This window comes from Telopea speciosissima, chromosome 2, assembly GCF_018873765.1.
Source record: "Telopea speciosissima isolate NSW1024214 ecotype Mountain lineage chromosome 2, Tspe_v1, whole genome shotgun sequence".
Lineage (NCBI taxonomy): Eukaryota > Viridiplantae > Streptophyta > Magnoliopsida > Proteales > Proteaceae > Telopea > Telopea speciosissima.
In genome coordinates, this window is record NC_057917.1 from 50,130,943 (window position 1) to 50,275,121 (window position 144,179).

Sequence of the window (144,179 nt, forward strand, 5' to 3'; positions counted from 1 at the left end):
GAAAGAATGTCAGAAAGCTTTCGAAGACCTCAAAGCTTACTTGGCCAACCCGCCTTTGTTGACACATCCAGTACCGAAAAAAGAGCTACTCCTATACCTGGCAACGTCATCAGTAGCCGTAAGCGCCACCTTGATAAGAGAAGAAGACGGAGTTCAAAAGCCTGTATACTATGTCAGTCACGTCCTGCTGGACGCGGAAACTTGCTACCCCAAGATCGAGAAGCTAGCATTCGCGTGGGTGAAAGCAGCCCAAAAGCTAAGACCATACTTCTAGGCCTACCGAATAGCGGTCATGACTGACCAGCCCTTGAAGAAGGTTCTCCACAAGCCCGATGTATCTGGGAGATTAACAGCTTGGGCCGTAGAGCTGAGCGAGTATCAGATTGAGTATAGGCCCAGAACAGCTATAAAGGGACAAGCTTTGGCAGATTTTGTGGTCGAGTGTATGCAGAACAAAAATGAGCCAGAGTAGGAGGACGCGTTAGAAGTACAAACCAGCCCGGAACCGTCATGGACCATGTTCATAGATGGATCGAGTAATTCAGAGGTCAGGGGGGCTGGCTTTATCCTAACAAGCCCCGAAGGCTTTAAGATACAGTTCGCCCTTCGGCTGAACTTCCCTGCCTCAAACAATGAGGCCGAGTACGAAGCACTACTCGCGGGATTAAGGACTGCTAAGGCCATACAGGTTAAAAGGCTAACTATACGGGCTGACTTACAACTGATCGTGAATTAGGTCAACGGGGATTATGAAGCCAAGGATGATCGAATGGTAGCATACTTAAAAGAAGCCAAGAAGCTAGTGAGATCGTTCGAGATAAGTAGGGTACCATGTACCGAGAACGAGAAGGCTGATGCGCTCTCGTGCCTATCAACTGAGGAACTGGCCAGGCTCGATGGCTCAGTATATATTGAGCAGCTCGATGGACCTGCTCATCTACTCAAGAAGTCGCACAGGCCGAGATCAAGCCCAGTTGGATGGACCCAATAATCGTGTACTTAAGAGACGACATCTTACCCGAAGACAAGATCAAAGCCCGCAAGGTTCGAGGTCGAGCAGCCCGATATTCGCTGATAGAGAGCGAGCTATACAAAAGATCAGTTTCTGGTCCATTACTGAAATGTCTGACCCCACATGCTCTGAACGCCCTAGCAGAAGTACATCAAGGCATATGTGCCAGTCATATGGGGGGGAAGGCACTTGGCTTACAAAGTATTAAGAGCTGGGCTTTACTGGCCCAACATGCAGAAAGAGGCAATCCAATACGTGAGAAGATGCGAACAGTTCTAGAAGTTCACAGATATACCACGACAACCTGCTACAGAATTAGACTCCGTACTTAGTCCTAACCCCTTTGCCATGTGGGGGATGGATATTCTGGGCAACTTCACACCGGCCTCAGGGGGAAGAAAATATCTCGTGGTCGCTGTGGATTACTTCACCAAATGGGTGGAAGCAGAGCCATTAGCAAAGATCATGCGGCAACAAATGGAGAAATTTTTCAGGGACAAGATCATCTGCAGGTTTGGTTTGCCAAAAATACTAGTAACTGACAATGGGAAGCAGTTTGATAATCCGCAATTTGGGGCTTTCTATGCCCAGTACGGCATCGAGCACCGAACGACCTCAGTTGTGTACCCTCAAGCAAATGGATAGGCAGAAGTGACAAACCGTACTCTACTCACAGGAGTGAAGAGAAGGCTAACTGAAGCAAAAGGAAGGTGGCTCAACGAACTCCCCAGTGTATTATGGTCATATCGAACTACCGTTTGAATACCCACGGGGGAGAGCCCGTTCTGACTTGCCTACAAGACTGAAGCGCTGGCACCGGTTGAGGTTGTAGCGGGATCACTTAGAAGTCTAAACTTCAACGAAAGAACCTATCACGATGGGCTGAGAGACAACCTAGACTTCCTAGACGAGGTCAGAGAGGACGCATTGATGAGGAATGTGGCTTATAAGTAGAGGACGGCCCGCTACTACAATTCCAAGGTCAAAGAAAGGACATTCCGAGCTGGTGACTTAGTGTTGCAAAAAGTGAGCACCTCCAAACCACAACAACAAGGCAAGTTAGACACGGACTAGGAAGGATCGTATGTGGTCTCCAAGCGAATCAAACCAGGAACTTATCGCTTGAAGACCCCAGGGGGCAACAAGGTACCACGACCCTGGAATTCAGAGAATCTGAAAAAATTCTATCAGTGAAAGGTCGTTGTAAGTTAATATTGATCAATAAAATTTTAGTTTGTGTGCCAAGCTTTGTGCAAGTGTCATTACAAAAGTCTAGCTCTTTGAGTTAGCACGAAAGCCTGATCTCCTGGATCAACACGAAAATCTAGCTCGCTGAGTTAGCGCGAAAGCCTGATCTCCTTAGTCTAGCTCGCTGAGTTAGCACAAAAGCCTGATCTCCTAGGTCAGTACGAAAGTCTAGCTCACTGAGTTAGCGTAAAAGCCTGATCTCCTTGGTCAGCACAAAAGCCTAGCTCGCGGAGTTAGCACGAAAGCCTGATCAACTTGGTCAGCATGAAAGCCTAGCTCGCGGAGTTAGCACGAAAGCCTGATCCCCTTGGTCAGCACGAAAGTCTAACTCGCTGAGTTAGCGGGAAAGCCTGATCTATTAGGTCAGCATAAAAGTATAGCTCACTGAGTTAACAGTCAGCACAAGGAGCTAGCTCGCGGAGTTAGAAAGGAAAGACTGATCTGGGGAAATCAGCAAAGTTCATAGTCGCTATGCTAATGCCTAAGACTAGCAACACAAAAGTCTGATGCATGAAAATAGCTGAGAGACGCTGACTGATGGCATAGCAAGATCGTGGCTCACATAAAGATAGAAAAGGACAAGTAAAAATAAAAGAATCTTTTATTAATTTTTCTGTAAAGTATAGGTACATAGAAAGATTGAGATATACAAGGACAGTTACAGAGATCGTTTCATGATCCAGATACATCTCCTTAAAAGGAGAAAACGTGGCAAACTAAAGCCCATCATCGACGTGACTCTGAGGCAGACCATCTTGGAACTCGAACAAAAGAAGGCTGATGAAGCACAAGCACCAGGGGCCGCCAAGTGTGAGACAGGAGTAGCATAACAACAGCATCGGATAGATCGATATTGAGCTCATCAAAAGCTTTTGTCACTGAGCGACCCCGAGAATCAGGAGCAGACCGTCGGGTCAAATGGGATTCACCAAATAGATGCTCTGGGACCCAAGAAGCTCAGTCATCACCCCTCTACCTCCACCAGGAGTGAAGACCTTGAAGAACAGGAGTGGGCTATGGCCTTAGGTCCTTCGACACACCTGATAGTTCCACATCACAACCTACCAAATACGTTAACAGTAAAATAGGACAGGGAGCGGTCTCCTCAAGATTCTCCACCCCTTTGATGTAACCCCACCACTCCAATGAGTTGGCATGGAAGGAAACACAAAGGGGATGCCCCACGGCCAATCGCCCGAAGGACGTGGCATGTCGATCGAGGATTGAAGCTGTGAGGGCCAATGTCGATAGAAGATTAAAGCCGAAAATAGCACTGGGGATGAGACCAAGCCCCCAAAATTTGGAGCCTCTGTATCTAAAAAAACGATGAAGCCATGCACGACGAAGGAAGTGTAAACCCCAAAAACAAAAGAAAAGCGGAAAAATAGCAGAAGGAGCCATGATTCTATGAACAATGCAAGGGTTGAAAAACTCAGTCTCTATTTAAAGAAGAAGGGTGACGGTTCAGGGTTCTGAACCGCATAAGGGGTGATACGTCGTGGACCACGTGGCCTGGTCCCACTGGCTCACACTTCCCGCAAAAGTTGGAAAAGATACAAATGCAGTGAAGCGACGGTTCAAAGTCCAGAGGCACATAAATGGCAACTCATGTCATGGGCCACGTAGCTAAACTCTATTGGACTCGCGTCGCCCCAAAAGGATGAGAAAAGCGTAGATACAGGGATAATGATTCGATTCCTGTGCCGAACCAAGACACTTGTCCGTCGCCCGTTGGCCTGAGGTCTCTCCAAGAAGCTCGAAGCGCGTCATTATCAAGAAAGCAGTTCAAAAGTCGGCTCTCATAAATAGCAAGAAGAAATCGAGGGTCAACAGAAAGGAAAAGGCAATAAAAGCTTACGTGGGAAATTCGCAGAGAATATTTGGGGAATACTCAAAGTCATAATGACGCTTAAGTCATGAAGAAAGGTAAAACGACGTGAGGAAGCCAATTTCAAGGGGTTAGTCAGCAAAACCTAGCACGAGAAGGCGACTTAAGGGCGCTACTTGAGAAGTCTGCTGGCTCGTGCAAATAAGGAAAAGAACGTGCTCCATCACTTAAAGAAAATATATTTTATTGATGGCAAGCTGGGTGTTTACAAAAAAAAAAAAAACAGAGAAAAGAAGGGTAAAACATTGGGATTTTCAATTGCTAGTAGGATCAGAGGCAACAGCCACGCTTGTTGAAGACGAATCAGCTGGAAGGGGATCCAGAGTAGGATCCATGAGAGCCGAGGTCCTGTCCGCTGGAGGAGGAACGGGGGGAACGAGTTCATCCACAGAGGGCGCGACAGCAGTAGGAGGAGACATTGGAGCAGGGGGGTCGTCCATGACCATAGGATCCTCCATGGCCTTCGGCACATCCGGGGTCGCCGGAACAGGAGGAATATAATAGCCAAAGCCAGAGAAGTCATAGCCTGGGGTGGTCTCGAGAACGTGCTTCACAGTATCATTGACTCCAGCCCGGTAGCCCTTGCGACTCACCTCCTTCATGCGATCTTTCAACTCATCCGAGGACTTAAAGGCCTCCAGGGCCACCCTAACGGCCTCATCAATCGCCTGGGGCTGCCGATCCATAAAGTCAACAAAGTCCTTCAGGATGCTATCGGTCTTCCTCTTCTCCAAAGCCGTCGCATTTTTTGCCAGCTTCAGCTGTGTCTCCAGCTCCTCAATATGCCCAGTGAAAGATTTGACCACATCCTCATGGCCCTTAGCCGCCTCAGTCAAAGTGGAGATGGTGGTCCCAGCGACTACTGTCTGCTCCTCCGCAGCCACTCTCATCTTTTTCTCCACCTCATAAGAGGTGGACAGGCTCGCTACACGCTGTTGTAGCTCGCTCGCCCCCCGAGTAACCTACAGAGAGCAAGACGATATCAGAAATGCGCAAAGCAAACTAAGGAAGAAATCAGCTTAGGTCGAAGTCTACCCTAGCAAAATCCAGCACAAACGAATTATGGAGTTCGTCATCCGGTTGGGCACAAAAATCATCGATGTCCCCGAGAGGCCCATGATCCATCAACTCCCCAGCAACGCGAGGAGAATGGAGAGAGGAATCACCCTCATAGACCTCCCACTGAAACTGGAGGCGCTTCTTCCCCTTGGGAGGAGGCAGGACGCTCGTCGCACCCTTGCCAGATTTCCCCTTAGTGAGGTCCTAGGGGGCTGTCTTTGAAGCCTTTGAGGCCAGGACAGTCTTCTCCGGGGATCCAGCACTTCGCGCAACTCTTTTCGAGGAGGGATCAGAGCTAGCCACATCTTCAAGCGTTCTCTTCTCAGGGACCTTGGGTGGAAGCACCTTACTGGACTTCTCTGCCTGTTCCTTCCCCTTGGAGGAAACTTCCTGCTTCTTCTGACCACTGCCGAACGACGCCAAAACCCTTATGGAAATGCCCTGGAGCGAAGAGCGAGACGAAAGCCTGGATTGCCTCTCCAAGGCCTTGTGTCTGGCCGATACGGCCTCTTTGCGAAGCTCTTGACATCCGGTTCGTAATCCATTGAAAGAAAGAAAAATTTAGGCCAGAAACAGCTCGTGGCCGCTAAGGAAACAGGTTCTTTGGAGTAGGGACTCACCCTGCGCTGAGCTCAGTCCGTGTTTAACTAGCAGACCCTTGTTCGCCAGACTGCGTACATCGAAGGCCATGCCCTGTGCCGCAAGCTTGATAGACCGCTGATCGTATGAGCTTAGCATGGGGACCTGGTTTGCTGATCATAGTCTTACAGATCCCCACTCCGCTCTGAAGGGATTGCCCTCAATACGTGCAACGAAAAAATGATCCTTCCACTTCTGCGCGGATTCAGGCATATGAGAAACAAACGCCTTAGGTCTATATGAACCCATTGTACTGCGCAGAGCCACGTAGAACCACTCGCAGTCGGACTGCTTCAGGTGGTAGAAATAAAGAAAAAGCGCCCATGAGGCCTCGCGGCCAAGCTGGGCAAAAAATAGGTTGAAGCCAAGGAGGTGCTTCCAAGCATTCGCCACTAACCGGCCTGGAGAAATCCCAAAGCGGTCCAACACTTCCAGAATAAAATGGTGGACAGGGAAGCGAAGACCACACTGAAAGGCGACCTCATACAGGCACACTGTGTCTGGCCGAGGCGTGTTCTCCCTCTCAACTCTATGGGGGACCCATGTCTCCACCCATGAAGGAAAGTCGTACTGAATTCAGAGAGAAGCCAGCGAATCCTCAGTCATGGAACTCTCAAAGGCTGCCACACTGGTAGGTCTCACCATGGCCTCCTCCTCTTCCTCAACACCAGAGGCATCGTCGCTGTCGGCAGTACGCTCTACCGAAGTCTCAGCCAACACTGGCCTACTGCTGGACCAAGCGGCGGGCCCCGGGTCAGGCATTGGGCCCGGTCAGCAAACCTCTTTGACCCAAAAAGTGCAGACCGCTCCTCTTGGGTCCCCTCGAAACGCACTTCGGGGTCAGAACCCCCACTCATTTCGGCAGCATTGCTAGAATCCCTGTTAGACTCCGACGAAGAAGAAGACATGACTAAAAAGTAACTTACTGGTAAAAAGCGGTAGAGATCGAGAGCAGAGGAAACAGTATGATCGGGGCACGCGACGAATGTTCGCGAAAGAGGAACTTCACCAAAAGGGCTCGAGAATCCTTGAACGCGATAACCACCAGAATAACCTTAGCGGCAGACCACAACAAGAAACACAGAGAGTAAAAATCCCCAAGGTGGACGAGAAACAGTAAAAGGTTGTTGTAAAAAGTGAAGTTCCAATTTATAAAGAAGAGGGAACGCTTCCAAATCCAATGGCCAAGAGACGTGACCCATCGAAGGGCCGAAGGAAACCAACGCTTGGGAAGGCTTGAGGTAATTAAAGCTCAAGCCACGTGGCTGAAACGCAATGGGGGGCTTAGCGTGACAAGGATCAGCCAACAGTAGGCCTAGCCCAGAGGTCATAATGCCTACGACCACGTGTTCGCACAAAGATGGAACATCAAGCGTCGCCTCAAATCGAGGCACCTTTAGGGTTTCGACCACGTGTCAGAGGATGACTAGAGCGATAAATCACGCTTAGCTGCCTAATTGTCAAGGCACGTGCGCCAAGGTGATTGTCATAAAGCGAAATGAACCTGACCCCCCTGAACGCCCACGTTCAGCGGAGTGGAGGGCTCGTGTTGGGATATAAGATCGAGCAGGGCGAGAATGGGTTGTTGAGGTCGTTGGTCCAAGACCTAGGAAGCGAACACGACGGATACGAGCACGAGCCCAACCTCGTGCCAACAGCGCATAGCTCGTCATCCTGTGAGATGACAGCGAGCACGAAAGAAATATCTTGCGTAGTTTGCGTAAGCAATTCCACGTCTATCATGGACCAACAGGGTCTGAGACTTTCGCCCACGTCACGCCTAATCAGGCGCGTGGGAAGCAACGGATAAACATCATCTCCGTATTACACTCTCCAATGGTCTCACTCCACTCCGAGATTCTAGCTTACCAATCCTGGCAGAATTCGAACTCTCAACCACCTTAATTAAGGGAGGTAACACACGTCCAACCTATCTGAACTCTCATTGAATTGACTATTGCTCAGAGATCTAACTTAAGCATCGGAGTGAGATCACCGGCGACGCTCGGTACTCTCTGCTAATCTCTATCTTGCAGGTCGAACTCGCTCCAGCAGGATTTCTGACGCAACAGCTTTATTTGTTGGATCTGACTTTTGGAGGGCGTAATAGAAAGATATCGATCTAACCTGCTATGGAGGAAATTAACACAGAAGTAATAAGAACTCAAGAACTTAAGCAGCTGTAAAAAGAGGGAAAAAATTGCACTGATCAATCAAGATATGACCCTGGGATTTTAGCGGAAAAACCAACATAGTTGATCTGCTTGGCTATGATGGTTTCAATCGGTGGGTTTTGAATGTAGAAGACAAGAAAAAAAAGAAGTTAGAAAACCAGAGGAAGAAGAAGAAGAAGAGGGCAAAGTGGGTATTTCCCATTGAGTATTATTTAACTGGATATTAGAAGAGGGTAAAGTTGACATTTTACATTGTATTATCTAACACCATCCACTCAGGGGGTGCGACTGTATAATTTAGAAACACAGGGGGTCGCTCGGGGTGGCAGTGTAATTTTCCCTAATTTAATTAAACAAAAGATTAGATTACTAATTTAACATTAAAACCCATTTTTGAGTACTCATGTAATTTTTTAAAAATTTCTAGCTTGGTCCCAATTTTTCTAAATGACTAATGACTCTGTGTTTCTATCCAAACCCAAAGTGGCATGAACCTTTTTTTGTTTGGGTGCAAAAAGTCGCATGAGACTCACGGAGTCCAGAGTACAGACATGGAAGTACATATCTAGTTATCTATAGTTGACTGAAAGGGATGTTGCAAACCACTAGAGGAAGTGGATCCGGCTCCTCTTTAGGGAGCTCAGTACCCAAGGGCATTCAAGGGTTGGGTTGTGCTGCACACATCTTGGTGTATGCCTAGAGATATGTGTGACACAGCGTAATGATTGGATGCCCTCTGGGCGTGCTAGGCTCTCTGGAGAGGAACTTTGCTATTGATTGTTTCAGAAACCGGTTAAAAAAAATCTGGAAAAGAAAAGGACATTTATAATATTCAATAAATAGTAAAGAAATTGAAATTTAAGAATGGAAAAATCTAGTGTCAACATGAGCAGATCTCGTCTTCAGGAAGTCCATCGCTCAGGGAGTATATAGGGCACGTCCAAGGGTTAGACCGTGTTACACACATCCAGGGATCTTGTGAAACCAGCAACGCACTCTTCTCTAACTAATTATGATATTGTAGAAAATGTGGATAAAGGGTATGATGATCCCATGTGTGCGTCTCATGTATTTATTTTTTGTTGGCTTTTTAATCCTCTCCAATTCTTAAAGCTTGACAGTGTTAGGTGGAGATGCCGACATATGACAGCTTAGACATCCCTCAGACCGTTGGATGTCCGAACTGCCACATGTTGGCATCTCGGCTTGCAGTGTCGCACTTTAACGAATTGAAGAGGATTATTTTCTTTCGAACTGAGTTTTCTTTGTTTTTTTTGGTTCATTTATAATTGAAACTTCCAAGTTATTGGGTAATGGATGGGCATGGGACCCGACAATAACAAAAGCACGACTTGACTTATCCAATTTTAAAAACAACTCACTTGTTGGTGGCCCCATATATTGAACTGAATGGGGGCGGTAAAACGGATTCTATAGATACTTTTTTGAAGATATTTTTTTGGGCAACAGAACGCTATAAAGTTATGCAGCCCATGCTATCTTGCACACTGACACAGGGGTACGCAAAGTGATTGTTGTACCTCCTGAAACCCTGGAAATGATAGGGGGTGCGGTGGTCATTTTGCATATCCCTGTGTTAGGCACAAGGGCTGAGGGGCGGCTTGTTTGACACGATTGGGTGGTGTTCAAATTTTTTTCATGCTTGGTTCCTTGCTGGTATGGTTGTCTAGTTTCTCCCATAGGGAGGTAGAAATGACGACTTAATCTCACTCTAGCAGTGTGTTCGGGTAGGGGGTTAGGTCGTCATTTCCAACCCCCTATGAGAGGAACCGGACAACTATATCGGGTAGGGAACTGGAGACGATAATGACCTGTGGTGTTCTTTCTCTCATATTTTTTGGAAGTGGAAACATCAATAAGGGATGGTATTTCCGTCTATGCATGGGTTGGGTGGTCATTTCATCCGTGTCTAATTAGCATAGCATGCACATTCTTAGATAGAGTTCTTTTTTCTTTTTTGTTTTTTATGGGAAAATGTTCTTTGTGGGGAGCGTAGGTGCCACACATGCACGGCAGTAAAGGAGAGTGTGCATTGACATCTCGATGAAGGAATTTCTACCTTTCATGGGAGGAGATGCGGTTATTTTGCTACCCACTATGTCTAGGCGTGGCCTCCCCCAAAATTTTCCCTTTTTTTTTTTTTATAGAACTTTTGAAGATTCTTTGATTTTTTATATGAGTGTCCTGAACATGGTTTGATGAATCAGTATTTGATTGGCTGATTTGTATTGATATTGGTTGAGATCGATATTGATTCTTAGACGATCCTGTATGGATGTTTCGCTTACACCAAATCGGTTTGCGGCTTTGGAACCTATGGGGAAGTCTGAGTGTGTTTTAGGTGGTGAGGCTGATGTTCCCACTCTTAGAGAACGTGATAGAAGTCCGGGTCGGAGCGGCCTGTTGCGACGCTCCACATCTCCTAAGTCCTCATGATGAAGTTCGGTGCGTGGAATATCAGGGGGATGAATGCCCCTGGTATACGACGGGTAGTCTTGGATTGGGCTTCTTGTAATCAGTTGGCTTTCTTTGGTTTTTTTGAGACTCGTGTGCGTTCTTGTAATTTTAATGGTTGTTATGCGATGTTTTGTAATTGTTGGAAATATGGTCTCAGCAAGGCGAGGTCACTCCCCATGGCACTTTCTCTTTTCTTGCAGAATGATGCTAGGGGGAAGAAATATCTAAGATTGTAATTCTACACTGGTAACTTATAATATACAAGCTCCCTTTTAACCAAAAAAAAAAAAAATGTGAAAAAAAATTTTAATTTTTGAAAAAAACAGGGTTAAAGCGGATCTTTATCACCTCCAGTTTGCTGACCGGCCCAGTTCCCCAGTTCCTCTAACAAAGGGGGGCTGAAATGACCTCTCTACCCATGCCCAAACACCCTGCCCGGGTGGGGTCCACCATCCCCCTATTAGAGGAACTGGGGAACTGGGCCGGTCAGCAAACTGGAGGTGATAATTTTCCGGGTTAAAGCTGACCGATCCAAATCGATACGGATTGGTATTGGATACCAATACGGATTACTAAAACCCTGATCCTAAAGGTCACTTCCATTTGACTCAGTCTCATTACAAGGAAACTGAAAAAGGGGGAAGTAAAATTAAATTAAAAAAAATTATAATTATATTTAATATAATTGTATCATTAATTTTAAATTTATTTATTTATTTAACATTTGAAAAGTACAATTTTCATTATTAATAAATTACACAATGATTACAAAAATTTTCTTTCTAAAACCAATTTCCCTTTCCCTTCACCTCCCTGTCTTGTAATGCAAACAGACGGAGTCTTTATGTTTTCTTTTGTCAATTAGCATTCCATTTAACCCTTTCAAGAGTCTCAGCTTTACAATGGTTGGTTAAGGGGCACCAATAACCATAATGCTTTCCACCCACAACAAACAAAAAACAATTACAAATCCATACCCCACTCGTAGCTGGTGGGCCGTGGGCCTACAATTTGGCATCTCTATTTTTCCACTATGTTTTATCTTTTCACCTTCTTTTACTGATATATAATGGATCCCTCTCTCTCTCTCTTACCCTTTCCCTTCCTCCCTCCCACGCTTAAAAACATAAAAATTTGAAAAAATAAAGTCTTTAAGTATATAAAGTAAGAGGCGGTGTTCTTTGTGTCACAGCGCAAGCTACTCCCAGGTACATGGGGTGGGCGCAAAGATCACCCTGCCCCCTGAGTGGTAGGCCCATGTGTCTAAGCACAGCTTGTACTGTGTCATAAAGAACATTCTCCCATAAAATAATTAAAATTTCATGTGAAAATCCAAAACCCACAATGTGATCCTTCTCAGTTGGATGAGAATCGAAGTAGTAAAGAAGAGAATGTTAATATTCACTATACAATAAAGGAAAATAAACAAACACAGTGGGTGGAGCCAAAGCCAAAATAATTGATGATCTTTAGTTTGAGTGCACTTTAAAAGTTAATTATTATGATGCAATCTCACCTTTAGCTTTACAACCACTTTAGAATAGACATCATCTCCTTCGCCCTATGAGTTGTCACCTATCTCATAAAGCGTAAAAAGAGAAAGGACCTTCTTTTTTTGACCAGTTCTGTTGTTTTTTGGTAGCAAAGAAAGGATCAGTTCATGTGTATGAAACCATGAATGTGTTGCATTATTAGAAGGAAGGAGAAAAGTTCTTTGTATGGGATGCAGGGGCCATGCCCAGACACATTGGGGGTGGACATCGCCCCTATGAATGGTGGAATTTTTGTTTTGTTGGAATTTTTTCAATAATTGTGTGGTCGGTTTTGGATCATTCTTTGGTTCAATGTTAGCCTGATTTTTTTGGTGGTTTTTGGGTCATTCTTTGGTTCAATATTGACCTTATTTTTTGGCTAAGGGACATGTATCTTCAAAGAGACATCCAATTGTATAGGTGCATTCATAACGTTTGGATTAAAATCTTTTAATCTAATCCATTGAACCAAGAGACACACCTACACCATGGGGTATTTTCAAAAGATACTTACATATAAGTACTTGGATTAGAATCTTTAAATCCTATCCACTCATGTCCATGGATACACCCATTCCATGAGGTGTCTTGAAGGGATACATCCACCACTATAAATAGAGGTGCAATGAACAGCCCAAATTATTCAATTTTTTGTGGTATGATTTCAATCAGTCAGGCATTAACAAATTCTCAATTCTTTGATAGTTTCAAGTGATTACTGTCTTTGCAAATCAGTAATCAGTCCAGCCTGTTTTATCTTAGGAGGCAGATTTGCTGCAACCCAGTGCAGTAATAGGGTGCAAATACTGTTTCAAGGACAGAGCGTTCTCGTTCGACTCAGGCTATCTCTTTGTCCTCATCTTTTGATATCAGTGTTTTATCTAACATGTTCCGAATGTGTTAGCGCATGTTCTCTCATTGGTTGGCGCACACGGCCCCTGCTATGCTCTCATGTAGAGATTGGTTCCGCTAATTATTCTCTTTTTTTTTTTTTTTTTTGGTTTGCTTTTAAATCATAATATCTATAACTACGAAATTGTTTAAATGATGCAGTCGGAAGTATAAGGCTAGATATCATTCTAGCATCAATGAACCCATGAATCCACAAGATGGAAGAAGAACAATAAAACGAATTTCTTTGTTCACAAACTTCAATATGGTTTTATTGAATCCAAAATGACCTTTATAGAAATAGGTTAGATTTTAAAGAAAGAAACAAAATAAACGCTACTTTTTTCATGCTAAAATAGGAAACTAGAAAAATTAGGAAATAACAAATTGTACCTAAAACTACGAAGGTGCAGAACACCACTTAAATGTATGAATGTGACCTCCGAACTAATAGTCCGATGATGATCCCATGATTAAATAGGTTGTAGAGAACTGAGTACCATTTTGTTGGATTGGGGTTATATATGGGTCCTGTGACTCCACTCGAATAAAAAATTATGGCCGGGCATTTGCTGGTCAAACCGATCCAAGAATTCCTCCGAGATCTTCTCTACAATAGTCCCTCCCACTTATGAAGAACTCAATCTGGAGTTATGATCTGATACAATTTCCATATAGAAACAGAAACTCGACAGATCGATCTCATGAATTACCTCAATGGATATGATGATAACGCCCCCGAGATAATGTTCTCACAACTCCAATTATCAATGACAAAAGTTATACACCTTTTGCTTGATGGAGAACATTGGGAATGGAATATCTGATGGGGCTGGGATGGTTCGACTTGTTTAGGTGTATGTGTGCAATAATTTTTGAAATGACGCATGAGCTCTACTCTTTTGCAAATTCACCCCCGGCCCCCTTCCATCCAATTCATCGTCATCTCGGTCGGCCCTCATCATCTGTACCCTCTTTGTGATCGGCTAACCCAATTGGCCGGTGCTTAAGACACACGTTGGATTTATGTCCTGGTTTGCCACATCTATAACACTTATAAACAATTGCCTATATATATATATATATATATATATATGATGGTTGCTAGGGCTCAATGAGGGTAGAATCTAGACTGGCATGTTGATAGTCGCTCTACCTTCCAAGGCCATATTATGTGCTTCATTTCATTAAACAAGAAACCATTTTTAAGTCCCACGTGATCCTAGAACGAGTACTTAAATATATTAATGTGTCGTGTCACTTGCTGCTCCTTCGTTTCTGACAATCCACAACGAGAGGACAATCGAAGAAATTCTTTTGTATATGCCGCCATAGTTGGGGCACCCTGAATACAATTTTGATATTGTTGGTAATCATGTGGTACGTAGGAACCTACCATGTAGAAGCAGTTTCATCTGGCGTAACATTCAGATAGGCCCCTTTTCTTGCCATTGGAGAGAAATTTGCAGTTGATCCTACTAGGCAGCAACTCTCCCTTGCAACTTGTAGGCCATGATCTTGATCTATTTCTCTTCTGGTACATCCATTACATTGAAGAACTTCTCAACCTCATAGTTCCAGTCAAGGAAGGCTTTGATCTCCAAATTTCCAGAGAAATTAGGAATGTCATCAACCTTGAGAAAATAGTCATCGTTGTCCCAAGTTTGCCTCTGTGCACCTGTACACTGCAAATCTTGAATCATTCATCATCATAGGTGGGCTGCTTATGAAGACTAAGAGGACTATAGGATCGAATGCAACCCAAAGGGAGGGGGGGGGGGGGTGAATTGGGTTTTCATAAATTTAAATATGATGTAACATATACCAATAATCACACAAAGGCAAACATAAGTATAGATATAATAGATAGGCATATTGAGTGCCATGAAAGATCTTACCAAATACTTGATATGTAGTAAGTGCAAGAGAGAGAGAGAGAGAGAATGAAGCACCCAAGAGATTTAGAGTGATTTGGATTCACCAATCCAAGGTCCACTATCTTGGTCACACAAATCAAGAATTTCCACCATCAAGGATCCCTTTCCAAATGGCAAGAATTACAAATCTCAATTACAATCCCTCGGATTGAGCACCCAAAACATTCTCTTGTTTAAGGATTTCCTTACCCAGGTCACACAAACCAAGGATATAGATCAAGGATTTCCTTCTCCAGCTACAAAACACATCCGCAAGCACGTACAAGAACTACAACCTGAGCTGCACACAATAATAATACTTCTTACAAGCTTGAAACTGTACCAATTAAGCTCACAATGATTCTTACAAGATTTCCTTAGCCTTTTCTCAAGATGATATTATTGTATAAGTTCAAGTGTCATAGAATTCAAATGACTCAAGCATTTATATACGCAACAAACTAGCTGTTGGAGTTAACAACCTACTTGTTAAAGTCAAGAATTGTTTTTTTTTTTCCCCTCAAAGATAAGAAGTATTCAAATTATTTTGGTCTCCAAGAATCAACTTTATTTTCCAAGAAAAAATAGTTGTTGGAGCTCACTAATATCAATTAAGATGTTAAGAGTTCCTACACAGTTTGTAAGAGTCCAAGTGATTAAGGGTGTAAATCGACTCCAGAGTGTTGGTGTGATCCGGAACTGAATCGAGAGCCTAATCAGTTTTGAAATTCGATACTCGAATTGAACCTGTTCAGTTCGATTTGGTTCTGAAATTCGGTTATTATATGGTTTGATTCGGTTCTTGTACTCGGTCCATATACTATAATATGCAATATATTAATATACTATAATATTATAGTATAGTATATTATAGTTGTATTATAGAATATAATATTACTATTAGTAATATACACTATAATTATTAGTATTATAATGTATTAATATACTATAATATATTTGTGTTATAATAAATTATTATACTATAATATACTAGTATTCATATTATGTTTGGTGCTATACTGGATCCAAAACTGAACCAAGAACCGAGTCAGTTTTGAAATTTGATATGCGAACTTCACCGATTTCTATTTGGTTTGGTTTCAGTTCTGGTTCAAATTTGACACCCTTACACATGATGCATTAAAGATATTCAAACAGTCAAACATCATTACTGTGGATCATTAGTTTCTCCTCACATAGAAGTTCATGCGACTTCCACAAAAATCTGTCGAAACAGGGCTTTCTGTCCAGATGGAAGTTGTTAACAGAAGTCCATCAAGACCTTCCACGGACATTGTTCTTTAAGCATAGTTGTCTGTCAGAGAGATCTTAGATTTGACTTAATTTACCTCTATAAGTAGTTAAGCACAGATGGCCATCACTGACTCGTGGAAGTCCGTGAATAATAAAAGTCACTTAGTTTTCCAAGTCAAACCTCCTAGTTTTAGGTTTATTCATTAAGGTCTTTACTTAATTTTTTCTTAGGTTTTTTCATCTTGTGGACATCAACATCAGGATGACATCAATATACAAATAAAATCAAATCCTATGTAGTGAAACATCTTGGAAGATTCTTCAACTTGATCCAGCTTTGAAGTTCTTCAATCTTTCTTCTCATGGAAGTCCATAGCTTCATCACGGATTTCCGTCGACAACACTTCTTTAATCAACATGACATTTCTTCCATCAATATTTTTACCTCAAGAACTTGAGCCATCATTCTCTTAGTACATAAACAAACATATTAGAGCACCCAAACATACATCACAGAAGGTTTTCATATCCAAAACACATAATCACTTTCGAACCTTCTAGGTTCAACAAGGACCCTAAAGAACAATAGGTTGGCCTAGGTTAAGACCTTCAACATGATTGTTCCCGCCATCTTTGTGATTCCCGTTGAGTCTCAAATCGGCAATAGCATCATGGATTTGCCGAAATACGTGATTCATGACCTATTGCTAAGCGTCTAATGTTGCCTAAAGAGTTTCCCACTCCACACTTGAATCCGTTTGCTGAATATACTTCTTCTCCGCCATTAGACATTCCAGCTTATTGAAAATCTCTAATACCACTTGACGTAGTCAGAAGTATGGGGTGCTAGATGTTGTTCTAGTGTTAACGAACACTTAAATCCACAAGGAGGCAACAAAAGTAATTTCTTTGTTCACAAACTTCAAGATGATTTTATTGAATTCAAAACGACCTTTATATAAGTAGCTCAAATTATATATGAAGGAAACAAAATAAATGATACTAATCATGTAAAAATAGGAAACTAGCAAAATTAGGAAATAAAAAATTGCGCCTAAAACTTTCAAGGCCCGAAACATCCTTTAAACGTACGAATTTGATCTCTGAACTAATGCTCCAATGATGTTCATATGATTATGTAAATTGTAGAACATTAACTGCCATTTTGATATTGGGGTTATGACTACCATAACTTCACCCTTTAAAAGTTATGGCCCTCGAAAGTTGCACTAGAAAATCAGTATTTTGAGCCTAATCGTGTGGACTTTTGCCTGTCCAGACGATCTAGGAATTCCTCCGAAATCTTCTCAACATCATTAAATTTTGCCTCTTTCGTACAATAGAGATAGTCTTCTTTATCCTGTAGTGGGCATAAATTGTAATATAAAAGTTCATGTATCATAAAAGCATTAATATCATTTGTTTTACATGCTCCACATTAGACGATGATAAATTTAGTATAATCATACATGGTTACATGGAGAATATTTTTTCCTTTTTTCCCCCTTTTAAATCCCAGTTCTAAGACACCCTTGGTAATTTGACTATGTTAAGAGCATGATTTACAAGGCCGCAGATAACTTGCATGGTGAAGCATAGAATAGAACCTCTCTCTAGGAATAGTGGTGGCAATCCTTAGCCAACCCAACCAAGTTTGCCCTTTAACCTGCGAAATCTCAATGCGAATAAACCATGTTACTTTCAGGCTTGAACCATTAGCAAAAATTATTAATGGGTTGGAGCCGCTGGACTCACGTGTGGGCCATATTGATTGGCTGCTAAAACCCACCCATACACCTTGATCTCCTGGTAAACAAATTGTCCCCTATTATGGACATAAAATAAGGGGGGGGGGGGTTGAAAATTCTTTTGATAGATACACCACAAGGATCTTGCTCATATCAAGTTTAAATTTAAAGGGAGTTTGTCAAATGACAAAATAAAGCATTAAAAATTTAAGGACGAGTAGGAGAGTGCATAGAGAACCAATAGGATACATAGGACGTACATGGGAAGGTATATGATTGACTTTGGGTCTAAATTTGACATGCAACTTATTTAAACCATTCTCTAGATATCCAGTGGTTAGAATGACCACAGTTATATATCTTTCCTTCTATGTGGCAAAATTAAGATATAATTGTATAATAAAAATTTCTATACATGCCCTAATAGGAATTTTTTTTGCCTATCAATAAGATAGTTTTTGTGTTAGGAAATTGTTTTATAGTGAGCCCACTAATGGAAATTTTCTTGGATTGTACATATGGTAGTTAAAATGTCATCCAAATTTTGTATAGAAGGAAGGTCATGGCCCTCATTGACTTGTCATATTTCAAGACAAAATGGAGTTAACCACTTGATGAGCAGCTATGGGAAGAAAGCTCATCAAGTAGTCAAGTAGTTGACCAAAATCAAAGGGCTAAAAAGCCTAAAATTTTGTGGGTAGCGCGTGGGAAGGAATCTATACGTTACCACTACTTGGTGATTTGAAAATGGTATCAATCCATTTTGACTCTTCAAAAAAAAAAAAAAAATATGGGGCTCTCACTTTTTGTGAGAGGGCAAAAGTGAGGAGGCTGGATCAGGTTCTCATACGGCCTTGGCCTCATAGATGGAATCCAAGATAGTGAGTGGATTCCTTCTGTGCGGCTAAGGCCGGATCTCCTAAAGTATGATGGAATGTAATTTAGGTAAAGTTGGAAGATAATAGTCTGCAATCTTGCACCAGAAGAAAAATGTTAATGATCATCAGATTGTCACTTTCCACACAAACATTTTCTATACCATGAGAGGAAGCCAAAATAAGTGCCTTTTTTATTGCAGCCATTTCTGCCACATTGGCATAAGTAGAGCTTAAGTTTGAATAAAAACAGAAGATGAGACAGCTGAGTGAATCTCGACAAACTTCACCTATTCCAGCCGGAGCCGTATTTCCTTTACTAGCACCATCCACGTTGATTTGAGTATGTCCGTAGGAGGAGGAATCCAAATTTAACACCCTTACACATGATGCATTAAAGAAATTCAAATAGTCAAACATCATTACTGTGGACCGTTAGTTTCTCCTCACATAGAAGTTCATGTGACTTCCACAAAAATCTGTCAAAACAGGGCTTTCTGTCCAAATGGAAGTTGTTCACAGAAGTCCGTCAAGACCTTCCACGGACATTGTTCTTTAAGCATAGTTGTCTGTCAGAGAGATCTTAGATTTGACTTAATTTACCTCTATAAGTAGTTAAGCACAGATGGCCATCACTGACTCGTGGAAGTCCATGAACAATAAAAGTCACTTAGTTTTCCAAGTCAAACCTCCTAGTTTTAGGTTTATTCATTAAGGTCTTTACTTAACTTTTTCTTAGGTTTTTTCATCTTGTGGACATCAACATCAGGATGACATCAATATACAAATAAAATCAAATCCTATGTAGTGAAACATCTTGGAAGATTCTTCAACTTGATCCAGCTTTGAAGTTCTTCAATCTTTCTTCTCATGGAAGTCCATAGCTTCATCACGGATTTCCGTCGACAACACTTCTTTAATCAACATGACATTTCTTCCATCAATATTTTTACCTCAAGAACTTGAGCCATCATTCTCTTAGTACATAAACAAACATATTAGAGCACCCAAACATACATCACAGAAGGTTTTCATATCCAAAACACATAATCACTTTCGAACCTTCTAGGTTCAACAAGGACCCTAAAGAACAATAGGTTGGCCTAGGTTAAGACCTTCAACATGATTGTTCCCGCCATCTTTGTGATTCCCGTTGAGTCTCAAATCGGCAATAGCATCATGGATTTGCCGAAATACGTGATTCATGACCTATTGCTAAGCGTCTAATGTTGCCTAAAGAGTTTCCCACTCCACACTTGAATCCGTTTGCTGAATATACTTCTTCTCCGCCATTAGACATTCCAGCTTATTGAAAATCTCTAATACCACTTGACGTAGTCAGAAGTATGGGGTGCTAGATGTCGTTCTAGTGTTAACGAACACTTAAATCCACAAGGAGGCAATAAAAGTAATTTCTTTGTTCACAAACTTCAAGATGATTTTATTGAATTCAAAACGACCTTTATATAAGTAGCTCAAATTACATATGAAGGAAACAAAATAAATGATACTAATCATGCAAAAATAGGAAACTAGCAAAATTAGGAAATAAAAAATTGCGCCTAAAACTTTCAAGGCCCGAAACATCCCTTAAACGTACGAATTTGATCTCTGAACTAATGCTCCAATGATGTTCATATGATTATGTAAATTGTAGAACATTAACTGCCATTTTGATATTGGGGTTATGACTGCCATAACTTCACCCTTCAAAAGTTATGGCCCTCGAAAGTTGCACTAGAAAATCAGTATTTTGAGCCTAATCGTGTGGACTTTTGCCTGTCCAGACGATCTAGGAATTCCTCCGAAATCTTCTCAACATCATTAAATTTTGCCTCTTTCGTACAATAGAGATAGTCTTCTTTATCCTGTAGTGGGCATAAATTGTAATATAAAAGTTCATGTATCATAAAAGCATTAATATCATTTGTTTTACATGCTCCACATTAGACGATGATAAATTTAGTATAATCATACATGGTTACATGGAGAATATTTTTTCCTTTTTTCCCCCTTTTAAATCCCAGTTCTAAGACACCCTTGGTAATTTGACTATGTTAAGAGCATGATAACACAAGGCCGCAGATAACTTGCATGGTGAAGCATAGAATAGAACCTCTCTCTAGGAATAGTGGTGGCAATCCTTAGCCAACCCAACCAAGTTTGCCCTTTAACCTGCGAAATCTCAATGCGAATAAACCATGTTACTTTCAGGCTTGAACCATTAGCAAAAATTATTAATGGGTTGGAGCCGCTGGACTCACGTGTGGGCCATATTGATTGGCTGCTAAAACCCACCCATACACCTTGATCTCCTGGTAAACAAATTGTCCCCTATTATGGACATAAAATAAGGGGGGGGGGTTGAAAATTCTTTTGATAGATACACCACAAGGATCTTGCTCATATCAAGTTTAAATTTAAATGGAGTTTGTCAAATGACAAAATAAAGCATTAAAAATTTAAGGACGAGTAGGAGAGTGCATAGAGAACCAATAGGATACATAGGACGTACATGGGAAGGTATATGATTGACTTTGGGTCTAAATTTGACATGCAACTTATTTAAACCATTCTCTAGATATCCAGTGGTTAGAATGACCCCAGTTATATATCTTTCCTTCTATGTGGCAAAATTAAGATATAATTGTATAATAAAAATTTCTATACATGCCCTAATAGGAATTTTTTTTGCCTATCAATAAGATAGTTGTTGTGTTAGGAAATTGTTTTATAGTGAGCCCACTAACGGAAATTTTCTTGGATTGTACATATGGTAGTTAAAATGTCATCCAAATTTTGTATAGAAGTAAGGCCATGGCCCTCATTGACTTGTCATATTTCAAGACAAAATGGAGTTAACCACTTGATGAGCAGCTATGGGAAGAAAGTTCATCAAGTAGTCAAGTAGTTGACCAAAATCAAAGGGCTAAAAAGCCTAAAATTTTGTGGGTAGAGCGTGGGAAGGAATCTATACGTTACCACTACTTGGTGATTTGAAAATGGTATCAATCCATTTTGACTCTTCAAAAAAAAAAAAAATATATGGGGCTCTCACTTTTTGTGAGAGGGCAAAAGTGAGGAGGCTGGATCTGGTTCTCATACGGCCTTGGCCTCATAGATGGAATCCAAGATAGTGAGTGGATTCCTTCTATGCGGCTAAGGCCGGTTCTCCTAAAGTATGATGGAATGTAATCTAGGTAAAGTTGGAAGATAATAGTCTGCAATATTGCACTAGAAGAGAAATATGTTAATGATCATCAGATTGTCACTTTCCAGACAAACATTTTCTATACCATGAGAGGAAGCCAAAATAAGTGCCTTTTTGATTGCGGCCATTTCTGCCACATTGGCATAAGTAGAGCTTAAGTTTGAATAAAAACAGAAGATGAGACAGCTGAGTGAATCTCGACAAACTTCACCTATTCTAGCCGGAGCCGTATTTCCTTTACTAGCACCATCCACGTTGATTTGAGTATGTCCGTAGGAGGAGGAATCCAAAAAAATGGGGTGGGGAGGCATAGAATGCCGTTCTACAGGAGATTGCTATAGAAATTCTTTGGAGAAGAGAGTGGCCTTTTGAATAAGTTTAGCACTGGACTCAACCTTTTGACGAAAAATTAGATTAAGGTAGGCAGTCCATTCGAACCAGAGAACATTTAGAAGAAGAATCCCACTTCTAATATGCCGAGATTTTCGGAGAAAGTATTGAACGACCATGCTTATCAAATTCTGGCTATCCAGTCCAAAACCTGATATAATCCCAATCTATGCCACACCTCTTGGGTACTTGGACATCACAAGAGTAAATAAATGATTGATGTCCGCAGTGGCTTGTTGGCAGCGGTAGCATTGAGTCTCTAGATTCACCCCTACGGTTAAGGAGATATGTTGTTGGTATGTGACTATGAAGAAGTCTGCACCTGAGGAGCAGTTGGAACGTGCCAAAGCTTGAGCCAATTCGTTTGGGGAGGTGAACATTGATCTTGAATTGCTAATCGATAAGTTGAGGATACTGTGAAGTCACCATTCGCTGTAAGGAGCTAGATATATCTGTCTTCCTTGAGAAAAAAGGAAGTGGGATAGCTATAATTTCACGAGCAATATTTGGAGGTCACCAGTAGTACACCATATCTAAGTTCCAAGAATGGGACATGGGATTTATAAACTAAGTAACAGGGGGGAGCTGTTGTAGGGGGAAAGTTTGGTATCCAGAAGTCCAGCCATGGGTTGATAGAATGTCCATCACCAACTTGAAGGAATAAACCTTTTCTAAGCAGAGCTAATACCCCCAATATCGATTTCCAACCCCAGGAAGCGCTGGTAGGAACTATTGCATGAAGAATATCAGAATTGGAAAAGTACTTTTGTTTCCATCAATCTCCCCCAAATAGATGTTTCTAGATGGAGTAGTTCCCAGGCTTTCTTGGCCAACAACGCTTGATTCATGGGATCACATAACTTAAAGATTTAATCCCCCACTTCTTTTAGGTTGACAAATAGTTTGCAAACTCATCGGTAGATGGAATTTAGTTCATGTAGGATAGATGAAAGTAGGCGAAAGCCGGACATATAGTGCAAAGGAATTGCTGAGAGTGTTGATTGAATCAGTGTAGCTTTTCTAGCAGTTGTAAGGTACTTCGATTTCCATCCATTATTGGAGCTTTGAATTAACTCAGAGCAAGGGGATTTTTGGAGCTTACCAGCTATTTGAGGTGTACCCAATATAGCTCCCTTGCCGAATTTGGAGTGATGTGAAATCTGAGTTCTAGTTCACTTGATGGGCTCCCTTCATGTTTTTTTAACACCCCATCCATACCCACTTAGATGATAGATGGGCTGGACTACAACATGCCTAGGAAACTAAGGGATTAATCCTGTTTTGGGTTGGACAATTCCTTTACATCTTTTGTAGCCTTTTGCCATATAGGTTGATTCGCATGCATTATTAAAAAGCTTCAATACTCCACAAATTTCATAAGATTTTGATGTTTCAAGAACTATGGATACTGCATGAATAATAGTTAATTTTCAGAAAATACCTATTTAATGATTTTTTGAATCCCAATGCTGGAGTTGGAGACAAGTAGTTTTTTTTTTTTTTTGGTGGGGGGGGGGGGGGGGGGGGGGGGGTAGAAACAAGTAGTAGGCCTTTCTCAATTCATATTTAAGGTTTCAGACACCATACCATACTAGGTTACCATATTTTTTCCACAATATGCTCTTTTCCCTAACCTTGCGAGGGAATGGTTTCCTCACAAGACAGAACAGTTTACCATTTTGTATTATAAAAAAAAGATAAAGCAGTTTACCATTTTGAGCTACATAGGGTTTTTTTTTGAAAGGGGGAGGGGGGAGGGGAGGGAACTCGAGCTGCTCTGATCAAATCAAATTTGAACACGATATCAGTATCGGATCGACTGTATTCGGCAATTCATACGGTATCAGCACAAGCTGATCCTGTATCAGTGGGTCAATACGGATCATGGTAAAACTGTCAAAAAGCCAAATTTTTTAAAGAAAAATTAGGGGTAAAACTGTTCGAAACAGACCAATCTGTATCGATATCATATCGGTTCCCAAGATGGCCGATACCCAATCCGATACCATGCACTAAATCCATGAACTTTAATTAATTAGGGGAAGGAATTCATACAAGATTAACAAATCAGAAAATAGGAAGCAATAATCTAGGGATTTCAAAAGACCATTGTCCCATCCAATGGCAAAAATCATACTTTACATTTTACCTTTCATCCATACTGATCTGCCAATCCACCAATCCGAGATCGGGGACATCTGATACCGATCCAGATCGAGCTATTCCACCAATCCTCTACCAATCCCTAAAACCATGCTGTTGAATTTTTGTATCTCAAATTTCTCATCTGGGTTCAACATTCCATTAAACCACAGCTAACATTAAAGTTTAATAATACCCAAAAAAAAAAACAGGTTCCGTGCATGGTCCTGTCCCCCTCTCGAGGGGGCGGAAATGACAAAAAAGCCCCCTCCCCCATGCGGCTGTTCATAAGAACCTCCCAAAAGAAAAAGTGTGCTGAAATAGATCACAGTACACATTGTTGAGAAACTAAAAGACATTTACTAACAAAAGGAAAACAGAATTTTAACTTTTCATTTGGATCAAATAAATTCTTCCCCTATGCCGTAATATCATCCTATGAGTTCGGGGGAGGGGGGAGGGGGAGGGGGTTGCTTTCACTCGTACATGCTTGGACACAAAGAAAATGTCATGAAATCCTAGCAACATCCAGACACTGAATATTATATAATACAGCCAATATTTTCCTTTTGCTAGGTAGGCAGCCAGCCATCCAGACAGCCAAGGATCAAAGCATGTGGGTGGGCTTGAAGTTCAAGCCATTACATGTCAAATGCAAAGTTAGTTCTTAAAAATTGCAGAAATCAGGCTCATGAAATATTATTTACTGAAACCAAAAAAAAAAAAAAAAAAAAAAAGGGAACAAGTTACGTATCTTCTTCAGGTATTGGCTGGTTGTATGCGTCTGACATACTCAGTGGCATTATCCAACAATTCGGTCTTCTTTTGGGTTGCCTCCACCTTAGCTGCTCTTAGCACCTCTAGGATTCTAATCTCTCTTTGTAGCTCTTCTTCCATTTCCTTCATCTCTTCCTTCTTCAACTCTGATTCAAATATGCACTGCTGGTATTCCAGAATCATATGTTCAAACTCACTATTCTTGTTCTCAATAGTATCCAAAAGTATTTCCTTCTCTTGAGATACTTTCTGAAACTTAAGCTCCATCTTTTCCAATTTGCATAAACCAGTCTGTACCTCTTCTTCAACAGTTTGCATCTTTCTCTCCAACTTCCCAGAACTACTCCTCAAATTTTCAATTTCCTTTTGTATGACACCTAACTTTTCTTGTGATTGCTTCAACTCAGCTTGCAGCTTGGTTAGCTCTTCCTCAGACTTGAGCAACTCAGTAGCTTTGACTGCAAATTGCCAATTTCTCTGAGTAGCTTCTTTTATAGCTACATTATCTATTGCAACTAGTACCTTCTCTGCCTCTTGTCTTCGGTTTTCCTCCTCCACTTTTGACTTCAGGCAGATGATTTTGCTTCTTATGTCAGCATCACACTGCTGAACCTTCCTCTGAGCAGCCTCAATTTCATCTTTTTGAGATTGAAGATAGGCGAGCTCCTTTTTCTTTTGATCTACATAAGAGGAGGAAGCATTAACAGTTGACCTAGCTTGAGCTTCTCGTTGTACCCAGTAACCAAAAGATGAATGAAAACGATGAAGAAAAGATTTCAGAGCCAAGAATTTGTTATCCATAACAATTCTCCTTTCTTGAATTTCAGAAGAGAGTAATTTGAGGCCTGTAACCTCTTCCTCCTTGACCTTAATACCATTCTCTGCAGCTTCAATTTCTCTTGAAAGGTTATCCATTTCACTGTTCACTCTGAAAATTTGGGAGAGCATTCTCTTATGTTCATCCTTCTCCTGCATGGCTTTCTCATACATACCCATTAGCTTTTCATTTTCCTCATGCATTTCATGAAGCTGGTGCGCTAGGTTCACAATCTCTTTTGTCCTCTCCACTTCCTTCTCCTGAATGGATTTCTCATACAAACCCATTAGCATTTCATTTTCCTGGTGCGTTTCAAGAAGCTTATGTTCTAGGTTCTCAATCTCTTTTGTCCTCTCCACTTCCTTCTCTTCAGAAGAGGCAGCCAAAATATTGTCTTGGGAAAGCATTCTCTTAAGGTCATCCTTCTCCTGCATGGCTTTCTTGTACAAACCCATTAGCTTTTCATTTTCCTCCTGCATTTCATGAAGCTGGTGCGCTAGGTTCACAATCTCTTTTGTCCTCTCCACTTCCTTCTCCTGAATGGATTTCTCATACAAACCCATTAGCATTTCATTTTCCCTGTGAGTTTCAAGAAGCTTATGTTCTAGGTTCTCAGTCTCTTTTGTCCTCTCCACTTCCTTCTCTTCAGAAGAGGCAGCCAAAATATTGTCTTGGGAAAGCATTCTCTTAAGGTCATCCTTCTCCTGCATGGCTTTCTTGTACAAACCCATCAGCTTTTCATTTTCCTCCTGCATTTCATGAAGCTGGTGCGCTAGGTTCACAATCTCTGTTGTCCTCTCCACTTCCTTCTCCTGAATGGATTTCTCATACAAACCCATTAGCATTTCATTTTCCTTGTGCGTTTCAAGAAGCTTATGGTCTAGGTTCTCAATCTCTTTTGTCCTCTCCATTTCCTTCTCTTCACAAGAGGCAGCCAAAATATTATCTTGGGAAAGCATTCTCTTGAGGTCATCCTTCTCCTGCATGGCTTTCTCGTACAAACCCATTAGCTTTTCATTTTCCTCCTGCATTTCATGAAGCTGGTGCGCTAGGTTCACAATCTCTTTTGTCCTCTCCACTTCCTTCTCCTGAATGGATTTCTCATACAAACCCATTAGCATTTCATTTTCCTTGTGCGTTTCAAGAAGCTTATGTTCTAGGTTCTCAATCTCTTTTGTCCTCTCCACTTCCTTCTCTTCAGAAGAGGCAGCCAAAATATTATCTTGGGAAAGCATTCTCTTAAGGTCATCCTTCTCCTGCATGGCTTTCTCGTACAAACCCATTAGCTTTTCATTTTCCTCCTGCATTTCATGAAGCTGGTGCGCTAGGTTCACAATCTCATTTGTCCTCTCGACTTCCTTCTCGTCAGAAGAAGTAGTGGAACTTTTATCATGAACTTTAGTTTCTGCCACAGCACGTTCATACAATTCAATCAGTTTATTGTTATCCTCAAGTAGGACTTTTAGCTTCATGCGCAATTCTTCGTTCTCTTTTGCCAACAAAATAGCTGATTCATGAGCTTGTGCTTCTCGTTGGCTTGCAGCAGCAATTGCATCAACCATGGTTTTAAGCTCCATTTGATCGTCCAAAGCGATGTTGGACCTTTGGCCAATCATGGCAGAAGAAAGAGGTGGATCAGCTTGCAGTTGTTGCTCCTTTGATCCTTCTTGTTTCATGGCTCTGGAAGCTGCTCTCTCTTCCTCTAGCTCTCTTTCCAAATCATTCACACGCCTGCCAAATTTGGAAATTGATAATTAAACATTTGTGGCAAGCAAAAAAAAAAATGTCGAAACATAAGATAGAAATTCTTTTATCTTTTTCTTTTTTTTTTTCTCCCTTTTATAATTAGGTTTTTTGTAAGATTAACAAGTAGGGTTATCTGTTCTTAACTATTTTAGACCCATTCCGTTTTCCATTATTTATTTTTCTTCTCCTTCCTGCTGCCATATATTTTCTGACCAGTAGAAAATTAGACAATTAGAATCACCCGAAGAAGTCTTTCTGTTGGAATAGGGGTCCTCTTTGTGTTGGAGTGGATGGAGAACTGGTATGCATGTGCACCATGTCAAATTACAAGCTTCTCTAAGTTCTCATACATAGTTTTAACATCTCCAGACATCATTGTCACTCAGGTTCAACCTGCTATGCCACCACTTTGCAGGTTTCCAATTTTCCCACTCATTCATCCTTTTCTAGTTCTAGGAAACTGCTGATTGAACTGGGAAAACCAGAGAAGAAGCCCTTTCCAGTATGCTGTCTGATCTGCTTTATTGGGTAAATATCCAAGTTCATTCAATTAGTGTTCCATGCATTGCCAAATTTTACTGAAATCTAGCCAACTACGTATCTTCAATTGTCAGCTCAATTTAATAGAAATTACGCAACCATATCATATTGACAGGTTTCTGAGGCAACCAATGAGTTCCTACAACATAAGTATTCACATTTTACATTTTTGAATCTGTATTGGCCAGGTTAAAGAATTTCTGCTGATATTTCCAAGGGTATACCCAGTGCATGAGGCTCCCGCCACTGGGGAGGTCTGGGGAGGGTCATAATGTACACAGCCTTATCGCCGCTTCGTGGAAAGGCTGTTTCCCGACTCGAACCCACGACCACTGATATTTCTGAGCCATGTAAAATTACAGGCATTGAGAAACACGGGTTCTGAAATCTAGAAAGATGTTGCTTACATCTATGTATCCAAAAGTTTGAAATTCTAATTCAATACTGAGATCTTCTAATAGAAACCTACCTCATTTCAAAAGTTTTCAGAAAAGCATAAATTTTGGTTAATTTTATATATGTGTTTATCTGCATCTACATTAACTCTATCAGTGAAGTTGTTACCAATAACACTAGAAATAACTAATTGAAGACATGATTGTCATTAGACTAATACCTCTCCAAATTTTCTTTCTCTTCAAGGCAAGTGGTTAGTTTCTTACGAAGTGCATCCATTTCACTCTGGTTTTGAATGGCCTGCAGAAAATGAAATCCCACTTCTGTAAATGAATTAAATGCTGGAGAAGGATTGAAAAGAAAAACTGTTCTCTGTGTAAACATATTTCAATATGAAACAAGATGTGTATTGAGAACCATCACCTGCATACGAAGGAATTCATTCTCCTCACTCATGGAAGAATGCCAAGGTGATGGTGGCTCCTGTGTTTAATACAAATAACATAGGTAAAAATCATAAAAGAACATACGTGGACCTCGGAAAAGAGATTTTCGAGCTTGTATTATAAAGGACAAGGAAAAAAAAATTTAACTCCCTATCTGAAGATACATTTCAACCAACTAAGCCTTATCCTGCCAACTCAGACTTCAAGTTAAGGCCTTTGGATAACTAGGACAGCTCTGGAAATATGAGAAATGCATATAGGGTCCACAACAGAATGGTTGTTCAACATATCTTAGGCTATTCATTGCATTATAGAACAGGAATTTGACTTGTGAACCAAGAGTCAACACAGAATAGAATCAACTCAAGTAGCCATATGGTTTTTATTGTTTACTTTTTAAAGAAAAATTACTAAGAGAAAGAAACAAATGATTGCTATTGTCAAGGGAGAGAAGCATAACTGTTTTACTAATTCATCATGAACAGATATAGTTGATAAATTACAGCTAGTATATAATTTCTACAATTATCAATTGCCAGAGTACCAATATAATGAACCTTTAACATGCTTCCAGAAAAAAAATAGTCCCAGCAGTCATAATATTTGAAACCAACAAATGCATGAAATGTATACTTTTAGAAGGGAAAGTGATAATAAATATAAAACCGCCTTTTTGCTGAGTTGGAATTTTATCTATGTACTCTTTCTCGTATAATAAAATCAATTTGATAGAGGAAAAATATAAAATGGGGAATAATATGAATTAAATAACATGAGATCATTCTACTACTTCTAAATTAAATTCCTGTTTCAAAAAATAAATACATAAGAATGGACAAAATTATGAAAAAGAAAGAGAATATCGAACCCATGATGATAATGGTGAAAAACAAAGCATGGGAGACTTAAAAATGTTGTGGTATTCTGTTTCAACCATCTTTCCCCCCCCCCCCTCTTATGCATGCTCTTATTTGGGTTAAATACTAGCACAGTTGAATTATTCTGGGAACTTCTTAAATAATTAGGTTTGGATTTTCATTGTTCGGTCTACACTCAAATGACATTAGACACAGGAAGGATTATAGTTGTCAAGGTGGCAAGGCAACCCAAGGCGGTGGAAGGGTGCCTAAGAACTTAGGCGACCAAGGCACCTAAGTGTTATTTTTTATTTCTCCTATTTTCCAACATTATTTAGTATGGTGCAATATATACCTTATATAATCAAAAATCAACATAGAACCAGAAGACAGCAGAATTAAAGAAGCAAGCTATTGGAAATTTGAAACAATAAAAACATACATTTGGTTTATACTGTTCATGGAATTGGCCATTGTCCTGGTATACCTAGTCTCACATTTGGTTTATACTGTTCTTAGAAAATATGATCTTATCTACAAGTAATTTAGAGAAATGTTCTTGTTCTCTAAGAAGTTTAACTAGTCAAATGATTTTATTTTTACATGAAACTTTTGTATTAGGTAGAGCATAAACCCAACTTTCCAACAAATCCAAGATTGTTTAAATCTGATTTATATTGAAGAAGTTATGTTACGGTCAGGTGCGGTGTATCAAGGGTGATGATGGACATTGTGAAGAGATGGGATGAGTATATTTGTGACCTACTAAACGGAGATAGGTCAAGTAGAAATGACCTGGACGATAACATTATTCAACAAGACGCTTCATACTATAGATATGTATGAAAGGTTAATCAAGTGGAGGTTAAAGAAACCTTAAGAAAGATGAAAGCAGGGCAAGACACTAGGCCCAGATAAGATCCCAATATAAGTGTGGAAAGCCCTGGGAGGTTGTGGGGTATATTGGTTAACCAATCTATTTAACAAGATTATGAGCACAAGGAAGATGTCAGATGAATAGAGGAGAAGCATTGTAGTCTCGATCTACAAAAATAAAGGTGATATTCAAAGCTGCAATAACTATAGAAGCATAAAGCTAATGAGTCATACTATAAAACTTTGGGAGAAGGTTATTGAAGCCCGTTTGAGAAGAGAGACTCATATCTCAAGGAACCAATTTGGATTTATGCCAGGTAGATCTAAGAAGCTATCTACTTACTAAGAAGGCTCATGGAGAGATATAGAGATAGTAAAAAGGATCTCCATATGGTCTTTATTGACCTAGAAAAAGCCTACGACCGAGTCCCTAGAGATTTAATCCAGGTGCTAGTGAAGAGAGGGGTATCAAGTAAATATGTGGATGTAATTAAAGATATGAATGAGGGAGTGGTGACTAGTGTGAGATCTGTAGAAAGTCAGGGCAAGGAATTCCCGATTACGATAGGGCTACATTAGGGATCAGCCTTAAAGCCCTTATCTTTTTGTGCTTTTCATGGACGACCTAACCAAGAAGAGAATCCAAGATGAGGTCCCGTGGTGTATGCTCCTTCGCCGATGATATCGTTTTGATGGATGAGACTAAAGCAGGGATCAATGCTAAGTTAGAGCTATGGAGATCAACCTTGAAAACAAGAGGTTTTAAGATCAGTAGATCGAAGACGGAGTATATGACATGTAATTTTAGTTACACTATAATGGATACCGACATAGTGCGAATTGGGGAAAGAGAGATACCACATAGTGACTATTTTAGATATCTGGGATCAATCATAAATAAAAAAGGTGACATAGAGGATGATGTTTCAAAAAGAATTAAAGTGGGATGGATGAAATGGAGAGGTGCGTCCGATGTGCTGTATGATCGATGTATTCCTTTAAAGCTTAAAGGAAAGTTCTATAGGTATGCTGTACGACCGGCTATGATGTATGGGGTAGAATGTTGGGCAGTTAAGAAGTTTCATATTGATAAGCAGTGTGTTGTAGAGATGAGGATGTTAAGATGGATGTGCGGAAAAACTAGGAAGGATAAAGAAATGAGTGTATTAGAGCTGACTTGGGAATTGCCCCTATCAATGACAAGCTCTGAGAGAGTCGTTTGAGGTGGTATGGTCATGTTCAACGGAGGCCTAGGGACGCCCCAGTAAGGAGGAGTGATATGATCCCAATCGAATAAGCTAAAAGAGCTAGGGGCAGGCCTAAAATGACCATAGGAGAAGTTGTGAGGAAGGATATGCATAGTCTAGGAGGGCAAAGATCCATGTAGCATACCCCATTTAGCTGAGATTATCCTGACTTACTAGGTTGTGCCTCTTTCCTCTTATTTACATCTTTCGCCTCTTATTTTCCATATTTCATTTGCCATTTCTCATCTCTTTTTCCATCCCTTTTTTGGTGCTGACCTCTATTTCTTTACTTTGTTTTGTTTGGATCCATATAGCTGACCCCATTAAGTTGGGAAAAGGCTGAGTATGTTGTTGTTGAGTTATGTTCCGGCCAAACCTTATTTGGTGTGTGCGAATGCTGTCAAAATCGTTTGAATGAAAATATTTTTTTTAGATATACAAACAAATAAATATTTTACCGCTCTTTTGGTTTTTAACAATGTTTTAACATATTAAGATTTATGGAATTTTTAGATTTGAGGAAAAAACCCTCCAGCATTATAAAGTTAAAAATTTCACCCACCGCTGAAAATCCATTTTTTGTTCTTAAACTGGGGGGTTAACTTTTTATCCTTTTCGAATTTGATTTTTTTAACTATTTTTAATGGATTCAAGTAGGGAGTATTTGCTTATTTATGAATAAAATCATAAGTAAAAAAACATTTACATAAATGATATTTGGCATAAATAAGGGCTAAGGCATTCATTACCACTAAGGCAACAACTGCCTAGACCCCCAGAAATCGCCTAGGGCGTACCCAATGCACAAGGTTCCCACCACTGCGGGGTCTGGGGAGGGTCATAAAGTACGCAGCCTTACCCCCAAAAATCCGCCTGGACTCCTAGGCGACGCCTTAACAACTATGGGAAGGATCGCATGACTTGGCTCAAGTCATAAGAGTTAAGAACACAAAATTTACTCATCCCATTGCTTCTATTTCAACCCATGAAGTAGAAGCAACTGAGGCAAGTCAAGGAGTTATCTCTGCCTCTCAGCAGGTTGTTGGGAGAAACAAAATAGCGTATATCATTTGGTGATATATCAAATATATGTGTTCTTTTTTTCCCCTCTCTTATGCACTCTTTTTTGGGTTAAATACTGGCAGAGTTAGATTATACTGGGAACTTCTTAAATAATTAGGTCTGGATTTTCATTGTTTGTGCTAGATTCGTGACATTTGACACAGGAAGGATCGGATGACTTGGCTCAAGCCATAAGAGTGGACACATATTTCTGAGAGTTAACAGACTAGTGTCATCCCATTTCCTCTATGTCAACCCATAAAGAAGAAGCAACTCAGGCAAGTTATCTCGGCTTCTCAGCAGGTTGTTAAGCGCAAAGCATAACAAATGCGTCTAAATTACAAACTAATGTTTCTTCAGAGGAAAAATAGCTCATATATAACTCTAACTTGAGATGGTTATGGGCAACCAAATTAGGTTGGTTTTGGGCAGAAAGGGTTTATAATTGGTAGATGCAGAATCTTCTATTGTTGGCTGCTAAAATTAACAGCATTGCCACATTGGTGATTAAATTTGGTTTGACGGTTCCCATATGAAATGAAATAGGGATTTAGGGCATAATTAAGGCCATGATGTTTGAGTTCTTGGTTTTGCAATTAGAAAGGTAAATCATAGAACATATCTAGCTTTAAAATGTGTCACAGACTTTGTTAGAGATCCACCAAGTCTGGTTAGGTGGACATAGAATCCAATTGTAGTTTGATGGTTACTTGGACATCTATATTTCAGTTATCCACTGTAAAAACACATGGTATGAATCTATTGATGCTGTAAACATGATGCGGGTTTATAATCTTACTTGACTGGAAATCATCAGATTCGCCTCGCTGCTTGCAGCAGCATCCAGATTTAAGCTTCCATTCTAAAGGATAGGAAATTCAGAAGTTCAGCAAGATACATCATGCAAAGTTCACCTAAAATTTTTTGTGGGATGCATATGGAACAAACCTGATCTGTCCGAGAATCTGCTCCATGCATAAGTTTCCAATCTAATGCTTCCAGTAACTGCAAAATTTTGAAACATACTCATAACCTCAATAATTGTACCAACAAAACATCAGCAAGAGCAAGAGTCCTATACAACCAGAAGATCGTACCTTATTCTGTAATAGCATGATTTGTTCATTCATCGTCTCTCTTTCTCCATCTTCCACAAACAATTTTAACCTGAAAATTAGCAGATATATTAGCAATAATGATCAAAAGCTTCTTCTTATGATTTATAATAATTCAGTCACCAGTTGCTACAAGGTTCTTTTAACCATTCTCCCCCCCCCCAAACTTTCAAAATTTAGGGAATTTTCTTTTTTTCCCCCCTACATTTACATAGTTACAACTTTCTTAATTTTTTTGTAATGTTTTTGTACAGTAATAAGTTCTGCGAAATTGGAATACCGTGTTGGAATTAACTTCCAGATGAAGAGAAATTATATAGGTTTTAAGCACTGCATCAAAAAGAGCATCCCAGTGCACGAAGCTCCCATTACTGTAGGGTCTGGGAGGAGCAAATGCATATAGCCTTACCCCCTGCTTCACAGGAGAGGCTGTTTCTAAGTTTCAAACCTGCAACCAACAGGTTGCAATAGCGCAATCATATTATCAAAAACAATTGCACATAAGAATGGCTGCAATGAGGGAAAATAATTATGGAACACATATAAGAAGATTATGACATACCTTCTAACTTCTTCTTTTAGCTGCAGATTTTCCATGGCAAATCTTGTCACTTCTTGGTTTCGGTCCACTTGGGTGCGAAGAACTTCTATCTCCCTTAGATGCTCCTCCTTTTCTTGCAAAAGGTGTGTCTCAGCTAATATCTTACCTGAAGCAACTGCCTCCAACCTCTTTATCCCTGCTTCACGGAAACGAAGCCTCATTTTTAAACTCTGTATCTCGTCTTCTCTTTGTTTTGCCTGATAAACAGCAAAATTCCAAGACTTATTACAGGTCAGAAATAACTAAAACCATCTCAGAAATAGATGTTTTAGTGTGCAAAAGTTATGATGTAAGCAATGATCACTTCATACTTAACAAAGCTCCCTACTCCTCCAAAAACAAGGGGGAAAGAAAGAAGAGAGAAACAAAGTTATATCTTAGATTCCTTTCTAAATGTATCCCTAAGTTGTTCCATATCCCCATGCTCTCTCTTTCTCTCTCTGTGTGTGTGTGTGTGTGTATGTACATCTCATTCTGTTGTAGGATCCGGATCATCCGGCTGCCGCCTGCCCGTGCTGCGGGCGTGCTTCCTCACACAGGCAGGGGCGCAACGACTGCCCTACCCCACCCGGGCAGGGCGCTTGGGCAGTGGATAGGGCAGTCATTGCGGCCCTGCCTGTGTGAGGAAGCACGCTCGCAGCACGGGCAGGCGGCAGTAGAGAATCCAAATTGTTCGGTTGTATGTGTGCATGATGAATTTATACTATAACTGATTTTTCCTGAGACCTCATAACAGTGGCAGTGGGTAGGGCGGTCATTGTGCCCCTGACTGTGTGAGGAGCCCACAGCATGGGCAGGCGGCAGCAGAGGATCCAAATTGCTCTGTTGTATGTGTGCATGATGAGTTTAAACTATAACTGATTTTTACTGAGACCTCATAACAGTGGCTAGCTAATATCCACAGATATCTCCAAGTCAAAGTTATATATCCATATTTTCATTTTTAATGTTTTGGGAGGGGTTTCTGAAACATCCCTTAAATAGTCACAAAATATTGAATTCAGTTAGCATTGTGTACAATGATAATTGAACCAAGCACCTCTTATTAAAGCAAGTGTGCTCCAACCACTGCACCACTAGGTGTTCTTTTTGTTTAAAAACTTCTTATTTTTATTTGTTTCATTCTTTTCTTCTTCTTTTATTTTAGTTTGAACCAGGCCCTTCTTCAGTTTGACACCTAATTCATTTTTAAAAAACTATGATTCTAATGCAAGCAGTTCTGTTTTCTCTCAGATATGTCTTTAAGGATTTCTATAACCATGCCATATGTAAAGGAATTAAACAAATAAAAAAGATTCACTAATACCAGCTGCATAGCGGCCTGAGTTTCGGCAGCCAATGCTTGCAATGCAATTTCTTTATCCTTTTCCCTCTTAAAAGCTCCAACAAGTGCTGTTTCATATTCTCTTTTCTGAAAATGCAAACATTAATTACTTAGTTATTAATGCAAAAGCAAGTAAATCTGAGTCTTCAGGTTCGGTACTTTTTTATCAACCTTACGAAAATGTTACAGATACCTGAGATCCTCTTTTGTCAGATGTAAGTGGACTAAGTGACCCCTGAAGCCCAAGCCCTTCCCACTTAAAAGAGCCTGGGGATCCTGGGAAGCAGACAGTCCAGTTATCATTTTCCTGGTTCTCAGCCCCTCCATGGACTAAACCACGTAGATGGTTCACTTCTTTCTGCAAGGAATACAAGTGAAAGTGAACCAAAAGATTCCACTACAAAAATATCACATGGAAAGTCAAAAGGAATAAAAATAACACACGGAAAGTCAAAAAGAATAAAAATATCATATGGAAATTCAAAAAGAATGTTTATGGATCAGTGGCATGAGCAGGAAGAAATGTTATATAGCACAAAACTATTGGCTCAATTTTCAAAATGTCACTAGGATTTACTGAGTTGCAGTTTACTATCCAAGATTCATTAAATAGTTCAATAAAATATCTTCAAATTTATATTTGCAAGATGGTCTCATAACAATCAGGCAAAGTGATGAAGTTGATGGAAGGTTTAACAAAATGCAAAATTGTGGATGTGTCTTGGAAACAACCTCTCTGGGAAAGCAGGGATAAGGCGTACATTATGACCCTCCTCAGACCCCGCAGTGCTGCGAGCCTCGTGCACTGGGTACGCCCTTTTTTTTTTTTGTCTCCTCATTGATTTAGCACTTGTTTTTGTCTGTGGCTGGTAGTCCCCATCTTGTGAGAAAAGAACTTTGACATACATTATTTCTTTGTGTACACATCTAGAATTGGAGAATTTTTTCTTTGGTCAGACATTGTTCAATGATTCTATTTTATCAGTTGAACAATCTTGACTCTGTCACAATTGCTTATTAGAATTAGACGGCCCATTCACTGTTTCAGTCACAGCAATCCCTTGATCATCACCTTGTTTATTGATTCTACTTAAGGTTGTTTACTTTCTAAAAAGATTAAACCCAAAACCAAAACTTGTTGTAATAGGACCACAACTGATTCGTAAGTCTGATCTTAAGTGTCAAAACTTGATTCGCAAAAAACCTCACATTAAATATGTAATTCACAAGCCTAATCTTGTCCTTGTTATTTTACTGCCTTTAAAATAAGATCAAGGAGTAATGAAGATGACTTATAAAACAAGAAGACGGGCTCGTCCGGACTCAGGAATGTGAACTGTTATGACAACGAGTTTGTAATTACGCATGTTAAACGGGTCCTAAACCTTAAAAATAAGGTTAGGATGTGTTGTATTTACTAAAGTAAAATAAGGAATAACGCTTGTATCGACCATATTGCAACAAACAAACCAAATTTACCGTATAAATACAGTGTATATAAACAAGCATGTCAAAACAAACCATACAATAAATAAATTACAATGTAGCCAATTAAAATATAAAAAACCAGGGGATAAATATTCATGTGCCCCGATTAGTCGGTTCAATAACTACATTACGACAATTCGACCCATAATGGGTGGTGCGGCCTTCACTCCATTTCCGTACTCGTCCACCCAAATAAATGAATTTCGGTGATCCTCTTGTGCAGGACACTTGTAAAACCACCGACCATAATTATTCTTCTTCCGAGCCATTAAAAGGAGCATTGGATCCGAGCCTGAGTTCAGTCATATTCCAAAGTCACACTACCATTTTTTATGTGTATTTTTACAATCTAAGGGTTTCACTATGTTTAGAGGGCCTAAAATAGGGTGTCCTAAAACTTTCGGGGCCTAATTTGGCCATTTGGGCCTCGAAACCCATCCATCAAAATCTTCCAGGTTTCATCTGAAATTCAAGTTTTTGTGAAATATTTCGGTTTCAAGCCTAGTCGAATCAAGCTCGAAACCGAAACCTGGAACCTTGGTTCTTATTGGATGTGATTAGCATCTTCAAGACCCTTCTCCAGCTTGTAATATTTTACCAGTAAGTATTATTTTTTTAGTCCTATCCCTTAAAAATGGACTTCCAATTGCTTACTGTCACTACTTAGATCCTACCCTAGTCTCTGACATAATTGGAGGATTTGAAGACCCAAATAGAAAATGTGGATCTCTTTTGACTGCTTTTGCTACTGCATGTATGATCTTCTGAGATTTAGAAACTGGACCAAACTCAATCAGTCAACCTGAAATAACCAGAAACAGTCTCTTATTTTGAGGAACACAAATTGGAACCAAGCCTTTTTTGGGTCAATTCCTGATCCAGTTTGAAAAACTACGAAACTATGATGATCATCCCTGAACTCAAAGGCCATTTTGATGCACTGACAAGGAATTCTCAGGAGATATTTCCTGATGGTATTCATTCATTGTCTAGCTGTTGGCACTTTTTTTTTTCTGTCATGTTGAATGAAGTGTGGGGCTGATTTCTTATCTGCTCTATGTACTGTTTTTACTAATTAATAATATATTTTTGTAACCATCTGGCAATTCAGTAGATTTGTGTAGCATCAACTTCTAAGATTGTAGTGGTGCATATGTATATAAACTTTTAATTTTAAATTTTGCATGATGGGTTCCAGTGAAATACCTTGAGTTGCTGAATCTGCATACGCATGGCAAGAACATCTCCAGAAGCATCTTCGTTTACAATTGCCTGGAGAATAAATAATTAGAGAGGTTTTCCTATTGAATATGACTCTGAATAATAATTCAAAGAGGAGACTAGTGTCAGGAGACGATGGTTAGGATCTGTCCACACTGCTGCCACACCTCCACCAGGCCTAGTTCACATGTCAGAACTCACCAGAACTAGTACACATGTCAGGATCCAGCATTCAGTCAAGAGAAGAAGAAATTTGGTTTATCCAACCCTCCAACCAACCAAAAACTTAGTCAGGGTCTGTTAAATAGGGGATTGATTCCTTAGCCTTCTACTGTGCCCCCCCCCCCCCCAAAAAAAAAAAAATAAATAAATAAATAAATAATCATTCTGTCCTCTCTTGACATGAATACTATTTCATTTTTCTCTAACCCAAAAAGACATGGAAAATGACTATTCTTGATGAACTTTGCATGTTAAATAGGGGATTGATTCCTTAGCCTTCTACTGCGCCCCCCCCAAAAAAAAATAAATAAATAAGACAGCATCATTCTGTGCTCTCCTGACATGAATACTATTTCATTTTATTCTAACCCAAAAAGACTGGAAAATGACTAAGCACAGTCACATACATTGTTCTTGATGAACTTCGCACGTTGAGCAAATTTTAGTGTGCTTAGTGTCTCCAACGAACAGCTGCAAGCAACCAGAAATTTTTCCAAAGACAGAACTTAAATGAACAAACCTAAAGGAAGAAACCAAGTTTGACAGCCAAAAAGAAAACAATGTATGCCTTTTGGATGCAAACATATTGATGAACAATAATATAAGCAAGGAATAATGTAAGTAGATGAGTCACCAACCAACTAGATGGAGTTATATTTGCAATTATAACTGTTTTCGAATTCCCTCCCAGTGAATCCTGCAAAGAATAAGACAATCATAAAGTAGTAAATTTCCCACAGCAAGTACACGAACAATTTGGCCTACCATAGTAAGTGATTAAGATTCCACAGTAACAGTATGACTCACTTTATATATACTCATACACATTAATGATATAGCCTTTTTTTGGTTTTAGAGACATTAACTGGTTCAATTCTCCAAAAAAGCTTCAATCTTGTCCGAAACAATATAGCAAGGCCTAGAGATATTAGTTCCATATTATGATTAATTAGTTATCTGAACTAAGTAGGCTTTAGTGGAGCTAGTCATATTTGATTTCTCGCTTTGATCAAGAATAAGTTTAATAGTAATGGTATCACAAATAATTGGCCAAAATCCAGCCAAATTTGTGTAGTATTTCAGATGGTCTTAATCATTATGAACTAATTTGGTCATCCTTGAACTGTGTCAACAATTGACCCCAGCTCAAGGTTATTTCATTTCCTTAGATTTGATAATTGATATACAAATCAACATATTCTTCTAAGTCCAGACGACACTTAATCTCCAAGAAATAAAATGGAGCATCTGAAAAGATAAATGAATTTATCCTTTGAAACATGACAAAAGGATGACAATTCACTTCCACATATAAAAGCATGATTCCTGATTGTTACCAACCATTGTTACAAGCTAGATTCCTTTGGATTAATGAGATCTTTATCACTTGCTAAGACATCAAAAACCCACTTTTTAAGAACTACTAGTTGTGAATATTAAGAAAGTTCATACTAACAATCAGTGTAGTGAATTTTAGATGATTTGATGAAAAATAAAATGAAAATTATCCATCATTCATGGCTGAGGTAGAGCTACCTGAAGCAAAAATGTAAGCTTTGAATCGCGATAGGGAACATGAAGCGACTTCCCATTAGAAATACTGACAAGGTTCATGATCACTAGTCTGCAGATCATGAACAAATTCAATTACTCAAATTAAATAACCATCCCAGGGGGGGGGGGAACTGGAATGGGCCATATTAGACATTGAGAAGAACAACAAAGAGCTGGAGAAGGTTGACATTTATAGATATCCACTCAGAACTACAGATGCAGTAACAGACCCTAATGTTGAAAGTGACTTGTTGATGTTAGTGGCTTCCTTGAGACGTTCGCCTTCAGCACCTGAACTCTTCTGCCTGTGATAGAAAAACCAATAGTATGACAAAAGAGGAGAATTTTTTTTTATTATTATCAATCTTTTCCATTGTAAAAACCTCCATTTTACAACAGAACACTTTATGAATGGTATTACCTCTCTGATCCTGCCAGATCTACAAGATTTAGCCGAGAAAATCTGTGATGAGTTACACCTTGGGATTCCCACTACAAATAAAACTTCAGTTAGAATCCTTTTTCCATGCATCTTCCCATAACCCATTTTGATACCTATCAACTAGAAAACCCAAAACAACAGAAAGAACTCAACTACCCACCTTACTTTCAATGACACAAGTGAAAACACTATGAGAACGGCTGCTTGCATGATTCATGTTAGTGGCAGCCACCTTTCTGTTCGCTGCTCCCTATAAGCATGACCATAATGGCTTTCAGATTAGTCAAGAAGGAAAGAATTAGTGGAATGATACTATCCTGGAAGCCATGATCACCTAGATTCTTCCAGCCCAATGCACTCATGTTGATCCAATAAAACATGTGTCAATAAAACTGAGTATTTATTTGAAACAGTAAAAACGTAGTAAATTTCCAAAATATATATTGAGAACCACTGAAAATGAACACATCAACCTAATGACACAACTGATACATAGGTAAGGAGGCATGGCACAGCTGAAAATGATAATTTTGAGACATCATACATTTATAAATATGAAACTAATAAAAGCATCAGTGCCTAATGAAAAGGAAAAAAATAGAAATGCAAACTAAAAAAAAAAAAGAAAAAAAAAATTGTTAAAATAAAGCAGCATTTTTTTTTTGGTACTGAAAAAAAGAAAAAAAAAATGTCAATTTGATACCTGAACAAGTTGCTGAATAACATCTCGAGCACTTGTGACCTCTACTTCTTTGAGATTCTCCACATAAACACCTCTCTTAGCGTCTTCTCTAATCTGCATCATACCAATCGAAACTTCTCAATAATTCACACTAAAGCTAATGATGGGCATCAGATATGACTAAGAACACTAACGAGAAAACAATCTTAGAAGATAAAAAGGGAGCCATCATCATACACATTTAAAATAAGGGCTGAAAAGCAAATAGTGAATTTGCAGTAACATGATTAAGGCCAGGAATGATTTAAGGAGATGTGATTACCTGCAAATTGACAGAGGATGGATCCAAAAGATCTAGAATTTGTTCATTATAAATTTCCAAAAATGAGCATTTACATGTAAATCTCAGCTTCTCTTCTCTACGAGACTCTTTTTCCTGTCAGCAACCAAATCACACTTCAATCATGAAACTCCAATTTCCAACATTTGGAGGGTTAAAAATTAAAATTTTTTGGACAATATATAGAACTAAACCAACCAGTCAAAAGTAATTCTCAACTATGAAACAAAAATTAAAATTAAGATTCTACTATGCATTAATCAAAGGAAAATAGATGCTTAGAGAGAACAGAAACAGAGTTTCTGTCCTGCACATTTTCATATGTGTGGGCCACTAAACGGGCCTCATAATTGATTCATGCAATGGGCTTGTTTGGGCCTAAAAGTGGGCCAGATATGATGGCCTTGGATGAAGGGTTTGATACTGGCTTGCCACTGGTCCAAATTTACCCATCATGCAAATCCACTATGATGGGCTTTCATATCCTGCAGAGCAGCCTGAAATAAGCCCAAACAGTCAATATTACTTTCATCAATAAGTCTTTAGTGTTTATGAAACAAACGCTTGGTCAGGTTATTAAGTCTAAGAGTGCAGATTCCATGTATAGCTATTTTAGACCACTGTATCATCCTTCATTTATGCCTTGGGAAATCAAGAGTCAAGTCTTTATTGTGTAAGTCCAGATTCATTATTATTCATGTTTTCTAAATTCAAACTTGTAGAGGGATTGTTAAATTGTGGAACACATTGTTTCCGTATTTAATTAGTAGTGTATTTTTAATTGTGAAATTTCACAAGATGATGCATAGGTCAAAGTCTTCTAGTCTGCCACTCCTCTTAAAGAGTAGTTGTCTATGTAACTAATTTGGTTGTCCCTTTTATTATAAGCTAGATTAACTTGGGTGTTATCATTTTTTAGGTATGCATGGGTTGTAAATAGCTGCTTTTTCCTTACATGTGACAAAAAGAAAGAATAAATGAAGATAGCTCTCTTTGCTATTCGCATTGTTTTCTGCTGGTGCTCACTCTCGTTGTTTAACAGTGGGGACTCCTAAATTTCAGGAACAGACCTTAGTTCAAGTCTCTCCAAAGAAGTTGAACCACCTATATCTTCTTTATTCCTGCTCAATATCCCAAGGCCTTATTTTGAATAATATTCCTAAGATATTGTTGAGCTATATTCACTATTTAAAATTATCCTTGACCGTTCGAGGCTAGGGTACATGGGAAATTTACTATGATCTCTTTGCCACTTGACCCTCTGCACCATACAATAGTCGACCACTAGAAAAGTAGAGCGGCCAAAGTTTCCTATATGAGAACATTTTCGCCAAATCCATAAGGGCGAGAACACCAACAAGCATCGTTTTCCATGTCTCTTTGAGAACAGCAACTTTAAAAGCTTTGTAACAATAAACTACTGTGCATTTTGCAAAAGAAACTTGAGCTTTCTCATCTAAAGGCTCTTTCTACTCAAAATGTTTACATTTGCTTCAGAACTATGGGGAGAGGGGAATTTTTTTTAACAGATAGATTTCAAAAAATAATAAACCCATAAAAGTTGTTTTTTAAGGTCCCACACAGTAGGCAGTAGCAATTTTAAAGGTTTCAAATACAACAACTACTGTACATTTTGCAAAAGGTACTTCACTTTTCTCGCGATCATTTTTTCTTCACTTAAAAAAGAGTAATGAGGACAAAATCTTAGTTTGATCATTAAGGAAATTGTAAAGTACAAATTCATTTCAGAGCAAGGACTCCTTTACTCTTTCCAAATGACAAAAGTATAAAGATTTCATTATTCCCTTTAGGCTTTCAGTGCATCCCAAAGATGAGAAAACACTTACCTTCTGGATCCTTGAAAATAGAGATTCAAAGACTCTAGGTGTCATCCCACAATTAACACTATGTCTTCGAGTGCCACCTTCAATGTCTCCCAGCATTGTATGAGTTTTGCCGCTACCAGTCTATAGAGAAACAATTTGAAGTTAGAGAAATGTGGCGCAAAGAATGACTAGACCCAAACCATACCAGTTGCGCACAGGCAGCTGGAACTAAACCATCCCTTCCATCCAATAAATTCAACACCAAGATCATATTAAGTGGTTATTTATATTCAAACCACTTCCCTTGAATCATTAACAAGACACATAAAATTTTACCATGCAATAGATAATAGGCCCCTTCTACACTGTAAAGCTAAGAAAAAGCCAAATGAAAGAATAGAAAAAAAATCAAAAGTCCTCGGAGTCTCACTTGACCATATGCAAACATGCAACTGTTGTAGCCTCCCATACAATTATCTACCATGGGCAATCCAGCCACTTTGAACAACTTCTCCTGTTAAGTAACTTGAGAAAAGTTAATTCTGGGGAAGAAGAGATCATGAAGAGCTACATATATGTTGAAGAATAGTATAACAATACCTGGCTAACATTTTCGTCAGCGACAAGATCAAAGGTAAAACGAGACTCTGGATGCCCAGTCCAGGTAACTGTTTGACAACTGTCCTGACTGACACATTTGTTGTAGCCTTGGAGGGATATTTCAGAGTTGTTGAGCGGACGTATACGGATGATGACCTGCATGATACAAATGAAATCATGATAAGGTTTTCTTTCCCTTTTCCCTGCTTTTTCCTTTGATAATTTCAACACACCGAATATTTCACAATGTTGAATATGGAAGAAAAAGACTTGTCTGAGAAACTTGTACGATATGAAAAATGCCATAGTCGTCCATTGCCATATTCCAAGTTGATTATTAACAGAAAACTTCCATAGCTTTTTTGCCAGGAAAAATCATAATAAAGTGAATAACGAGAACCGAGAATACTTATTTTTTATTGAAAAAGGGCCACATAAGAGATTGTGTAGGTCAGCATCAACTGTACTGATGGAAAGATAATAGCTGAGTATTCTAAGGGCATAAGACTGAGTCGTACATACACCAAGGTTGTCTATTATCATGAGCTCATGGAAAAAGGTGCAACAGAAGATGCAGCTGTACCCAACACTTCAATTTTATGTCATTTCATTAGTAAAAGGAATCCATTCAGTTACTAACAACTGTAGTTCTATTTCTACTTTGGAGTTTTGACACCATTTTGGCACAGCATCTGCAGTGGCAATAATCTTCTGTTATTCAATAAAAAAACTTGCTGGATTTGGCACAGCCAATGCACCTGCCTTTATGGCCCTGCAATCCTTTAAACAAACATCAGGCAAACCCCTAGGAATTATTGATAAAATTGAGAACTTATAGAGCTCGACTCAGACAGTCATTCAGGTAGTAAAACAGTGAACCACTAACAAACTTTAAGACCATAATTTCAAGACCTGGTAGACCAATGATGATTCGCTTCTTGTGCGGGAGCTGTGCACATGCGAATTTATTATGTATACCTTAGTTATTGAAACTGTCAATTAAAGGCCAATCAATCTGAATATTTCTAAAAAACAATGAAAAGAGTTGACCAATCAATGAGGCAGAACCTTCTCCTGTGTGTGAAGACAGTATCATTATCAATCACAGAAGATGTCCTCCCCATGGAACTAACCCACTGCTTAAGAAATCATACCTCGGCTAATGGATTATCGAACCTAGATTAATGATATCCTTTATATAAACTTTGTTTGTCCCCTAAGTTTCACTCTTAGGTAACAGTTAAGTAACAGATAAGGGGTTATTCACAATTCTAACGGACTCTCCTAACAAAAACTGTAGCGGTCAAAACATATTCCTTCTGACGTTATTCCAAAAGTTATCGTAATTCATGTCAAAGGTTCTCAAATCTTTCATAAAATCCCAGTCAAGATAAAAACTTGATACTTCAGATAATAATTTCTTATAACGAATGTACCTGCACATTGTGATCCTTCCAAAAGAATGGATCTTCCTGAAACTCGAAGCTCTGGTCGCTAACTCCATGATCATCCCTTTCACAAATACTTCGGCTCGCCGAAGACTGTAGCAAGAAGTTGTTCTCTTTGGGTTGAGATTTGAACACAACAGGAGTACTCTGAACAGACTCCGAATCCGAGGGTTCTTGAAACCTAAACCGGCTCCTGAGAGCGCTCGCAGCCTCTGAGAAGATGGGCATTTCTTAATCGATTCAGAGCGGCGAATCCTCAAAGCAAATAGATTTAGGGTTGCAGGTGAAATTAGGGAAAACAAGAGTAAATGTGGGAACTTTGGAGAAGAAATTCTACGAGTTGATCCGCACTTCGCAGAGTGAAGACACAGAGAAGGCGATGAAATGTGAAGGGGCTTGTTGTGCTTGTGACCTGTCAGTGCGTCTTGGGGTGGGGGCTAACAGGTGAGGGGGAAGATTGCTGTTTGAAAAAAGGGAAAATGGATTTCGGATCGAAATGATCGGACGGTGGAGAAAGAGGATAAACGGTCCCGAGATCGCGAATTCAAAATTTTTAGACCGTTTGGGTTAGACTTCAGTGGCTTTTGCTTATTTTCTTACTCTTTCAAAAATTGGGTGGACGCATGTTTCTTACCCTGGCAGTGAAGGAAAATTTTCCTACATCATTGGCTGATTTGGACATTTTAAAATGGAAAAATACACGTAGCCTCCTATAATTCACCCAATATTCCTCATGCCTTCTTAGGGTTCTGACAATTCCACATGCACCTATTCAAAATTCCACGTACCACTCCTATTTTTCAAGCTAAAGCTATTTAAGTCCACACCGTTAATTTTAGGCGTTTAATGCTAACGAGAAGAAGGTAATGTATAATTATACCCTTTCTAAGGCTTAATTATGAAAAACCCTTAAGTGGTTAAAACAAAAAACAAGAAAGGTGAAAAAGTAAAATACCCAAATCACCCTCCCTTCTCCTTTTCCCTTTCTCTCTTTCTCTTTCTCATTTTCCCTTCGATCGAAAAACAAGGTAGAACATTCCCTAAACCCTAGCTGGAGCTCAGCGGCGTCTTCTCCGATCTTTCAACTTGTTGGAGGTGCGAATGCAGATTAATGATTATCAAGAACTTCATGATGTCTTTTTGGATGATCGTGCCACTAAGCTTGCAAATTGCTTTGCTCCAGACTCAGGATGGAATCGTCAACTAAATTCCATGATGGTCTTATTTGAAGATGGTGGTCGTGAGTATCTTTCTTGCTCAAGACAATAAACAATTGAATTGCCTGAAACCAGCGGATCCTTCTGAAACCAAGAACACTGAAGGGCAGGAGGATGAAAAAGAAGATGTTTTGACAATTGAGGAGTTTATGAACAAAATATTCAATCATATTTGGATGGAACTCAAGTTCTTCGTTATTACTTTGGTTAAACACCTACCTACGTCCTTCATTTCGGTGAGAATAGTAGAACACATGAATAACGCCCTCCATTTGCTTGAATCTCTTGGAACTCTGTTACATGGATCTGTTACTGATGAAGACCTGAAGTGCGTCTTTTTGGATTCTGAAGATTTAATAAAGACCACAGTTTGTGGTTCCAATGCAATAGTGCTTGGTAGGATCAGAAATCAGTGCCTTGAGATTCTCAAATCCCTTCAAAATTCATTTTCTCTTCCTGAGTTAAAGGATATACATTCGATCACGAATTTCTATTTGCAATATGCTTACCTGATTTTCTGCACCGTTTCAAGCTCAACTAAGTTGCGCACAGATGATGGTGGAATCGGAAAGGTTGGCAGCGCTGGAGGTGGGTTTGGAAAGGGTGTAACGCCCCAAATCCGGGATAAGGATAAGGTGTTGACCCTCACGGAATAACAGTTGAAATACTGTAACCAACTATGAACAGAACTATAAACATTCATCAATATTCACATGTGTCAGAGATATCAAAAGTCTGCAGCAGAAACTGAAATTACTATATACCACATTTACCTTTGTATCACCATATTATACTATCTGTACTATATACAACAGTATCGTATCATCAACTCTGTTACAAATACTAAAGTTATCATATCAATATATCCAAGATCATTCTGAAATGTTCATCCCATAATGTATTTCCAAAATGATAAAAGTGTATCATATACTTCAAAAGTCTGTCTCTGTCTCTGGTTTTGACTCTCTACTTGGAAGGGGGTACACCCTTTCCCTTTACTCTCCTGACATAGTTAGCACGTGAGCACTCGACGTGTGCGTGCTCTACTGTAAAATCAATGGTATCTGTGGAGCGAGATACAGTAGCCCAATGAGAAAGAATACATTCATATCATGCTTTTGAATGTAAACAATATTACTATGATATGCCAATCATCAAATGATATGCTGCTATAACATCTATGAATCTACAATACTATGTCTGATCATACTATAGCTATGATGCATGACTATTCACAATAAAAACATTGTCTATGTCTTATTCTCTGTCTTTACTTTACTTTGTTATTCTTTGTCTTTACCCCTTGCTTTGTGTGTGGTTCACTCTATGTTCTAGGTGATCTGCCACTTAGCTTGTATTGAGAGAATACACTGAACTCTACTATGGGGATATGGGAAGATCCAACTATGGGGATCAGGGAGGATCCGAACACTGTGTATATGTACGAGTCAGCACCACAGCTAAACTCAAGTCACACCTACGGGAATCACTGAAGATTCAGCTATGTGAATCATTTAAGATTCGGCTATGTTTGTGTATCTCTACCTATGCCTAGACTCTATGGCGCAAGGGTGGGCAGTCACAAGTTCTTTATTATGCTTTTCTGTGTTGAGCTTTTGATATTCCTTTACTTTATCGCCACATCTAGTCCTCACTATCTACCTCAACTCCAAGATGAGTAGGACAGTGATGGAATCCCCAGAAAGATTGAGGACCCCAGTGCCCTTCTAAATCCTATTGTTGAACTAGACACTGACTAAACCTTCAGATTCAACTCTATTTTGTCTTTTACTGTTCTTTATTGTGCTATACTGTTCTTAGTTGTACTTTGCTTTACTTTATAGTATTAATAGTTCTGGACTTTAATTCTGTCTTATCATGCCTGACTATTTCTCTTAAACAATCATAAAACACCATCTCTTTTCTATTTTAAAAACATATAATTCATGGGGGCAATGATACTATGTATTATAATGGGAAAACATGCAGAATATGATAGGACTCTCCACATCTGTCTTTGTCACTGTGTAATACAATCTATATCTGGTTCTCAACAGTGTTTCTAACAATCCTCTATCGTTCTTCAAATCCAAATAAACCCCTACACGACATTTGATAAGCATTAATTAGTCTCCTCTTTTATACTATGAGGATAGTGAAAACAATCTCCCACCATCAAATCTCTATTGTTCTTATCTCTATAGTTTTACATAGGCATCTGGGCAACATTTGACAACTCAAAAGTTGAACCAATGGCCAAAACTTGGAAACCTAGCCCTAAAAAATTAGGGTTTTTACTGCTCTTTTCCACATAACTTTGTGGAAACTTATCCTCTTTGTACGAAAATCATTCCTACAGCATAACAGATGTACTGTGTAACTTTTTAACGGATCAAAACATCCAAAACTAAAAATAAACCGAAAAAGAATTTTGGGTTTACCTTTTCTAGGCTTGAAACCCTAACTTTATCTTGAATCTTCGATCTTCTCAACACAAACGATGATCCTACGTTGTTTGCAACATGATTCAACGGTGAATCGATGCTGAAATCACTTCTACTTTAGTTTCCCTTTCGTTTTCTCTTTTCTCTCTGGTTTTTTGACTCTTTAGAATGAACCAAATGAGCCAGAAAACACACTAAATAGGGCAGTTCAAGTTGTGCCGGCTAATGCCTGTGTAGGTTTTTCGTATTTTCTGGCCAATATTTTGGCCATAACTTTCTCATCCAATATCCGTTTGATGTGAATCTTATATAGTAAAATAGATAATTTAATTACCTACATTTCTCATGTTTTAGGCTTTCCCAAAAAACACTAAGGTCCTCAAAAGTTCCCGTAAAGTCAACTTTTAACTAAAAGTGCTAAAATTTCTATTTTTTTGGTCTTTGTTATGGGACACCCATAGGGTCCGTACTCATTGTAGGATCTTTCTAATTTTACTAAATAGTCATAAATAGTGAAAATAATTACATTTACCTTTGCTTTCAAAATATTTTAGTTGGGCTAACTCGCACTAGATTTCGTGAAAACGAACCCGCTTATACCTAATAAACAATGATGATTCAATATTATATACTTTTCTGGGGACGGGGTATTACAAAGGGTGGTGGAGCTGGGGGTGGCTTTGGTAAGGGCGGCGGTGTTGGTGGAGGAATAGGCAAGGGGGGGGGACTCAGTGGTGGAATTGGTAAAGATGGAGGAGTTGGAGGTGGTGCTGGAGGTGGGGCTTCACGATGGTGGTGGTAGTAGTATTGGGTATCTACATTGTAAAAGAAGATGATGATTTGGGGAAGATGATGGCATTTGGTCTTTTAAAATTTAGAAATTGTTAGAAGGGTAGTTTGATCAATAAAAATAAGTTTTTAGCATTTAAAGCTTGAAATTAACAGCGTGGACTTAAATGGCTTTAGGTTGAAAAGTAGGAGTGGTATATGGAATTTTCATGGGGTGCATGCGGAATTGTCAGAACCTTAGGGGGGGCATGAGGAATATTGGGTGCATTTTAGGGGGGTATGTGTATTTAAAACGAAATCATGGATGGTAGAAGCCAGATCTAGCCATTGTAGATTTCCAGATCAGGTTAGGTCTTACGTTTGCTTACGAGGGAGCTTACCTTTTTTTTACAAAAATGTCCAGTATTAGGTAGGTCCCATATACATGTGTGATGCATAAGCATGAGCGATTTATATAATCTTGTAATTTTTAGTTTTTGATGCAAATAAAAACTATATTACTTACGAAAAGATATTTACAGGATCTAAGGAAAAGATCGATAGACTTGTCTGAAACGGCTTTAAGAGTCATTTGTTCTAACAGTCGCTGAAGTTGCTTGTCTATACATAATTTAAATTGAGCAGAGGAGAAACTAAAAGTTAATTTTCAGCTAATTCCAAAAGGGGGTGGAGGATGTTCCAAGGGATTGCATGAGAATGAGAAGGATGACAGAGGTTTGTTAGCTTGTCATTTGTATATAACCTTGTAATTTTGTTTCTTACCAAAAAAAAAAAAAACCCCTTGTAATTTGTTTCTTAAAAACTAAATCAAATTGTTGCATGTAAGCTAGTTTGAGTGATTTACCCACACCAACCAAGTCACAATTAATAAGAAAACAACAGCCTAGCATAGTGGGTAGAGTGTGGTGTGTAAAAAAAGACCACCCTACTAGGAGGTCGAAGGTTCGAGCCTCCCCCTCCTCTCCCCCCCTTAGAATGTAATGCCTATAAAAAAAAAGGGCACAATAAACTAGAAGATGCTAAAAATTCTTAATCCCTATAATTATGCAATATTCAGGGAAGATACTTTTGTGATAGAAATTTTATATGGTATCAGAGTGGGTTTTCATCGACATATCTGTAGTGCCTGCCACACATAAGGGGGAGTATTGGGAGTTTAATCCCACTAGGGGTGCAAGTTTGGCCCTGACGGCCTGAGCCCACCTTCAGCCCGAACAGGGCCTAGGTTGAGATACCTTGGCCCTGAGAGTGGGTCAAGATTGGGAATTTCCGGCCTGAGTCTAGGTCTGGTCGAGTTAGAGTTGATGCCTCGGGCTAAGCCCAGCTCGGCCCAACCCGACCCTGTCTTCTTCTTCTGGTTCTTTCTTTTTTTCTTTTTTGTTTGTTCTTCTTTTTCTTTCTCTTCTTTCTTCTTTCTATTATTCTTCTTCTTCTTTTCAGCCTAGCCAGCCTATGCATCTCCCTTCCATCCCCCCCAACCCCATGATTAAGGCCAAACAGGGTCAGCCTGGCCCAAACCTAAGGGTGGGTCAGGGTTGGATTTTTCTGGACCTGAATCAGGGTTGGGTCGGGCCTAAGCCAAACTAAGAGGACTCAGGATTGGGCTAGCCCCTCTTCCTCCCTTTTATATTTGGGAGTCCCTCCATCTACTATAGTTCAAAGTTTTGGAATGGAAACTTACAGAAATAATTACAATATTCAATATAATTAGCTATGAGTTTTCCAATGTAAACTATTAATGATCTATGTTAATAGCGAACCTTGGTCATTGGCCTAAATATAGACAAGGTAATGAGGTAGTTGCTTCTAAATGGTTATGTGGTGCTTGATATATCAGTTTTTGGAGCTTAGTAAATTGTCAATTTTTTATTGTATTTCATCGGATCATTGTTGAGCTTATGAAATTTATCGATTCCCGTACCTAGGTCTGGCCTGCTTGCATCCCTTTTGTAAGTGAATCTAATGGATTAAATCGGATATCAAAAGTCAAAAGTCAAAACACTTGCGAATTACCAAAATAGTACTTATTGTTAAACCTTAAACTTTTTTTTGTTGGAGGGAGAAGGGGGGGGGGGGGGGGAACATATGTTACTTGTTTTACTTCCTAAACAGATGGAGTAATATGTTAGGGCAAGAGTTTGATGGGATTTTTTATTTCAGGAGGAATTGGGTTGTAATTTCACGTGTTTCTGTGTATGGGCACAGGAACTACTCGATCAAACAATGTTTTTTGTTTTCCAATATATTATGACACAATTTTTATCCGCCCCATGGAGAGAGAATCTCTTAAACCATGAGTTTTGTGAAACCTGGGTTACATGAATGTTCCTGCTACCTGGTTCACAGCCAAAGAAACAAAATCTAAAAGGGTATTTTAGAAAATACAACAAAAGATTTTCCACATGGGAGTGAAAAATTAATCTTTATTAATTGTTCATCACCGGAACAGTTAGGAGGAGAAGAAACAACAGGAAATTCAATTCCAAGAGTAAATGTAGCAACAATGGTAGTTCTTCAGGGACTCAAAAGATGTAGATGGTGATACTTTCACTCTTTCAGACTGAGTTGTACTTAGCAATAAAATCTTTGATAATTTGCATCAACTTGTTTGCTACTGCAGAGTCTGGATTGCGTGTAATGAACGCATGTTCCTGTCCCTCAAATTCAACAAACTGGATAACCTTTCCCATCTCTTTCAGTCTCTTTGCATAATCCGTAATCCGATCTTTTAGCAAATCATGGTCACCAACCACAACCAAGATTGGATCAAGAGCCACTGATTCAAGGTTTGGGCTATCACGTCCAAACGGATTTGCTAATTGGTGATCTCTTGTTCCTCCCACCGGTAATGACAGCCTCCAATACCTATCAACATTATATATAGTCACCAATATTAAATGTTAGTTAAATTCAATTCAATTAACTAGCAGGAAGTAGCACTGCCATGGAAAAGGAGTCACTGTTGTTAACAATGGAATTTTCTAAGTTGGCATTGTTTAATATGCTTGAATAAGATTTCAATACAATTTTGATTAGGAAGAAATAATTTAAGGTAGAGTGAATCCAGTCCATACAAAAAAAGGGCATACACAGTATACGAGGCTAATCCTGTTAAATTCTGGGGAGGGTTATAATGTACGTAGTCTTACCCCCACTTTGCGAAGAGGCACTTTCCTTATTCGTACCCTTGGACGCCACTAGGTCACAATGGAGTAACATTACTTTTGCACCAAGGCCCACCTCAATCATCCAGTGCGTAAATATTTAACTAAGAGTTCACTTGATAACCTTCGCAGAAACTGTTTTTGGTGTTTTTCTGTTCTGAGAAACAGAAAACACCCTAAAAACCACTTGATAAACCTGTTTCGTTTTTAGTGTTTTGTAGAAACATACATTGAAATTTATGGATCACGAAACAGGTTTGACGGAACATGTCCAACTTGTTTTTACGTTTCTTGGCACAAGTTGGACAAAACTCTGCCCTATATTTTTTTGGTGAAAAAAAGGTTTTCCTTCATTCGACCTATACTCTCTTCTCGTCCTTACGAGCCTGGAGGGGGAAAAACCAGCAAGCTCTCACTCCATTCTCATCGTCTACTACCAAGCTCTCACTTCGTGATTTTGCTGATTCTGTGTGTGTGTGAAGCTTAAACCTTTGAAGCTGCATTTGAGCAGAATTAGGTCAGAATCTTTGCTCTAATCAAGTATACACCCTATTTTTTTTATTTTTTTTTATTTCAAACTAATTTCAATGAGGGAATGTGGTGATCAGATGAAAACTGGATATCGTTCTTCTTCAGCATTTCTCTCTCTCTCTCTCTCTCTCTCTCTAGTCTGATATTCTTCAATGGAAGACCATAGAATGTGTGAAATCATTTAAGGCACAATATCTAGGGTTCGACTGGAAGCCATTATTTGCTCGAAATCTGTACAAAAAACCCTCATTTTCCCCTTAGTTCTTCTCTCATTGTTGAACCCTAGATTTCAAAACTCTCACAAAATCGTTGTGTACATTCGTGATTTCTCTCTCTCTCTCTCTCTCTCTCTCTGAAGCTTGAACCTTAGAAGCTGCATTTGAGCAAGATTAGGTCAGAAACTCTGCTCTAATCAGGTATACACCCTATTTATTTTTCTAATTTCAATCTAATTTCAATGAGTGAATGTGGAGATAAGATGAAAACTGGATATCGTTCTTCTTCAGCATTCCTTTTTGACCTTGACATCCGCCATATGCCAGAGTGTAATATTGTATGTGTTTAGATATCATCTTTGACAACAGGTGGGAAGTGAAAAATGGAACTCCATTTAGTCTGTTTAGAAAAACAGATGATATTTTTGTTCGAGTTTTAATAGCTGTTTTTGGGATAGATTCTCTTAGATGGGGAAGATCTTTTGTAGATATTGGATAATTACTTTGACCTGTAATACTCTCCTTACAATATCTGGGCTCCTAGGGTATTGACCAATATAGTCATTACCATTCCAGTAACGCGCTATATTGGGTATCCACAGTTTCCATATGTGACCATATCTCCTCACAATATTCACCACATACGATAATAAGAACCTTCCATCATTATCATATGTGGAATATATCATCTTCCACTATTATCACATGTATATCTTTTCATAGAATCCCAACACCATTGGGTTACCTTGTACAATATATATCTCTCTCTTGTAATCTCTATTGAATCATGAATACAAATCATACCTACCATTACAACATAGGAGAAGCTCCTTTTAAAATAAGAGTGGAAAAGGAGGAAAATAGGAGAGGAAGAAAAGGAAAAAGGGGTGGGGGGGGGGGGTAGGAGTGAACTCTAGAACTCATGTCCCATTTTTAATGGAACTAAAAGAGAAGGGGGTGGGGAGGACATGGTTTTGATCATACCAGACCTGAAATTTCAGTACAGCTCGTTTAGTCTTGAAAGTCCAATATGAAGACAATTTAATAATTAAAATGAACAAAAGAGCTGGGGTTCCTCCAATGAAATTTCGTTTAGTCTATTTTTGTGGTTATTATCTCTATTGAATTTTGTGAAACTTAAGCATATTTGTCAAATCTAATTTATATTTGCAGTCTCTCTTATAATTATATTTATTTGTGTTTTTGGGGAGGGATGGAGGGAGGGAGGGAGCTTAGAGACTGTAGTTTTTTGTAGTTTTTTATTTCCTTTTTGGCATTGGGTTTTCCATGTTCATCATCCACATATATGAAGGAGCTATGGAGAAATATTATTTGTAGCACAAGTAGACTTTTCCTTCTTTTTTCCAACCTCTTTCCATCATAACAAGCCTCTTTAAACAAACCCTTTGAAAGCTTGCCCTATTTATCTCTTATACTTCTTTTTTGAAAGCCAGCCAACATTATGCTTTCAGATTGACTCATATGCATTTGCAAGATCCAAAAAAATCTCAAGCATCATAGATCAAGAAGAGAAAAAGATAAAAAAAGAAACAGAGAAAATGAAAAGGAATTCAAAAGCCAGATAGAAAGAAATCAAGCTTGTTGTATCTACTTATCTATTGTGTTTGCGTAAGGGATTTGGACCTGGATGGATTTTCTTCTTTTCAACACCAAAAACTTCATCACCAAGCTAATAGAGCCTATTTTTGACTTGGGAAAGGAATTTACTGCTTGATTCAATTTAAATTTGGTGCAAGGCTGTTGTTGGAACTTTCTTGGTATCCTGATTTCAGAGCCTATTTTCCACTTGGGAAAGCTATATAACCAGCGTGTAGAGAGAGAGAGAGAGAGAGAGAGGGGTTGGGGGCTATCTGGCTATCTTACTACAAAGTTTGTGAGGGAGAAATGTCTACTTACTGCAGTTTATGTGAATAGCAGTTGAAGCCATTTTACTAATTTTCTTTGCAAGAATGAATACATGATAATCAATAAAATAAGAGAAAAAATATATTCAATAATTGTATGGTTCCTGGTGGATGGATGAGATCATGGTCTTTGTATAGGGTCTGATGTATTTTATATAATCCTTTGAATAGATTTCTTTTATTAATTTATATTAGATAAGGATTAATGAGTTGGGTTGAGTTGAGTTTCTTTTCATTAACTTGTTTGGCAAATCAAAAGTCCTAGTCTGATTTGGAGAATTCTTGGTTTAAGTTGGAGCCAATGCTCTTCAATAGTAAATGCATATGTGAGAGACTTTCTATTTTATACTATCCAAAGTCTTCTCTCAAAAAATCTGATCTTATGGGCTATTCTTTTCACAACTTTCAGTGGTGCTGATGAGTTGCCTCTGATGCTAGAGATTGTTGTTTATCTGATTCCTAGGTCTGAGGGTATGTAAGACTCTTCTATTATTTCCCTTATCTTGTGGAATTTTCTTTGCTTTTATTCTGCTGTGCCATTGTCAATTGGTTCTGGTTAGACTACTACTTGGATTCTATACTGGATTATGTGATAGTTTTACTTTTCTATTTTTGGTTTATTTAGAGGGTTTAGTCTAGATTGAGTCTAGCTTTACTTGGATTCTACTGTTCTAATTTTATCAGGTGAAGTAATGGTTGCAATCTCACTTAGTCGATCCTATTTTAATTGTATTATCTTCATGCTATTAAAGGATTTCTTTACTTACAGCAAATACTTAACTATTTCACATACAAAGCTGTAAGGACTGTTCTTAACCAGCTTTATGAGATGAACCCAACACAGTACCATTGGTTTTTTATAGGCTCACAATACTTTGAATCTTAATTGAAATTTAGAAACCCCATTGAGTATTCTTTTTGAAGCAAGGTTTGTGTCAATGTTTCAAGGTTACTTGTAAGTTTCAAACTCTACTTGATGGATCTTTAGCTCAAGTTGAAAAGAACACTTGGAACATAAGCATGTTATAAGGGATAGTGGTTCAAATCCACTAAGACCCTTTTTATTCAACCGTTCAAAACATAGTCAGTTAAGATAATTTTTGGATGACAACTGTCAGCCTTTTGTTTGAGGTCTTATAACAAATTGTTTGCTTTTGTAGTAGGTGCAACCAAGGATCACCCCTGTGTCTATATACATTATTAGAATGTAGAGATTATGTGTTATCCACTGGAAAAGTAGGAAAATGATGTTAGTTGTTGTTATTGATATTCAATAGTTTCCTCTTGATTAACCATCTGTTCCAATTGCTTACAGATAGGTTATCAAATGACCTCTATTCCAACCACCTTAAATACCGTTAATAATTTTTATTAGTTGAAGTACATTCTTAAAGATAAATGCATTATTACAGTTTAGAAATATTGATTGTAATATCACAAAAATCTGATTTTGATTTAGAAAAGTAGTAGGACGATTTTATAATTATTGGTAACAGTATAAGAACATGTTTCTGGAAACATATTTTATCAAACACCAATGGTGTTCCAAATGTGTTCTGGAAACGTTTCCAAAACAGGTTTACCAAACACTACAAAATCAAAGCTGTTTCTCAGCACAAAAACGGAAATAAACTGTTTTTGCTGTTTCTCAGCACAGAAACAATTAAAAGGTTATCAAGCGGGCCCTAAATTCCCTAGTTGTAGGGCAATTTACAAATTGATTACAGAAGAACAACATCCCTACCATGGTTATAAGAATTCATTCGATATTGAATCCTGACAGGTCTTGGATCAAGGATCAGAATCACCCTAAGGATGCAAATGGATAGTCGAAAATTTGAATTCGATTTGCATCCGTTATCCATACCTGTTTAGGGGCATCCATATCTGTTCAGAGGATAACTGTATCCGAATTTAGATATAATCCGAAAAAATATCTCTGATTTGAATAGATATCAACAAATATTAAAAAATTAAATAACTAATAATCTTGAAGGTTCTTGAAGATTTGATAGGTTGTAAGAATGAGAAAAAGCAAAGACATCTGAGAGACATGAATTGAGTGAATCATATCTTCTTGGGGGAGGAGGATCCAGGTTACACAAATCAAGGATGGTAACGGATAGTTGAAAATATGAATTCGATTCACAACCGTATCCATTTAAGGATATCTGTATCTAATAAGGGAATAGCCAGATCCAATCACATCTGATCCGTATTCGCTCAGTTTACATCTCTACATCAGCCCCTAGATCAGTACCATCCCGATACCGATTCCTATAACAATGATTCTCCACTCGGTTGAATTGGTTGAGACAAACAAACTGCTTTAAAATCTCTTGGAATTTCTGAATGCGCTTAAAACTAGAAGTTCAGAACAAATAATCTATTAAAATTTAAAAAAATAAAATAAAAATAAACTAGAAGTGTTGTCACTGCTAAGATATCCTAGACTAGATATATGACCATTTTTTTGGTAAACCTAAAAAAACTATCAGTGTTGTCATTGCTAAGATCCTAGACTAGATAAATGCCATTTTTATTTTTCTTTGTTAACCTAGCTATGTGCCAATTAAGATGAGAAAGATCCTCTAATATAGAGGCATTAGCTTAGATGGAATTTTCAATTTCACTGGGGTTGAACGGTCTTTTCGTGTGCCCTTGTGTCTGTAGGTGCAAGAACCATGCAAGGGATTAACATTCTTTTCCCCTTATTTTAATTTATAATAAGGGAAGAAGAACGCAGCCAGGTCACATGGCTCATGCATCAATGCGAGGGCCAATGGGAGTGCGTCAAGGTCATCGACTAGGGGGATTTTTTATTTTATTAGGGGGTGAGATGGTCATTAAGGGGGGTTGTGTATGAGGCTACACGACCAGGCAGCATTATTTTTCCTTGCACCCTTACTCCAAAATAGGACCGCACGAAATGACCTTGTGATGGTCATTTTGCGTGCCCCCCGTGTCTGTGCACAGGAGCCCTGCACAACACTCGACCGGGTAGCACTCTTTTTTTTTTTTTTGGAGACAAGAGGGGTATCAGACTTTAGGCTGACTAAATCCCCCCTGGGCTTGTACATGACCCCCGCGCCACGCACGAACCGAGAGCTTTTGGGCCCTAGTGAGCCTCAGGCGGGTGGCCCCAAGAAATTATGCAACGGCGAAGGTTTGATCACGAGACCTCGCTTCTTGAGGCGGAGTCTCATGTCCCCTCCAAGCCAGCTGTGCTAACCCCTTGGGGTTACCGGGTAGCACTCTTCCCCTATATATATTCATCGGAACGGTTGAGATGGGAGAACTCACATGTCAATATATTCCAAATGGAGGTACGTTTTCGTCGGCCCCTCCGCTTCGGACCTGGTCCGCACTGTCCCACCAAAAAAGGGGTTCAAGAGTATGTAACCCCGAATCTGAACTGGTTCCATTCCGAACGATCCAGCACCGAGTCGAACCGCCATATGATGAACGATAGTGCCGCCAGCCGAGTCCCCGCATATGAAAACTCGTCGGAAATCGACCAAATCAGCAGTTAACCAAGGATCAGGGTTGCCGGATACAGCCTGAGCTTGAAGCCACGTAACGGAACTGAATCCGTCTTCGATGGCGGCTGGAAGCCGATTCTCAGGTGCGAGTCGGTAATCAATCGATATGATAACAGCTTGAAGCTCAGAAGAAAGACGAAGGCAGTAGTTGTGGAATTTGAGCAAATTACGATAGCCGAGACAGAAGCCGCCGCCATGAATGTAGTAGTAGATTGGGAGCTTTGTGTTTGTGGAAGAAGAAGAAGGCTTGTAGAGACGGAGATGGAGTTTATGAATCGGATCAAAGAGGACATCCTTCCAAACCACAGAGCCATCATCATCGACAACAATGTCTGCAACTGGTTGAGATTTTCGGACTATGGAACCATCGCTGTAAACTAGGAGGACTCCTCGACAATCTTCCACCACATAGGGAACGGTGGTAGCGTTGTTGGTGTTGGACATCTCTCTTTGATGAGTTAAGTTCTAAACCAGGTGAGTGAGAGGGGTAGTCTTACATTTTCATTTCATTTATATAGATTGGAGTTGTTTCCAATTGTTTCTTATTGTAAATAGATGGCAAGATCCCTACGGCTTCCTTGTAGTAAATATCTATTGGGATAGGATCTCTTACAACTACAGTTTAAGAAGGAATCTACACACTACAATTAATGCGGGGTTGAAAAGTGATATCTTTCAGATGAGGTCTACATGGAACCCACAAGATTATAATAAGATAGAAAAATGTCAGTGTGGATCTCACTGTTTATTATGTGAGGAAAGCATTGTAACATATATTTTTTTTCGCATCTCCATATAATGAGATTTTCTTATTAACACCTGTAGGTACAAGGGATTTTTATACTTCTGTCCTCTCTTGGTTTAACTTGGATGGTCGAAAGAGAGATGAATATTTTGAATTTGAGAGTCGCCACTTAAATAAGGGTCTATGACCCATAAATGTTTTCTCTCTAGAGGCGGGGAGGTGTGTGGAATGATTCACAATCGATAAAGTAAGAGTCTTCCTAGATCTCAGAGTACGTTCAAAGTTACATGCTGGGAAATTTCTACACATCCAACCTTGCCCGGACAGAGGTCTATTTCTTTCTATTTAGACCATTGCCACTAATTATACTAGTTATTGACTAGCATGCATTATAAAATAGTAAATCTAATGAGGATCTAGGTTTTAGGTTGAGAATTATATATAATAATATGTAAAATAAAAAAAGGTAAAAAGAAAGGGATGGGAGAAACCAAACCTAGGCATGAAGTTGTCCGGCTGCCTATGTATCCCAAATTGTTAGGGAATCAGATCGAACATAGTTGTGGGAGAATCGTTTTAAAAAATCATTTGGGCAAACTTCTCGGTGTGAAATGAAAACCCCAATTTAGGTGGCATAAATGAAAAAAATAGAGACACTTACAGTGCAGATAAGGGCATCTTTTGAGGGGTAGGTTTTGGACCGTTGGATTAAAACACTTAAATTTTATGCGTTGATTTGGAATACAATGGTATACACTTAAAATTAAAAAAAAAAATGTATCCTTTTTTGGTACGAGATACGTGTTGTCTTACCAAAAAAGAAATACGTATGCTATAATCGAAATCCACCCTAAAACAGCCTTTCGTCTTCTCGCCTCACTCCCCTAGGCTTCTCAGCTGATTCGTGCTTCCCACTTCGAATCTCATCAACAACCTGTAGGAGAAGCAAAAGGTACTACGTCTGCTCTCTTTCTTGCACATGTTATTCAGTGCAACTGCCAGGGTTTGAATTCACCCCAGTAGCATGGGTGTGGCTGAACTTTTAGTTACCTACACTTTGGAGATTCTAAACCCTCCTTTTCTGCTGTAGGTATAATGGACCACCCCATTTGAGTGGTGTGATGGCTAAAAGGGGGCATTTAACTATTTTGAAAGGAAAAAATTGAAATTAGGAAAATGATAAAAAAAAATTACCTATTTCGACTCTAAGTAGGGTTTACCAGTCTATTCTTGCAAAATCTCGGTGCTTTTGATGCTCTTCCAGGCCCGCAAGAGCGTTCTAGGAACTTCTCTTTCAGGATTTTCTTTCTTGTAAATCCCCTTTTCTTTCTCTCTTTCCTCCATTGGATTTTTTTTTTTTTTTGGATTTTGAACTGTGTTTTTCCTATTTTTAATAACTATTTATAGCCAAATGAGGAAAAAGTTTTTAATCGATGAATTGAAGTTTTCGTTGGCAAAAAAAGGTGGGTTCTGATAGCAAAAACCCAAAATCATTGGCAAACACCCATTTCGCTGGGTGTTTCTCCAACAATATAGGGTTTTTTTTCGATGGACAATCTTGATATTCATTGGTGAAATTATGGGTTTTGCCGACTTCCTAGTTTTTATGATTTTGTGTGTTTTTTCCTTGTGTGAATGCACTATCCTTGAAAAATCGTCATTGTTGGGGAAGAGTGAACAATTATTTCTAGATTAAACAAATGCTAGGCTTCACTAAAAAATAATGCCTGAAGAGTCCTTGAGGGTGACAAAATCCAGTATCTATAGAATGCCTCTCTTTAAGTGAGGGCACGTAGTAGATGAGAGTCAAAGAAATAATTCTAAATTTTGTCACACCTGAGTTAAATACTTTTGGTACCTTGCTAAAGGATGACAACGGCGCAATGCAAATGAACAATACAACCAAGTTTGGTAATATTGAGCAGATGAAGAAGGGAGGATAGGGGAGCCAAGACCACGCCGTGCTTCTTCTCCATCTCTAGTCCTTCATCAGTAATTGGGAAGAAGGCGAACCTCTTTGTCTTTGATCTCCCCTTGAGGTGGAGAATCAAGATTCATCCAACTCCACACTGAGCTTACTCAATCTCCCTGTAGACCCTGAATTTTGTCACCCCTCAGTGATGATGACAGTCAGAAGTGGATTGACGAAGTATCTCTCTCAAGAAGGACTTGACCACGTTACCTAACCTACCCCACCATGGCCCTGATAAGGTTCGTATAAGTATTTTTTAAGTGCAAAATATTCAATGATAGCCAAGGGGGCAACAACACTAATTAAAAAAGGTTGTCGGGAGTTCCCCCGACACCAAATTAGGGTTAGTCTTTCTTCTAAAATTAAAAATATTTTTCGACTAAGACTTGAACCAATACTCACACCATTGAATAGTGTTAAGAAAGACGATTCCAACGGTATGTTACATGTCAAAATCCGATACCCGAGCACGAGATGGTACCCAAAATAATCAAAATCGACATTTCCAAGCCAAATTGGAGGACCCGAGACCCACAAAGAGGAACCACAGCTCTCTTGGCAGTTCCATGGATCCATGGAACAGCACCAGATCTGTGGCATTCAATTCAAGGTGAAAAAAATCTCAAAAAAACCTAACAAATGTACCCTATTTATACCCACCTTCACCTTTGTGAAGATCGATTCTTTTTTGAAAATTCAAGGTTTTCTTCTCTCCAGAACTCCGAATTCAGTGAGATTTTTGAAGATCGATTTCTTTTTGGAAATTCAAGGTTTTTTCTCCCTAGAGCTCTGAATCCAGTGAGATTTTTGAAGATGGATTCCTTTTTCAAGGGTTTCTACTCTTTAGAGCTTTGAATCCAGTAAGATTTTTTAAGATCAATTCCTTTTTGGAAATTCAAGGTTATCTTCTCTCCAAAGCTCCGAATCAAGTGAGATTTTTGAAACCCTTATCTTTTATTTGGTTTTGACCTTGTAGAGATGGTTTCGACACCCCAATATCCCGTTATCCTGCAGAAAGTCCCTTGAAGTCCCGAATCAGCAGAGAATGGGATTTTTTCACAGATTAGGGATTTGAAGTGGTTGAGTAATCCATTTTTAAATCTTACCTTTTTAGGAGGTATAGTCCTTCAAGAAAGAGAGAAATATTCCTTCCTCCTCCACCTGAGCCAGGGTTCTATCAGATTGCCGTCAGAAAAGTGAATCCAATAAGCCAAGTTTTTGTCGGATCATCAGCAAAGTTCTACCAATACGTTGAGGTTCTGCTCGAATTTTGTCAACAAAAGTTCATTCAATAAATTGGGGTTCTGTCTAGATTTTGTCAACGAACCTTGTCTGATAGAGCTGAAGCTCTGCCAAAATCTCATCACAGAAGTTCTTCCCTTTTCAACACTTGTTGACGTTCGTATAGGTATTTTCATCTACTTCATTTCAAGTTTGGCATAATGTAGACCATTAAAGTGGCTTGTGATTGCATACATTGATACTTGTTAAGATATTTCATGAAGTTTCCATGAAAGTATGTGTTCATAATGCATCATAACTGCATATAAAATATCAATCTTGCCTTCCAAGGGCATTTTTGATAAATTACTCAGTAAGAGACCAAAATGGCCATCCATTATCACTATTTGGCATATTTAGTCATTTTGGGCATTTACCACCAGGCGTTACTGTTTTCTGAGATTTTAGTGATGTGTGGGTACGTTATTTTTACTAAAAATCTAACCAAAAAGAAGTGAGACTCAGCCTACCATCAATCATTACTGTTTTTCGAGATTTTAGTGATGTGTATGTGCGTTATTTTTACTAACAACCTGACCGAAAGAAGTGAGGCACGGCCCACCATCGGTCAATACTGCTTTCTGAGATTTTAGTGATGTATGGGTGTGTTATTTTTATTAACGATCTGGCCGATAGACGTGAGGCTCTACCCACCTTCAGTCATTCTTTCTTTCTAAGATTTTAGTGATGTGTGTGTGTGTGTGCGTTGTTTTACTAACGATGTGATCGATAGACGTGAGGCTCTGCCTACCATCGGTCATTATCGCTTTGTAGAATAAATGACTCTGGCATTGTCAAAATCTTATTGCTTTATTTACATATTCTGGTCATTCCAGAATTTCAACTTTTCGGCCCTTACGCCGTTACGTTTTCCTAAAACCCTGTCGATTCCCGCATCGTCACTTTATCCATTTTCTAAAAAATACGTTTGATCCCCTTTGTCCAGCCCGGAATGTCGTTTCATGCATATAGTTAATGCATCTAATCATGTTTTAATCAGTGGTGATGTCCAAATATGATTTTTGCATTCATTGCATTTTTGCCCTTCGGGGGCATTTTGGTAATTTACCAATTACATGCCCAAATTCTCATTCCAGTAATACTATTTGGTATGTCTGGTCATCTTAAGTTTATCACATCACTTTTTTTCCCTGCAATACCCCTAAGTGTCTTTTTTGATACTTTTTACCATTATGTCCTTAGGGGGCATTTTGGTCATTTTGTAGCCAAAGTTTGTTTAGGACCCTAGAGGGACTCCTAATAAGTGAAACACATGTTTTAATATTAATAAACATGTGTTGAGGCATAAGACATCAATTCCATGCATTTTCTACCCTTTTGCCCTCCAAGGGCATTTTGATAATTATTGTCATTTCATGCTTGTTTGCATATAGTTATTTGGAATATCTTACATGCACTTTGTTAACATAGTTAGTCATATTTTAATCAATGATGATGTTCAAATATGACTTTTTTGGTGATTTCTGCCTTTTTCCCTTTAGGGGCATTTTGGTAATTATATTCATTCATGCTTGTTTGCATTTTAGATATTTGGAATATATTATATGCACTTTCTTAACATATTTAGTCATGTTTTAATCAATGGTGATGTTAAAATATGACTTTATTGGCATTTTCAACCTTTTTGCCTCTAGGGGCATTTTGATAATTTCAGCATCTATGTAACCTGACCTCTTACCCATTCTCTGGCCAGATCATATGGAATCAATCGTAGTCCTATCCTTTAACTAGGATTCGGGCTACCCCTTTAGGGTTTTAGGCCCTTTAAAACCTAGGTGGCGACTTCCTTTAATTTTAAATTGTGCATTCCCCGCACTCCCAGAGAGACATGACATCACCTCATTGTCAACCTCCACACCACTCATTGAATCACTAAACGGGGTCAGTCTCCGGTGAGACCAGCTAATGAGCACCACGCGAGGGTGATCGATCGGCTCGCATCGTCGGCATTATACCTTACACTCCTCATATAGTAAGTTGGGGATAAAAATTGGACCATGGACTCCAGAGGAGGATGAGTGTAGAAGCTTCATATTGTCATCCGGAGTGGTCCAAACGATGATGAGTTGGAATTCCCTAAAATGTGGAAAAATCGTTAGGTTATGTCCGAGAGTGTTTTTCTTGCCCTGGATAGTGCTTTGAGCTCCCATGCTAGTATATGAGGTTTTAAATTGACAAATAAATTTTCCAAATCATGGTTAATTGGCTTTGACATATTTAGATTGGACCAAGACCAAGACCAATGTTAGTTTAGGCTTAGGCCCCAACCGTGCCCAACCCATGGTGTCAACCTGAGTTGGTTTTACATTGACTCAAAATGACCCCAACTACCGTGAAAACGACATTGCTTGTTGGGCAGACGATGTCGTTCAAGCTTCATTACATGTCGTTCAGTGTTTCACTACATGTCGTTTCCCGCGACTTTGTTGGGATTCTCCCCTTTCAGCTTGAAATTCGATTTGGTCTCGCATCGGCCGATCTTGGCTCCCACCTAGACATACTTTAAGACCCTATGAACATCATAGAAGACCCTAGAACCCTAAGAATCAAATTAAAAACCTTCCCTTTGCGCATAGAAGTGATTTCTTTTCATGTTTGGCACGTTCCCTTAGAGGAGTGAAATCCCATGAGAATGGTAGAAATGAGCCTATACCATGGGCAAAATTGGGTCCTCAAGGATATAAATAGATGTCTCCTCTCATGTTTTAGGAGGATTTCACATATTTGAGAAGAAGTATTGTGTATTGGGAGTTCTTTCAGAGCTAATGTTGTTGATCTGCTATGCTAGTTTTGACTTGAGCTCTTTGAAACTTGAGTCTAGGCTTCTCCAACCAACTTTCCTCCTTTACAAAAGTTGTAGATAGGTGAGTCAATTGGATCGTGATCTTTACTTTGTTAATTCAATTTTAATTATCACGTATTGAAAATTTTTATCCCAGTTTTACTGAACACACATTACTTCTACCCTCAGCGTGGCAGTGGTGATGTGCATAGTTATATTGGTTTTCTCAAAGACCCTTCACATAAACTTTTAGCCTTATGTCTCAGCTTTCCATTGTGATTTTCCATAATTTTTCTTAGATGTTTGCTATTTTTCCTTTTATTTTTCTCTTTTGTTGGACACAATTCTATTCATGAATTTCACTGTGAATCTTCGATTTCCACTTTGTAATTCTTAGTTTTGATTTTTTTTCTATACTGTTTATCAGTAGTTTTCAGAGTTATTTTGACTTATGATTTTTATCGATGTTTTTGAATTTAGGATCATTCCCCACCTCCACTTTCCATGTTCCGCTCTTTCTAGGTCAAGTCTAGGTACATGGGTATTGGGGTATTTTTTATGCACAAATTTCCTGTATTTTATTTTATTTTATTTTATTTAATGTTTTATCATTGATTGATTATGTTTAGGAAATCTAATATGCATGTACGCTATGTTCCATTTGATTTCCATGCTTTGTATGATATATATGATGTTATGCACATTGAATGACCATCCTGTAATTTTCACATGTATGTTTGCCTAGCATGTTGAGCATAGAATTTAAATGTTTTCACCATCATATATGCTTTACATTCAGTATACTAACCATGCAACACGACAAGATTGAGGTATGTATCTTTTCCCCCCTCTTTTCCTTCTGTGCACTAGTTTTATATGCAATTGGCCCTTTCATAATCAACAAACCTAAGGCTAAAGTCTGGTTTTCACCGGGTGATCCGAGATATCAAACATTTTCCTCAGACCGCCACCTAACATAGATCTAGATCAGTTTGGAATAGAGTCTTAGATTTATTTTGATTTATTTGGGTCCTAGAACATTATCTAGGTGGTGACTCCCAGTCAATAGAGGTCAAGGGACCTTTTGCACTCTTTCAAATTAGGGGAAATGTCATAAAACCCCTTTTGTCCCCACAATGGTGACTTCACTTGGGAATACATGTTAAAATTCAACATACCCATTTTTGTTGTATTGTTTGGGCCTTGTATGTTGTACCTTGATTGCTAGGGCTTGTTTGTACTAACTCTCATCATTACATACACTTGTGCACACACTCACTTCACGGATGTATGACAAACCACCCAAACTAGAAATGGAACCGAAGTGCAGACTCGTGGGCCCCCATGATGAACTCACACCCTCTAATCTAATACCTTTGGGTATATGAAAGGGATGCATCGATGTACTTCTTGATCACTTCGGTGCAGATCGGGTGTGAGGTATATACGATGCTCCTTGCTATTGTAGGTGAACCTTATGTTTTATTATAAGATAATTTCATGCTTTATTTTTAACCCGAATATTATTTGGGACCTAGGCTTGCCCCATAAATTTTATTGAGTGGAATATAAAAATGAATAACATGAGGGGGACTTAGCCTCCCTTACCCCAAGCCCTAGAACAACAAAAGCTCTCTCAAACTCAAGAACCCCATAAATGCCCATACAATTAAGACAAAAAGGATTTACAATCTAAAAACTGGTAAGCCAACTTTGTCTGCTCGAACAATATGCCGAAGGTCCGCTGAAAGATCCTGATATGAGTAAATAGAGAATTGTTAGCCTCTTCACATGCCAGATTAGCTAACCAGTCTACAGCTCTATTACTTCCCCTATACAAAAAAGAATAAAAGTTCTTAAAGATACGCAAAGAGATAGGACTTCCTGAAACCAGTAACAGCAACTCCACAGGTTGCAGGTCTTTAGAGACACGAAGTTCACAATCATAGCTGAATTGGAGTTAACGTAAAAATCCAATAAGCCCAACTCTGTCCACAGTAGTTTGAAAAAGCCGCAAGAACCCTGCCATCACTATCTCTAATTATTTCACCACCTCCACCAATCCCTGGATTTCCCTTGCAAATAACTATAATTAGTGATCTTGAGCCATTTATGATATTTGGATGGTTCAACTTTGTCTAAATATTGTTTGTTCATCATGTGTGTGAACACCTTTCTCCTGAGTCATGACATCAAAGGCTATGATAGGTTATAGCGAGATCTAATGTAAGAATCTTTCCTTTAGGCACCATTTCACGTTCAATCGAAAACTACCCACCTCGAGTGTGGGGCCGGGAGGGTTCAAGACTTGTCAAGATCACAGAGTTATCAACTGAGGTTATAGCCTGATCATCATCAATCATGAATACCAATAAGGGCTCTTCCACAAGAGTGGATAACCTCAGTTTAGAAGTCTCTAATGTAAAGAAAATTGTAGAGGATTTGAGTAATGTCATAAAAAACTTATTGCCACAAGAAATTCCACATCTATCCTCGACTCAACCCTCTCAAGGAATTGAGCCAAATGTGGGAATCCTTGTTCATGACACCGTCATCAATTCCAACATTCCACCAACCATTAGTGTGGAATCACCTCAGAATAAGGCCCTTTGTGAGAAGGAAGAAAAACTTGATAATTGTATTGCACCTGCTATACACAAAATGACATTCTATGGATAACTGTATCATACTCAAACATGCTATCCAAGATTTCTTGGATCAGAACAAGTTTGTGGTGCATACTCAGCAATTATATAATGTGGTGAACAACTCTCTATCGGCTCACAGAACCTCAACCTCCACGGTCAATGCAATAGGAGAAGGGATTGGATTGACCCATCCATTCTTATACAACCCATCAATGAGCACCCGCAAAGGTTAGAGTGGACTGAAGAGTTCTTCAGGATATGTATCACCCTCATAAAAATGGAGTTCTTGAAAGACATCGAACCTCCTTTAGATTGGAAAAGGGAAGTGGAAGCTTTCGGTCTCCAAGGATTGTTCGTCGAGTCAAAAGACCCAGAGATGAGTATGATATACATCAGTGACGGATCCGACTCTGAAGTTGATATAGATGAGCTTACGGTTGGTTTCGACTCTGAGTTAGACTTCAGCCCTAGTCTAGAGTGCAATAACATTGGAACTAGCAAGAAGACCTTCAAGCCACCCAAACTAGATGTGGCTAATCCTGCTGAACTAGCAAGATGGAAGCAAAAGCAAGCTAACCCCAACAACTCGTTTATAAGTGAGTGTTTATAACTATTTTAATTTTTCCTATATTGTACTAGTCTCTCAAACCATACTTTGGTTGTTACATTTCTATTTTTTTTTTGGGTTAATTCCAAATGCCCCCCTGAAAATGGCCAAATGTACAGTTGCCCCCCTGAACTTTCACTAATGCAACGTGCCCCCCTACTTTCCAAACTAAGTACCAATATAGTCCCTCCTGTTAATCAGAAACGTTATGTTATAACGGATCCTAGTTTTTGAAAATTTATGGATTATTCTACCCCTTAATAGGGTAAAATGACCAAAATAGCCTTACCTGAAGAAAAAAAAAAAAACCTGCAACTCATCTTCCCCAAATTGTTTAGGGTTTGGGGAAGATGAGTTCTTGAATCAGAAATCAAGAATGGAAGTGGCAACTCCCGATTTCTTCGCTCACCCAATTTCCCTCCAAATCCCAACTTCCGACTTCCCTAAAACCGGTAACGACATTATCATCGCTCTGACGGCCACTCCCGATATACAAATCGCTCCGGCGACTACTGCCAGTGAAAAATCCTACCTAAGTATCGAAACGATTGAGTTCGAGATGAAAACAACGTCGAAGCCGATGAAGCCAATCTGTCTACATAATCCTTCAACCACGACCTCCCACCACCGACATCACCACCTAATAATAGATTTGGTTTGTAAAGATTGGATTTTGGGGGGGGGGTGTAAAACTAGGTTAATTATAGTCCACTGGCATTTGACGAAGGATCTTAGTGAAATGAAAAATCTGAAAACCATTACAAGATGGCTATCAAAGAGTAGCAGAATGATGAAAGGAAAGAGAGGGAGAGAGAGAGAGAGACTTACTAGCTCTCCACTTTCAAGAATTGCTTTGGCGATTATCTTGAAGAAATGGGGTTTGGGACTTGAAATACGAGAGCCTTCTTAGATTCTCCGGCGACGTCGCATCTTTTCTCTTAAACTGTGAAGGGATGAGAACCGTGATGAGTGATGATGAATTGACTATGAAGAGAAAGAGAAAATGGAAGAAAACGAGAACAGAAGTAGAGGAGGGCAGTCAGGTGTTTCCCCCATTTCTATTCTGGATCTTCATATCTCATTCTCCGATGGAGAATACGGATTACGACAAGACAACCCACACTAGGAATTCTATATGTCCTAAAAGAAAGAAGCAGCGACTGAGGTAAGAGATCCAACTTTCTTCTCATTTTGTGTGTTTGAGAGAGCGAGAGAGAGAGAATAGCCGATAAGGTTTTAGTTTCAGTTGCTCAGAAATGAAGTCTCCTGTCACTTCCATTCGATTTCCTATTCAAGAACTCATCTTCCCCAAACCCTAAACGATTTGGGGAAGATGAGTTGTACGTTTTTTTTTCTTTTCCAAGTAATGCCATTTTGGTCATTTTACCCTATTAGGGGGCAGAATGGTCCATAAGGTTTCAAAAACTAAGTTCTGTTATCATTTAACGTCTCATACTAACGGGAGGGATTATATTGGTACTTAGTTTGGAAAGCAAGGGGGCACGTTGCATTAGTGAAAGTTTAGGAGGACAACTGTACGTTTGGCCTTTTTCAGGGGGGCATTTGGAATTAACCCTTTCTTTTTTTGCAAGACTTTGGCTACGGGAGGGACTATATTGGTACTTAGTTTGGAAAACAGGGAGCACGTTGCATTAGTGAAAGTTTAGGGGGACAACTGTACATTTGGCCTTTTTTGGGAGGGCATTTGGAATTAACCCTTGTTTTTTTTTAACAAGACTTTGGCTATTACATTGCACTACAGTGCTAAACATAAGAAATTGTCCAGCTCAACCAAAGAACCATAAAACAAAACTGAAGGTTTGACTCTATAATAATATTATTTTGAAAAAATTACATCCTCTGCCTTGTACTTTGCCATAATTAAATATTCTTTCCCTTGATTTTCCATTATTATATCCATATCCCCTACTTATTACATCCATGCCGTTAGCGTCCTTATGTTAAGTCATGACGTGGGTAAATGCTAATTTTTTTAATCTCCAAAATAACTTTCTAGATGTATGTAAGATGACCTTTTTACCCTAAGGATAAAAAACGATGAGAAGGCATCATAGTCACCTTCTTCTTCCTCAGAACTTCTTCTTCTCCGACGAAGGTGAGACGCTCGACTCTGAGCTTGTGGATTCTAATAAAATCCAAACGATTCGCAGAGGAAACATCCATGACTACAAGTCTTCTCGTTTTGAAGCTCCGACAAATCTACAACAACAGAAGGGGGTGCCCTACCCACTTCCAAGCTCTCTCCATAGCCACAGCAGCACTGACTAGGGCAAAATCCTCGCCTCTTCAGCAGGTAGAAACATCCTCTCTACCTGGATGTGTAACCCACCTCCCTAGTCGACCCTAGGATTTAGGACACCATGCTCCCCTCTACCTCTCCTGCTACGGCAACCCACACTCTCCAAGGAGATGAGGCTTATGTTCTGAGGGCCTTGGGAGTGCAGGAGGACACGACTCACACTTCCATTAGGTATGGGATTGGGAGGTTCACAACGGAAACTAAGATTGATCGCGCTGTTGATCCCGTAATTCTGCTGAGAATTCAATGGGCAAAGCACTAATCCCCTTCAGAGCTTGAATCCTCATTTTTAGCCGTAGGATTGACGGAAAAAAAAATCAAAACCTTTTAATCCATTTGCCATAGCACCTCTCTCGCTTCACCGCCAATGCACCATCTCTCCCTACTGCTCGCTGCTGCTACTCACCTCTACTTGTAGAGGTCGATACGAAAAGCTCTGCCAATCATTTCCTCACTGCAAGTCCAAGACATGTACGCTTTATCTTCGAAGGCTCTTTGGGTTCTCTAACTGATCGTAATAGCTATCACCAAAAAACAAAAAAATGATCGTAATAGCTTGTATTTGGATGTACACTTTGCCTCTTTCTTGTTTGTAAGCAAAATCGTAGTACTACCTCCAGCAGTAAATAGAGTAAAGTCTTCGGTTATAGTTAATTTGGGAAAAAGTCCAGTTAATTTTTAGCTATTACTAACTTTGGGCTGTAATTAATTTAGAGAGAGAGAGAGATGATACCAGTGTTATTGCTAATATTCCTAGAGTGCAATAACACTTGAACGAGCAACACAGAAGCAAAAGCAAGCTAACCCCAACAATTCGTTTACAAGTGAGTGTTTACAACTATTTTAATATTTCCTATATCGTACTAGTCCCTCAAACCATACTTTAGTTGTTGTATTTCACTACAGATCGAGCTAAATATAAGGAATTAGCCAGCTCAATCGTATCCGAGAACCATAAAACAAAACGTAAGATTTGAGTCTATAATAATAATGGTTATATGGCCTAACTAACGAAAATTCAGATCCCCTTTGACTTCGAACCATAAGGTGTAAAATATGTATATCATATGAATTAAAAGAGAAACCATAGAAAATAGAGAGAGGTCCGTCCAACGACAAAGAATTTAATACCATTCACAACCATTGTTAGAGTACTAGGTTTTCTGACTCGACTCGTACATTTACGAAACTTAGTGACTCAGATGAGTCAAATCTGGTCAAGGCGATACATGTTTCTTATTACTTTGTAATGCATTAAATATATATAACTATGGTTTAAAAAACTCAAATAGAAAAATTGGGAGAGCGAGACAAAAGAATCCACCCATAGATGGTGGAAATTAACTAGTTAGAAAGGAAGAGGTCTCATAACTCTACTTTAGGACTACTATTTGAGTAGACTTACAAAGAAATCAAAATAGTGTGGGTTTAAGGAGCTATGGAATCTTCCCATCCATTTCCGTACAACCCATCAATGAGCACCCACAAAGGTTAGAGTAGACTGGAGATCGAGTTCTTTGGGATCTATAGCAACCTCATAAAAATGGAGTTCTTGGAAAACGGAAGTGGAAGATTTCAATCTTCAAGGATTGTTCCTCGTGTCAGAAGAACTAAAGAATAGTATGACATACATCAGTGACTGATCCGACTCCAAAGTTGATATAGATGAGCTTACGACTACTTTTGACTCTGAGCTAGTCTTCGGCCCTAACCTAGAATGCAATAACATTGGAAGTAGAAGCGGGAAGATCTTCAACCACCCAAACTGAATGTGGCTAATCCTAGCTGAGCTAGCAAGATAGAAGCAAAAGCAAGCTAACTCCCGCAACTCATTAACAAGTGAGTGTTTACAACTATTTTAATTTTTCCTATGTTAGTACTAGTCTCTCAAACCATACTTTGGCTGTTATATATGTAATTTTTATTTTACTTTTTAAACCAAAGGGAATTCGATGGAAAGTAAAATGAAATTCAATAACCAAATATGGAATGATTTGGAACAAGTGATATAGTCACATAGAGTAATATTTACAAAAGTTTACTATCTAAGTTTAAAAATTTCACTTTCCTTCCCTTTAATTCCCCTTGCAAAAAAAATTTCACTTTCCTTCAACCAAAAAAAAAAATAATTCCCCTTGCAATCAAACAGAGCCTTTGATTTCAAACCATATAGGGTAAAATATGATATCATAGGAAAAGTTATCTGATCTTGATTCTTGACCGAAGTAATTAACAAAATATCCCTCCCATTTAAAAAACACAAAAAATGAACATCAGAGAACAAGAAAATGAACCTAGATAATTTCATGTAGCTCCCCTTTTCTAACAGTTGTGTCAACATGTCTCAAATAAGTTATTAAAACTTTCATTTTGCCCCCTCTTTTCTCATTCATCATTACAACGCAAACTCTTTTAGTAAATTTATACATTGGATGGATTTCAGTGTATATCAAAATGATTTTCAGCACATGATGGATATTTTCTTTTACCAATAAAATTTTTTTTTTGGGGGGGGGGGGGGGGGGGTGGGGTGGAGGAGGGTTGTGATTTGGTCATTTGGACTACGATAAAAGGTGCATTATGTTGTATAATGTAGTGGTGAATCTTAACCTAATGCCCACTTAACGACTCATCTGTTTTTTTTCAGTTCGTCCAGTCGTCTTCTAGCTTTCACCAAAACCTTAGGTCCCCTTGAGGGGTAATGTACATAGAACACAGTTCAAAATTATGAACGTACCATAAATTCTAGTAGATAATAATATGTATTAATAGAGGCTAATGGCATTTATTATAATTTTCATAATTTTGACAAACTTATTATAATTTTCATAATTTTGACAAACTTTTTCTTTATATAAGATATTGATTTTGGGTTGAATTTGACCATGGATACAATACCCTCTAGAACACGGATTTCTTATGTTAGATGATGTGGTATCACTGACAATGATGACAATGTACTAACCATCATGGCACTTATCGGGACCTTTCTTTTATGGTCTAAATATTATATTTAGGAAGAGAACGCCATCCGATCGCACCAAACACGCCACCCCTGCGCCTTGACATAGGAGAGCACGAAATGATTGTCGCACCCTCTTGGAACCCTAGAAATGATCAGGGTTGCAACGGTTATTTTGCATGCCCCTGTGTCAGGGTACAGAGGGTGACGTGTCTGGCATAACCGGGTGGCGTTCTTTATGAGAAAATCATTTTGAAGCTAGCGTGGCTTGGTGAGCTTATAGTGAAACACAAGAATCAACTGAGTTTCACGTTCACAAAGTTTTAGTGCTAATCAAATTAAGGGCGACAATTTAGAACTGGACAAGAAAATCGGAACTGAAACTGGTCTTTTAAAATTGAACAGAATTGAATTGAAAAAAATCCGATTCTATTTTGGTTTAGGAAGGTGAAATTTCATTTGGTTTGATTTCGATTTTAGGCAAAAAAATGTCAATTTAAACCAAATCGAATGAAGTGTGACAGTATGAATCAAACCCGAACCGAACCTAAACCATACTGAATCCTAAAAGACTATGACACAAGTTCTTTAGTTCTCACTTTATCTCTTCCACCTTCATCCTTGACTATTGACTCACCTCACTTCTCTTCTGCAGTTTTACACTTCTATTCGTTTTTTTTTCGTGCCTAAATTGCTTCTTCAAAACTAGATTCGTACGAATAAGCCAAACAAAACCGAATGTTTAACCAAATTATCAAGACCATATAAAAACCGAATAAAGCTGAATAAAAAAATCAAAAAAACCGAACCGATTTGATTCAATTTTGGTTTGAGGTTATGAAAAGTATTCATTTTTCAGGTTTTGTATTGTTTATACATATTGTATCTTCAGCCGAATAGAAACTGAAACCGAACCAATTGACATCCTTAAATCAAATTGGAACATGACAACGTGTTTTAATGAACAGAGTATTAATTACATCTACCAAAGTACCTTCAAGATTATTTTTCCCACCTTGTAACTCATATCTAAAGAGAATGGTAAACATTAGAGGACATAGAAAATATGGTTTTACTAGATCCTCATTATTGGAACAACCAGGAGGTATTTTTAAAGAACATAGACAACTTGTTTGTGCAGCAAGAGCAACTCAGTTCTAGTTGCTGGAGTTTTCAGTGATGAATCTTTTGATGAGTGGCATCAACTTTTTTGCTGCTTCACTGTTGGGTTGGAGAGCAAAGAAACCATGGTCCGCTTCCTCAAATTCTGCAAACTCTATTTTCTTTCCCCATTCTTTCAATCTTCTTACAAAATCTTCATTCCTGTCCCTTAGTATATCATAGCTACCAACTACCGCTAGGATAGGGTCAAGAGCCACATGTTCAAGGGTTTGACTAGCAGGTCCAAACGGGTTCGCCAGTGGGTGATCTCTTGTCTCTCCAACTGGTAGTGACAGCCTCCAAAACCTGGCCAATTTCATCATCTTTATTACAAAATATCCAAATTAACCAAGGTTTTGGTCCAATTAATTGTATATAAAACATGTTTGCGGCTAGCAATTGCCCAGCCCTAGACCCGGATTTGGATTCTCTATGATTTGGGGTTGAGCAGTCATTATGCTGCATTCAACTCACAGGCTATCACGTGCATGTCAATCCAATAGTTGATAGACGAATTCAATTCAAAAATTACGATTGAAAATTCAAAAATTTCAGACCACTGTTGGTGGTGAGTTTGGAAAAATACCCGTCAGAAATCTCGATTTTGAGCACAGCCTCTTTCCGTGCCTCCACCTCTGACCTCACACGTTCGGTGCCGCCAAAGTAAGCAGCCAAATACACATAACCTCTCACTCGAACAGGAGCCAACTCGGGCGATCCTTCTCCGAGTCCAACTGCGAGATGATGAGCGATGGTACCCCCCGAGGAGTCTCCCGAGATAAAAACTCGGTCGAAATCGGCGACATCAGTCAACCAGGTGTCGGGATTATCGGAAAGAGCCTGAGCTTGGAGCCACTTAACCGATGCGAATCCATCTTCAATTGCCGCTGGAAGGCGATTCTCAGGTGCCAGACGATAGTCAGGTGCGACAACGATGGCTTGAAGTTCTGATGCGAGACGAAAACAGTAGTTTTGACAGTTAGGCCAAGTGCGAGAGCCGATGCAGAAGCCACCTCCATGGATGTAGTAGAAGATTGGGAGCTTAGTGTTTGTGTTAGCAGAAGAGGGCTTGTAAAGACGGAGTTGGAGACCATGAATTGGGTCAAAAGTGACGTCTTTCCAGATCACAGAGCCATCGTCATGGACGGTAACGTTGAAGGGTGACCGATCAGAACGGACTATTGAGCCATCACTGTAGACTTGGAGGACTCCACGGCAATCCTCTACCACGTAGGGAGTGGTGGTGGTGGTGGTGGTGTTTGACATCTCTCTCTTCTCTCTTCTCTCTGCCGATGGGCTTGAATGGGATTGTTATTTTTCAGATTTAAGCAGATGGCAATATGATTCTTGCGTTTGGCTTTTGGTTTACTATAAATAAATTGTGGGAGCGTTCCCTCTAGGTGGCTTGGCCGTTCGTGTGCACGCATAGCAACATCATAGGGGTGTGATTTTCACCTTCCATAGAGTCTATTGGAAAGTTTTTTGTTTTTTTGTTGAAAGTGTAATCACACAAACCACACCAATCCCAAAATGTTGGACAGTTATTTTGCCGGATCTTTATCCTTTCAATTACACTGCCCGTACTTGAGTCAAGTACATCTAACAGAGGAGGTAGAAATGACTATCCTATCCCCTGCCTGAGGTGGGGTCCACCTCCCTCTATTAGATGTACTTGACGGTCAAGTACGGGCAGTGTAATTGAGAGGATAAAAATTCATCTCTCCATTGTGTCTAAGCATGAGAATTACATTTTCTCCCACACTGAACTTTTCTCCAAATAAATTATGGGAGAAAGTTCTATTTTCAGAATGTGCAACAAAACAGATAAGGGGGCCGAAATGACCACCTCACCCACCATGAAAGGCATTAATGACTGCCCTATTGAGACCACCATGTGTTCTCCCATTGCCCCTTACATGGCCCCTCCAGACAAAGAACTCTTACCCATTATTAATTAGGTTCACGTATCCATGGGCAACCAACTCTGTAAGCCCGCACTTCTTCTTCTCTCTCTTTCATTTTTTATTTTCCTTTTGGTAATATGAAAACTCATTTTAAAAAAAATAACTAAAAGAACAAAGAGTTTTTGTACACAAAAGTATGTCTCATAGAGGGGTCCTGGTTCACTATGACATTACAACCATTTAACATGTTAGTGACCTTCAAAAAATGAGGCACTAAGTCCCACGATCAAGGGATCTGAGGAGAAGGCAAAAAAGAAGTAATGTCCTCATTGCAACACCAGATTTCTCTAATTGTCATATTGATGCGAGCTGCATGTTCCAGACCCTTCCTCAAGTTGAACACCCTAGTTTCAAAATTTTTAGTTAATTCCGGAAAACTTACAGCAACCAAAACAATCTCTCCATCTAACAGAATGTAGTATGTCCACCCCATTGTGTCTAGGACTTAGTTAGCAGATGCTGCGAAAATTAAAGCAGGAAGAGAAGAGATCAGGAATAAAGGGATCTTATCAACAACATTAGGAAATAGAGAATCATTATGAAAAGAGGGGGTAGGGGGACAAATCTTAAGATCCGAAATCCATCTAGAGCAGTTTCTAAGTACACACATTGGATCAATATTTACAGACTGATAAATAACCTTGTTCCAATTATGTCAAATGAAATAACAAGTTATAATAAACACCGAGAAAAACCTCTTAAGAAGTTTGTCCAAATGATAATTTATCAAAATAGAAATGCAAAGTTGTTCTCTAGAGACCATGCTGAGCGAAACTCTGTTCTCAAAACTAGGGGGCCTGCAGCCTAGATATGCTTAATCCAATCACACAAAATGGTCTCAATTTTAAATTTTTTATTCAATAGTCAATTGCGTTATTATAAGTGAGCCCAATGGCCCCCGTCTTTTTTCTACTTCTTCCGTTTCAAAGAAGGCAATGGTGGTGAATTTTTATCCTCTCAATTTACCTGTCCATACTTGATGTCAAGTACGGGCAGGCAAATTGAGGGGATAAAGATCCTTATTTCCCCGCGGCAATAACCCAACACTTAGCCCTACAACTAAACCCCCATATGCAACACTCCCTCTCCGGTTTTCACTGTCCTCTCCCCTGCAACCCCGCTGGTAACAGCAACTCAACCGTAACCAGCTTCCCCCTCCTTCCCCTACTCCCTACTTCATCGCACCGACCCACAACCCCCTCTCCCTGCTCCCTACCACCTCCCTTGACGTCTTCTCACTTGATCCAACTTGCCCTTTACCATTGAACTGTTGCTTTTCTTAAAATGAATTGCTCATACATCCCATCCAATTGTAATTTCACTTATATATGTCCAAAAGAAAAAAAAAAAAAAAAAATTTGAATTAAACTTCTATACGAATGCATATTTTAAAATAAGAAATAGAAAGAGAAATAGTTTGAGAGCCTTCATATGAGTCATATAATGAACCAGTGATTTCCTCTTATGTCAATGCTTTCAATCATCGCCGATATCTGCGGCTGTTTGCAAGAAATTGTGGCCGTCTAGGGAGGGGTGGGGTTTGCAGGGGAGTGGTGGGGGTGGGGCTGGGTCTTGGGAAACGACATCAGATGGGGTGGTATGATGCAAGGAGAAGAGATTGTTGGTCGGTGTGATGAAGTAGAGAGCAGGGGAAGGCGGGTGAGAAAGGATCGCGCGCACCACAAAATTAGAGTTACGGGCGGAGTTGCAGCGACGGATACACATCCCTGCCTTCTGTGGAAGGAGGAATAAGCAGACATAAGATGTAAGATGTGGGGTCCACTTATAATAATATGGGATAAAGTTCTCTCCACTGGGGGTGTAGGATGCGTCCAAACACATGGAGGATGCATGAAATGATCGCCCGGCCCCCATGAATGGCGTAATCCCACCCCATGTGTTTGGGCGCAGCTTGCGCCTAGATGCGCTTCACAGCAGAGAACAGTGCCCCTAATAATATAATGAAGTTGAATAAAATTTTTAAAAAGATGAAAAGGAGAGAAGAATAATTGTGGGCTTAAATCGGAGGTTGCCGGTCACAGTTCGTAATCTCAGATCGGATATCGGATTGGTATCAGCCGAGACCGATCCCAATATCTGATCCACTTGTACGGACAAGGGTAAAAAGGTTAAAAAATCAGTTTTTTTTTTTTTTTTACAAAATATTGGGGCAAAAGTGTCATATTAGTTTGAGTTTGGGGGATCCCGATCCGATCCAGCCGATGCCGATATTACGAACCTTTTTACCGGTGGTTACTAGGAAAATTCTCTGCCTGGTCTATTTCCCCAAGTCCCTCTAATAGGGGGGTGGACCCCACTTGGGCCGTTTGTTTGGGCAAGGGTAGGGTGGTCATTTTCACCCCCTAAGAGAGGAATTGCTGGAAATGGGCGGGCAAGGAATTGTAGGGGATAAAGAGCCATGCCTCGATTAAATGACGTGCAAGAACCGTACGAAAACCTGATCTGGACACATACACAAATCCCATCGGTCCTAGAAAAACATCTCCTGCAATTCCCTACCCAATATAGTTCCCTAGTGCCTCTAACAAGAGGAGGGTGGATCCCACCCAAGCAGTGTGTTCGAGCAGTGGGTAGGGTGGTCATTTCTGCCTCCTATGAGTAGAATTGCAAGAACTGTATCGGACAGGGAATCGTAAGGGATAAAGATCCGTCTGTCCTTGCTTAGTAACCTTTTGTGTCACCTTTCCTCTGGCCTTTTGTTTTTTTATGTTGTTTAGTGGGTTGGTTTTGATTCTGTGACTACATAACCTAGTTCGTTAGATACTTCTATAATTCTATAAAGAGTTTATTAATTGGTTTATTAGGAGTCTAAGATCATTAGTTGATAATCTAACGGATGAGTCTGTATCTGTTATGCGTATATCAGCTTCAGCTGAGTAAGCAACATGATATGCTACATACACTCCTAACTATATATATATATATCTCATTATTTTATACTAGATTCCTCCTTGATGATATATAAAACATAATATTATTACAAGTTACTATTCATTTTCTCTGTGAAGAAAGGCAAGAAATTATCTTACCTTTAAGAATTTTTAATCAATTTTGAGGGGTTACTTTTCATTGAAAGAAGCAAGCTTTGTTTGTGGCATGTTTTCTGCAGTTCTAAATTAATTGTAAATTTATAACGAGGGTGTTCAATTCATCACAAGATAGAACCCACCTCCACTTTGTTTTATTTTTTATTGTTATATTAAGAAAAAATTTATTGTGACTAAAGTGGTGAATTAATTGTAAATCTTAACTTTTTTTTATTCTTTTTAAGATACTTTTTCATTTCTAATGAGGGTAACCTGTCAATTTTCGCTCATTGATTTTGGATACCATATATCCATACCTTGTATTTATCATGTCCTCTATCTGTTTTATGTGTTTGGATTTTCTTTGTTCGGCGTTGGGCACGCAAGAATAAATAGCCTTTCTTTCTACAAAAAAAAAACCTGACATTTCAAATAAATATTGTGTTATATTATTTTCAATTTTTTTGAAAATCTATTTTTAACATAGCCTTAAATATGCATTAAATAACTTTTCACTACAAGATAAGGGGCTATTAAAGAATGTTATATAAACCCCAAATAAATATTGTGTTATATTACTTTCAATTTTTTTGAAAATCTACTTTTAACATAGCATTAAATATGCATTAAATAACTTTTCACTACAAGATAAGGGGCTATTAAAGAATGTTATATAAACCCCAAGGAATAACTCAGTTGCCAAGAACCAACATCTCGCAATTTATAATGCAATGAATTCAACTCTCCTGGGGTATACCTAAAAAATGGTACAACTTCATACTTCACCACTTTGGTGACAACTTGTACTCCATTACATTAATAAAGTCTCTCTAAGCCTAAGACATTTCTTGTGCCCTCTCACATAGTTTTTCTATTTTCCTAAAAAATGATTAAAACAATACGCTATGAGATAGCATAAGAAACACCATAGACTCAGAGAACCAGGTTTTCTGACTCTACTCGTCCACCTTAGAAACCTAGTGACTCGGATGAGTCTAACTTGGTCAAGGCACGAGTCATGTTTCTTATTATTTTAAAAAAAATTAAATATATAACTATGGGTTAAAAAAAGTTGGGAGAGCAAGGCAGAAGAATTAACCGAGGGAGGATGGAAACTAGAAAGGAAGAGGTCTCATAACTAATTTAGGACTACTATTTGAGCAGACTTAAAAAGAAATCAAAATAGTGTGGGTGTAAGGACCATAGTTAGTAAGTTTGAGTATGAATTGCCGTATCCGACCGTATAATTCAAGTTCCTGACTCTTACTGTATTCTATGAGGTAGCTTAATTCCGTACGCAACTTTTAAAAGCAGCCGTATTGATCGCCGTATTAATTGTCGTATTATTTGATGTATTAATAATTAATAAATATTTATGTATTTTAATTTAATTAAACAAAAATAAAAAACTAAAACCTAAACCTAAATGATATATTAATTGCTGTATTAATATATATTTATGTATTAATCGCCGTATTATATGCCATATTAATTGGTTAAACTTAATTAATATTAGATAAAGAGATCCAAAAGAATGAGAACTGATTTCAAATTGGAAAGTCATATTGGTTTTAAGTGTTCATGAATGCATGAAAATATTAGAATTTAATTATGAAAAAATCAGTTTTCTCCTTGATTTTAACGAGGATAAACCCATAATTTTGCTCTCGTACTATTTCAGAGCAACTATATTAAAACACGTATTAAACACGTACAAATTAATTGTTGTATATTGTATCAGGTTTTTTAAAACAAACTATTGCCGTGTGGGCCGATTAATTATCGTACATATCCGTTCCCGCATTATTTTCGTACCCCGAACTTACTATGGTAAGGATCTATGGGATCTCCCCATTAGTTCTCATACAACCCATCAATGAGCACCCACAAAGGTTAGAGTGGATTGAAGAGTTCTTCGGGAAATGTAGAAACCTCCTAAAAATGGAGTTCTTGGAAGACATCAAACCTCCTTCAGATTGGCAAAGGGAAGTAGAAGATTTCAATCTTCAAGGAGTGTTCCTCAAGTCAGAAGAAGCAAAGATTAGTATGATATACATTAGTGACAAATTCGACTCTAAAACTGATATAGATGAGCTTACAACTGCTTTCGACTCTGAGTTAGTCTTCCGCCCTAGCCTAGACTGCAATAACACTGGAACTAGAAGCACCCAAACTGAATTTGGTTAATCCTGCTGAACAAGCAAGACAGAAGCACAAACAAGTTAACCCCAACAACTCGTTTACAAGTGAGTGTTTACAACTATTTTAATTTTTCACATAGTGTACTAGTCTCTCAAACCATACCTTGGCTGTTATATTTCACTACAGAGCTTAATATAAGGAATTAGCCAGCGCAGCCCAAGAACCATAAAACAAAACTTTTAAGGTTTGACTCTATAATAATAGTAGTTATATGTCCAAACTAATCCAAATTCAGACCCCCGTTTGATTTCGAACTGTTGCGTCAAGAAATCGTCTAGCGGTCCTGCGAGTGCCGTCACCTGCAAGTGGACCAAAGGGGTAAATAGAGAGAACCGGTGTGGTCCCGGCCTAGGGCTCTCCGATGCCAAAGTTAGATCTCTTGGCGCAAACAGATGAATAGTGATTATTCAGTATGAGTTTAGCTGTCCCCGATGGGGTTGTGTACCTTGCCTTTTATAGTAGCATATGGCGGTGTGGAGAGTCCTAGTTTGATGGCGATTGTGCCGTTGAGTGGATAGAGGCCCTGGGTAACGGGGCTCTATCCTGATTGGCCATCTCCCCGTGGGAGGGAGTGTCCTGGTGGCATCAGGATCCTTGGTGGATAGATACCCGCATATGGTGATAACGTCCTTGGTGCTTGAATCCGTCTGGATGACGTGACTTCTAAGCGGTGGTCTAGAGTCCTGGTGGTGACATGAGTCTTGTAGCGATACGATCGGGTCATAGGTGAGTGGCCCCCACCTCACGTTTGTACCCACGATGCTGTGCCTGGGTGAGGCCGCGCCCTGGTAAGGAGGTCGCGCCTGGGTGAGGCCGCGCCTGGGTGAGGAGGCCGCGCCTGGGTGAGGCCGCGCCTGGGTGAGGAGGCCGCGCCTGGGTGAGGCCGCGCCTGGGTGAGGAGGCCGCGCCTGGGTGAGGAGGCCGCGCCCTGATGCGGGGCCGCGCCCGAGTGGTGGCCGCGCCCCCGAGTGGTGCTGGGACCCCGGTTCGTTCCCCTTAGCTATGGAGCGGGTTGTCTGTGACACGTGGCGATCGTTGATTGGCCCGGTGAATATTGGATGTATCATTTGCCCCCCACTCTCTTGGGATAGGATGTCCAAGAGAGTAGGTGTCTTTGCATAGTGAGGGGTCCGCGCGAATAGACTTTCGTGGGGTTTGCTCAGTAAATCCACTAATGAGGTAGGAGAGGTTGGGGGTTCAAACCTTACCTCCTACACTTTTTCTTTTTGTTTTTAGTAGGTATATGTTCCTTCCTCTCCCTTCTTCTTTCACTTCTCATTTCTCTTTCTTACTTTTTGTCTCCCCTTTTGCTCTCCTTTAATTCCCCCTTTTTGTCTTTTGTCTTCTCTTTGGTGCCCACCATGTGCTTGTTTTTGGGTCACCTCCACTAGTATCCATTTTGCTTGATTTTGGGTCCTTGTGTTGGGGTTGTGTTATCTTGGTGCCTTGGTTTGCTTGGAAGGCTTGAGTGGTGCTTGGCTTGACTGCCTTGCCTCTTGTGACCTCTATCCCTTGATTGTGCCTCGTGGTGTGGCTACGCCATCGCCGTGTGCTTGCCCTTCCCCGCGGTCACCTTTTTTCTGAGGTAAATCGATCCCCACCTTTTTTTTTTTTTTTTGTATGGTGTCTCCTCGGTCTCGGTGAGGCCGCGCCTGCGGGGTGTGGCCGCGATGAGGCAGCGCCTGCGGGTGTGGCCGTGGTGAGGCCGCGCCCTACGGATGTGGCTGCTGTGAGGCCGCGCCTGCTGGTGTGGCCGGGGTGAGGCCGCGCCTGCTGGTGTGGCCGCGGTGAGGCCGCGCCTACGGGTGTAGCCGCGGCGAGGCCGCGCCCTGCTGATGTGGCCGCGCAGGGGTGGCCCGCGCCTTGGGTGTGATGGACCCTCGCTCTTCTTCCCTGTTCTTCCTCTTGTATGTGATGGATCTACTGTTTATACTTTGCAGGTGGTCTTCATTTCATTTTTCTTGCTGGCTTCTTGTCTGGGAGATCGTTGCTCTGAGCAAGTAGCTAGTCTGCTTCATTATTTTATCCATGTCATCACCTAATGACTCTGATCTGACTGCGGTCGTGGTTGGATCCCTTGAGGAGTCTTCTTCCCCGCGGATATTTTTTCTTCTTTGCCTTCCCCTGTTGGTAGTGAAGGGGAGGAGGAGGTTTCTGGAGATTCCACCCCTAGTAGGGGTCGTAGGGCCTCCAGAGCTTCTATTTCTGTTGGTGACCTTAGGAGTAAGTTGGCTTTCATTCCTAGCGTCTTGACTTCTTCGGACTTGGCGGTTCGCATCCTGGAGAAGACCCATGATTATAACTTCTCAAGGTTCCCTGAGGTCACTACGCTGCTACCTGAGACTGCTATAGTGGCTCGTGTCTCTCCTGAGGATGATGTTGTGGTGACAGAGGAGGGTGCGGTCTTACCAGAGGAGAGTGTTGCTTGTTCGGCTGAGGCTGATATGATGTCTCCTTCTGGATCAGAGGCTGCTCCTCCACTAGATGCCCCCTGATTTTATACATGTTCTTTCTGGATGTTGACTTTTTTGATGATAACTTTTGGATTGTGATGCTTGCTTTTGTATGTACTTGACTCTTGGTGATTATTTGGGCGTTGATGCTCTCTGACCCTTGATAGTTAACGCCTTAGGCGTAGAGCCTCAATGGTGGCATGGCGCCTTAGGCATGAAGCCTCAGTGTTGGCATGTCGCCTTAGGCTTGAAGCCTCGGTGTTGGCATGTCGCCTTAGGCATAAAGCCTCAATGTTGGCATGTCGCCTTAGGCATAAAGCCTCAATGTTGGCATGTTGCCTTAGGCACGAAGCCTCAGTGTTGGCATATCGCCTTAGGCACGAAGCCTCGATGTTGGCATATCGCCTTAGGCACGAAGCCTCAGTGTTGGCATATCGCCTTAGGCACGAAGCCTCAGTGTTGGCATATCGCCTTAGGCATAAAGCCTCAATGTTGGCATGTTGCCTTAGGCACGAAGCCTCAGTGTTGGCATATCGCCTTAGGCATAAAGCCTCAATGTTGGCATGTTGCCTTAGGCACGAAGCCTCGATGTTGGCATATCGCCTTAGGCACGAAGCCTCAGTTGAGTAGTAGAAGAAGCCGAGTATTCCCGAATTTTTTTCAATTCATCTTTGAAACTGTAATGCCATCTACTGCTACTGTTGGTGGTGCCAAACTCCGCTGTTGTTACTTCTGCTGATAGTACTTCTTCAAGTATAGTGAGTTCCAGGTACGGTCTACCTTCTTGCCCCCTGGAGTCTTCAAGTGGTAGGTCCCTGGGCGTATCTGCTTGGAGACTATGTAGGGTCCTTCCCAGTTGGGTGACAGCTTCCCTGCCTTTTGTGGCTGTGATGCACTTGCCCTCCGTAGTACTAAATCTCCCTGGTGGAATAGCCTTTCCTTAACCCTGGCATTATAGTACCTGGCAGTACGTTGCTGGTAGGCGACGTTCCTTAGTAGTGCTCTTTCGCGGACCTCATCTATAAAGTCTAGGTTCGCCCGCAGTCCGTCGACATAGGTGCGTTCATTAAAGTACGTAACCCTATGGGACATAGTGCGAGACCTCTACCGGCGCCAATGCTTGATGCCATATGCTAGGCGGAATGGGCTCTCCTGTGGGCGTCCGTCGTAGTTCGGTATGCCCACGGGACGCTTGGTAGCTCTTCTACCCACTTGCCTTTGGCTCCTTCTAGCCTTTTCTTGACTCCTTCCAGTAGCGTTCTGTTGGTGACCTCCACCTGACCATCGGCCTGTGGGTATGCTACCGACCACAGCCGATAGTCGATGTTGTAGCCTGTGATGAATGCTTGGAATTTAGGGTTGTTGAATTGTTTTCCATTGTCTGAGATGAGGATCCGTGGCACCCCGAACCTGTAGATGATGTCGTCGCGGACGAACTTCTCCATCTCTGTCTTTGTTATCTTGGCCAAGGGTTTAGCTTCAGCCCACTTGGTGAAGTAGTCGATCGCGACGACCAGGTACTTTCTGTTTCCTGGTGCTGCGGTGAAGTTGCCTAAGATGTCTAGTCCCCACATGGCAAAAGGTATGGGGTTGAGGATTGATGTCAGCTTGGTGGCGGGTAGATGGGGTACTGGGGCGAACAACTGACATTGCTCGCACTTCTTGGCATATTGGATGGCCTCCTCTTGCATTCGTGGCCAGTATAGTCCCTGGCGGAGGATTTTGTAGGCTAGGGCTCGTCCCCCCATGTGGCTTCCACATATCCCCTCATGGACTTCGGCTAGGGCGTACTCGCCCCCTTTGGTCCTAGGCACCGGAGTAGTGGTGCTTGTTGCCCCGCTACAGTGCCCGTCTAGGACGGTGTACTTTGCAGCTCTCATCTTGATCTTCCTTGCTTCGGCCTTGTCTTCGGTAAGACATCGTTCGAGGTAGTTGAGTAGAGGGTCCATCCAGCTAGGTCCCTCCGTGATCTCATTAACTCGCTTTTCCTTATACGTTGGCTCATGCAGGATCTCAACATAGACTGCGCTAGCCAAATTTCGGAGTTCCTCATTGGCTAGCCTGGATAGGGCATCAGCGGCGGCGTTCTCCTCCCTGGGAACTCGAACCATCTCAAACTTATCGAAACCCTCGATCAATGCTTGAGCGCGTGCTAGGTATGATGCCATCCTCTCATCTTTTGCCTCATACTCTCCATTCACCTGGTTCACCACGAGCTGGGAGTCGCTCCGGGTGGATAGGTGTGTGACTTGGATGGCTTTGGCCACCTGGAGTCCAGCTAGTAATGCCTCGTACTCTGCTTCATTATTAGATGCTTGGAAGGTGAACCGCAGAGCATATTGGATACGAAATCCCGGGCTGGTTAATATGAGCCCAGGCCGCTTCCGCCGCATTGCTCGACCCGTCCATGAACATGTCCCACGATCCGTGATCCTTCTCTTCGGCTCCCTGTTTGTGACTCGATCTCGGATCGGGTACACTCGCAATGAAATCTGCAAGAGCCTGGCCTTTGATGGCTGTCCTTGGTTGGAACTTGATGTCATGCTCACTTAACTCCACCGCCCATGCTATCAATCGTCCGGAGACGTCCGGCTTGTGCAATATCTTCTTCAAGGGTAGATCTGTGAGGACTGCGATGGTATGGGCTTGGAAGTATGGTCGTAGCTTCCTGGCTGCCATTACCAATGCATAGGCTACCTTCTCGATCCTAGTGTACCTGGTCTCTGCATCGATCAGGACATGGCGACGTAGTAAATGGGCCTCGGACTTTGTCTTCTTCCTTCAAGAGATCGCGCTGACCGCGACAGGTGGCGGCCGGTATAGCTGCAACTCTTCGTTAGGTTCGGCCGCCCAGCGGTGGGCTCTCTAGGTACTCCTTCAATTCTCCGAACGCCTTTTGGCACTCTTCCGTCCATGTGAAGTCCTTAGGGCTTTGGAGGTTCTTCAATGTTTTGAAGAATGGTAAGCACTTATCACCGATCGTGACACGAACCTGGAAAGGGCGGCGACCCTCCCATTCAACCTCTGCACTTCCCTGACCGTTCGAGGAGGTGCCATCTCTTGGATGGCCTTGATCTTGGATGGGTTAGCTTCTATTCCACGGACCGAGACCATGAACCCTAGGAATTTTCCCGACGTTACACCAAGGCGCACTTTGCGGGTTTAGCTTCATCCGGTTCCTCCTCGATCGCGAAGGCTTCCTCTAGGTCGGTCAGGTGTTGGTTGGTGTGGACGCTTTTCACAAGCATGTCATCCACATATACCTCCATGTTGCGCCCGATCTGCTCCTCGAACATCTTGTTGACCATTCTCTGGTAGGTGGCCCCTGCATTCTTGAACCCGAAAGGCATGACGTTGTAGCAGTAGTTCTCTTTGTCCGTCCGGAATGCGGTGTAAGACTCGTCATCCTCATACATGAGGATCTGGTTGTATCCGGAGTAGGCGTCCATGAAACTCAGCATCTCATGGCCGGCGGTGGCGTCGATCAGTAGGTCGATCCGGGGCAGTGGGTACTCATCTTTTGGGCATGCCTTGTTCAGGTCGGTGTAGTCGACACACATCCTCCACTTCCCACTTGGCTTTGGTACCATGACCACGTTGGCGAGCCATGTTGGGAACTTCTCCTTTCTGATGAACCCTGATCGGCTTAACTTCTCGACCTCCTCCTTGATTGCTGCTTGTCGGTCAAGGGCGAAGTTACGCCGCTTCTGTTGAATGGGCTTCCTGGTTGGGTCGACATGTAGTCGGTGTTCCACTATGGAACGTGGTATTCCTGGCATGTCGGAGGTCGACCATGCGAAGACATCCATGTTCGCTTGGAGGAGGTGTCCAAGCCCTTCTTTCTGTTCCTTGCTTAGCAGCGAGCCGACCTGAACGACCTTGGAGGGGTCATCCTGGCTGAGGGGCCATGGGATGAGGTCTTCCACTGGCCTTCCCCTTCTCTCTGTCAGTTCATCTCTCTGGTCACCGATCATGCTCTCTAGGCAGAGTGCCATTCCACGGTGTTGCCATTATTCTTTTTCATGAAGGTGGCGTAGCACTCCCTTGCTTTCTCTCGATCTCCTCGGACTTCGCCTACCCCATTCTCGGTGGGGAACTTCATCTTCAGGTGAAGTGGTGATATGACTCTTCTAAGGGCTGTCAGTGATGGTCGCCCTAAGAGGCCGTTGAAGGACACCACGGACTTGACTACCATGAAGTTTACCATGATGGTTACTTGTTGAGGGTGTACCCCGAAGGTGACGGGTAGCTCTATGGTACCTCTGATGGAGGCGGTGGCACCTGAGAATCCATGGAGATAAGTGGGCTCTGGTTTGAGCTGGTCGTCCCCAAACCCGAACTATCGATAGGCGTCCAAGGAGAGTACGTCAACGGACGCCCCCGTGTCTATCAATACCCTGTGTACAGGTCGATTGGCTACCTCCACCTGTACTACCAGGGCATCTTCATGCGGGAAGTTTAGTCCTTCCAAGTCTTCATCTGAGAAGGAGATCACCGCCTCAGTCTTGGCTATCTTGCTGGGCTTCTCTGCCACTCCCACGAACCTGGCATGAGCTTTAGCTTTTCTGGTGGACTCTTGCCCTGGTCCTCCAAGTATGGTGAGGATGGGAGGTCCCTTGGTGCCACTAGGTTCTGTGGCATCTCTCCGCTCTTTTGGGTGGTCTCTCTCTCGATCTGTTCTTCTTTCTTCTCGTCTCGGCTCCACTCTGTCTCCGTCGCGACCTCTATCTCCTTGGCCTGAGCGGTTGTCACGTCTCCCCTTCACATATTTGTTCAAGCTTCCTGCTTTTACCAGTTGTTCTATCTCTCTCTTCAATTGATAGCACTCCTCTGTGTCGTGCCCATTCTCTTTGTGGAAGAGACAATATTTGTTAGGGTTTCGCTTCTCTGGCGCTGCTAGCATGGGTCATGGCCAATGGAGTAGGTCACGGTCCTGGATCTGCATGAGTATCTGGGACCTGGTGGTGTTCAGTGGTGTGAACTCAGGGGTGCTTGCCCTCTCACTTCTCTCTGGGCGGCGGTCTGTCCTCCTGGATGGGCGGTCGCTCTGCTCTTGTCGGCGCTCTGTCCTCGACCTCTTACCCTCTTTGCGGTCACCAGGTGCTGGCCTCTTGTTGTCCTGTGGCTTGGCCTCGATTATTTTTGTTCTAGCTTGTAGTACCTCGGCCATATTTGCAAACTCGTTGCACCACTCCAGGAGCTCTTTCATAGTCCTGGTCTCATGACGTGCCAGGTCCTTGATCAAGTCCAGGTCCCTAATACCTCCTGCTAGGGCTGCATGCTGTGTCTGGTCATCCAAGTCTCGAACCTCCAGGGACTCCTTGGTGAACCTGGTAACGTATTCCCTGAGAGATTCCCCAGGGTTCTGTACCATGTTTAGTAGATTGACGGTGGTCTTCTTCTGCTTGACGCTGCTTTGGAAATGGGTGACGAACTGTTCACATAGCTCTGCAAACGAGCATATAGATCTCGGTCGTAGCCTGGAGAACCATGATGTGGCTGCTCCCTTAAGGGACGCAGGGAATGCCCGACAGGATACCACGTCCGACCCCCCATACAGCGTCATCATGCCATTAAAGTAGTTGATGTGGTCATTAGGGTCAGTGGTACCACTGTAGAGTTCAAAGGTGGGTAGTCGAAACCTGGAAGGTAGTGTGGCTGACATGATCTCTGCCGAGAAGGGGTGTTGTCCAGGTATGGAATGTGTCTCGCATTTGGTTTGTTTCTTCAACCCTTCCAGCTTCTCATCCAGGTCGCGGAGTCTTTGATCGAGCTCCTCGTCCCGTGTTTGCCCCCACGCCTGGCCGGACGTTCGCTGCGACCTCGTTCACGCTCTCTCTTGGATGTCCCCTCCCGCCTTGAGTGTTGGTGGGATGGGGAATGGTCACGCCGTGATGAATCCTGCCGTGAATGTGAGGGGCTTTCCTCTCTGTAGGTCCGGCTTCGTCGTGGTAGGTGACTTTCTTCCAGTCGTCCGTCGAACACGGACCTCCGGACCGATCTCTGCGGGCTAGACACCCTCGCCCTGGGTGTTGGCGTCCTCCCACGTTCTGACCGTGGTGAGAGGTCTCTTGTTCTCCTGGGATGCTGGGAAGGCTCCCCTCGTTGCGGAGTGGGGGTTGCCTGTCGCGCAAGTCTCTCTGATCTCGCGCCCCTGGGAGATGATCTCCTAGGGTTTGGCTCTTGTTGAGGTATGGACTCCACCCTTGCTGCTGGTGAAGTCCTCCGACGGTGAGATGTCGACACGCTGCGTCAGGTATTCTCGAAAGAGTCGTTGTTCATCGAGGATCTGTCGTTGCAGGTCGTTGATCGACCCACAGTGGCTGGAGCATTGGGGTCAGGTGTCACCTCCACCACCACATCGTTGGCCTCGTCATTGTTGGGCTCGGCGATCACGAACTGGTCATTAAGGGGGATCTCCTCCTCCAGAGGGACATGGTCCTGGTCGTTGGCTCTGCGGCGAGAGCCCTCTGGGGGTGGTGATCCATTCCTTGCTCCGTTGTTGGTGGTGGTAGTCTTCCTTCGTGCCATTGAATGAGTATGGAAGCGAGCTAGTAGCTATAATGGCTAGCGTCGTTCCCACAGACGGCGCCAATCTGTTGCGTCAAGAAATCGTCGAGCGGTCCTGCGAGTGCTGTCACCTGCAAGTGGACCAAAGGGGTCAACAGAGAGAACCGGTGTGGTCCCGGCCCAGGGCTCTCCGATGCCAAAGTTAGATCTCTTGGCGCAAACAGATGAATAGTGATTATTCAGTATGAGTTTAGCTGTCCCCGATGGGGTTGTGTACCTTGCCTTTTATAGTAGCATATGGCGGTGTGGAGAGTCCTAGTTTGATGGCGATTGTGCCGTTGAGTGGATAGAGGCCCTGGGTAACGGGGCTCTATCCTGATTGGCCATCTCCCCGTGGGAGGGAGTGTCCTGGTGGCATCAGGATCCTTGGTGGATAGATACCCGCGTATGGTGATAACATCCTTGGTGCTTGAATCCGTCTGGATGACGTGACTTCTAAGCGGTGGTCTAGAGTCCTGGTGGTGACATGAGTCTTGTAGCGATACGATCGGGTCATAGGTGAGTGGCCCCCACCTCACGTTTGTGCCCACGATGTTGTGCCTGGGTGAGGCCGCGTCCTGATGTGTAGCCGCTCCTAGTGAGGTCGCGCCTGAGTGGTGGCCGCACCTGGGTGAGGCCGTGCCTGGGTGTGGCCGTGCCTGGGTGAGAGGCCGCTCCTGGATGTGGTCGCGCCCGGGTGAGGCCGCGCCTGGGTGAGAGGCCGCTCCTGGATGTGGCCGCGCATGGGTGGTGGTCGCGCCTGGGTGAGGCCGCGCCTAGGTGAGAGGCCGCGCCTCGGTGTAGCCACGCCTGGGTGAGAGGCCGCGCCTGGATGTGGCCGCACCTAGGTGAGGCCGCGCCTGAGTGGTGGCCGCGCCTGGGTGTGGCCACGCCTTGGTGAGGCTGCGCCTGAGTGGTGGCCGCGCCTTGGTGCAGGCCGCGCCTGGGTGCAGGCCGCGCTGGGTGCAGGCCGCGCGTGCAGCCGCGCTGGTGCAGGCCGCGCTGTGTGCAGGCCGCACTGGGTGGTGGCCGCGCCTGGGTGCAGGCCGCGCCTGGTGCAGGCCGCGCCTGGGTGTGGCCGCGCCTGGGTGCAGGCCGCGCCTGGGTGCAGGCCGCGCCTGGGTGTGGCCGCACCTGGGTGAGAGGCCTCCTGGTTGTGGCCACGCCTAGGTGAGGCTGCGCCCGAGTGGAGGCCACGCCTTGGTGCTGGCCGCGCCCGGGTATTGGGACCCTGGTTCGTTTCCCTTGGTTCTGGAGCGGGTCGCCCTGTGACACGTGGCGGCCACTGATTGGCCCTATGAATATTGGATGTATCACGAACCATAAAGTGTAAAATATGTATATCATAGGAAAAGTTACCCTGATCTTGATTCTAAATTGAAAGAGCAATTAACAATATATCTCTCCCACAATCTCTTTGCTGATGACAATTATTTTTTCCAAAGAGCTCAAATCATTTCTGAAGCAGTTCATGGGTTTCATAAGCAGGTATGAAAATTATTCTGGTCAACTTGTTAATTAGCATAAAAGCTGTTTTGTCTCTAATTTGCAAAAAAATAGATAGGCCCTTGCAAGAGGGCAGCTTGGGTCTGAGTTTCCTAGAGGATCTTAATCTTTCTATGAGACTTAAAGGTCTTTGGCGTATTCTGTCCGAAAAATCACTTTGGAGTTCTTTTTTCAAAGCCAAGTTCTTTAAGGGGGCCAACAATATCTTCTCTCAGGGAAGATTGGCAGGTTCTAAAACTTGAAGGGGACCTTTGGATCTCAAAGATTTTTTTCTTTCAAAATCAAGGTGGATAATTGGTCAAGAGGAAGTGCTTTTTTGGCTGAATGATTGGCTTGGAGTCGGTCCCTTAATTGATTTCGTGGATGATGCCCTCAATGTCCAATTAGATACCCATTTGAAGCACATGATTTCAGAAGATGGTGTTTGGAATCAAGAGGTTTTAAATTTCAATGATAATCATGTTATCTACAACAACATCACAAATAGTAACATCTCAATCTCAAGCAGGTATGATAAGATGATTTGGACTCTAGCTTCAAATGTCAAGTTTTCCATTAAATCTGTATGGCAGAAAACTCGTTTTCAGTCCCCTATGGCCTCTTATTCTAAGTGGATTTGGAACCTATTGGTTCCCTCCAAGATAGGTTTTTTTTCTGTTAAATTCTCAATGGCAAAATTCCTACTGATGAGGTATTGATGAATTTAAAAATCCCTTTCGGTTCTAAGTGTGTTTGTTGCAGGGATCCTTGGCAGGAAGCTACATCACATGTGCTAATTTCTGGTGGTACTACTATTGCTACCAGAGTTTGGGAGTTCTTCAGTAGACTGTTGGATATTGAAATTATCCCCACCCAGAATGTAGGGAGTCAAATTATATTTTGGCAATCCTAGGAGGCCAACTTTGGTGTTTGTGAATAGATTATTGGAATTTTGGCTTCCTTTATTGTATAGGAGCTTTGGAAGGAAAGAAATAATCATAGGCATGGGGAAAGTATCTAAACGACATTGACAATTATTATCAAGTTGAAATATTGGATTAGGGAAATTTATTTTCCTCTAAAATTTACAAAAATACCATTGATAAAGGATGATTTGGTTATGCAGATTTTTCAAATGAGACCTCCAATTATTAAACAGAAAATTTTTGTGCCGATCTACTGGTGCCCTCCTTTTAATGCAGTAAAATTAAATGTAGATGGTGCTAGTAGAGGAAATCCTGGCATCAGTGGAGGTGGGGAAATTATGTGTGACCAGAGTGGTAATTTACTTGTGGCCTTCTCCAATTTTTATGGTATGTGTACCAATTCGGTGTCTAAGATAAGGGCTCTCCTTGATGGGCTAAGGTTATGTGCTGAAAGGGGCTTCACAAGTTGTCATATAAATTCGGACTTAGCAACTATTTTGCAATTCGTTTCCAAGCAAGAGTGTCCTCTTTGGAGCTGCTGGTATTGGTTTCAAGAGGTGTTAGCCTCGTCTGATGCCTTGGGAATCGATCTTTCTTTCTCATGCCGTGAAAGTAATCAGGCTGAAGAATTTTTGGCTAACCTTGCTGGTGATTCCTTTGTTAATTCTCTTTTCCACGTTAACCAGTTTCTTTCTCAAGATTTTTGCCGAATTTTGAGGGAAGATAAAGCTGGTTTACCAATTTTTAGAATGTAAGTTTTGTTAACGTCATTTTCGTGGGGGTGACTTTACTTTATTATAACACTGAGTGAGTGTGTGATCTGTTTCCTTTGTGTAGGAGTAAGGCGGGTTATGTGCCCCCTTTGTCTTTCATTTATTTTATTGTATTTTAATAATTTAGGTGCTTCCCCGGGTCCCAAATAATATTCGGGTAAAAAGAAAAAATATCTATTCCATTTAAAAAAATAATAAATAATCAAAGAACATGAAAATGAACCATGGAAATTTCAAGTGGCTCTCATTTTCTAAAAGTTGTGTCAATATGTCTAAAGTTATTAAAATTTTAATTTTATCCCCTTCCTCTTTTCTCATTATTCATTACAATGCAAACTCTTTTAGGAAATGTATACATTGGATGGATTTCAGTGCATGTCAAAATGATTTTCGGCACATGATGGATGTTTTCTCTGTTGAGGATGTGGTCAAGTTGGCCTCATCCAACGTCATTGTTTGTTCTATATAGTATGGGATGTGGAGAGAATAAAGGGAGGGCGATTCCTAATAGAATGGAAGTCCGTTACTCTCCAACGGATGGAAAAGTGTCTATAAATAATAGAGTTCTAAAGGAAATTACATTCTATTACTGTGGAGCCCAAAACCATCATACTCATCTAGTGTTTGATCTGCGCTCTCTCTCTCTTGCTCTCTCTTTCTTTGTTGCCTCTGCAAGTGCTTGCCTTGTCACGTCGGCTTGCTCATAGCATTCATTGCACCCTTAATTCTGGTATCAGAGCTACAGGCGCTAGTCGATCCATTGGAGTCGACATCGTAGGAGCAGGGCTTGCCGATTTTTTCTTTTTCTTCCTTTGCCGCTGTAACTAGGAGCTTCTTGATTCAGTTTTTTGAAACACATCCTGTTTTTGCAATACTTTGCGGAAGAGAGAACCTCATGGCTGGAAAACCCGTAGCACATGAAATCAACCATCTTGAGAAACTGAATGGGTCGAATTATGATACATGGAACATGAAAATCAATCATATACTGACATATGAGAAGTTGGACCATGTTCTGGAACCAAAACCTGTGGTTGGGGATAATTCCACCATTGCAGAGATTAAAGCTGCGAAAAAATGGGCTGAAGATGACAAGAGAGCCCGTAGCATGATCCTCTTGAAAATGGAAGATCATGGGGAGGAAGGTGTTTAATAGCCACAAGTCGACCAAAGCAATGTTAAAAGCTGTGAAGGCCAAATATGATGTAAAAATTGAAACTCACATTCAGCTATTGACTCAGAGATACAATAGTTGTAGAATGGCTGAAGGTGAGGATGTTGTGAATCACATCAACAAAATGCTCGTAATGGCTCAAGAGTTGGATGATGCGGGATCGAATGTGTCAAATAACTACCAAGTATCCACGATCATCAACAGTTTGCCCCCTTTTTGGGCGATGGCTCAAATTGCACTAAGATTCTTGGGGGAAAATCTCACTCTTGAGAAGCTTCCCCAACAACTGCAGTACTTCCAAGAGTGCATGGTGACTAAATCCATGAGTGAGCTGCACATAGCCCAGCCTAGTCCAACTAAGCCTGAGCATGGACAGGTGGAAGCATTGGCACATCAGCACCAGTCCCATTCCAATACCAACCAGCTCCGCCCCACCACCAATCCTAATAGGTTTAAGGGGAAGGGTAAATGGAAGCCTAAGAATTTTCATAAGGTGCGACCTGAAGCATGCCACAATTGTGGGAATTTTGGCCACTTTAGGGCTAATTGCCCTAATCCTAAGAATAATAAATAGAATAACATAGGAAATCATGCACTTGGATCCTCATCAAATACTCAACGGAAAGAGTTTATTGGCATAGTTGAGTGCAATTTGTCTGGGAAACTGTATGAGGGGTGGTGGATCGACTCAGATGCAACTCGTCACATTGCAAGGACTAAGTGAGGACAACAAGAGATGAAGCCTCTTGCACCTGGAGACCACAAGATCTTCATGGGAAATAACTCGTATAGCGAAGTGCAAGGTATTGCTGACTACGTGCTAGACCTCGGGAAGGCTAATTTTTGTCTCAAGGATGTAATCTATGCTCCCAACATGTGCCAAAATTTTATTTTTGTACCTGCCCTTGTCAAGAAGGGCCTTAATGTGCGCTTTACAGGCATTAAGGTCACTATAGGACGACACGGTCGTTCTTTTGCTTCAGGATGGTTTGTCTCTGAGCAGGACTTGTTTTTACTTTCTATCGTTGAAAAAGTTAATAATGTAACCACTGAAATTAATGAAGAAGCACCTAGTTTATTGGTTTATTTTGATTGTGTAAACATAGTTGATTCATACACATGGCATATGAGACTAGGACACCCTAGAATTAAAAAGATGGAAAAATAATTAAATTGGGGTTAGTTCCTAGGTTAACTAAAATAGAATATGATGCATGTGAACATTGTTTATCTGGTAAGATGACTAGGAAACCATTTCCAGTGGGAGTGAAAGCAAAGAAACTCCTCGGAGTGGTACACTCTGATATTTGTGGACTGCTCAATGTGGGTATCCATACTGGAAAGACTTACTTCATCATGTTTACTGATGATCTCTCCAAATATGGGTACATTTATTTACTAAGTAGGAAATCTGAACCATTTGAATGCTTCATATGCTATAGAACGGAAGTGCAAAATCAGCTGGGAAGAAACACTAAGAAGTAGTCGATCCCGTAACCTATAATGAAGATCAGGTGAATGGCTAAATGCCATGCGAGACGAAATAGATTCTATCGCAAAGAATCAAGTATGGGAACTTTGTGACCTACCAAAGGATAGAAATGCCATAGGTTGCAAATGGGTACTTAAGAAACAGAACAAAGTAGATGGGTCTGTTGATAAATTTAAGGTCTGTTTAGTCGCAAAAGGTTACACCCAAAAGGGAGGAATAGACTACCAAGAGACTTACTCACCGGTAGCCAAATTTGCCTTTATTAGATTGATATTGGCTCTAGTTGCACATCTGGACTCCATATACATGCGACAACCCGAGGGTTTTCAGATAGTGGGACAGGAAGATAAAGTATGTAGACTTAAAAAGTCTTTGTACGGTTTAACACAGTCCTCACGACAGTGGTACCTGATATTCCACAAAACGATCCTTAAATTAGGATTCGTGGCTAACAAGTTGGACAATTGTGTTTATATCTTAAAGAGTGGGAGTAGTTTTACTGTTCTCTCCTTATATGTTGATGATATACTGTTAGCTGGAAATGATATAGAAATGTTGAATAAGACCAAGTCTGAACTTAGTAGCAGATTTGAAATGAAGGATATGGGGGAAGCATCATATATCCTAGGAATTCAAATATCTAAAGACAAGACACAACGTAAGTTGTGTTTGAGTCAGGAAAAATACTTAGGTTCTGTGTTGAAAAGATTTGGAATGCATAATAGCAATCCCTCATCAACTCCAATTGTTATGGGAAAGACTTTGTCGAAAAACCAATGCCCTCAAGAAGGACAAGAAAAGTTAAATGTACCTTATGCTCAGGCTATAGGTAGTTTGATGTACTCCATGTTGTGTACACGATCGGATTTGGCCTATCCAATCGGATTGGTAAGCAGATACCGAAGGAATCCCAGTTCTGCCCATTGGAAAACAGTGAAGAGGATTATGAAGTACATCAAAGGAACTAAACACTTGAAATTATGTTTTCAAGCAGAAAAACTTGAGGTCATTAGATACTCTGATGCTGACTTTGAAGGGGACAGAGATGACTGTAAATCCACCTCTAGTCATATGTTTATATTTGGAGGTGCAGCTGTTTCTTGGAGTAGCAAGAAACAAGGGTGTGTTGCAAGGCACACACAGGAAGCTGAGTACATTGCTTGTAGTATGGCAACTACTCATGCAGTCTGGATAAGACGATTTTTAATGGAATTTGAGCTGGATCTTGTAAATGGACCAGTGGTAATATTTTGTGGTAATCAAGCGGCAATAAGCTTGATACACAGTGGTGCAAATAGTTCCAAGGGAAAACATGTAGAAATACAATACCACTATATATGAGATATAGTAGAAAAAGGTGAAATTAAAGTAACCTTTATACCTATGAGCGACATGGTAGTTGATCCCCTCACAAAGGGAATTCATGCGGAAGCCTACATTAAGCATGTGAACTTAATGGGACTTAGAACAATCTAAGTCTAGAATTGGAACTAAATATTCATAATTTATTTTGGACTGGAAGTAATCTGAATCTAGAAAAGGAACTGATTTTTCCTCGTTATGACAATGTAAATCCTTTGATGATTGTTCTTGGAAATGGGAACGGAATTGTCATGATGGATTATTCCCGGAAAATGGGAACTTGGAATACAAATGATTGTTCCTAAAAAAGGGAACGAAAATGGAAATGTTATGGTAGATATTCTTGGGAATGAGAACTAAGAATGTGCATTCGGCCAACATGGCCAAGTGGGAGATGTTGAGAATGTGGCCAAGTTGGCCTCATCCAACGTCATTGTTTGTTTCATATAGTATGGGATGTAGAGAGAATAAAGGGAGGGCGATTCCTAATAGAATGGAAGTCCGTTACTCTCCAACGGATGGAAAAGAGTCTATAAATAATAGACTTCTAAAGGAAACTACATTCTATTACTGTGGAGCCCAAAACTGTCATACTCATTTAGTGTTTGATTTGCGCTCTCTCTCTCTCTCTCTCTTGCTCTCTCTCTCTGTTTCCTCTGCAAGTGCTTACCTTGTCACATCGGCTTGCTCATACCATTCACTACGCCCTTAATACTTTACCATTTTTTTTGGTGGGGGGGGGGTGTTGTGATTTGGTCATTTGGACTATGATAAATGGTGCATTATGTTGTATAATTTAGTGGCAAATCTAAGTGGCATTATGTTGTATAATTTATTTGCAAATCTTAATGACTCTCATCTTGTCTTTCAGCCCGTCCAGTTGTCTTCTAGCTTTAACCAAAACCTTGGGTCTACTTGAGGGGTAATGTGGGTAAAACATGGTTTAAAATTATGAACGTAGCATAACCTCCAGTAGATAATAATATGTATTAATAGAGGCTAATGATATTTATTATAATTTTTCATAAATTTTGACAAACTTTTGATTTATATAAAATGCTGGTTTTGGGTTGAAATTTGACTATGGGTACGATATCTTCTAAAATAGGGATTCTCTTATGACAATGATGATAATTTACTTAACATTTGTAGTACTTATCAGGACCTTTTCTTTTATGGTCCAAATATTATATTCATTTTCAAAGCTTCATTTTGAAGAGTGACTTGGTAAGCTTATAGTGAAAATTTAACACAAGACTCACTTGAATTGCACGTTCAGAAAGTTACATTGCTAATCAAAACCGACCGTTTAAAATTGAACAAAATAGAGCTGAAAAAATTCGATTAGGTTTTGGTTTTGGAAAGTGAAATTTCATTTGGTTTGATTTCGATTTTAGGTTAAAAACCGGCAGTTTGAACCAAACTGAACGTAGTGTAACGCGTATAAACTGAATCCAAAGTGAACCTAAATCATAATGAATCCTAAAAGGGTATAACACAAGTTCTCCAGTTTTCACTTTTTCTCTTCCACTCCATCCTTGACTATCGAGTCTCCTCAATTCTCTTCTGCAATTTTACAGTTCTATTTGTTTCTTCTTTCGTGTCTTAATTGCTTCTTCAAAGCTAGACTCGTACAAACCGAAGAAGCCAAACAAGACCGAATAAGTTTAACCAAATTACGGAGATCATATACAAACCAAATGAAATTGAATGTAGAAAATTGAATCAATCGAACTGATTAGGTTTGATTTTGGTTTGAGGTTATAAAAGTATTCAGTTTCGGTTCAATTACGGTTTATACATATCGTATCTTGAACCGAATTATAACCGAAACCAAACCAATTGATATTCTTAAATCAAATAACAACGTTGCAAATATAACTAAAGCTGACAAAGGCTAGAACCCACCCCGATATGTGTTTTAACGAAAAGAGTATTACATCTACCAATGTACCTTCAAGAATATTTTTCCCACCTCGTAACTACTATCTGAACAGAACTATAAACATTGGAGGACATAGAAAATATGATTTTGCAATAAATATGATGACACTAGGGAAAAAGTGTGTGCAGCAAGTGCAACTCAGCTCTGGTTGCTGGAGTTTTTAGTGATAAATCTTTTGATGATTTCCATCAACTTCTTTGATGCTTCAGAGTTGGGATGGATTACAAAGAAACCATGATCCTCTCTCTCGAATTCGACATACTCTATTTTCTTTCCCCATTCTTTCAATCGTCTTACGAAATCTTCAATCCTGTCCTTTAGTATATCATAGCTACCAACTACTGCCAGGATAGGGTCAAGAGCCACAGGTTCAAGGCTTGGGCAAGCAAGTCCAAACGGGTTCACTGATGGGTGATCTCTTGTCTCTCCAACTGGTATTGACATACTCCAAAACCTGTCCAATATCATTTCATGTTACAAAGTTTCAAATTAATCAAGGTTTTGGGATACTCCCTTATCCATCGCACATCTGACGACTGGCCGCAGTTGGGATGCATACCTGATGCTGCCAGCCGTCAGATGTGCAGTGACCGTCGTTGAATATATTTTTTCCAACGGAGCCTTTTTTTGGTTGTCTATTTTCGGTTTCGGCATTTAAGGTAATAGATATTGCAACGACTTAGAAAACCGTTGCCCTTATTTTTAGAAACAGATTTTGATTTTTGGCAACAGGAAAAAACCGTCGCCAAAAATGAGATTTGTTCTAGTGGTATTAGAACAATAATAATCAATATCATAAGTGGCCCGCTTGAAAAGGAATCTCCGAAGTCCAAACATATTCTTTCATTTTTGCCCCTATTAATTATATGTACCGAGTGGTACTTAAGGTTGTAATTGTAATTCCATAGGGAAGGATTCGAATCTCCGAGTAGCGGGACCAAAACCCAATGCCTTACCGCTTTGCCATGCCCCATTTCGATTTCTATTTGATACAAATAAACTTTAATATCAGTGTTGGTTGTTCGTCAATTCCAATCCAAATATGTATGGAATAGATTAAATTGTTGCTAGGATTTGATACAAGTAGATGTAGAATTAAACTGAATTTATTGATCATTACATATAATTCAATTAAGATATTATAGGAAAGTATCATTCCTTTTATTCTCATTTGAGAATTGAAGGATTTTTGATTGGGTGAGTTTAAAGAAAAAGAATCTCTCTTCTAACGAGATTTGGTGTTAAGTGTCCTATTACAATTATGTTTAGTTAGTATTTGAGTTAAAGTTTAGTTCTATGTCCGATTCCTATTACAAATAGGAATCTTCTCTTTTATTCAACACCAGTATAAATAAAGATTTGGTGGGGGGGGGGCGCTGCTAGAATCGATCTCTTCTCAGTTCTCTCTAGTCAGTCCTTTTTTTCCCCTCATTCCTCTCTCATCTTTCTCTCTTTTGATCCTTTCGTTTACTTGTAATGTCCCGAACGCTGATAGGGCTCAAGACACTACTCTCGCGAGTCCCGACCCAGAAGATCACAAATAAACATATTAAAATAGTCCCAATATCACATACAACACAACAGAAACATAAAACGGAGCCAAAGCGGTGGTGGTGGGGGCTTGAAAAAGTACCTGTCAGAAATCTCCATATCGAACAAACCTTCTTCCCTCCCTCCATCTCTGACCTCAAACGTTGGGTTCCGCCAAAGTAAGCAGACAAATACACATAACCTCTCACTCGAACAGGAGCCAACTCCGGCCATCCCTCTCCGAGTCCAACCGCGAGATGATGAGCGATGTTGCCTCCCGCCGATTCTCCCGAGATAAAAACTCTATTGAAATCGGCGACATCAGTCAACCAGGTGTCGGGATTATCGGAAAGAGCCTGAGCTTGGAGCCACTTAACCGCTGCGAATCCATCTTCGATTGCCGCTGGAAGGCGATTCTCAGGTGCCAGACGATAATCAGGTGAGACAACGATGACTTGAAGGTCTGATGCGAGACGGAAACAGCAGTTTTGATACATGGGCCAAGTGCAAGAGCTGAGGCAGAATCCACCGCCATGGATGTAGTAGAAGATTGGGAGCTTTGTGCTTGTGATAGCAGAAGAGGGCTTGTAGAGACGGAGTTGGAGACCATGAATTGGGTCGAAGGTGACGTCTTTCCAGATCACAGAGCCATCTTCATGGACACCCACGTTGAGGTTTTGCGGATAAGAGCGGACTATAGAGCCGTCACTGTAGACTTGGAGCATTCCACGGTAATCCTCTACCACATAGGGAGTGGTGGCGCTGGTGTTTGACATGTCTGTCTCTGTCTCTCTCTCTCTCTCTCTCTCTCTCTAATGGGGTTCTCTTGAATGGGTTGTTCTTATTTTTCAGATTTAAGTAGATGGGGAAATAATTCTTGCGTTTTCTCTAATGGGGTTGAATGGGTTGTTGTTATTTTTCAGATGCGGGAGAGGATTTGGTAAAACGACAGCTCAAAGAAAATTGAAATTGTACATCCCTCGCAAGACGGTACACTCTCTCTTTCTTTTTATTCACATGTGATATGGAGTGCTGCCCAAGTATTCTCAATATCTCTCCATCTTATAAGGTAATTGTGTTCACATGTGATATGGAATGGTGCCCAAGACTCCTCAAGATCTCTGGGATCGATTTTACATGGAAATTATGTATCCTAATTATATTGTAATATTTACTTTCACACATTATATATTCACCATTGAAAAATCAATGAAATATAGCATAATATTCCAAGTCAACAACATATCACCATGGTTTTTAATCTTAGATTGGATCCGTTGATTTTGGCTTGATCAGATCGATATTGATCGAGACTAATCTTGATATCGATTTGATCCCGTTATACGGACAAGGGTATAAAGGTAAAAAAAAATCTATTTTTTTATAAAAAAGACCAGAGACAAAATTGTCATATTTATCCGAGTTTGAGTGATCCCAATCTAGACGATATCAAGATTATGAACATTGCATATCACTGTTTATATGAGGGACATTTATGACATCACCCCTTAACATGAACACTGGTTTGTGAAGGGGTGTACAATTTAGCTTTTGAGCTGGTGGTTTACCAAACTTCATCACTTTTAAGATTTAAGGAGATGGCAAAATGATTCTTGCGTTTGGATTGTATAACGTCCGTGCTGGCATCATGTGTGGTGGGACGTCCACTGACATCATGCGTGTGGATTGTGCTCCCTCTAGGCGTGAATGGTACAGTCGCCCACATAAATTTTTTTTGCATAAATAATTGAGGAAATTGTTCTGTGCGTGGGAGTGCACTTTCTGAGTTACTGTACCCAAATTTATGGAGGCAAAATGATCATTTCATTCCCATGAAAAACAATAATGACCACCTTATTGATACCATTGCGTGTTCTCCCATGGGCTCTACATGTGCAGAGCCACGCTCCCCCACATAGAACTCAATCTTGCCTAATAATTAATTGTGGTTGTTTGACACTGATGACATAAGCTATTAGCCCATCGGCATCTGTCCTTCCTTACTGTTGTAAAGAGTTTATTAATTGGTTTATTAGGAGTTTATGATCATTAGTGATAATCTAACGGATGAATCTGTATCTGTTAGGCGTGTGTAGGCTTAAGTTGAGTATGCAACATGATATGCTATAGCAACCCAGATCTTCTACAGCGCGCCTATTCATACCATTCAGAGCGGCGCACTGATGAGGTGTGGCACAATGACCGCCTTACCCCTGCCCCAGCGCTTTGCCAGAGTCGAGGTAAGGTGATCATTGTGCCTCACCTCATTAGTGCACTACTTTGGCTGCTTTGGGCAGCACGCCGTAGAGGATCACGAGCCATGCTACAGACGCTCCTAGATCTACAATCCCTCTAGCTATATGTCAGCATATTTACAATCCCTCTAGCTATATGTCAGCATATTTAACTCATTATTTTGTAGTAGGGAAAATTATATGCCCTTCCCCTATACTATGGCTTAATTACATATTCCTTCCTTGGATTTTCTTCAATTACATTTCGAGCCTTTCTAATTTGAAAAATTACTATTACACCCATGCCGTTAGCGTGGTGACATGGCTTTATAATAATTTTTGTAATCCCTAAACTAACCCTATATCCTTGTGAGATGACCGTTTTACCCTTCTTCTTTTTCTTCCTCTTGTTCCTACAATCTCTGATTTTGATATTGAATCAAAATTGGCTTTTGTATTTTTTTTTTTACTGTTGCTGTTTTTACTCAACTCGTACGATGGTGTTGAACATTTTCCAAACTTATAAACTAACAGCAATGAAAAAAAGGGGCAACCACCACCGCGTCTGGTGCCTTAAAAAGGCAGCAACGGAAAAATGTAGAGTTCTCAGAAACCCTAATCCCACCACCAACAATCCACACAGGCACAGTTGCAGCTCTGTTTCCCAAGTTATACCGTATACTAACCGCAAAACCATCATAATCTTTCCAATAATCCTCGAAGAACCCAAAAGTCAAAACCATACTTTCAGAAACCCAACTTTTGTTTTCAGACACTAAAATCTCAAACCCAAGCGGAACCGAAACCATTGGAAAGACCTCATTAAACCCAACAGGCCAAAAACCTAAAATAACAATTACAACTAAAACATAACCCGAACCTTCAAAAGAGTACGTAGCATTTACAGAACGTACCTTCAAAGCACTTGGCGGGTACTCTTGCTTTGAGCTGATTTATCCAAACAGGAGAGAAACAGAGATAAAAATTGAAAGTCGGTGTTAGGACACAAGTATTGGGTTGAAATGCCTTGGATTACCTTGTATTGCATGAGGTATAAATAATACATAGACACCCCAATCGGTTGGGTGATCTATTCAAATCTTTACACCTATTATCACATGTGATAATAGTGTTGGTGATAAAACTCCCAAACACTTACACGCGGGGTACGCATGTGGTGCGAATAGTGCGGGCGTGCCAGAACCTTTGCGTAGGTTCGAACGAGGCCGAGAACAGCCTAATCTGACTCCTTACCAGGCTAGTAGGTATCCTTCCTGCCTGAGTAGATCTAAGGTCTTTTGGGTTAAGCCAACAACCACAGACTATAGCCTGAGCTGCTACTGCTCAAACTGAAAGGAAAGAACTTTGAGACACAAACAACAATGAACTGAAATAGTAAATGCATTAACCAATTATACCAGTTACAAGTGTGAGCCGTGCGCATACACTCCTACTGTCCCTAGTATGTGACTGTACATTCCCTTCAGCCTCAAATGACAACAAGAATTGCAAAAAGAAATGCAGAACAAACAAGTAAAGGCGAAACATAAAGAGAATAGAACAAATGCTAGTTGTCTGGTGTTTTTTGTGTGTCCTCTCACGGATAAGCCCTCCCCCTTATATAAGAAAAGCCTTGGCAGTTATCAGTCTGTGCAATTGCTCCCTCCAAGGCCATCCTCTTCAGTCCATATCTCCCAAGCTCTAATCAGGTGCTGCCACGCAAGCCACCATCCCTGCTCTCACTCCAACTGCTGTAGCAGTGGCGGGACCCACCTTCGCTCTTCTCTGCCCACGCCTTTCACGAGACACGGCTCTGTGCTCAGCACCACCTTCATTCCTGCCACGTGGGCCAGCCCCCAACAGCCAAGGCCAGCCACGTTCCGGCATCCTCTCTCGACCTTGGTCCAACGTCGAGTACCCAGCCTGGCCAGAACCGGGTGGTTTGGGCCGCAAACAAATAGAATATTATACAAGGATATTGCACACATGGCTCACCTAAATTATATTCAATCACAGCTCTAATGATTTTCAATTTGTCTCCAATCAAATCTTCAATTTGTCTTCAATCAAATCCACTGGGTTTCTATATTTGTCCTCAATCACATCCTTAGGGAGTTGAACACTCCATATATGTCCATACACACCCTCAAGTTGGAGGGGAGAGGCAGCGGACCTTCAACTTGTCGCGCATGAATTGGAACTTGGCCGTTGACAGTGCCTTTGTTAGAATGTCAGCTATTTGATCAGTGGTGGAGATGAACTGCACTGACAGCTGTCATTTGGCAACCCGATCCAGGACAAAGTGGAAGTCAATTTCCACGTGCTTGGTCTTAGCATGAAAAACTGGGTTGGCGGAAAAATAAGTGGCTCCAATATTGTCACACCATAAAATTGGAGGTCCACTTATGGAATGGCCAAGTTCATGGAGAAGAGATTCCAGCCATACAAGTTCGGCAGAGGCATCAGCCACAGCCTTGTACTCTGATTCGGTAGAAGAGCGTGCTACTATGCGCTACTTTCTAGAGTTCCAAGACACAAGATTTGGGCCTAAATAAACTGCATATCCACCTGTAGATTTACGGTCCTCAGAGCTACCTGCCCAATCTGCATCAGAGAATGCCTGTAGGATGTTGTCAGTTGACTGTTCTATAAGTAGACCATGAGTCCGGGTGGCCTTGAGATAGCGCAGAATACGTTTCACTAGTGCCCAATGGCCTTCTGTGGGAGCATGCATGTAGTGGCACACCTTGTTGACCGAAAAAGCCACATCAGGTCTTGTGAGAGTCACATAATGAAGAGCCCCAACAACGGATCGATACTGAGTATCATCTTTGAAGGACTCACCCCCTGACTCAAATGGTGTTATTGTGGTGGACATAGGTGTTAGAAGGGGTTTGCAATCGGCCATCCCAGATTTGGTGAGAAGATCATCTATATACCTTGTTTGACATAGCAATATTCCTTGGGGATGTTGATGGACCTCAATCCCAAGGAAAAAATGTAGGTTCCTAAGTCTTTAAGACTGAGTTCAGTGCCCAACTGTTGGATCATGGTAGTAACCTGATCGATATGGTTGCCGGTGATCAGTATGTCATCAACGTAGAACAAGACATATATTCTAGTGGGGCTAGTGATGTATATGAACAAGGATGGATCAATCTTGGAGGCATTGAACCCTACTTTCTCAAGGAATTGTGATAACCTTTGGAACCAAGCCTGAGGGGCTTGTTTGAGCCCATATAGGGAGCGATGTAGCCGACATACATGATTGGGGTAATTGGGAACTGTGAAGCCTTGAGGTTGAGTCATGCAATCCTCTTCTTTGAGGACACCATGAAGAAATGCATTTCGAACATCTAATTGACAACTCCAGCCCTATGAAACTGCAATCGCAAGAATGGTGTGAATTGTTGTGGGTTTCACAATGGGGCTAAATGTCTCAGTATAGTCAATTCCTGGTTGCTGGTGATATCCTTTGGCTACCAACCGGGATTTAAACCGTTCCAGACAACCATCCGCCTATCGTTTAATATGATAAACCCATTTCGAACCAATAATATTCAGTCCAGGTGTATTGGGGACTTAGGTCCATGTCCCATTCCAAACCAGTGCATTAAATTCCTCTACCAGTGCTGCTCTCCATTCTGGGCTTTGTTTGGCTTGGGTGTAGCAAGTAGGTTCAGTCACTTGGAGAGATGAGGTGAGGGCGATGGGTGCACCATGCTTGGAGCGTAGCCTCATTGGGTGGGGATGTGGTGGTGGGTTGGCGGGTTCCAGGGGTACTGTGTGTTGGTATAGGTCAGTGAGGGACCGAGTACGCTGAGGTGGTGGTGTTATGCCGTTGTTGCCAAGGGTGAGAGGCCTGGTTTGGTCTTGGCCGATGGAGGGAGGGTCGCGTAGAGGGTTAGATGAATCAGATGAGGGGGCTTGGTGATTTGGAGAAGGTGAGGTGGGTTGGGTATTTGGTGTTGGTGGATGTGTAGCTGGCATGGTAGGGTGGGGGGGGGGGGAGAGGTGAGATTGTGGACCGTTATGGTGGCCCATGGCGAGGGAGTGGGGTTGGGATTTGGGCTTGTCAATGAGGTACCATTACAGGATGTTTTCGCAAATGGAAATTGAGATTCGTCAAATCGCACATGTCTAGCAATGTAGATACGGTTTCCTGCTAGATCGAGACATCTATAGCCAGTATGGGAAGGGCTATAACCCAAAAATACACATGGGGCAGATCGAAAATCCTTTTTATGTTTATTATATGGGCGAAGGTAGGGAAAACACAAACAGCCAAAAGTTCTTAGAAATGAATAATCTGGTTGTTTATGGTGGACCAATTGGAATGGGGTGAGATCATGGGATGCACTAGAGGGCATTCTATTGATTAGGTAAACAGCGGTTTCGAACGCATAGTGCCAAAATTGCCTTGGAATGCTACCATGGGCCATTAGAGTTAGGCCGGTTTTAGTGATATGATGGTGACGTCTTTCTATAGCACCCTGTTGGTGATGGGTGTGGGGAGCTGATACACGATGGCTAATACCCAATGTGGCAAAATAAATGGGAAGAGTTCTGTACTCACCCCCCAGTCAATTTGGATAGCCTTCATTTGGCGTGAAAATAAACGTTCCACAAGTGCTTTAAACTGGGTAAAAATCCAAAAAATGTCTGATTTATTGATAAGAGGGAAAAACCAAATGTATTTGGGGTTATCGTCCATGAAAATAACATAATAACGAAACCCTTCAGGGGAAGGGGTGGGTGAGGGACCCCACACATCACTATAAACTAAATCAAGGGGAAAGGTGCTAATAGAGGGGGAGGGACCAAAGGGAAGGCGGCTTGCTTTGCCCAAATGGCAAGCGGAACAGGAGGAGCCTAACTTGGAAGATTCATAGGTTAATTTATTGACACGAAGCATGTAGCGGAGAAGATGTTCATTTGGATGTCCTAAACGGCGGTGTCACCCATCAATAGACATTCTTTCAGCAATATTGGCACTAGGTGGTGATGATGGAGATAAGGTGTAGAGCCCATTGCTACTCGGTCCGAAAAGAACTATTTGCCGTGTTACCTGATCCTTAACAAAAAAATGAGAGGGGTGAAATTCAAAATAAACCCCATTATCCTAGGCAAACTTCTGAACAGATAATAAAGGCTTAGAAACATTAGGAACATGCAGTGCATTATATAAAGCAAAAGATTTGTGAGAAGAGGGAGAGGTGAGATGGGTAGATCCAATGTGCAATATGCAAAGTGTCTTACCATTTCCCACTTGCAATTTATCCGAGCCGGTATAAGCCTCATAGTTTGAAAGGGACTACAGATCGGGTGTGACATGGTGGGATGTGCCGGTATCGGGATACCAGGTCAAGGAGTAAAGTGGCGAGGTGGGTGGGGTGGGGAGGAGCGGTGGGTTTGGGTTGGGATAGTAGGATGGTGATGGGAGGGTGTTGGCGGTGAAGGCAGCAGGAGCCGTATAACTTGGATGGGTCAAATAGGTGTTGGTGGTCGGTCCTTGGTTTTGATTTCTATAGTAACAATTGGCAGCAACATGATTTGTTCTATGGAAAATCAAGCACCCTTGTCGATTCCCAAATGGAGATCTTCCACCACGACCACGACCAAACCCACGCCAATGCCCCCCACGAAACTGTGAAGAGCCACGGTTTAGAGGGGATTGCATAGGCTGTGTGGTACGGTTGGCATAATTGACAGTAGGGGAAGAGCTATCATTGATATTCAGGCCTTGTATTGTGTTGGAGCAAAGAAATTCATGACATAACAATAGGGCATGGAGGTCATCCTAATTAATGGGATCAACACGGCTAAGGAGGGAGGGCACAATATCTTGAAGATTTGGTAGCAATGCCCTGAAGATATGCATATTAAAGGCTGCAGTGGCGATAGGTTCCCCAGCGGTTGCGAGTTCATCATAGATAAGCTTGGCTCGTTGGAGAAAATTGGTGACAGATTCATCAGGATGTTGAGACAGTTGATGTAGGCTGAGATTCAGCGACATCATTCTTGTATTGGAGGCTGATCCAAAAGCAATATGAAGGCAGTCCCATAGTTCTCGGCCAGTGTTCTTACCAATAATTAGTGGGTAGGGCGGAGATGAGAAATGAGAGAAGGAAGGCATCATTGTGCATCCAAACTGCCACGGCTTCTGTGTCTGTTGCAGCAGGACATATGTCCGATCCATCAATGTGACCATAGAGTTTGTGAGCCTTTAGAAAGGGTATGATCTGAGCTTTCCAATATAAATAGTTCTTAGAGTTTAATTTCAGAGAAAGATGATGATGGGTTGAACTGAGAGATGGAGGAGTGATGGTGGTTGTAATGGGGAGAGAGGTTGAGAGGGGAAGAGAGGATGAAAGAGGGGAGGATGCCATCGTTGCTGTGTTGTGTTGGGAAGAGAGGATGAAAGAGGGGAGGATGCCATCGTTGCTGTGTTGTGTTGGGAAGAGAGAATGAAGAAATGAAAGGGAAGAGGAGATCGTTTCTGTTTTGAGAGGGACTAGGAGATAGAAAGAATAGGTGAAAAGGGAGAGGGGAATAGGAAATCCGATTGGGGTGGAGAATTTGATTGGAAAAGATATGATAGAGGGGAGTTTAGGTAGAAGAATTTTGAAGAAAAGGAAGGTGAAAGAGCCTTAGCTCTGATACCATGTTAGGACACAAGTATTGGGTTGAAATGCCTTGGATTACCTTGTATTGCATGAGGTATAAATAATACATGGACACCCCAATCGGTTGGGTGATCTATACAAATCTTTACAAATCTTTACACCTATTATACAAGGATATGCACACATGGCTTGCCTAAATTATATTCAATCACAGCTCTAATGATCTTCAATTTGTCTCCAATCAAATCTTCAATTTGTCTTCAATCAAATCCACTGGGTTTCTATATTTGTCTTCAATCACATCCTTAGGGAGTTGAACACTCCATATACGTCCATAGTCGGCGACTGAGGTTATGGTTTGGGAGTGAGAGAGACAGAAGACTGGAAGGACTAATATAGCAGTGAATGCATTAGAAAAAAAGGATTCTAATTACACATGATGTGATTTGTTAAATCAATTTCTATTGTTCAGATTTTTTGTAACTCCCATCTTCTTTTTTTTTTTTAAGTCTTAGGATTCTATTTACTTGGCATTGCAAAATGAAGAGACAGAGATGAGAGGAAAGGGAGAGTGAAACCGTGAGAGGAGAGAGATTAAAATTTAGGAGAATCAAAAAACAGAAAAAGAGGCGTGGAGAAATATTTTGGGGTTTTTTAAGAAAGAGGGTTATAGGGGTTTGGTTTTCAGTGAAAATGGGTTGGAGCCCCAAACTCTCCTGGTTTTCTATATACTTTTCATTTCTTGCACCTGCGACGTGGTCCTGCCAGTTAAGAAATTTCCTCAGTGAAAATTTCCACCGACGGCGCCGGCAGTTGTGGTGGTGGTGGTGGTGGTTCTGGCAGTGGAGGAGGAAAAATGGTATTTTAGATTGAAGATGAAGAAAATGGTAGCATTGTAATTTTATTTTTGATGTTTTTATATAAGGGTAAAATAATATTTTCTAGACTAAAATTAACAGCAGACTAACACCGTCGACCAGAGGAGGTCTGGGTGTAATTGGAGAAAATTCAAAGGAAGAATGTATAATTAGGCCATAGTATAGGAGAGGGGCAAGTAATTTTCCCTTTATACTAATTTTTTTTGGCTAAAGGTTAGCTAAGTGTGTATTAAAATAAGGAAAAAATACAAGTTCCTTTGGGTCCCCTAGTTGGGGACTCCAGAGATGCAAAACCAACAAATGGCTCTATGCCATTCAAAAAGGAAAGCTATTTGTAGGGCATCCCTGAAATCCCACCTTCGGCATTGCCATTAACAGGAAATCAAGGGAGTACTCCTACACTAGCACAAATAATCTAAGGCAGCCGTTCAACAGAATCGGAATCGACTCCTCTCTTGCACGTCCCATTCAATCTCATAGTGGGCAAAAAGTGGGGCTTCATCCCATTGTTGGGTGGTGTGAGTTGATGCACTTCTTTTAGCAATAATATCTGCAACGGTGTTGGCTTCTCTACAGCTATGAGAGATTTTCCATCTGATGCCTCAGAGGTAGTTTGCTGCACCAAGCCAAGCTTGCTTGAATTTCCAAGGGATGTTCCCATTTTTAACCGCTATCACAATTACTTCTGCGTCGCTTTCAATCCACAGGCGTTCGATGCTTTTGTCTCTTTATACTAATTTGTTTCCGCATTGATGATATACAAGACCTAATTCTATTAGAAGTTACTGTTCATTTTCTGTGTGAAGAAAGGCAAGAAATCTTTTAAGACTTTTTAATCAATTTTGAGAGGTCATTGTTCATTGAAAGAAGCATGCTTTATTTGTGGCATGGAAAGAAACTTATATTGTCTGCAGCATAGTTGGAAAACCAGGTTTAGACTCGGTAAAACCTATTTGAGAGTCACGTAGAATCGGCCAGGATAAAAAAAAGGGTTTTTTACAATTACCATCCCAAAAACTTTGATATCTACTATTACCCCCCTAAAAACTTTCAAATAACTATTACCCTCTCCTGTTGCATACTAATAACTAACTGACCCCCACCGTTACATTTCGGTAACGGAGAGGATTAGTCGTGACAATGTGCCGTTGTCACGGATTTTCTAGGACCAAAATGCCCTTTTGGGATGGTTATTGTAAAAAAAACCCCACCCCATCACCGTCCCTTCTCCTCCTCCTTCTCCTCCTTCACCTTCTTCTTCTTCTTCCTCCTCCTCTGCAACCCCAAACCTTGTTTTCTCCACTTGAAGGGGGGGGGGGGGGGCTTTGCTTTAAGGATTTGAACGAATCGAGATTCAATTTCACCAGAGAAAACAGAGTCCCAAATATTTGATGAAATCACTATGAAATGAAATAGCCTTCTGCCTAGTATCGGACATGGTATTAAAAATATGCAGAGCCGCTATTGAAGGAGGGATCTTCTGCTAAGTGATCTGAGACGTCGTTTCAGATGCTGTAATGGCGATTCGGAATTTCGGATATGACAGCCAGTGCTACTTGGCTTGAAGGGTTGGGGGGGGGGGGGTGGGGGCGGGGGCGAACTGGCAATTAAGAGTTCAGAGTTCAGGCAAGGAGGGATAGCGGGAGTGCACATTTTTTTAGCTATTAAGCTCCACAAGGACCGGTGCGAGATTCACCATCAGAGATTCAGAGATAAATACAATGTAATAGGCAAGGTTCGAATTTGGATCCATTGTAAAACTATTAACAGAAATGAAGATCTCTGCTCTTTTTCTAAGATTGAATACTTGAAATTCCCGATAAAAAAATTTCCCTATTCCAACCCCCATCGCTCCAACTCGATCCAGCTTCTAATTATTTTTTTTAGATTTTTAATTCCATCAGGATGAAGGCGTTCATAACAAAGGCGACATGGCCAGTTGACCACAGCTTGCTGTATCTATTGCAGTTGGAGACTTGGAGGGGAAACGCCTCGCACGTACTTTTATTTTTTGTTTTACTGCAAAACTTAGCCGGCAAAGGAATAACAGCACATAATCACGGCTATTTTGATCAGAAATCCGACTAATTTAGCCCGGCACAGATGGAATTCACTGGGACTTCATGCATTTCAGCATTGACCGGTCCATTTCGTTCCCTTTCTAATTTTTCCATTTCATTTTTTCTTGGAGAAAACAAGGTTTGGGGTTGCAGAGGAGGAAGAAGAAGAAGGAGAAGAAAGAGGAGAAGGAGAAGGGATGGTGATAGGGTGGGGTTTTTTTTTACAATTACCACTTCAAAAGGGCATTTTGGTCCTAGAAAATCCATGACAACGGCACATTGTCATGACTAACTCTCTCCGTTACGGAAATGTAACGGTGGGGTCAGTTAGTTATTAGTATGTAACAGGGGAGGGTAATAGTTATTTGAAAGTTTTTAAGGGGGTAATAATAGATATCGAAGTTTTTGGGATGGTAATTGTAAAAAACCCTAAAATAAATGATCAGAATAGTTCTGAGTTTGCCCGAGTCACAAGAGACTAGGTGTTTCTACCCGAGTCAACTAAAACCCGCCGAGTCCATACATCTCTCTTGGCTCTATCTCTCCATCTCGTCTCTCTCTCTCTCTCTCTCTCTCTCTCTCTCTCTCTCTCTCTCTTGAAGGGGTTTATGAAGAGTCATTGATTCATGTTCCTTCATTGACAAGTACCATTGTAATAATAATTATTGTTCAAAACTGCACTACGGCACACCAAGTAATTTCACTATTTTCCATATCACAGTGGAGATCATGCGGTTCCAAGTTCCAACTCATGATGAAGGAGAAGAAAATAGTATTGTTATTGGAGAAAGTTTGGTTTTAATTGAGATTAATTACTGAATTAATTATTGTAGTTCTGGACACACAAGAGGTTTGTGAATCGTCATTGAATGGTCATTTGATTCTTCTTCCTTGAAGGGGTTTTGAAGGGTCATTTGACTGGTAGTTTTGAATGGTCATCGCATGAACCAAATGATTGTTCAGAAATTAATTACTATAAATAACTCCATTCATCAATAATGCTCCTTCTCAATGATGCCTAATTAGTGCTACGTATTATGCTTAAATTAATGTTAATAATAATAATAATAATAATAATATAAAAAACGTAACTAAGTTTAGCTCGTCCGAATTACCAGGTTGTGAAGAAGACGACTCAAGTAAAAAAAACCTAGTTTTCCAACTATGGATGAGGAATCCATTGTGCATGCTTTGTTTCGGTGTTCTTTTTCCTCTTCATGTTGGTTGGCTTCCCCTTTCAGTTTGGACACTTCTTCCTTTCAAGGTAATGATTTTAAAGATTTGATTTGCTTCTTGTTTGATAAGTATCAGGATGTTCCAGACCAACTTGACTATTATATCCAATGGTCATCTCTTCTTTGGCAAATCTGGAAAACCAGAAATAAGGTAGTTTTTAACTTTGAAAATCTGAATCTTGCTGCCACCATCAAAGCTTTTAATCATACTGTGGAAGAAGGTAGACTGGGTATAAGCTGATTTCTTAATCCTCATTTGCCCATTACTAATCCTTCTTCTTACTGCTTGTCTTTTGATTTCAGCATGCCTGTATCTTCTCCAACTTTTGTACTGGTTTTCACTGATGGGGCATGGAACAATAAGTCAATGAAAGGTGGAAGGGGGGGAATTCTTTTCGATGGTGTTAAGCGTTTCATTGCGGCTAAATGCAAGGCTGGTTCGAGTATCTCAGTAGTACCTATGGAGGCAGAAAGTGTTCGTGATGCACTACTGCTAGCTAGCAGCATGGGTTTTCCAAACCTGGTTTTATTCTCAGATTGCCAGGCCCTTGTCAACTCTCTTAACGGGATCCCATCCTCCCTTGATTGGGCTGCACTCTCTATTGTGGAGGACATTTTATCTATTTCCTCAAGGTTTATAAACGTTGAGTTTCGTTTTGTCCCTAGATCTTTGAATAAGGAAGCTCACTTCCTTGCAACAGGAGCTTCTAAATTTGCTTTATCTAGAACTTGGTGGCCTAAGCCACCTCCTTTTCTTGTAAATATGACTTTTCTCAGCGGGAGATCCTCCTCTGCTGATTTTCTTTAATATAAGATTAGTCTCTTGTCCTAAAAAAAGAAACTATGGTCTATAGTTCAAAATTAATTGTAGAGAGAATGTTTTCTATGCCGTTGGCGCAGGTTGCGCTCAGACACATGGGGGTGGGCAAAATAACCACCTTACCCCCTGAATGGCACTGGCTGCGCTGTTGCATAGAGAACATCATCCCTTAATTGTAAATCTATGATGAGAGTGTCCAATTCAAATCACCACAAGACAGAACATCCCCTTTATTTTATTTTTTTATTCTTAAATTAAAAGAATAAAGTTATATTTGATGTTTTCGCATCCACCGTTTGTGATTTAGTAATAAGCTCACCCATATGAAAAAGTGATTGACTTTGTCAATTTGAAGACGAACCAGAGATTAATGTTTGAGTTTTCTTGCTAAGGTTCAAAGTTTGTCCACTTGGAGGGTGTGGAGGGTCTATTTGCTCACTCTGCCCAATCATGTTAAAGCCTGAACCCCTCCCACTCTCGCCATCATGATTGAAGCTTTGCCTAGGCCCATAGGCAGAATATTGCTCTCTCTACGGGGGAATTCAATTTCTTCACCAAAAAAAAAGCTGGGGAATTCAATAGTAGCATCTCCTCTCAAATTAGAATGTTGCTGTTGGTAGAAAACTACTTGAGTCGTGTTCTGTTCACAGGTGGATAAAGACCCATCTGTTCATGCATCATTCAACTGAAGCTTTCCTCATCCAAAGTGGCAGAGCAACTATCCATAACCATCAAGTAACATCACTATTGACCAATATAGCCGTTACCATTCTAGTAACGCGCTATATTAGCTATCCTCAGTCACCTTATTTGTATAAACCTCTTACCATTAACCACCACATGTGATAATAGAAATCTTCTATTGTTATCACATGTGAGATATAACAACTTCCATCCTTATCACATATACATCCCATATAGAATTCTAACCCTAATGGGTCACCTTGTAACTATATATATTACTCTTGTAACAATTGGATTTCAGGAATGGAAACACAACCTATTATCACAACATGGTATCAGAGCCGCATAAGCTCAAATGAGCGCACAACCCTCTTTTCTCTTTTTTTCTTTTCTATTTGTTCTTCCTTCTACTCTAGCCATGCCAGACGATGGTGCCCTTGAAGATGCTTCCTTAGGCAGTGTTTTGCCTGTCACCTCTCCTACATCCATCGGACCCCCCTCTTTGCATCATGCGCATCGCAATATCTCGGTAAAACTTACTTTCAAGAACTATCTCTTCTGGTGCACTCAACTTGAACCATTCCTTGATGGCCAAGGATTGTTTGGATACGTTGATGGATCTCACCCTTGCCCAACCGATTTTGATGGTGCTACCCAATGGCGCCGACAAGACTCTCTTATTTGCAGCTTGCTAATTGCCTCACTTTCTGAAGAAGTGTTTCCACAGATCCTTGGCAAGCGTAATAGTAAAGACATATGGGATTCCCTCCACACTGCCTACTCCTTTCCCTCTGAGAGTCGACTTATGTCCCTCACTATGGCTATGCAAGATCTATAGCAGCAACCGGATGAGTCGGTATCTGTCTTCCTCAGCCGTGCCAAGTCCATCTCTAAAGAATTAAGTGCTACTAGGCAGCCTCTACGCCCCAGTGCCTTTAACTTGCACGTCTTTCGTGGTCTCATGCCTGAGTTCTCTAAGATTGTATCTTCTCTTCTCACACGCACGACACCCATTACATATGACGATTTGCACTCCATGTTGTTAAGCCATGAATTTCTTCAAGGCACAAGGCTCACAAAGCTCTCTGTCACTGATTCTTCAAAGACCAATGTCGCTCCGTCAGCAAATACTATGCAACGCACCCCACCCAATCAAGACTCATGGTCTAGCCGTGGGGGTGGGGCTCCCTACCATGGGCGTGGGGTCCACGGGAGCTCCAACGGTGTCATTGGTGCAACCATGACACCCATGACCTAGCCCAGTGCTTTTCTAAACCCAGGAACCCTAACCAACAGTCCTATCGTCCCCAACCTCCCTTCCATTATCAACCACCATCCAACCCTTCCGCCAACTATACCCATTACCCATCGTCTTCCCAACCACCTCTACTACCCACTCCACCTTACCCACCGACCTCTCACCTCATTTGGTACCCGAATACTGGAGCAGCCCACCATGTGACACCGGACATTTAATCATTATCGGCCTATGATCCATATATAGGTTCAGACACTTTACAGGTTGGGAATGGTAAGGGAATCCCTATTTCTCATATTGGTTATGGCTCTCTCTCTTCTCCCTCTTCTAATCGCAACTTGCTCTTATCTGATGCCCTCCATGTTCCATCCATTTCAAAACCTTTACTTTCTGTTCATCGTTTTGCTAAGGATAATGACGTTTATTTTGAGTTTCACCCCTCTTGTTTCTTTGTGAAGGATCGGAGAACCAAATCCACAATTTTGTCAGGACCGAGTGATGGGGGTCTCTACAAAGTGCCTCCATCTCTAACTCCATCTCCTGCTGCGTTCCTCGCCACCCGAACTTCACTTGATGGTTGGCATTGTCATCTCGGGCATCCTCACACTCAACTACTTCGCCGTCTCGTTCGTGATTTTAATTTGCCATGTCTTACCACCAGGCTGACCTCATTATGTTCTGCATGTCAGCTTGGCAAGTCCTGTCATCAGTCTTTAGCAAAAACCTTCTCTTGTAGTTTATTTCCTCTTGTCTTGATTCATAGTGATGTTTGGGGTCCATCCCTCACCCCTTCCCCCGCTGGACACCTTTATTTTGTAATTTTTGTGGACGACTATTCTAAGTTTATTTGGTTTTACCCTATGATTCATAAATTTGATGTTTTCCAATTGTTTAAAGAATTCCAATTATTGGTTGAAAGGCAATTTTCATGCAAAATAAAGTCAGTCCAAATAGATTAGGGAGGGGAATTTCGCTCTCTTTCTTCTTATTTTAGGAACATTGGGATCTCCCACCGTGTCTCTCTGCCTCACACTCATGAGCAACAGGGCATGGTGGAACAACGTCACCGTCATATTGTGGAAACAGGACTCTCTCTTCTAGCACATAGCTCCGTTCCACGAACTTACTGGCACTATACCTTTGAGTCTGCTGTCTTTTTAATCAATAGGTTACCATCTCGGGTTTCCAATGATGTGTCCCTATATCAGCTGTTGTTCCACCATCCACCGGATTATTCTTTTTTATGAGTGTTTGGATACCTGTGTTTTTCATATCTCTGACCATACAATGTTCACAAAATTGATTTTCGCTTTGCTCCTTGCATGTTCCTTGGTTACAGCCCTAACCACCTTGCTTATCATTGCCTTGACCGTTCGTCCAATCAAACTCGATATGTTCATCATGTTTGATTCTCTGAGGATGTCTTTCCCTTTGCTTCCTCTCCCACCCCATCGCCATCATCCCTTCCACCATTGTCCTACCCATGGGCCAGTGCTCCCACGGTTATTCCCCAACCTGCTAGGGTGCCTTACCAAAACTGCACCATTGCCCTCCCCGCCACACCACCACTAGCACCGTTACCATCACCATCTCCTCCCACTTCACCACCGCCATCCCCATCTCCACCACCATTACGCCCCGCTCCATCCAGGTCCCCATCCTCCTAACCCAAACGAACCAGAACCCTGACCGATCTCTACAAGGTCACCAAACAGATCGCAAATCTCCACACCACTACTTTGCCCAAATCACCCCAACCCCCTACTGATCCTACTTGTTTTTCTCAGGCGGTAAAATTCCAAGAATAGTGGACAGTGATGGCAGATGAATTTAATGCACTTCTCCGAAATGGCACTTGGTCCTCGGTTCCCCACTCCCCTACCATGAATCTTGTGGGCTATAAGTGGGTGTATCGTGTGAAATGTAAGAGAGCGCTATAAAGCGTGTTTGGTTGCAAAGGGGTTCCATCAACAGGAGGGTGTTGACTACAGTGAGACATTCAGCCCTGTCGTCAAACAACCCACCATTCGGACTATCATTGCTTTTGCCGTATCAAATGGATGGCCTATACAACAGTTAGGCGTACAAAATGCGTTCCTCCATGGGGAATTGAGTGAGGAGGTATATATGGTGCAACCACCTGGTTTTGAAGATAAATCCAAGTCCAATCATGTGTGTCAGCTTCACCGCTCTTTGTATGGTCTTAAATAGGCTCCCAGGGCTTGGTTTCAGAGATTGACTACCTTTTTACTCGGTTTTGGGTTCACTGCCTCGAAGACAGACACATCACTGTTTATTTTTCATAGAGGCCGATCCGTTATGTATATCTTGATATATGTGGATGATATTTTGGTAATTGAAAACTCTTCTACACAGGTACAGGCGCTGCTCTTTGGTTTGGCCACTGAATTTTCAATCAAGGACTTAGGGCCACTACACTTCTTCTTAGGTGTTGAGGCCACCCCTAGGTGCAATGGCCTGCTTCTTACTCAAACACGTTATATTAATGATTTGCTGCAGCAGGCTGGCATGTCTGATTGCAAGCCCATATTGACTCCGATTGCTACAAGCACCAAGCCTTCGCATGCAGGGGTGTGGCTTTCAATAATCCCAGCCACTGCTGCTCCATTGTAGGAGCCTTACAGTATGTTACATTGACCCATCCTGATGTCACATTTGTAGTAAATAGAGCCTGTCCGACCATGCATGCTCCCACTGATGATGATTGGAGCTTAGTGAAAAGGATTGTAAGTTAACTCAAAGGCACTGCTATATATGGTCTTATGTTTGATTGATAGCCCTCTTTCACACTCCAGGCATTTTCTGATGCGGACTGAGAAGGCAGCCCTTATGACAGATGATCTACAGAGGGCTATGCAATTTTCTTTGGCCCAAACCTCATTTCGTGGCACTCTAGAAAGCAGAAAATGGTCTCTTGCTCATCGACCGAATCTGAATACAAGGCCCTGGCCGATGCAGCGGCTGAACTTATTTGGCTTCAATCTCTGTTCAAGGAACTTGATCTCCCTCAGAATGCAGCACCCATACTATTGTTTGACAATATAGGCGCTACATATCTGTCAGCAAACCCGGTTTTCCATGCATGCACAAAGCATGTGGAAATCGATTTTCACTTCGTCCGTGAACGTGTTGCACAAAAACAACTTTAGGTTTAGCTCATATCAACCACGGACCAAATTGCGGATATATTGACCAAGGCTCTACTAAAGGCGCGCTTCCAATTCATGCGGGACATGCTAAAGATCCAATGCTCGGAATCTTCATCTTGAGGGGGTGTATTGACCAATATAGCCGTTAGCATTCTAGTAACGCTATATATTGGCTATCCTCAGTTACCTTAGTTGTATAAACCTCTTACCATTAATCACCACATGTGGTGATAGAAACCTTCTATTGTTATCACATGTGAGATATAGCAACTTGCATCCTTATCACATGTACATCCCATATAGAGTTCTAACCCTAATGGGTCACCTTGTAACTATATATATTGCTCTTGTAACAATTGGATTTCAGGAATACAAACACAACCTATTATCACAACAATCACTGTTATAATCATGGCGCCTTCTTCTTTCTCTTGATTCCCCTATTACAAGGGAGAAAGGCTTCTTTCTTTTTTTAACTCCAATTAAAGGGTAATATCATCTTCTGAACTGCTATTTTAATTTTTTTTTGGTTAAAGGTTAGCAAGTTGTGTATTAGAAGATAAAAAATAGTGTTATAATGGAAAGCTACCAAAAGAAAAACTCAGAGATCTGTCAATTTACCTTCGGCATTGCCATCAATAAAAAGACAGACCATGGAAATCTTACAAAGCTAAAAAAAGGAAAATTATGTGTATTTGTAGTATGGCCGCTCGAGCGCTTCGCAGTAAATTGCCCGAGCAATGAAATTCGGGGTGACATTCCAATAGGCTGTGGTTTTCCTTTTCGCCGCATGATTTGCAAGCGCATCTGCAACCAAATTTGCTTCTCTAAAGCAATGTGAGATGCGCCATTGAATGGAGCTGAGAAAAGTAGAGACAGACCACCAAGCCTGCCTAAAGCACTATGATATCTTGCGAGTAAGTATGGATGAAACCATTGATTCCAAGTCGCTCTCAATCCATAATTTTCCAGTATTTAGCTCTTGTGCTTGCTTAACTCCTGCAAAGAATGCTCCCATTTCAGCCATGAAATTCGATTTCACGCCCTGATAGTCTACAAAACATCGCAAAGCAGCTCCAGAATGGTCATGAAATATCCCTCCTACTCCCAACGATTCAGGGTTGCCCAAGGATGACCCATCAATATTTAATTTTCACCAACCTGCAGGGGGCTGCCTCCATCTCACTTCCACTATGTTTTTTTGCAGGAGGTCTTGAAACAACAACCTACAGTTTCCTTGCCCAAACGAGATCCTGGACCGATTTGATATGCACCCCATTCAACCGGATACAGTCCACGACCTCTCTAAAACATAATTTTGCCACTTGCATAGGACATCTTCTCAAGTTGTCATGGCAGCGTCTATTGCACTCCAACCAAATTTGCTCGCAACAAATTATAAGCAAGACTCCCCATGTCTTGGGAAGGGGGACCACCTTGGCCTTTCTACGCCACTAGGAAAAGAGTAGCTCTATTGAAGGGAAACCACACCAATTCTCATTAAAGATAGAGAACCTCCATCCAAACATGGTGCGAGAATACGCAGTCCAAAATCAAATGCTGACCCGATTCGCAAGCTGCAAGACATAGGTAACACCTAGACGCCAATGGAACAGCCTTATGACACACTTTGTAGTCAGCTGGGAACGCATCATGTGCAAGCCACCATACAAATACAGAAAATCAAGGTTGAAGATCCCGATTCTAGACTGCTGAAACCCATTTAGGCGTGGTCGCCTTCATTCTCAAGGCTTCCCATGCAGACTTAACAGAGAACAAACCAGTTTTCGTATGAGCCCAATAGCGCCTGTTTTAACACAGTTACTCACTTAAGGTAAGGTTGATAGAAAATCTTTCAAAAGTAGGGGAGAGCATTATCATTATTCAAACTTGGGGGAGGGGTTTGTTATTATGGATACTTAGAGGAGAAGCGGATGATATTGACCCTAGAAAATAAGTTTAATTACCTTTTCCTCTTTCTTATCTGGTCAATTTAGTTTTTTTTTTAGGCATTTCATGTCTCTTCATGAAGCTTCTTAAAGTTTTTGTTTCTTCAATTTTGGAGACTCTTTATGTCTCCCCATGAATGCATTTTAATCTTTTCATTTGCTAGAGATTACTTACGTAGATTCATTTTTTACCTCAGGTTTTAATGTCTCCTCTTAATTCCTCCTCGCAAAGTGCATTCTTACCTATATAAATAGACAGGAGATTTTAGCCTTTGGAGAATAAGAATCAACTCCCCCTTGTGTCATCCGCATGCATATGTATGTTGTTATTATTTATCCTTTTTGTTCTTATTGAGTTTTACAAGTCCATACTTATCGTATAAACCTGTAGTAGTCGAGTGCACAATTACTAGGGGAGCCAATGAGTTGCTTTTATCTTGGAGACCGATTTGCAATACTGTCTACGGTCTCAAGGACAAGTATCAAGTGACATAACTTATCCCGTCAGTTTTTCTAACATAATTTTTGTTACAGATTTTTGAAAGAGGTAGTGCAAGTGAGTGTTTGAAAGCTCTTATCGTAAAAATTACTTTCTACTCAATCAAATCTCAATATTCTGACGAATAATTTCTAACAAGAAGTCAAATTTAGTTGCATACCATAACGTAAGTAGTCCGGCAGCTATAAAGTTTCCCTTGTTTCTTTTGGGGAGCTAATATTTAGTGAATTGTCAATTTTATAAGGTCAAAATTTCTTGCCATGTAGTAGGCTTTAATGGACATGAGAGGGATTATATGATAGAGGAATCCACACTATTTTCACTAGTGAAGTTTCAGCCAAATATGAGTTTGTAATGGGGGCAAAACATGGTTCAAATTACAAACATTTCAGTGGCCAACTTTTAGTTCAAAGTAAGTTATGAAAGTTGCTTAAACTCTGATTCAAAGTTTTAGTACAATTAACAAAAGGACAAAGTTTTCCTTCACCCATACAGGATGGTTCATCCACCATCCTAGGGTTCACAAACCCCTCCTAGGGGTTTATTGTTCCAAAATGCCCTCCCGATACCCATTCCTGCCCTCTTCCGTCCCTTGGTGAATGGGATCCCACTCACTGTGGGTGGAGGAAAACTCGGTCCTTACCAAAATTTCATCAAATAGAGATGAATATAAAATACAAAATGGCATCTCTTTTAATTTTAGTTATTTCCTCTACTCAATTTAAGTTGAAATTGAACCAATGAGATGCTTGACTGACTGGCCGGTCTTCTATCACATGGACTAACCCAAGTACTGTAATGTGGCTAATAGTGAAGTGTTATACTTCACTAGGCATAGTAATAGGGAAGAAAACCCTATGTATTAATAGATGGCTAATGGAATTTATTATAAGTTTTCATAATTTTGGGGGAAAATACTTTTGATTTATATAAAATTCTCATTTTTGTATTGAAATTCGACCAATCAGATGGGTACAATATCCTCTAACACAGACTCTACTATGGGGTTTTTTTTTTGGGTAAATAAGACTCTCCTATGCAATTGATGTTGTCAATGGCGAAGATGACAATTCACTAACCTTCGTAGAACTTTTCAGGCCCTTTCTTTCAATAGGATGTACATAGTGCACAAGGCTCCCGCCCAGTGTGGCGTCTGGGGGGGGGGGTGATCATGTATGCAGCCTTACTATGACCCTTTCTTTTATGGTTCAAATGTTATATTCATCTCTAGAGCACCATTGGAACCATGGTTTGGTGAATTTATAGGGAAAACTTAACAGAAGAATCACCAGAATCCTTGTTCACAAAGTTTCAATATTTGGAACCAAAAGTGGCCATTAGAGGACCATTTGAAGCATGGTTTGGTGAGTTTATAGGGAAAACTTAACAGAAGAATCACCAGAATCCTTGTTCACAAAGTTTCAATAATTGGAACCGAAAGTGGCCATTTAAAACCAAACAGAATTGAACCAAAAAATTCAATTTAATTTTGGTTTTAGAAATTGAAATTTCATTCGTCTTGGTTTAAGTTTTAGTCTAAAACCATCGGCTTGAATCAAACCAAACCGAACCATGTTGAACCCTAAAAGACTATAACATGAATTCTAAGATTTTAGTTTTCTCTTCATCTCTTCCGCCTAGCTCCTTCTTGGACTATAGACTCTCCTCACTTCTCTTCTACAGTTATACACTTTTACTTGTTTTTCTTTTTAGCCTCACTTCTTCAAGGACAGTAGATGACATTGCCAAGTCTTGTATGAACCAACAAAACTGAATAAGTTAAACTAAATTATTGAGACCAATGAACCGAATGATACTTAATAAAAAAAACCCGAATAAAATGAAAAGGAAAACAAAACTGTACAAAGGATAAAGACTATACTCTTCATGAAACAACAACAACAACATCAAAGCCTTATAACATGGGCAAACAAAAGCAAGAGCAGGAGCAAAAGGTAATGGAACCCATAAGAAGCATTAAGATAATCCAAAGGACCTTCAAGATTAATTTTCCCATAAACATTAGAGGACATACAAAATATGCTTTTACTTGATCCTCATTATTGGAACAAGTAGGGGAAACAAGTGTGTGCGGCAAGTGCAACTTAGCTCTAGTTGTTGGAGTTTTTTTTTTAACCCGAATATTCTCTGGGACCCGAGGCAGCCCCAAGACTTTTATTAAAATTCAGGAATAGAAAGAAACTACATTGGGGGGGGGGGGACATTCCCGCCTTACCCCAACCCTTGCCATAAAGGCTAAGAGCACTCAATTCCCACAAGCTCAAACCCCCCCCCCCCACTTTAAGTTCTTATTACAGGGAGACCTATCGCATCCTCTCGGGTTATCCTTTGAAGTTCACGTGGGAGTTCACTATCCCCTGTAAACAAACTGTCTTCCCTCCTATCACAGGCGTAATTCACAAGCCAGTCTGCAGCCCTGTTACCTTCTCTAAACTTGAATGTCACGATTGCCTGTATTTCTTGCATCAGGCTCAAAGCCTCCTGAAACCAGTACCAAGCCATCCAAGAATTACATTGCTTGGCTAAAACACAACGGACCACTGTAGTTGAGTCTGAGCTAACAAACACATTATTGAAGCCCCTCTCCCTACAAACCCTAAGCCCATCAACTAGAGCTCTAAATTCTGATAAGTTGTTTGTGCACTCACCGTAAAACTTTGCACAAGCCGCCACCACACCCCCCTCGCCGTCTCTGATAATGGCACCCCCGCCTCCCATACCCGGGTTACCCCTACACGTCCCATCTATATTAAGCTTTAGAGAAACAAACGGTGGGCACCAATAGACTGGGAAAGGGACCTTGACTGTGAGAGGCTGAGGTGTCAGGCCAAAGAATTGTAGCACTAATGACTCTTGAAGGGTAGGTGGTTTAAAACACTGAGCCAGTGGTATTTCATGGATCCACCCTCTAACCACATCCATAATGGCTCTGGCAGACCGGGACTTTTCGCCATTTCTCCTGTTGTTCTTTTCCCTCCATAGTTCCCAGACAACAAACATTGGAACTAACCCCGTAATGACACCACACAGGCTTCTCCTGCTCGCATTGCCCTGCCAAAATAAAAGCCTGTTGCTCACCTCTTGCAATGCTATATTCTCTACTTGTATCAATCGAGAGTAGAAATTCCAGACCCCAGACCTTCGAAGTCGTCCCCCCCCCCTCACTAAGCAGTGAGAAACAGATTCAACCTTGGGTGCTCCACAGCAAAGGCACTTCGACGCCAAAGGAATGCCTAGCCTCATGACTGAATCATCAGTAGTTACCCTTCCACATAAAATCTGCCATGCAAAAAAACCAACTTTCGGTGGGATTGCCTGGTGCCATATCCATTTTACGAAAGGCCTCTCCACCTCCGCCTGCCTGATTGCACTCCAGGCACATATTGTTGAGAAAATACCTGTTCTATCCAGCGTCCACACCAACCTGTCCTCCATTTCTGAAAGAAATATCTTGTTGGATTGCACGTAATCCTGTATCTGCTGTGAATCAATTTTTTGCAGCTCCTCTTGGTCCCAGGTGCCATCCCCATTCTAGACATCCCTCACACGTAGGTCAAGGTTATGAGCTCATCTACCTGGTCCAATAGGGCACCAAAACCGGACCAATTATCCACCCAAAAAGAGACTTCGCCCCTACCCACAAGCCACCTCGCTTTGGAGAGGATAAACTCCTTTTGGGCCACGGCCCGACGCCAAGTAATAGTACCTGTCGCTCTACTAGTTGCCAGTGCCATATTCTAGTTGTTGGAGTTTTCAGTGATGAATCTTTTGATGTCTTCCATCATCTTCTTTGATGCTTCAGAGTCGGGATTGTGTAGATGGAATATATGATCCACTCCCTCGAATTCGACATACTCTATTTTCTTTCCCCACTCTTTCAATCTTCTTACGTAATCTTCAATCCTGGTCTTTAATATGTCATAGCTACCAGTACCATCAGGATAGGATCAAGAGCCACAGTTTCAAGGCTTGGGCTAGCAGGTCCAAACGGGTTCACCAATGGATGATCTCTTGTCTCTCCAACCAGTAGTGATAGCTTCCAACATCTATCCAATATCATCGATAATGGATAAGGGAAAAGTATACTCATCTAAGATCATTATTTTTCTGCTTTTTATCTAATAAAATCAATAATACCCTTCCAATTATTCTCGATATATACACAACCAGGATACCCAAACCTATGGACAAAAGGATTCTTCATTCACCACGGGTGAAAGAAAACTGCCTGCAATTATTACATGCCCAAAATATGGGAACCCAAGCCCTTCCAATGCACAGTCGAGTTAGAACTTAAACCTTGGTACGTAATTTAACTAAGCATAGTCCAATTACAATTTAGAACTTACAATAGTGATATATGGGGAACGGGCTCCTATACAGCGAGCACCCCGCCCCGTGAGGCATCCAATAGCGGGGCTACTCTGCGCATGCCAAAATATAAGCTGAGGTGGGCCAGGCATAAATCCTAGTGCATTACGAGCAACCCCACCATTGGATGCCTCACTGGGCACTCACTGGACTTGGTGCTCACAGGGAAAGAGCCAAATCTGATGTATGGCCCATCAGAGGCTAGCAATTGCCTAGCCCCCAAAACCCAGACCCACCTGAAAACTGTAAGAAGGTGAACGTGGTGGTGATTCATGGTTGGAGCTTAGAAAAATACCTGTCCAAAACCTCCAAACTGTTATGACTCAAGGGGATGCCATGTTGGCTGATGACATGGAAGGTATCATGCATTCTACACCCACCTTACAAAGGAGCACAAGATACAGGGTAAGAGCTATAACCCTAAAAGACTATATGGCATGAACAAGAATGTTAGAGCATGATCATGATGATCCAATTGTATTAGGAAGTAGGGTAACCATATTGTAAGGGAGGGATTATAAAAGGAGAACCTAGGGACATTAAGAAAACACAAAAATATTATTCTCTCTATTCTCTCTCTCTTTCTTAGGAGGACTAATATGCCTGGAAGTAGCATTACATTGGTGCTTTCATTTCGTTCTCATCATCCTCCATCCATGGTCGACGGCACGTGCCTCCGTCATTTGGACGACACTGTCAAGACCCTCCGTGATGTTGTTGCTGCTTAGGGAGACCGTGTTGATGCCCTTCACACCACCTCTGCTGCCCAACAACAATCCCTCTCTGATATTGTTGTTCATCTCAACGCCATCGACGGTCATCTTGACCAGGTTTTGCACCTTCCCTCCCCTCCCCTCCTTGACTCTCCCAACCAATCTTCTTCCTCTACCCTCCCACATCCTTCACAGCCATTACCAATCCAGATACACTCCATTCGCCTGGACTTTCCCTATTTCGATGGGGTGGATCCTGTCGATTGGATTTTTAAGGCCGAGCGCTTTTTTGTTTATCATGGTACCTCTGATGATCAACGCCTCTTGGTCTCTTCCTTTCACATGGATGGTCTGACGCTCCAATGGTTTTAGTGGATGCACTGGAATAACCAATTTCCCTCTTGGCCGGTATTCACAAGGGCCCTGGAAACCCATTTTGGCCCTTCTGACTTCAATGATCCACAAGGCGCCCTGTCTAAGTTGGTTTAGGCCTCCTATGTCGATGATTATCAGTCGTGTTTTGAAGCTTTAGCCAATCGCATCTTCGATATCCCACCTTCGTTCCTCCTCAGTTGCTTCGTGTCTGGCCTTCGCCATGACATCCATCATGAGGTCCTTGCCCTTTGTCCTACTTCTATGGCCCATGCTGTGGGTTTGGCCCGGCTCCACGAGTCCAAGTTCCAGGAATCTCGAGGTATCCCAGCGTGGGCCCCACTCCTCTCCTTACCCCCTTCGATGTCATCTACATTGTCCCCCACAACAACCAGCTCCTCTTCTCCTTCCCAGATCCCTATTAAATGCCTCACCCCCTTCAAAATGCAACAGCGTCGAGAGAAGGGCCTCTGCTACAACTATGAGGAGAAATTTTATCTCGGTCATCGTTGTAAGACCCGTCAACTTTTCCTTCTGGAATACAAGGATCCTCAGGACCCCCTCCTCCCTGCGATCGAGGAGCTCTTCGCAGATCCACTGGATCCCATCCTTGAGCCCCTGCCTCAGACCGAGATCTCCTTCTATGCTCTCCATGGCCATGCTTCCCGAACGACCCTCTGTCTTAATGCCATGATTGCATGTCATTCCGTTCAGGTACTGGTGGACGGGGGCAGTACCCACAATTTTCTCCAATCCAAAGTGGCTCACCATTTGGATCTACTGTTTAAGAAAATGGAACCGATTTAGGTGTTGGTCGACAATGGTGCTCGTCTCACCACTGAAGGGATCATTCATAGCCTTGCTCTGCAACTCCACTCCCATTCCACTATCATCGACGCTTTTATCTTACCAGTGGTGGGCGCTGATGTGATTTTGGGTGTCCAATGGCTGTCGCAGCTTGGTCCTATCATCTTTTACTTCAGCAAGCTCACCTTGGAGTTTACTCTGGGCTCCAAGAGGGTTCTGCTCCAGGGCGATTGTTACACCCGCACCCAAAATATACCCTAATACCCCGAGGCAATTTAGACCTTACCCAAAGGGTAATGTCATGGTGGCAATAGTCAACATTTATGACCTTGAACCTAATATTTTATTATAAGTGTCCCCTTGAAGTCCTGGAAGTACAGGCCAAAGCCCCATAACTTTCCTTGAAGTTTGGGCCCTGACAACAGCACCGGAGTCACGATCAGACTCAATCGAACTGAAGCCGCTCGAAGATCCACCCGTGCTGTTACCTGCCCTTTTAATTTATTTTTCTGTGGGACCCACATTCCCGTGTCTCAGACACTATAATCCGACCCTTGGACCAGATGGACCCCCACCCTTACCTTCTTTTGCATTTTGAACATTGTATGTGGGCCCACAAGGCCCAAATATGATTTTAATGAGTTTTAGTGTTAAAGACCCAAACCAAACAAGACTTAACTTAAAGAATTAATAAGTTTTATATTTAACTCAAAACCAAACAAAGCCTGAGGACTAATAGGTCTTCTGAGACTTAAGGCTAAACCAAACATGTCCTAACTAACTAACTAGACCTAATGGGTAAAGGCATGGGCCAAACAAGACTTAAAGCCCAACTAAAACCCATTTAAACCTAGAGGCCACTAAGTGTTTGAGGGCACTAAATTAACCAAACTGACCCTAAGGCCCAACTTGAATTAAAGGGATTCTTAAGTTTGAGGACCTAGGCAAACAGGCCTTAAGGCCCATTTTAGTTATTTATGGGTATGAGCTCTTTAGCTCATTCCCATTTCTCGCAAATGCTGAAACCGTAGAAGAAGAAATAAAGAAGGAGAAGAAGAAGAAGAAGAGGAAGAAGAAGAAGGAGAAGGGAGAAGAGAGGAAGCTACTGTCCTCCCCTCCTACACCTCATCTCCTCCCACCACTCTTGCTGTCCGGATAAGGAAAGAAGAAAAGGAAGGAAAAGAAGGGAGAAGGACAAGAAGAAAAGGAAAGAAAAGAAGAGGAGAAGGAGGAGAAGTAGAAGGAAGGAGGTTAAAGAAGGCTCACCTAGCCTTAGATCTTGATCTCCATTAGAGGTGAGTGAATCTTCCATCTTTCCCTCTTTATTTTCTCTATTTATTAGTTTAGGTTTTGGATTTTGAGATTGAGAGTAGCTTGGGTTCCACTTGGGACCCAATGCTCATGTGTTGAGGCTTGTTCTTAGTTCCTTTGGGTGCCATTGCACACCCTTAATTCTGCCAATGGTGTGCCATTCAACCCAAGCCATGGAAACCTAGATTTTTCCCAAAAAACCCAAGTTTGGGTTGAGGAATTGGATATAGACCATAGATGGCTTAATGCATTGTGCCATTAGGATTATTGGGACCCTAATGAACCTTGAAAGTCATCCCTACAAGCCCTTGAAGCCATTGGGGGCATTAGGGATCAATTTGGATGAAGTTCAGACTTGAAAATCCCATTCCTACTGCGAGTGGAGTAAGGACCGGACTCACCATCGTGCATCCTCCCGTGGATCCGCCCCCTCGAGTGTGTCACGGGTGTGTCTCAGGGTTCGAATGGATGCACGGGTGGACTCACACAACAAAATCCATTCGTGGATCTGCCCAAAGTTTATAGCATGACCATTGTTCAGTATTTTGGCCATAACTTTGTCTATACATATCGTATCAACGCAATTTAGGTTCAGTTGTAAAACAAACTCAAAGGACTACATTTTATATGAAGAAACCGTGGACCCAATACAAACATAAGACCCTCAAAAGTGGTCCCAAACATAGCTGATATGTTTTGACAGAAACCTAGGAACATGGTTGAAATCCGGTAACCTCGCCCACATTGTGGCTGCCTGTGTAAGACTTAATAAATATTAATGAGACTTAATTACCACTTAACATGCCCCCTAAATGTATTAATTAATTGACCTATCGGGGTGCCAAGGTCTACCTTTGATGCCCTCAAAACCCCTTGCTGTCCTAAGAGACTTGTGACCTCATCCTAGAATTGGAAAAAAATCCTAAAGTGATTCCAAACATTTGAATCCCAAGACTAGTGCTTAGACTAGGCCTTAGTGGTCTTGTTGGACCTTGAAGTCCTTTTAGGGTCCTAAAAACCATAACACCTATAGGGATGAAGATTGAAAGTGATTGACTTAGGAAGTTTGTGTTGTATTCTGTTAAACTTAATAATAGTAACACTTAGAGAAAAACTTGGAGTTGGATCTAATCCCTTGAATCCTCTAAGTCCTATAAAGGACTATGTATTTTGGACCTCCAACGAGGGATTGGACTCACCTCCCTAACCTTGGGACCCTTTTAGTTCCATGGATGAAAGGATGAAGGTGGAAATCTTCTCAGATTTTAAAAGAATGGCGGCAGGGGAATGATCGGACTCACCTGGCTGACTCCGTTCCTTCATCTGCCCCTGCTGTTTTGACCCAAACTTTAAAAAAACTGTTGGGACCCTTCTTGGGACCCACCTATACACTTCTAACTTCGTTCTCCTGCATCCTTAGACTTCATAATTGATACGAGAGTATGTACACCAAGACAAACCTTATCGAACACACCGAACAACGAGCAAACGAACTGTGAGTGGGTTTTGAGTGATGTTTGGGCTAGTTATATATATATATATAATTATATAGATCATATAATTGTTTATGCTTGCATTCATTCTTAACATGTTATATTCTTGCATACAAACTGTGTTGGATATGAATTGATGAATTGTGGATATGTTGCTTTACTTTATTATATTGGGCTACGTTGCCAGGAATGCCGGTGCCGGAACCCCAAAATTATTATTATTAAAATTATTGTTTGTCATCCTGGTCTGTATGCGCTGTGCCGTGCTGGTACCCGGGTACTAGATGGAATGGGACGTAAATGCACCCGGAATACCTCTCGGGATGATAGGAATTGCATGTAGTATATCTATGGCTAGGATTTATGCTCCCTTATGCTACGACCCTTGCCAATAGGGGTTTATGTGTTGGATAGTCTGAGCACCTGATGGATGAGGAGGCGGGAGAGGCCAGGTCAGGGGTAGTGATGGCTATCGGGGTTTGCCACTGGGTGGTCATGATGGCTTCTATCGACGTAAGTCCCCTCGTGATAATTGAAGTTTCATTGGAGCAATAGGAGAAGTGACCCTTAGTGTCTCCTGAGTTATCACAGTAGTATATACCATGACTTAGACTATTTGTTAGGTGAAAAATATATTTAACATTTCATGTATCATGGACTATATGTGAATGTGTGTATGTGCACCCTTTCCCCTCACTGGGCTCAGTGGAGCTTACCCCCATTGCGCAACCCTTTTTAGCTGTATGCAGGTGATGAATGATGGTGATCGTCTTTCTTTTGATGTGGGCTGATCGGAGCCGTGATTTTGGACCTTGATCTTGGCGTATACTCATAGACTATGCCATTGGGGCACAATTTACATCTTTTATTATTTTGTTTATCATGGGTATTGTATATATATTTTAGTAGTATTTCTACTGTTTCAGTTTTTAGTTATTCATTTTGAGTTAGAATGTAAAACATTAAACTAACTATTACGTAGAGTTTGAATCCTTGTATTTATAACGCTTCCGCTCATTTCTGATCTCTTGGAATGAAATATTCCTTTACTTTCTGCGTTCTAATATTATTTTAATTTAATATTAATGTAAGACTATGCGTTGGCCACTGCATCGAGATCCTGGTAGTGGTTAGGATGTTGATAAGCATCCTATCATACCCCATTTATAGTATTTTATCCTTTAATGGGATGGGGGTGTGACAGAGTGGTATCAGAGCCGTGATGCTCTGCACCGATCACAGTCTAGCGGAGACCCTTGATTTTACTCTACACAATTAGGTTTAGAACTTAAAAGCTTGCAAGACAATAAGTTGATGAGTACACAACCTAGGTAGAAGATTAGTTGGCAGTGAAAGCCGATAACATTGATAATAAACAAAATAACAAGGCACAGTAATGAAGAAACAACTATTTAGTCATAATTTCATTTGAATTTCTTGATCTCTTACATAAATGGGAAAAGAAATAAACTACTACTACTTGAACTAAAATAATGTAAGGAGCATAAAACATAAAAAAACACAAAAGAGCTATAGACCCTATGCTTAGGATTCCATGTCACTATCAGTCTCTGTGTTTGGATGTACATTTTCTGGGTGGTTGATCAGGCGATTGTATAATCCATTTGTAACTTGAGTTTCAACCATCCAAGCCAACTGTGGAATTTTTGACTAGCTTTCTTTGGCCAGTCCAATTCTAACTCATATTATGTCTTTTCCATCACTTACGACTTGTTATGCATGCATATGTGTGAGGGGACTCAATGACTTAAACTCTTCTTTTATACCTTGATGTTTTGGCGTATTTATATTGAGGGTGACAAATGAGCAGATACTTGAAATGGTCCGTACCCGTTCTAGTGGGAATTGTTCCCCTCCCCATGATGAGGCCACAGACTCCTCAGGTGCTGTTCTGTTAGAGACGCCTCCAGTTCAAAATGATGCGAAAGTTACCGCAATGCTGGGGAACACGTTGCAAGCTATGCTACAGGATCAGCGGGTTAAGCAACAAGAACAAAACTTATCCATGCAAACCCTGAATGCCCAACTTCAAGCAATAGCGAGGGAAAGGCAGCCAGTGCCCCCATCGTAAGTGCCACCACCTGTACCTCCCTCAGAACTTGCTGCCACTGGTGCGTAGGGCAACCCATCCCCTACACCTGCTGCACAACCCTTCCTCATTGCTCATGATGTCACCATTATGGTGAATGATATGATGAGAAGTGATGAGCACATTTATGTGTGAAATCTTAGGGCATAAAGCATACATTTTACCACATTGGACAGAGTTACTCGGTGCTTTCTCGTGCTTTTCAGGGTTTAGGTGAATTATTGTGAAAATGGAGGAGATGATGCTAAGGAGATATTTATAAGCTTTCTAGAGGTGTTAAAAGTATGGATGCATAGCCCATCAAGTCAGCTTCGCAATAGTTCAAACGGCACTTGATTCCGAGTTAAAACGAAGAAGTTATGGCCGTTTCCGTAACGACGCGCGAAAATGGTCTGTAGGGGTTTATTTATAACTATTGACAGTCGGACGGGGACAAAGTGAAGCAGAATTTCGGATTCTAGGGGTCTTAACGAATTATCAGAAGTTACTTTACTGTACCCGAATGATTCCATTTGGAAGGCTCTGGACAGTCCAACTTCAACTTGAGATATCTTGGGCTCCCGAACTTCGAATTGGACGAAATTTGGATCTATTTTGGGTGATTTTTCGCAAGGACCACAATGGTGAGGCCTATATAAACATCCCATGCTCCACGTTTTCTGAAGGATAGAATGGGTATTTTATTTATTCTTGAAGGAATCCTAGTCATCACCCTTACTCTCTCTCTCCTCCAACTTCTCAAGGGCACTTTTGGAATTCTACTTGGGATAGATTTATATTTTTTCATCTATGGAAGGTTGAAAAATCAAAGATGCTTTGATTTTATTGCTTGGAGAAGATATCTACAAAGAAAAGGAATCACTTGTTAGAATTGGAAGTTTACTTTTCTAGATATAGAAGGTCTATGTAAACAATCTTCTCTTCTTCTTCTTTCTATTTTTTTTTCTTTTTTTTTCTTAGGATTCAAGGCATTGTAAAAGAGGAAAGAGAAGAGAATATTCTCTTTTCTTAGAGAATATTTCTCCTACACTTCCATCATCTCTCTTCTCCTCTCTTCCACCTATAAATACCCCCTACCTCTCTTGTAAAAATTGCTTATTCATTTAGTGAAATTTCTTCTCTTCTTCTCCTTCTAATTTGTGATTTTTGGTTTTTCTAAGTTCTAGTTTGTTTTTATGATTTTTAGTTAATGGTTATAATAGGTTTAGTTTATGCTTTAATTTCAATTTAAGTCTTCAGTTGGGTTGTAATTTCTTAATTCTAGTTTAGGTTTTAACCCTTCTAGTCTAAGTTCTTAAGTTGATGACAAGACTTGAAGATTTAGAAGAGGAGGCTAAGGTAAGTTTATGAAGTAATCAAGCTTTTCAGTTACATTCATGCAAGCACATCCAGGTTTTACTATCTAAACTCTCAATCTCATTCTCCCTCTCCTCTATCTCTCTCTGTCTTCTTCTTCTTCTCCATCTATTTCTTTTATTTTTTTTTATATGGTTGCGGTATGTGGATGCACTTTTATTCCCTTATTTTTTTTTATGTGATTATGAAGTGTGGCTGCGTTTTTGTTATATTCCTTTCAATTTACATTAGTTTGATAAGTTAGATGCTCATGTGTTAGGACGTCAACTTAATCCCTTAATTTTATTAGATGCTTATGAGTTAGGATGCATTAATTTTCATTAGTTTCATTAGTTTAATTTAACACTTTAATTTGGTTCACTTTGCATTACTTTTAAGATTAGTTAAATAAAGTGACGTATATCTCCTCGTGTTCGACCCGTAGCTATGATTGACCCGTACGCTTGCGGTTTTTTTTTAACTCAAATAAGTTTTTGGCACCGTTGTCGGGGAGATTATTGTCCATTCTATTTATCTGAGTTTTAAGTAGTTCGAAGTGTTTTAGTTTATTATTTTCTCTTCTTTTTTTTTTGAAAAAAAAAAAATCAGTTTTTGAAAACCTCTTCTTGTTTCTCTTCTGTTTCAAATAGTGTGCGCCCAATCTAAAGTCCTTCATATGCTTCAACCCTCCATCTTTTGGTGTCCCTCATAGGATTAAGTTACCTATGACGTTACATCTTGACTTGGTTGGGTGGATTGACATGTGACTTATCTTTGGAGGTGACCACTCTTGATAACAAGAAAGCGACATAGTGAGAGTGTTGGAAACATAAACGTATAGTAGACTTCCATTCTACATCAGAATCCATATTGGAGTCGCACGTAGGTGGCTATAGAAGACTATACGGGTTCCCTTGCTGTCAACCTATATGGCATCCTTATAGCTTTTGAACCATTGTTTTGCTTTTTGAGGGATAGAGATGCACTATCTACCTTGGGCTCCCTCTTGTTTCTAGTTTTTTTTTTTTAAGTGTTTTATTTTTCTTTAATTTTTCTAAAGGAGACCTCATATCTGTTTAGGTGGCTAAGATGTGGACTCGTGATTCAAGTAATCGTCTTATTAGAAGACCACCTTCTCTACCACCATTGACTATGGGTGACCAACAACCCAAGACTCTTAAGGATAGGTTTTACTCCACCAGGGCTGCATAGCCCTCATGCATTAGTCTGCCTGTTGTTACAGGGAATAACTATGAACTCAAGACCAACTTCATCAGCATGCTACCCCATTTCCATGGGATGACTAATGAGGATGCATATCTCTTCCTTAGGGAATTTGAGGAGGTCTGTGTTCTAATTAAGGTCCAGAATTTGACTGATGATGCAGTTAGGCTTAGGTTTATACCCTTTGCCCTGAAAGACCAAGCCAAGAAGTGGCTCTATGGACTGCCAACAAACTCCATTAATACATGAGATGAGTTCACCATTGTCTTTTTGAGAAAATTCTTCCCTCTTCACAAGACCAATAAGCTTAAAAGTGACATCCTCCAGTTCAGGCAGAAACCACATGAGTCCTTTTCTAAATTCATGGAAAGATTCAAGGACCTCCTCTTAGAATGCCGTCACCATGGTTTTGACTTGTGGCAGCTATGCCAAATTATTTATGAGGGTATTGATTATCAAACCAAGCAACTTGTAGAGTCTATGTGTCCAACAGGCTTTACTTCTTTTTCTGAGGAGAATGATGCATGGACATTCTTAACCAACTTGGCTGATAAGACTAGGGAATGGAAATCTTCCCAAGAGGTTGAAAGGACCACTAAGGGGTATCTTATTGAGGGTATGCCAGCTAAGGAGGCCAAACTTGACAGCCTCATAAAACGGTTGGAGTCCATAGTTCTTAAAGAGTCTATACCAGTTAATCCGGTCAACCAGGTCAACCATGTGTCAGTATGCAGTTGGTGCCAAACCCCTGGACACCTTTTTGAGGAATGCCCCAACACCTTGGTGGGCAATTCATTAACTGAAAATGTAAGTGCTCTCAACCAAAATAACCCATATAGTAATACTTACAATCCAGGATGGAGAAATCACCCTAATTTCTCATGGAATCAAGGGAACCAAGCAGGCCCATCCAACTTTAACCATCAAGGCCAGGTTGGTGCCCAAAGGCCCAACTATGTACCACAAAGCCAAGGAATGTCTCCTAACCCCTTTCCCCCTCGTCCTCATCCAGGACCTTCTATTAATTCTACTAGGCCTCCTCTCCTTGCACCTTATCAGCAACCCCCAGGGTTTACCAATACAGGAGAGGCAACAAGACTGAATGAGATGGACAACAAGATAGCTCTTCTCATGACAAGCTATAATAACATGGAAAAATAACTCACCCAACTTATCACAATCCTGCATGAGAGGGAAACAGGGAAGTTACCTAGCCAGCCTGAGCCAAATCCTAGGCATCAGGTTCATATTCAGCAAGGTACCCAAGCTCCTCCAACAAATGTTGCCCAAGGCCAACAGCACCAAGGGCCCTCCAGATAGGTAAATGTTGTTTATGCTTTAAGGAGTGGCCATGAGTATCAACAGGCTAGTGCACCTCAGTCTTTACCATCTCATACTCCTGTTGACTCTCCCCCTTCTGAAGAGGCCATTGAAGTGTCTACTGTTCCAGATTCGCCTGATGAACCTAAAAATATATCAGATGATTTGGTTGAGGAAACCAAAGAAGATTCTGTTGAGAAAGTTAAAAAGACCAACCCTGAAAGAATTTATACCCCACCTGCCCCTTTTCCAAATAGGTTGGTTAGCAAGAAGTCTCCTTTTATGGAGAAGATATTGGATGTGTTCAAACAGGTTCCGGTGAATATCCCCTTGTTGGATGCTATTGCCTAGATCCCCGCTTATGCTAAAGTCTTCAAAGACTTATGCACCCAAAAGCGGATCACCAATATGCCCAAAAAGGCATTCTTGGCTGCTAACATTTGTTCTTTAATCTCACAGCCAGTAGCAGCCAAGCATAAGGATCCTGGAAGCCCCACCATCTCTTGCACTATAGGCCATACCACTATTGACCATGCCTTATTGGACCTTGGTGCAAGTATGAACCTCTTACCCTTTCATGTCTACCAACAACTGGGATTGGAAGAACTGAAACCGACCAAAATTACCCTTCAACTTACAGATCGGTCGGTTAAAGTTCCTAAGGGAATGATTGAGGATGTCCTGTTGAAGGTTGGAGAATTTATTTTTCCTGTGGATTTTATTGTTTTAGATACCCAATCCACTACCAACTTCAAGGACCAAATCCCAATCATATTGGGTAGACCATTCCTAGCTACCAGTAATGCTTTAATCAATTGCAGGAATTATCTCATGAAATTATCTTTTGGCAATACTTCTGTTGACTTCAATGTGTTTAGGTTGGACAAGCAGCCTGATATGGATGACGAGGTGCATATGCTTCAAGGATTTTTTGATGATATTGATACGTTCTTTGAGATTAATTTTGATTCAGGATTTCAAGATTGTATGCAGGAATTGGAGGGTGTTGATGATACCCCCTTATCTGAGGTCTGGAGCATCCAACCACCTTTGGAGCCCCTTGGACCCCTATCCACTTCCATTATCAAATCCTCTATTATTGAGCCCCCCACATTAGAGTTGAAGGCATTGCCCTCCAACCTCAAGTATGCCTTCTTAGGACATGATCATACTCTTCCTATTATTACTGCTTCTGATTTGACTTTTATTTAGGAAGAAGAGTTGATTAAGCTTCTAAAGGACCATAAGGAAGCCATAGGTTGGACCATGTCTGACATCAAAGGTATTAGCCCCTCTATTGTTCAACATCATATACATCTGATGGAGAGTTCCAAACCTTCCAGGGAACCCCAAAGGAGGGTTAATCCTGTGATGAAAGAGGCAATCAAGAAAGAGATCCTAAAATGCTTGGATCATGACATCATTTATCCTATTTCTGATAGCCAATGGGTGAGTCCTGTGCAGATTGTGCCTAAGAAAGGAGGAGTCACTGTAGTTGAGAATGCCAACAATGAGTTGATTCCAACCCGTATCCAAACGGGATGGAGAGTGTACATTGACTATAGAAAATTGAATGCTGTAACTTGAAAGGACCACTTCCCCTTGTCTTTTATTGATCAGATGTTAGAGAGACTAGCTGGCCATGAATATTATTGTTTTCTTGATGGTTCTGCAGACTATAACCAAATCCCTATTGCTCTAGAGGACCAATACAAAATTACTTTCACATGCCTTTATGGAACCTTTGCTTACCGGCGTATGCCTTTTGGGCTTTGCAATGCCCCTGCTATATTCCAAAGGTGCATGATGAGTATCTTTTTTGATATGGTAGAGCACTTCCTAGAGGTGTTTATGGATGATTTCTCTATTCACGACTATACCTTTTCTCATTGCTTGCATCATCTCTCTTTGATTCTTAAAAGATGCATAGAAAAGAACTTGGTCCTGAATTGGGAGAAGTGCCACTTCATGGTGAAGCAAGGCATAGTTCTTGGTCACATTGTGTCCAAAGAAGGGATAAAGGTTGATAGATCTAAGGTGGACCTTATAGCCAATTTACCACCACCCAAGAGTGTGAAGGGCATTAGATCTTTTCTTGGCCATGCAGATTTTTATAGAAGATTCATCAAGGATTTTAGCCAGATAGCTAGACCTCTCACCTCTCTTTTGGCAAAGGACTACCCATTTGATTTCTCTTCTGAGTGTCATGATAGTTTTAAGCAATTGAAAAGAGCTTTGACCTTAGCCCCCATTATTCAAGCTCCAACTTGGACAGTTTCATTTGAGCTTATGTGTGATGCTTTTGATTTTGCTATAGGGGCTGTTCTTGGGCAAAGAATCAACAAATTACCCCATATGATTTATTATGCAAGTAGAACTCTTAATGATGCACAGCTTAATTATACCACCACTGAGAAAGAATTTTTAGCTGTTGTGTTTGCTTTAGAGAAGTTTAGGCCCTACTTGGTTGGATCACATGTGATTGTTTATACTGACCATACAGCTATCAAATATCTTGTGCAGAAGAAAGATGCCAATGCTCGCCTCATTAGGTGGGTCCTTTTGTTACAAGAATTTGATCTTGAAATTAGGGATAAGAAAGTGTGTAAAAATTTGGTTGCAGACTATCTATCCCGGCTACCTAATTCCTTGACTGTTGATTCTCCAGTCAATGAGAATTTTTCTGATGAGTATCTGATGGCAGTGTCTAGTGAACCTTGGTTTGCTGACATTGTTAATTATCTGATTACGGGTGTGACACAAGTTAAGTATTTCTTTTGGGATAATCCTTATCTTTTTAAGACCTGCCCGGATCAAGTAATCCAGAGATGTGTCCCGGATCATGAGCAACAATCTGTCTTATCTTTTTTCCATGATCAGGCTTGTGGAGCCCATTTTGGGCCTAATAAGACTACGGCTAAAGTTTTACAGTGTGGATTTTATTGGCCTAGTCTGTTTAAAGATGCTTTTACTTATTGCAAGGCATGTTCTTTATGCCAATCCTTAGGGCGTCTTACTAAGAGAAATATGATGCCCCTCAACCCAATTCTGGTGGTTGAGGTGTTTGATGTATGGGGTATTGATTTCATGGGGCCTTTCCCTAACTCTTTTGGTAACCTGTACATATTACTTGCTGTGGACTATGTGTCCAAATGGATTGAGGCAGTTTCTTGTAAGACCAATGACCACAAGGTGGTTGTGAAATTTCTGAAGGAGAATATCTTCTCCCGTTTTGGTACTCCCCGGGCTATCATTAGTGATCGGGGCAAGCATTTTTGTAATCGACCTTTTGAGGCCCTCATGAAAAAGTATGGTGTCGTCCATAAGTTGGCCACACCCTACCATCCCCAGACCAGTGGCCAGGTTGAGGTTTCAAATAGGCAGATCAAGCAAATTCTTGAGAAAACCATCAACCCGAACCGCAAGGATTGGTCTAACCGGTTGGTAGATGCGTTGTGGGCCCATAGGACAGCCTTCAAGACCGATCTTGGTCAATCTCCGTACCGTCTGGTGTATGGAAAGGCATGTCACTTACCTGTAGAGATTGAGCACAAGGCCTTTTGGGCTATCAAGAAGCTTAACTCTGACCTACCCACTGCAGGTGCCCATAGGAAACTCCAACTATCTGAGTTGGAAGAGCTTAGGAATGAGGCATATGAGAATGCCCGGATTTACAAGAAAAAAACCAAGGCTTTCCATGATAGGCACATTTTGAGAAAATCTTTTGAGGTAGGCCAGAAAGTTTTGTTGTACAATTCTCGTTTGTATATCTTTCCAGGTAAACTGCGTTCTAGATGGGATGGCCCCTATATTGTTCAAAAACCTTATCCTCATGGGGCTGTTAAAGTCCTCAATCCAAGTACATGAGCTACTTTCAAGGTCAATGGCCAAAGATTGAAGCCGTACATAGAGATGCCTACTCTAGTTGAAGAAGAGATCATGGATCTCCATGAGCCTCTTTACTTTGACCCCTGATATCCTGGTATGTATCCCCTCCCTTGTCCTTATTCTTTCTTTTTTGTATGCATTGAGGACACTGCATGAATTAAGTGTGTGGGGGGGGGGGGTGTGTTGGACTTTAATTGTGAATTTTGGGAATTTTGATTGTGGCGATAGTTTTTGGTTATGTGCATAAGTCTCTTCGATTTGCAAAGCAAGAGTGAGAGGGAATTAGGTGCCCTAGCATGCGAAATAATAAAAAAATCCCTTTTCAAAGATGGTAGTTGGTTTGTATTCGGTGATGGGGATTGAGTTTGAAAATATGAGTGCTACTTCATGTGATGGTTAGATTCCTCTATGTGTCTATGAACCCCTTTGATCTTTTGGCTAGTAGTTGAGATCAATTTGTTTGTGGCAAGGCATGAAAGTGAAAGTGAA

At 41.0% G+C, this 144,179-nt stretch overlaps 5 protein-coding genes and 1 long non-coding RNA gene across 18 annotated transcripts; 1 reads left to right on the forward strand and 5 right to left on the reverse strand.

The window, feature by feature from the left end:
• Positions 1 to 25,202: 25,202 nt before the first annotated feature.
• Positions 25,203 to 46,508, reverse strand: LOC122652067 (kinesin-like protein KIN-12E). 12 transcript variants are annotated; one of them, XM_043845734.1, is made up of 25 exons: positions 46,073 to 46,508; positions 44,637 to 44,792; positions 44,467 to 44,550; positions 44,058 to 44,177; positions 42,193 to 42,306; positions 41,892 to 41,984; positions 41,349 to 41,438; positions 41,168 to 41,238; positions 40,977 to 41,051; positions 40,729 to 40,816; positions 39,831 to 39,889; positions 39,600 to 39,663; positions 38,956 to 39,021; positions 36,455 to 36,619; positions 36,244 to 36,348; positions 34,899 to 35,134; positions 34,319 to 34,388; positions 34,170 to 34,226; positions 34,021 to 34,083; positions 29,157 to 29,216; positions 28,954 to 29,033; positions 27,221 to 27,782; positions 27,026 to 27,112; positions 26,945 to 26,965; positions 25,203 to 26,836 (listed from the first exon to the last, which is right to left on the reverse strand). In XM_043845734.1, exons 1-25 carry the CDS (start codon positions 46,310 to 46,312, stop codon positions 25,217 to 25,219), a joined length of 4,446 nt encoding a protein of 1,481 aa, XP_043701669.1. In that variant the 5' UTR covers positions 46,313 to 46,508; the 3' UTR covers positions 25,203 to 25,216. The 12 variants fall into 12 exon arrangements, with proteins under 12 accessions (XP_043701669.1, XP_043701668.1, XP_043701667.1 ...); XM_043845733.1 differs by having other exon boundaries at positions 25,203 to 26,284; positions 26,393 to 26,413; positions 26,474 to 26,965; positions 27,026 to 27,782; positions 46,073 to 46,507; XM_043845732.1 differs by having other exon boundaries at positions 25,203 to 26,334; positions 26,503 to 26,965; positions 27,026 to 27,782; positions 46,073 to 46,507.
• Positions 40,626 to 62,273, forward strand: LOC122652069. Its single transcript, XR_006331551.1, has 3 exons — positions 40,626 to 40,636; positions 57,139 to 57,221; positions 62,258 to 62,273. It is a non-coding gene; the product is annotated as an uncharacterized LOC122652069 (long non-coding RNA).
• LOC122652068 (probable carboxylesterase 15) lies at positions 53,074 to 60,357 on the reverse strand. The gene is made up of 2 exons (XM_043845737.1): positions 59,673 to 60,357; positions 53,074 to 53,399 (listed from the first exon to the last, which is right to left on the reverse strand). The coding sequence occupies exons 1-2, from the start codon at positions 60,353 to 60,355 to the stop codon at positions 53,090 to 53,092; spliced, it is 993 nt and encodes a 330-aa protein (XP_043701672.1). The 5' UTR covers positions 60,356 to 60,357; the 3' UTR covers positions 53,074 to 53,089.
• A 14,122-nt stretch (positions 62,274 to 76,395) lies between the features above and the next one.
• On the reverse strand, positions 76,396 to 77,691 carry LOC122650081 (probable carboxylesterase 15). Its single transcript, XM_043843381.1, has 2 exons — positions 76,997 to 77,691; positions 76,396 to 76,716 (listed from the first exon to the last, which is right to left on the reverse strand). Exons 1-2 carry the CDS (start codon positions 77,674 to 77,676, stop codon positions 76,407 to 76,409), a joined length of 990 nt encoding a protein of 329 aa, XP_043699316.1. The 5' UTR covers positions 77,677 to 77,691; the 3' UTR covers positions 76,396 to 76,406.
• A 24,209-nt stretch (positions 77,692 to 101,900) lies between these two features.
• Positions 101,901 to 104,120, reverse strand: LOC122650082 (probable carboxylesterase 15). Of its 2 annotated transcripts, none has more exons than XM_043843383.1 (2): positions 103,425 to 104,120; positions 101,901 to 102,246 (listed from the first exon to the last, which is right to left on the reverse strand). In XM_043843383.1, exons 1-2 carry the CDS (start codon positions 104,086 to 104,088, stop codon positions 101,921 to 101,923), a joined length of 990 nt encoding a protein of 329 aa, XP_043699318.1. In that variant the 5' UTR covers positions 104,089 to 104,120; the 3' UTR covers positions 101,901 to 101,920. The 2 variants fall into 2 exon arrangements, with proteins under 2 accessions (XP_043699318.1, XP_043699317.1); XM_043843382.1 differs by having other exon boundaries at positions 101,901 to 102,236; positions 103,416 to 104,120.
• A 3,938-nt stretch (positions 104,121 to 108,058) lies between these two features.
• Positions 108,059 to 108,454, reverse strand: LOC122650820 (uncharacterized mitochondrial protein AtMg00810-like). The gene has a single exon (XM_043844196.1). The coding sequence runs from the start codon at positions 108,452 to 108,454 to the stop codon at positions 108,059 to 108,061; it is 396 nt and encodes a 131-aa protein (XP_043700131.1).
• Between the last annotated feature and the right edge of the window lie 35,725 nt (positions 108,455 to 144,179).

Coding starts and splice junctions, on each gene's coding strand:
- LOC122652067 (XM_043845725.1), bottom strand. CDS start 46,312: ATGCCCATCTTCTCAGAGGCTGCGAGCGCTCTCAGGAGCCGGTTTAGG. Junction 44,793..46,072: donor GGAAGGATCACAATGTGCAG/GTACATTCGTTA, acceptor TGTATCATGCAG/GTCATCATCCGTATACGTCC. Junction 40,817..40,976: donor AAGTCACTTTCAACATTAGG/GTCTGTTACTGC, acceptor CATGATCTGCAG/ACTAGTGATCATGAACCTTG.
- LOC122652068 (XM_043845737.1), bottom strand. CDS start 60,355: ATGTCCAACACCAACAACGCTACCACCGTTCCCTATGTGGTGGAAGAT. Junction 53,400..59,672: donor CATTTGGAATATATTGACAT/GTGAGTTCTCCC, acceptor TAATGTTGATAG/GTATTGGAGGCTGTCATTAC.
- LOC122650081 (XM_043843381.1), bottom strand. CDS start 77,676: ATGTCAAACACCACCACCACCACCACCACTCCCTACGTGGTAGAGGAT. Junction 76,717..76,996: donor AAAATCGAGATTTCTGACGG/GTATTTTTCCAA, acceptor GAAATTGGCCAG/GTTTTGGAGGCTGTCACTAC.
- LOC122650082 (XM_043843383.1), bottom strand. CDS start 104,088: ATGTCAAACACCAGCGCCACCACTCCCTATGTGGTAGAGGATTACCGT. Junction 102,247..103,424: donor GGTTTGTTCGATATGGAGAT/TTCTGACAGGTA, acceptor AACATGAAATGA/TATTGGACAGGTTTTGGAGT.
- LOC122650820 (XM_043844196.1), bottom strand. CDS start 108,454: ATGGCCGATTGCAAACCCCTTCTAACACCTATGTCCACCACAATAACA.